This window comes from Phodopus roborovskii, unplaced genomic scaffold, assembly GCF_943737965.1.
Source record: "Phodopus roborovskii unplaced genomic scaffold, PHOROB, whole genome shotgun sequence".
Classification (NCBI taxonomy): domain Eukaryota; kingdom Metazoa; phylum Chordata; class Mammalia; order Rodentia; family Cricetidae; genus Phodopus; species Phodopus roborovskii.
The window spans coordinates 13,729,586-13,872,811 of NW_026125052.1; the positions used below are offsets into that span (position 1 = coordinate 13,729,586).

Consider the following 143,226-nt stretch of genomic DNA (forward strand, 5'->3'; position numbering starts at 1 on the left):
TCCAAAGGGGGAGTTGGAAACTTATCGCGAGAGTCTAACGGGACGCGTTTGTGGCTTGGGTCCTGTTCTCGCGTTGTCTGGCGAAGCAATGGGTCGAGGTGAAAAGGGAGCGCGAAGTATCGCGGGAGTCCGGTGGAATCTCGCGATACTTGTGCAGCTCGCCCCTCCCCCTCCGCCAAGTGCCGTTTCGGTTTAATCTAGTGTGTGACTGAGTCTGTGTGAGGGAGTGAAATGTGTATGTGAGGTGTCGGCTGAGGCGGAGGCTAGGAAAGGGGCTCCCTCAGGAGCGGGGGACAAAGGGGGAGGTGAGGCAGCCTAGGCCGCGGAGCCCGGGCCACCGGGCAGGGGAAGGGCCCGCGCAGTCCTTACAGGGCGCCAGAGCCGGAGTCGGCCCCTCAGGCTCGGGCGGTCGGCTTCCTACTTCCTTGAGCTCCCGGGCTCGCGGGCCTGGAGAGTGGCTCGGCGGGGTGGGCAGCGGCCAGGGGCGGACTCGAGCAGCTGCGGGCGCCTCGCTCTCCCACTGCCGAGGAACTCTCATTTCTTCCCTCGCTCCTTCACCCCCCACCTCATGTAGGAGGGCGCTGAGGAGGCGAGAGGGAGGAGGAGCCTGGCCTAAGGTCCCTTCCCTCCCCACCCCCTTCTAGGGGCTCTTTTGGTGGGCGTGGAGTTGGGGCTGGGGGGGGAGGGTGGGGCTTTGTGGAGTGCTGGGGAACTTTTCCCCTTCTTGAGGCTCGGGGAAAGGGAATGCCCAATTCAGAGAGACATGGGGCCAAGAAGGACGGGAGCGGAGGAGCTTCTGGAACTTCGCAGCCGTCATCGGGAGGTGGCAGCTCCAACAGCAGGGAGCGTCACCGCTTGGTGTCGAAGCACAAGCGGCATAAGTCCAAGCACTCCAAAGATATGGGGTTGGTGACCCCCGAAGCAGCATCTTTGGGTACAGTAATCAAACCTTTGGTGGAGTACGATGACATCAGCTCTGATTCAGACACCTTCTCGGATGACATGGCCTTCAAATTAGACAGGAGGGAGAACGACGAGCGTCGCGGGACGGATCGGAGCGACCGCCTGCACAGACATCGACACCACCAGCACCGGCGGTCCCGAGACTTGCTAAAAACTAAACAGACCGAAAAAGAAAAAAACCAGGAAGTCTCCAAATCTGGATCTGTGAAGGACCGGATATCGGGAAGTTCAAAGCGTTCGGTGGAGGGGAATGATGACTATGGGAAGGCACAAATATCCAAAAGCAGCAGCAAGGAATCCAGGTCATCCAAACTCCACAAGGAGAAGACACGGAAAGAACGTGAGTTAAAGTCTGGACACAAGGACCGGAGTAAAAGTCATCGGAAAAGGGAAACACCCAAAAGTTACAAAACGGTGGATAGCCCAAAGCGGAGATCCAGGAGTCCCCATAGGAAATGGTCTGACAGCTCCAAGCAAGATGACAGTCCTTCAGGAGCTTCTTATGGCCAAGACTATGACCTTAGCCCCCCAAGGTCTCACACTTCTAGCAATTATGACTCCTACAAGAAGAGCCCTGGGAGTACCTCAAGAAGGCAGTCAATCAGCCCACCTTACAAAGAGCCTTCTGCTTACCAGTCCAGCACTCGGTCACCCAGCCCCTACAGCCGACGACAGAGGTCTGTGAGTCCCTATAGCCGGAGACGGTCATCCAGCTATGAAAGGAGTGGCTCTTACAGCGGGAGATCGCCCAGCCCCTATGGTCGAAGGCGATCTAGCAGCCCTTTCTTGAGCAAGAGGTCTCTGAGTCGGAGTCCAATCCCCAGGTGAGCTATTACCTGTCTTTGTTGAAGTAGGGTGGGTTGGGAGGGATTGGCAGTCTTTATAACATTTTGTTAAAGTTTGCTTTAACTAGGTTGGCTAATCATCTAGGTAAGACTGGCTTTCCCTTAACCCATAATTGAGAAGTAAAGTTCACATGCCTCCAACTGCTCAAACAAGGTAGGTAGGTACTTTTCAGTAGTGGGGAATCTTCAGTTGTAAGAAATCACACTTCTGCTTAGGGAGTTCATAGTCTCCAAAACTACTTGTTGCTTTGTTTTAAAACTTTGTAAGTCACGTTAGTACCAGTATTTAAACCTTATTGGAACTCACAAGAGAATTGAGAAATTATAAACTTTCATTTCTATTATTTTGAGTCTGTTTGCCTGTTAACCTAGCAATTTTGTCTAGATATGTCCCCAGATCTATAATTATTAGTTACCTTACTGAAGAACACTATCTTGTAACTGTAATGAAAATTGAGCTAATGAGGCAGTTTTCTTTTTGACATATAGCTTAGCAAAAAGAGAGAGGTTCCAGAGACAGTTTGTTGAATTTTTATTTTGGTATTTTTGATTTTTTTTTTTTTAACAGCACCAGTGTTGACTTACCTTGTTAACACTAGCAAATTTCAAAATCTTCCTTAAAATATGTGGTACTAATGCCTTCAGCTTGGTATTTTTGTAAGGAAGGTCTGTCAACTTGAAATTGTGGAAAATTGTGTTCTTGTCTCATGTGTGGACCCATCTCTGTCCACAAAAACAACAGGAGCTTTATTTCAGTGGAATCTTAATATTTCCTTGTAACCTTTTGCAAATGATTTAATTTGTCCACACCTGAGTTTCTTCATGTGGAAATAGGAATAAAATCTGCCTACTTCAAGGCAGTTGTGAAGATTAATAAATATGAAGCATGTTACTGTGTCTTGTACATAGGACTCAGTACATTTTATGAGTGAAGAGCACTGGTAAAAATTAGCTTATGCATGTGTTTTATAAGTCAGTAGGTCAGTGTATGTTTCATTGTCTTTTTTTTTTTTTTTTTTTTTTTTTTTCTTTTCAAGACAGGGTTTCTCTGTATTGCTTTGGAGCTTGTACTGGAACTAGTTCTGTAGACCAGGCTGGCCTTGAACTCCACGTACCTCTGCCTCCTGAATGTTGGGACTAAAGGAATGAGCCACCAGTGCCTGGCCCTATTTCACTGTCTTAAAAATACAATTTAAGTGTATTCTCTTAACTACAGTGCTTAAATTATCTTAGTATTTCTCATTCAGTAATTTAAAAGATTCAAACATAGGTTGAAATAATTATAATAAACATGCATGTATCTAACACCTTGATTTTCTAATTAACATTTTGTCACATCTGTTTATCTCCATTAGTCCATCTTTTGTTTAGATTCATCTCAAAAGTCATAGCAAACAGCATACCTTTGTAAACATCTAGCATGTATACCATTTCTTAGAATTTATGATTTTTTGAAGAGGTATGATTAAACAGAATACATAAGTCATATATGTACCATTTATAATGTTGGATAGTTTTGAAAGGGAATCTAAGAAACATTCTCAGAATTTTGTGTTTTTTAGACAGGGTTTCACACTGCAACTTGTGGCCTGAAATTAGCTATGTAGCCTATGCTGGTCTCAAACTAACCTGAAATTTCCACCAATCCTGCCTTAACTCTTGGCTATTGGGATTACAGACAGATAATATTAGGCAGAATGTTTGTTTTCTTGAGAGTAATATTAAGGTTACTTGAAAGATTTTTTTTACTGTTGAGTTTGGAAATACAAAAGGCCAAAACAGGATTTTGGTCAAGAGCTTTTGTCTTGAAATCATTCCTTTTAGACAGACTCTTAAAGAAAATATCAGATATCAAGTTCTCTTAAGTGAATTGAAAAAATTGTGTTCCTTAATTGAAAGTAGTGCAGTGATGGCAGATGTAAATCCAGAGGAAGTGGAGACAGTGGGGATGCAAATATAAAATATTGGAAACATGCATCCTTTTTTTTTTTTTTTTTTTTTTTTGGCTTCTAGAAAACATTATTTGTACCCACACATTACATAATTTTATTGGAATTCACAACAGTAAATAGCGCAAAAAAAAAAAAAAAAAAAAAAAAAAAAAAGGAACCTGAGCAGCCTGGCACACATCCATAATTCCAGGTTTTTGATAAATTTAGCAAGTGGATTTTGATTTTTAGGCTAGCCTGTGTTATTTGAAATCCTGTCTCAAAAAAGACCAAACAATGAATGGACGGACAAGATGGCTAAATACCTGTTTGATCTTCAGTTATCCTCCAACTTCCACAGATGATATACATGCACAGTAATAATTTTAAAAATCTATTTATTTATATCTTTTCTCCTCCCTCACCTTCCATAGGGTTTCTCTGTATAACCCTGGCTATCTGGGACTTGCTCTGTAGACCTGGCTGCCTCTTGCCTCCATAGTGTTGGGATTAAAGGCTTGTGCTGACATGCTGGCATAAGAAATGAAAAGGCCTCTTTCCCCTTCAAAAAGAGAACTGGTGATATAATTCAATTTACATAGTATACTTAGGTTGTATATTCAATTTTGTGGGGGGAGCTTTTTAAGACAGGGTTTCTCTCTGTAGCTCTGGCTGTCTTGGCACTCTGTGGTAGACTCTTCATTTGGGAAAAACGAAACTGGAAGCAAGCACCATTTTAGTTGTGGATCAGTGTTTGGGAATGAACTCGGATTTTTGCATGTTAAGCAAGTCCTCACCAAGTAGACCAGGCTGGCCTAGAACTAATTCACCTGCCTTTGCTTCCCTGGTACTGAAATTGAAGGGCGTGGGCCACTACACCCAACTTTATTCTTGATAGAGTCTAACTGTAATCTAGGCTGCTCTAGAATTCCATATGTGAACCAGGCTGTGCTTGAACTCAGATTTCACCTGCCTCTGTCTGTCTATTACTGTAATTAAAGGTGTTTGCCACAACAGTCAAGTCCAATACCTTTCTTTTTTCTTTTTTCTTTTTTCTTTTTTTTTTTTTGGAGACAGGGTCTCATTATGTAGCTCTGACTGTCCTGGAACTCACTTTGTAGACCAGGATGGCCTTGAACTCACTGAGATCCACCTGTCTCTGCCTCCCAAGTGCTAGGATTGATTAAAGGAATGTGCCACCACTGCCTGGCAAGACAGGATCTTAATGCAGACCAAGCTGTATTGAATGCACAGAGATCTCCCTACCTCTTCTTTTTTTGATTTTTGTTTTTTCAAGACAAGGTTACTCTATGACTTTGGAGCCTGTCCTGGAACTAGCTCTTGTAGACCAGGCTGCCTCGAACTCAGAGATCCACCTGCCTCTGCCTCCTGAGCGCTGGGACTAAAGGCATGGGCCATCATATTTGGCTGTAGTCAGTTTTAGTGGTTTAGATTGTTGGTTTTTCCTCACAATGAATCTTGAGCAGGATTGTAATTAGAAATCCATTTGTGTCTGTTTCACAGACACAAGGATTTACTAAGGTACGAAAGGGGGAAATATACTCATGAATAAAGGATATGGTAAATCCAGTTGCAGAGTCCTTGGAAAGCTAGGGACCAGTCATTCACTACTTCATGCTGCCTGACCTGGTCTTCACCACCCAAGAGTGTGAGACCACCTTAGTCCTTCCTTATAAGAGGCAAACAAGAAGCACCATCTCTATCAGGCCAGATAGCCCAAGGTCATGGGCTGAGCAAATAACCATTACACAGGACTATATATAGTAAAAGAAGTCATTAATGAATAAAAAAGTAATTAATAAGACTTTAAAATAACCTTTCGTAAGGATTTCCAGATTTTTTTTTTTTCTGAGACAGGTTTTGTAGACTTGGCTGACCTCGAACTCAGAGATCCGCTTGCCTCTGCCTTCTGAGTGCTGAGATTAAAGGTGTGGGCTACCACCTGCTGGCTAGATTTCCAGATTTTATTTCACAGTCATTCCTCATAAAATTTTTTGTTGAACTGGAAAAAATGGCTTAGTAGTTAAGAACATTAACTGTAGCTGGGCATACATACCTATCAAATTTCAGGCCAGCCAGAGCTACATTGTGATTTCCCATTTCAAAAACAAAACAAACAAGTTTGTTTGTGCATGTAGTAATTTCTTGTCTTACATGTCCTAAAAAGTTGATTGGAAATCATTTTCTGTTAAAGGAACTAAGACCTTTAATATCAACCAACACACAGGAGACTAAGACAAGATGATCATAATTATTAGACCAGCTTAGTCTATGTAATAAAATCTTGTCTCAGAGCACTAAAAGATAGAAAGAAGTGTTAGGACCGGTAATATAGATCAGTAGTAGTAGGCTGTTTCTTAGTGAATGGAAGGCCTTGGATTCAGTCTTCAGTACTTAAAAATGAAAAAAGATGCCAACAATTGTAGTTTTTAAATTTCTAAATTTTATATATTAGGCATTTGTTTCCTATAGACACAACTTTATAATAAACCAAGGCTGTAAAGTAGTACCATAGTTAAAATTTAGGGAAGTTGGGCTGAAGTGTTGGCTCAATGGTTAGGGACATTGGTGGTTCTTCCAGAGGAACATTGACTCACAAACATCTCTAAATCCAGTCAGTTCCAGGGATTCTGATGCCCTCTGAACTCTTGACACTGGGCACAGACATGGTGCTCTTGCAGAAATACAGGCAAAAATTTATAAAACAAAATTTCTCAAAATAAGCATTTTGAGTACGACTACATTCTAAAGTGGGCAAGTATTATGCCATCTTGATGTAAGTACATAATAGGCAATTTTGGTGCTTTCCTGTTTCTTGAAAATTTATTTTTTTGTTTCAAGACAGGGTTTCTTTGTGTAACCTTGTGTGACCTAGAACTAGTTCTGTAGACCAGGCTCACCTTGAACTGAGAGATCCTTCTGCCTCTGCTTCCCTAGTGCTACGAGTATAGTTATGAGCCACCACTACCTGCTAATTTTATTTTATTATTTCATTGCAACAATTCTGTCTCTGCCTCCTTAGTCTGTGATTACCAGTATGTGCTGTTACCATTCTGTTTTACTTGTTTTTGTTTTGTTTGAGACAGGGTCTTACTTTATAGTTTAGGCTGGCTTGAAACTTCCTTTGTAGTGCAAGACTGTCTCAAATTCACAGAGGTCCTAAAAGCATGAACTTACCAACCCAGATGGTTGGTTATTTTTTTCTTTTGGGGGGATTTATTTTTATTAAATTACGTATGTGTTTGTGTGCATATATGCTCATGAAGGCCAGAGTCTCTAGATTCCCAGATCTTAAGTTACGGGTGGTTCTACCCATTGTGGGTGCTGGGAACCAAACTTGGGTCCTACGCTAAATTAGTACCCATTTAACCACCAAGCCATATCTTCTAGTCCCTTATTTGTTTTGGAACAAGGTCTGAATATAGTTCAAGCTGTTAGGGAACTCACTGTGTGGTTCATACTTGGCTGCTCAGTCTCTGTAATTCTTTTGCCTTGGTGTCCTAAGTGCAGGGATTACAAATAGGAGCCAAGTCCTAGCCAAATGAATTTTTTAGTTTTACTTAATTCAAATATATATTCATGCAGAGTCTAGAATTTGTATTTTGTTTTTAGATATAGTCTCATGTAACCCAAGCTGGCTTTGAGTTTTCTGCATTGCATAGTAGAGGATGCCTTTGATTTTTTTTTTTTCTTTTCTAAATACTTTAAAATTTTATTTTATGTATGAATGTTTGCCTACATGTATGTATATGTATGTGTACCATGTACATGCCTGGTATTCAAGGAGATACGTAGCTTTTGGATGGTTTGAGCTACCAAGTAGGTACTGGGAAGTGTTTTTAACCACTGACCCTTTTCTTTTTGAGACAGTTTCTTTGTGTAGCCCTGGTTGTCCTGGAACCTGCTCTGTAGACCAGGCTGGCCTTGAACTCACAGTGTTCTGCCTGCATCTAGTCCCAACTTTGTACCAGCCTCCCTTCCTCCCTCCCTCTCTTCCTCCTGTGTGTGTTTTCTGAGGCGAGGGTCTCACTATGTAGCTCTGACTGGCCTGGAACTCACTCTGTAGACTAAAATGGTCTTGAACTCACAGAGATCCACCGGTCTGCCTCCCACGTCCTGGGGCTAAAGGCATGCACCATAATGCCTGACTTGCTTTATATTTTTATTTTATTTGTATAGATTGTTTGCCTGTGAAGTCTATATACCATGTACTTGCAGTTCCTTGGGAGGCCAGAAGAGGAAGTTTGTTAATCGGAACTAGAGTAACAGTAAATTAGCCATCATGTGGGTTTTAGGATTAGAGCCCCAGATCTAGACCCTATTTTTTGCTGACCTATTGTCCTCTTTATGTCTCTGTATATTGTCTATTTAAACTGTTTTTTCTTTTTTTCAGTAGGAAATCCATGAAGTCCAGAAGCAGAAGTCCTGCATATTCAAGACACTCGTCTTCTCATAGTAAAAAGAAGAGATCCGGGTCACGCAGCCGTCATTCCAGTATCTCACCTGTCAGGCTTCCATTGAATTCCAGCCTGGGAGCAGAACTCAGTAGAAAAAAGAAGGAAAGAGCAGCTGCTGCAGCAGCAGCAAAAATGGATGGAAAAGATTCCAAGGGTTCACCTATAACTTTGACTAAAAAAGATAAAGTTGAGGTGAAGGAGTCAGGGTTAGAGTGTAAAAAGTTACCCAGAGGTATAAAGTCAGAAAAATCTACCCCAGATACTGAACTGGTAAATGTGGCACATTCAAACACAGAGGTAAAAAATTGTTTAGATACAGGGAAAGTTAAGTTGGATGAAAACTTGCAGAAGCATCCTGTTAAGGATTTGAAAGCACAGGGAACAAAAGACGCTAAGCCTGTAGCACCGAAGGAAGTAATTGTTACTTCAAAGGAGACAGAGACATCAGAAAAAGAGGCCCTTCCACCTGTCCTCACAGTTACTTCTCCACCCCCTTTACCGTCCACTACCCCTCCACCTCAGACACCCCCTTTGCCACCCTTGCCTCCACTACCAGCTGTTCCCCTGCAGCCTCCTCTGCCTCCTCCCCAGCCACCATTTAGTCAAGTTCCTGTTTCTAGTACTTCAATTTTGCCCTCATCTCCTCACCCAAGGACATCTACTCTATCCTCTCAGACAAATTCTCAGCCCCCTGTACAGGTTTCTGTGAAGACTCAAGTATCTGTAACAGCTGCTATTCCACACCTGAAAACATCAACATTGCCTCCTCTGCCCCTCCCTCCCTTGTTACCTGGAGATGATGACATGGATAGGTAAGTCCTATAATAGGATGAAAGAAGTTAGTCTTTATAATGTATTTTCTTTTTAAGATTTTTAAAACTATTAGAATGCATATCTTTTCAAGATGCGCTTATGGTTAGGAATTGCTGTTTTGTAATTTAGTGGAAAATTCATTCTTGTATTGCTTGAGAGTAGAGAATGAGAATTTTGTGGGGTTTTTTTTCCTTTCATTTTAAAAAACTTACCTTATTTTTGAGTGTGTATACTGTGTCTTAGTGTGGAGGCCAGAGAAAAATTTGGTGGGAGTCAGTTTTCTTCTGTTGTGTGGATCCCAGAGATCCAGCATAGGGCTTGGTGGCAAGTGTGTTTACCTGCTGAATTATCTTGATGGGCACATTTTGGGGTTGTGTGGGGGATAGGGTCTTGTTATACTCACTATATAGTCTTGGGTAACCTTAAGCTCATAGCAATCCTGCCTCAGTCACCTGAATGCTGGGATTATAGACATGCACCACTATGCCTGACAAGTTTTAGATTCTTTGTGTGTGTGTGTGTGTGTGTGTGTGTGTGTGTGTGTGTGTGTGTGTGTAAGACTTTTGCCTGCACATATGTATGTGTACTATTTGGTCAGAAGATGATGATGGATCCCATGGAATAAATATGGATGGTTCTGAGCTACCATGTGGCAACTGCTCTCAAGTTCTCCAGAAGAGTAGCTCTTACTTACTCAGCCATCTCTCCAGCCCTAACTTTACTGTTTGAATATTTTTTTGTTTATATGTATGTCTGTGAGCTTGCATGAATATATGTACATGGATGAGATAGTATAGGCCAGAGGTTATTGGGTCTCTAGAACTGTAGTTGTAAGTGTTGGTAAGCTGTCATGTGAGTGCTAAGAACCACCATGTCCTCTGAAAGAGCAATAATCACTCTTAAACCCTGGAGCCATCTTTCCAGGCCTAAGTGAACTATTTTTATTTATATACGCATTGGAGACCAGAGAGTACCTTGATACCTAGGTCTTGCATAACCACATTTCTCCTCCATATCTTTAATTTTAAAAATGCTTATTGTGTGCATATATGTGTATTGTGGCAAGTATCTTTACCCATCTAGCCATCTTGCCAGCTGGCTTTTTTTTTTTGTAATATTTTAATTATAGAAAATTTGTAGAGTGATACTTTATTATTATTATTTGTTTTTTGTTTGTTTTTTGAGACAGGGTTCCTCTATAGTTATAGATCTTGCCCTGGAACCCACTCTGTAGACCAGGCTGGCTTTGAACCCACAGAGATCTGCCTCTGCCTCCTAAGTGCTCAGATTAAAGGTGTGTGCCACCACCATTCATTGGGTGATATAATTTTTAAAAATCACCTATCCTGCAATTAAAAAAAAAAAAGAGCAGTATGAAGAATCTTTGCTAATTAGACTATAACTCAGAATGGGATGATGGGAAGATACTAAATTTTAATGAGTACTTTGAGTGTTGATTACTGAAATGGTTATGAAGTATGAATCTCATAAATGGAATTATGAAAGGTTATTTTTAATCTATTGGCCATACTAACTGAATAAAACCTCCAAACAGACATGCATTGGCCAAGGACATGGTATGGAAGTATAGTCTTACTGGTTTTTCTGTTGAGATCTTACCTTCTTCTAGGGGATGAGTTACATTTACTGTCATGAACTTCATTGTAAATAGAAAAATAAGAACTGCTTATGTTAAATTGCAAACCTGTTTTCAAACTTAGCACTTTCTAGGTGACATCAGTAATTTAAGTGGTGATTCTTTGCGGGTGCATGTGTGTATGTGAGTGCAGGTGTGCAAACAAGAGACCTGAAGTCAGTCTTGAGTCTTGTTCCTCAGTAGTCACCCACTGCTGGGGTGGGCCTTTTATACTAACATTTGGGAGGTAGGAATAGGCAGGGCTCTTGAGTTGGAGGCCAGTTTGGTCTACATTAGTGAGTTCTAGGAAAGCTAGGTCTTTTGAAACCTTGTCTTAGCCAGGCAGTTGTGGTGCATGCCTTTAGTCCCACTATTTGGGAGGCAGAGGCAAGTGAACCCATCTGCATCTGCCTTCTTTTTAATTCTTAGAGCATATTTTTCCAAACTTACCCTTGGCACTTTTAAAATGTTCAGGAGTAGTAATGGATTGTGGAATGGGTAGGGGAGTGTGGAGCAAGTGTTTTGCTTTTGGCTAAAGTCTTGCTTTGCTGTCTAGTTTGTTGTGTGTGTACACACACACACACACACACACACACACACACACACACACACACACACACACACACGTAGAGAGATATTTTACATATGAGTGTAGGTACCCTAGGAGGCCAGCAATATCAGATCTCCCTAAATTATAGGGTGGTTGTGAGCCAACATGTAGGTACTCAGGTCTCCATAGCAAATGCTCTAAACTGCTAAGCCATCTCTCTAGCCCCTTGTTTGCAGTTTTTCTGTTTGTTTGTGCGACATGGCCTTATATGAATTTAGGTGGCCTCTAATATGCTTGTAGACCAGACTGGTCTAGAATTTACTGTATAACTTCATCTGACCTTGAACTCTGTGGAGTTCCTCCTGCTTCATAGCATGAGCTCTGGGATTTCTTTTTTCTTTTAAGATTTTTAAAAAAAATCTATTTTATGTATATGAGTGCTCTATTTGTATGTACTCCTTTATTTCAGAAAGGCATTAATTAGATCCTGACTATAGATGGTTGTGAGTCACCATTTGGTTGCTGGGAATTGAACTCAGGACTTCTGGAAGAGCAGCCTAACAGCTGAGCTATCTTTCCAGCCCCCAAACTCTGGGACTCCCCCGACCCCAAGAGATACTTTAGGGGCTGGTCAGTGGTGGTGATTGCCTTTAATCCCATCACTTGGGAGGCAGAGGCAGGCAGATCTCAGGGAGTTCAAGGCCAGGTCTATAAAGTGAGTTCCAAAGCCTCTCTCCAAAAAAAAATGACACTGTAGATATAGTGGCCCATACCTTCAGTAGTTTAAAACAGGGATATGCTAGTCCAGTTTGCATACGAAAGTAAAAAACATACAACTAGAGAGGCAGAGGTACATGGATCTCTGTGGGTTTCTCTATCCTGAGTTCCAGAACAGAGTTATCTAGGGAGACCCTGTGCCAACCAAAACAAAGAAACAAAACAAAACAAAACAAAAAAAAAAAAAAAAAAAGAAAGAAAGAAAGGCAGGCACTGTGTAGTTAGTGCCTGACTGGACTGAATTTTGAAGGTAAATTCATTTGCCTCTCTGCTTTGATTAAAAGCATGTGCCAACAAGCTAGGTGAGAAATGTTTACATTGTATCTACAGGTTAATTTAAATTTCATCATCAGAAAATTCAAGTTTGTAAAATTCGGGTAGGAGTCAATTGTTTCTGTGTCAGTTCTCCCACCTCCCCCAAATTTCTCTGTTTCCCTTGCTGTCCTGGAACTTGTTCTGTAGACCAAGCTGGCCTTGAACTCAAAGAGAACTGTCTTTGCCTCCCAAGTGCTAGAATTAAAGGCTTGTACCGCCACTGCTTGGCCAAGTCAGCTGTTTCTTATACACAAGAATTAAGGCAACCTAAGTCATCACATATGAATAAGGAGTCATGAACTATAGATATGAACAAAATGTATACATCAGTATTTCCTGGTAATTATTTTGTCATATAATATCTCCTTCATTATATCAGGCTCTCTCCATATTTGGCACATTTAGTGCCTTATAATAAAAGCTGTAGTGTTTTTTTTTTGTTGTTGTTGTTTTGTTTTGGTTTGGTTTTTTTCTTCGAGACAGGGTTTCTCTGTATTATTTTGGAGCCTGTCTTGGAATTAACTCTGTAGACCAGGCTGGCCTTGAACTCACAGAGTTCCTCGTACCTTTGCCTCCCAAGTGCTGGGGCTAAAGATGTGTGCCACCAATGCCCGGCTGCTGTAGTGTTTGTTAAACATTAGATTTTTAGTGGGTCCTCATTATATTTTCAAGGTTTTTAATATATTTACTGAAGCAAGATTTTGACCTCTTAGATTGTTGTGGTCTGAACTGATAGTGTATGTCCTATTAAAGACTCATTTCTTATAAACTTCCTTAAAATAGAATCTTCTTATAGAATGTCTCTCTTTGTAGTTCTGCCTGCCCTAGAATTCCCTTTGTAGACCAGGCTGGCCTTAAACTGATAGAGATCATCCTGCATCTGCCTCTTTGAGTATTGGGATTAAAGGTGTATGCCAACAGGCCTAGTAGAATGTAAATCTTTGAGGAAAAACCCTAAATGTCAAACATAGACTTAAGTGATAATTCTGAGACAATTCAGATACTTTGAGTTTTCTTCTTTTCTAGTAAACAGAACTAAAAAAAGTATTAATTCTTCAAGGATTGAGATTTACAAAGAATATTTTACAGTATTGTGTAATTATAGTTTTCCTTCTTTAGATATTTAAAAATTAGATAAAATTTAAAATATTCCATTCTGTTTCAGTCTTTTTTTTTTTTTTTTTTGGTCTTTTGAGACACGGTGTCTCTGTAACAGCCCCCTGGCTGTCTTGGAACTAGCTTTGTAGACCAGGCTGGCCAGCCCTGAATTCACAGAGATCCACCTGCCCCCTGCCTCCCAAATGCTGGGACTAAAGGTGTATACCACCAACGCCACCAACCACCTTTACCACCTCCACCATCTCTGGGCTCACATTGTACTTTTAGAATGCGTTCCCCATAGTTAGTGTGAATTCCCACCAAAGAATTGCCTGTTTTATAAATGTAAGTTCAATTGCTGCCTGTAGGAAGCCTTTCCATTTATGATGATGTTTACAGCACAAAATCCATTTGTTGATTAAAATATTTTTTTTAATGTTTTTTTGGGGTGGGGGGGCTAGAGAGCTTAGTGGTTAAGAGCACTTATTCTTGGGCTGGAGAGATGGCTCAAAGGTTAAGATGAATGCTTTTCCAAAGGTCCTGAGTTAAATTCCCAGCAACTACATGGTGGTTCACAACCATCTGTGATGAGATCTGGTGCCTTCTTCTGGCCTCTAGGGATACATGCAGGCAGAACACTATATACATAATAAATAAATCTTACAAAAAAAAAAAAAAGAGCACTTGTTCTTATGAAGGATCTGGGTTCAATTCCTAGCACTCATATGGAGGCCCACCACTTCCTCATGTACCAGGCATACATGTGGTACAAAGATAAATGTGCATGCAAAGCACTCAGGTGAATAAATTTAACAGAAATGTGGGGGTGTGGGGCTGAAGAAATTGATTAGTAATTGGAGATAGTTACTGCTCTTTCAGAGAATCCAATTTCAGTCCCTAGCGCCCATGTCCAGTAAATCACAACCCCTTGTAACTCCAGCTTAGGGGAATCTGACACTTGGTCTGCTTGAGTACATAGTTTCACATGCACATACCCACATGCATACATAGGTATGTGTGAGCACAGGCACACTTGTGTGCACACTCACACACATGTACATATATGCACATACACAGTTTTAAAATATATTTTAAAATTTGGATTTATCAGGCTTTATAGCACATACCTATAATCCTAGTACACAGGAAGGTAAGGTAAGAGGATGATTGGTGGGAGTTCAGGGCCAGCCAGAAATTCTTAGAGACACTATTTCTCAAAAAAAGCAAAAAAAAAAATCTAAAATTTGACAACTTTTCTGATTTCTACAATCAGAAAAGTCTTTATTTGTTTCCATACTAATTACTTTGATTTGCTTGTTATGTGAGTCCTGTCATGTCCTTAGTAAGTCTGAAATTGCTGTTTGAACTTTTTTACCTTAGTCTGAGAGTTCTTACGTTGTGTGGTCAAAGATCATCCAGCTCTGACCACTAGACAGGCCTATGAGGGGTTATGGTTATTATGTTAATTGAGGTGGGAAGGCCCACTCACTGTGGGTGGCACTGGACTGTATGAAAAGGAAGAAGTAGGCTGAACACAAACATTAATTTTTTTCTTTTAAAATTTATTTTCAACTTCATTATTAAAAAAAATATTGCAGGGGCTGTGAGATGGCTCAGCAGTTAAGAGCACTGGTTGCCTTTCCAGAGGACCCAGGTCTGATTCCCCACATCCACATGGTGGCTCACAACATCTGTAACTCTAGACCCAGGGGATCTGGCACCCTTTTCTGACTTCTATGGACACCAGGCACATGCATGGTGCATGGTGCACAGACATCTATTCAGGCAAACACACATAAAATTAAAAAAAAAAAAAAAAAGAATCTCTAAATAAAAAGGAATTTGGTTCACGTAATTTATCCTTTTATATACATACTTTTCTTGTGAGGGGGTTTTCTTGTTTTTAGCTTTTGTTTTTTTTTTTTGTTTGTTCGAGACAGGGTTTCTCTGTATTGCTTTGGAGGCTATCCTGGAAAACTAGCTCTGTGGATCAGGCTGGCCTCAAAATCACAGAGATCTTCCTGCCTCTGCCTCCGAGTGCTGGGACTAAAGTCGTGTATCACCAGCATCTTGTAATACATACATATTTAAATGCATAAAAATGTTTTTAAAAACAGAAAAAAAATTATTGAAGTTTATTCCCAACAACTAAAGTACTTACATATATTTTCAGTAGTTTTGATATCAAATTAACTGTAAAACTCTTTCATTTATTATTTCCTTGTCCTAAGTTCTTTTTAAGTCTTTAGTAATCAAGTAGTGTTAATTTGTTGGCCTCTTTCATTTAAAAATTATCTTTTGTTAAAGAATAAGTTTCATGAATTGTATGAGCTTCAGTTTTATGTTGTGACTTTTAGAACTTGCTTTGTACATTTTATTTCAGGGGTGCCATAGGGTTTTTGTATTGTTTTAAATATTGAAATGGGATTAAATATAGCTTCTGGCCTCAACTTGCTATGTAAGTTTAAGTTGGGCAGTTGTGGCACACACCTTTAATCCCAGTGCTTACGAGGCAGAGGCAGAGGCAGGCAGACAGACCTCTGAGAGTTCGAGGCCAGTCAGATGTACAGAGAGAGTTCCAGGACAGCCAGGGTGGTTAAACAAAGACACCCTGTCTTTAAAAACCAAAAAGGGGGGGACCCAAAAAAACCCAAAATAACTCCCCCCTCCGAAAAAAACAACTTGATATGTAGTTCAGGCTGGCCTTTTTTAATTTTAATATCTGATTCTCCTGCCTATACTTCACCAAATATAGATCCTTCCTTCTCCTACCAGGTATTGGGTATTTAACTCAGGGTCTGGCACCTGTTATGGGCTGGAGAGATAGATGGCTTAGAAGTTTAGGGCTTTGGCTGCTCCTCCAGTAGACCTGGGTTCAATTCTTAACACCCACATGGCTGTTTACATTCCATCTGTAGCAACAGTTCCAAGGTATCTGATGCCCTCTTTTGGCCTCTATAATCATTGTATGCATGTAGTACATAGGCACAAATATAAAAAATAAATAATAAGTGAGTTCAAAACCAACCTGGTCTATAGAGCTAGTTCCAGGACAGCTAGGACTGTTACACAGAGAAACATGTCTTGAAAAAGAAAACAACAACAACAAAATATTTAATAAAATAGATCTCAAATATTACTATATTAAGCGTATTCCTCCAATATTTTCACACATTAGAAAATAGTAATATTCACGATGCTTAAAGGAATGTTAATATTTCATAAAATGAAAATACCAAATCATGCTCTGTAATAAATTGGTTATATTAATCAGGAGTAAATAATATACTTCAATAAATTCTAACTTTTTAGTTGAGACAGGGTTTCTCTGTGTAACCCTGGTTTTCCTGGAACTAGCTCTGTAGACCAGGCTGGCCTTCAACACACAAAGATCTGCATGCCTCTGCCTCCCAAGTGCTGAGATTGAAGACCACCATCGCCTGGCAACTTTTTAGTCTATTTATTTTTAAAGATTATTGTTATGGATATGAATGTTTTGCCTACATTTATGTATGTGCACATGTGTGTGTGTGTCTGGCTTCCACAGAAGTCAAAAGAGGTCATGGTATTTCTTGGGACTGGCATTGCAGACAGTTGTAAGCTGTATATGGGTTCTAGGAATTAAACCATAATCCTCTAAAAGAGCCACAGAGCTCTTAGCCACTGAGTCATCTGTCTAACTCCCAGAAGTAAAATCTTAGTCTTTTTAATAGGTGAACATTATAATGTTCTTTTGACACTTTATTTGCCTAGTCTAAGTAAAAGTTTTATCCTCTCATCTCTATTTAGTCCAAAAGAAATGCTTCCTTCAAAGCCTGCAAAGAAAGAGAAGGAACAGAGGACCCGCCACTTACTCACAGACTTGCCTCTTCCTCCTGAGCTACCAGGTGGAGATCCATCTCCCCCGGATTCTCCAGAGCCAAAGGCAATTACACCACCTCAACAACCGTATAAAAAGAGGCCCAAGTAAGTTTTTTAGGGATGTATAATTTTTATATTTTATGTATATGAATGTGTTTTCTTTATGTGTGTCTGTGCTTTAAATACATTCCTTTTACCCCAGGAGTCCAAAAGAGGGTCCTTAATCTCCTGGGATTGCAGTTACAGTCAGTTGTAAATCATCACATAGGTTCTGGGAATTCAACTCTATCCATGACTCTTAACTGCAGAGCCATCTCACTAGTAGTGTGTGTCCCCTCCCACCCCCCAAGTCAGAGTTTCTTTGTGAAATAGTTCTGGTTGTTCTAGAACTCACTCTCTAGACTAGGCTGGCCTCTAATTCTTAGAGATATGCCTTCGACTGCCTTCCGAGTGCTTTGATTAAAGGTATGTATCACCACTGCCTAGCTTAGGGATCTCTTTTTATTAAAGTGTATACTCTTATAGCTTCCACAACTCATAGAAGTGAGAGCCAACAAATACATCTTTTATTTCAGTTTTATGGGAAAACAGTGCTTATCCTCCAGATAACTATCTTAGTTACTGTTTTGTTGCTGTGAAGAGTTACTCTGGCTGATATAGCTCTTATGAAAGAAACCATTTATTGTGTGGCAATGCAATTTCAGATGTTTAATCCATTACCAAGGTTGGTAGCATGGTAGCATGTAAGCACCATTCTGAGAGCTACATCCTGATCCATAAGCACATAGTGGGAGCAACACTGGGCCTGGCTTGGAGTTTTGAAACCTGAAAGCCTATCTCCAGTATATACTTCTTTCAGTAAGACCACACCTCCTAATCTTTCTAATTCCTATCAAAGAACTCCTCTTCCTGATGACTAAGCATTCAAGTACAAGAGCCTATGGGAGCCATTCTTATTCAAACTACCAAGCATAATACATAGCTAACATTTTTATTGAGACAGGATATTACTGTGTGTCCCTGACTGACCTGTAACTCACAAAGATTGTATGCCTTTAATCTCAGCACTTGGGAGGTAGAGGTGTTTTGATCTCTTTTTGAGTTTAAGTCCAGCTTGGTCTAAAATGAGTTCCCAGACAGCCAGAGACCTAGCTACCTAGTGATACTGTGCCTGGAGCAAAAAAAGAAGAAGAAGAAAATAAAAGATACCACCATGCCATCCCTAAACACATTCATTCATTCATTCATTTTTTGGTTTTGGTTTTTGAGACAGGGTTTCTCTGTGGCTTTGGAGCCTGTCTTTGGAACTAGCTCTTGTGGATGAAGCTGGTCTTGAACTCCCATAGATCTGCCTGCCTCTGCCTCCCGAGTGCTAGGACTAATGTGCCACCAACACCTGACTACATTTTTTTTTAAAGTGATTAATGAATTTAGTGAAATTCATATATCCTACTACCACTTTGTATCTTTTGAAGCCAGAATTCCATTATAACCATTGATGCTTTATTATTTCTGCCATTTCAGTAAAATTTTATGAGAAGCCAGTCATTTCATGGCAAAAAGTAACAGTTTTTATTGGTTTTCTTTTTAGAATTTGTTGTCCTCGTTATGGAGAAAGAAGACAAACAGAAAGTGATTGGGGGAAACGATGTGTGGATAAGTTTGACATTATTGGAATTATTGGAGAAGGAACCTATGGCCAAGTATATAAAGCTAAGGACAAAGACACAGGTACAATTATTAATATTTTAAATAGATTTAATAAAATAAATTTTAGGCTCCAATTTGTTCTCTTAATTATTAAGTAGATTAAAATGTTCCAAAAGAAGAGCTTGGTCTGTTCCAGAACCTCCCTGTATCAAGTCCTTTACATAAAATAGCATAATATTTGCATGTAACCTCTACCCATCCTCCTGTGTCATTTAAATTATCTCTAGAATATTTATGGTATGAATAAAAACAAATTATGAATAAACATTGTTATCATTCAAGGATTAATGACAAAGAAAATGATGTCTGAACAGTTCAGAAAGTATCTCTTACCACTGGAAAATGTTTTTAGTCTACAGTTTGAGTCTATGAATGATGTGCAAGATACAGAGAGCTGAGTGCATGATAATGTTATAGTAAAGCCTTTTTTGGGCTAGGAATATAATTCATTGTTGAGTGTTTTGAGTACATTTGTGAGCACTATATTGATTTTCAGCACTATAAGCTAAAAAGCTTTATTTTGCTACTTTTGTTGTCTGTTTTGAGTATTGTTTTGACTTGGTGAAGTATTTTGTTTTTGTTTTGTATTATGCTTTGGTGCTAGGATTTGAACCTAGGGTTTGCACAAGCAGGTTATCAAAAAGGCTGCATTCTCTGTGTGGGGTGTGTGTGGGGTGTGTGTGTGTGTGTGTGTTATAAACTTTTGTTTGTTGGAAAGTTTTGTATGCTATTTTGTGGGGGGTGGTATTATATTTTACTTATTAATGATTATACATGTCTGTTTGTGTCTTTGGGGCATATTTGTGCCATGGTACACATTGGGCAGACAGAGGACAACTTGTAGGTAGTCTGTTTTCTTCTTCTACCATGTGAGATCAGTAGGGAGGCAGAGGTAGAGACGGCTCAGGCTACTTGCAAGATCCTGTATCAGAAATGAGAAAGGGGGTTAGGAAAAGAACAGCATGAATCAGTTTGAAGACTGGGGAACATAGGAATAGGGCTGGTTGTGGAGCCAAATGATAGAAGGCATATTTTCTTAGGTTCTAAATTCAATCTCAGCCCCCTAAAAAAAAGAAGGGAAATGTAAAGGTTTTATGTAAAAAACACAAAAATGCTCAAGTCTGTGAAGGTAAGAATGTGTAATGCTGGTTCATGATGATGGCTAAGACCTGCGAGTTGTTTATAGTGACAGTTTGCATATGTTTTTGCAGGAGAACTAGTAGCTCTGAAGAAGGTTCGGCTAGACAATGAGAAAGAGGGTTTCCCAATCACAGCTATCCGGGAGATTAAAATTCTTCGTCAATTAGTCCATCGAAGTGTTGTTAACATGAAGGAAATTGTCACAGACAAACAAGATGCACTGGATTTCAAGAAAGACAAAGGTAATAGCAGAAATTTCAAATTCTTTAATTTCATGTGTTTTATATGCAAGCACATGTATGCCTGCAAAAACAATAAGTGCTCTAACTATGGCGCTATCTGTCCATTTTCATTTATATGAATTTTTTGTGGGGGGGCAGGGGTTGGGGTGGATAGGGTCTCTACATAGTACTGACCATTCTGTAATTCACTAGACCAGGCTGCCTGGTATCAAACTCAGAGATCTGCCTGCCTCTACCTCCTGAGTTCTGGGATCAAAGAGGCATATGCCACCATGCCATCATTTATTCATGTTTGAGACAGTTTCCTTATAGCCTTGGCTCCTCTGGAAATCTCTGTGTGTACCAGGCTGTTCTCAAACTTGAACTCAGAGCCTGCCTCTGATTCCCAGTTGTGTTTTTATGTGTATAACCGTTTTTTGTCTGTATGGAGGCCTGAAGAGACACTAGATGTTCTGAACAGGATTTACCAATAATTGTAAGCAGCCATTTGGGTTCTGGGAATTAAACAAAGATACAATACAAGAGCTACAGTTCTTCTTATTTACTGAACCATACAGCTTCTGTTTTTGTTTTTGTCTTTTTTTGTTGGGGGGCGGGTAGGAGGGTGAATTGGTTTTTGGGGTTTTTGTGTGTGTGTGTGTGTGTGTGTGTGTGTTTGAGACAGAGTTTCTCTGTGTATTTTCTTCTATAAACCAGGCTGACCTTGAACTCATAGATTTGCCTGCCTCTGCCTCCCTAGTGCTGCAACCACAGCCTGGCTTCTGTTTTTATATTTATTTTTTTTTACTTTTTATATTTATTTACTTTTACAGAAAAGGTCTCTATCTATCTATCTACCTACCTACCTACCTACCTACTTACCTACCTATCTACCTACCTACCTATCTATCTATCTTTCTCTCTTATGTCCTGTCTGGACTGTTCTGGAACTTGCTATGTAGACCAGGCTGGATCTCCTGGAGCTGGAGTTGCAGGTGGTTGTAAGCCACCCATTTTGGTTGCTGGGAACCAAACTTAGGTCCTCTGCAAGAGGACATGAAATCCCAGTACCAGGAAAGCAGACAGGCTAATCATTGGGACTTGCTGGTCAATCATCCCATTGACCTTGGTAAGTTAAGTAAGAGACACTGTCCCGTCCCGTGTCGTTCTCCCCCCCCCCCCCAGAAAAGAGGGCTGTCCAGATGGCTCAGTAGGTAGAGGTGCTTTCTTTCAGGATTGACAGCTAGATCCCACAGATGACATTAGAGCCTACTCCTAGTTTTCTTCTGGCCTCTTCCTCCCAAGTGCTGAGATTAAAGGCCTGTACCACCTTGCTAACATTGTACTTTTAGAATGCATTCCCCATAGTCAGTGATGGGATTTTATATCCTTTTGTTAGTTTAATTTTGATACATATGCTCACCCTGTAGCTATTGTCACACTTCCTGTCTCAATTTCTTGAGTGTTGAGAATTGCAAGTGTGTGCTAGCATGCCTGGTTTATACATCCTTTTAAAAACTGTTTTCTAGGGACAGGAGGGTGAATACTTGTCTTGTAGAGGATGTGAGATCAGGCATTTTACAACCACCACTAACTCCAGCTCCAGGGTAATCTTGACACCCTTTTTCTGCCCTCAAGTTACACTTTTAATCAGTTGATAGAGCTCAACAACTAAGCCATCTCCATCTCGATAGCTTTTTCTAAGAAAAATCACAGGTGTTTGTGAGTGGTAATTTGGATCTTGGATCTGAATTCTTATTGGTTCTCTGGTGAAGCCACTAATGCTCTGAGCTATCTCTCCATCCTGTATCTGATTTACTTATATTACCAGGTCTTATCTTAATCTTCTCCAAAGTACTCCTTAATGCCATCTTTCTTTAGTGGAAATGTGAACTATTTGAAAATTTTAGGGAAACTGAGAATGTTTGTATCCCCATTTTGTCCTGTCACCCCAGGTCCCCAAAAAAGAAGAAAGGAAAAAAGGATTGTAAAGAGGCTGAGGAGCTGTCTCAGTGGGTAAAGTGCTTGCCATGTAATCATGAGGACCCAATTCCCAAGTAAAAGCTGAGCATATCAGTGCATGTTTCTGATCCTGCACTGTGTAAGGCATAGACAGGTGGATCTCTGTCATTCACTGCCCAGTCTCTGGCCAAAACAGTAAGCTCTAAGTTTAGTGTGAGACCCTGTCTCAAAAAATAAATGCATACCATTTGGGATATGTGAGAGAATTCTTGAAGTCTACCCTCTATATTAAAAATCCCTGCCTTTATACTAGGGTTGTAGCTATGTTATGGAGCACTTGTCTAGTACATTTGAGACACTGTATTACACTTTTTGTTTTTATGCTACTAATGAACAGAATTATAAACCTAGAGGGTTCTGTTTTGTTTTGATAGGGTTTCAAAAAGCCCAGGTTGCTCTATAACTGAGTAGCTATGGACAGGCTTTAATTTCACTAGCACATAAGGTTTATGTGGTAGTAGGAATTGGGCTCAATCCCAGGATTTTGCTAGGCGTGTTGGTGTGTACCTTTAATCTGAGCACTTGGGAGGTATAGGCAATTTTGGGGCCAGCCTGGTCTCTACATATCTACATGGTAGGTTCCATGCTTGATATGGCTGCATTGTAAAACAGCAAACCCAGGGTTGTATACATGCTTGGCAAGCACTCTCCCAAGTGAGCTACATCCTTAGCCCTTACGACTAGTGTTCCATGTTACAGTATTGCTAAAATTCCAAATTCCTTACAACTATTTTTAGTGTGCTTCTTACTACTATTGTCCTTTTCTGAATTTAGAGGCTTTGACTAAATGTTTCATGCTTCCTCATTATTTTTGTATAGTGTATGTGTGCTATTGCACACATATAAAGTTCAGATGACAGATTTTCAGGAGTTGGTACTCTTCTTCCACAATGTGCTCTGGGGATCAAACTCAGGTTTTGTGAGGGTTGCATAGCAAATATTTTTATAAAACATTGAACCATCTTGACATCATTTTTAAATTATTTTTACTTAAATTTTTTTCACATTTATCCTTTTGTTTTAAAGCCTGAGTTTATAGCATGTGTGTTGGGATATTATTTTAAGGTGTGTGACTTTTCTTTATACTGCATTTAACTCTGTGAAACTGTTACTGTGCCTAATACACCTAATGGTCTAATAAAGAGCTGAATGGTTAATAGCAAGGCAGGAGCAAGTCTAGGCAGGGACTGCCAGGTAAACAGTATAAAGGCCAGGCAATCATAACCAAGAATAAGCCTCCATGTATTTATTTGGGAGCTGGCTGGTGGACCCCTCAAAAGAGAAAAAATGTCATTACAATGCACGTCTCCATTGAGATCAGAAGAGGTCAGATCTTCTGGAGCTGCAATTATAGGCAATTGTGAATTGTGCTCAGGAGTCAGAGGCTGCCATATCTCTGTGAGGCTATCCTGGTCTGCATGTTCCAGGCCAACCAAGGCTACATAGTAAGACCCTGTCTCAAAAAAGGGAGTTGAGAGCAGAGCTAGAGAAGACGACTCAAAGAACCCTCATTTGCTTACAAGACTCACCTGTCCGTTTACAACCATTTGTAACTCCAGTCCCAGTGGACTCAGTACCATCTTCTGACCTTTATAGGCAGCAGGCATGGCACAAAACTCTTCTCTTCTCTCCTTCCTTCCTTCCTTTTTTAAGATTTACTTATTTATGAATACAGTATTTTTCTGCATGCATGCTGGAAGAGGGCATCTGATCTCATTATCGATGGTTGTAAGCTTCCATGTGGTTGTTGGGAATTGGACTCAGGATCTCTGGAAGAACAGGGAGTGCTTTTAACATGACAAAACACTCATATATAAAATGAAATAATGTTTTTTTAAAAAGTCCCAATTTATAACAAATGGACATGGTTGTCTTACCCAAAATAAAACAAGAAATAAGAACCAGCTGATTAGATTTGGCCCAGAGTCTGTAATTGTCAGTAGACTTCAATCATAGAGTATAGTGATACAAATTAATAGTGGCAGTTCTCTCAAAATGTATATAGTCCACATACAGGTAGTTTGGGAATCGAAATTTATTGATTTATTACTTACTATAAATTATAAATAAATGAGCAAATGATTATTTTAATAGTGTTATTTATTCTTAAAAAGGGCAAGTTATTTTATTAGTCTAATTAGGTCTATAAAATTAAGCAGTTGTTCCAGAGAGACTATGGTTATCTTTAGTTATATTCAAATCTTAAGATTGTTATTTCAACATTTAAAAAGTATTTTCTTCATGTTATGTAGGTGCCTTCTACCTTGTATTTGAATATATGGACCATGACTTAATGGGACTGCTAGAATCAGGTTTGGTGCACTTCTCTGAGGACCATATCAAGTCATTCATGAAACAACTAATGGAAGGATTGGATTACTGTCACAAAAAGAATTTCCTCCATCGGGATATTAAATGTTCTAACATTTTGCTGAATAACAGGTAACATAGTAACCGGATAAGGCTAATCACTTTTTTCCTTTCTTTTGGATTTTGTCTAGATAATTAGGCTTATAAGCAGTGCAATTTTTGTCTTATCATACGGGTTGAATGTGTTCTTTTGTCTCTTTACCTCTCCCATCATCTTTCCTGATTTAATATTAGAATTAATAAAATAGGATTGCAAAATTTTTTACTTACTAACATTCTAGGATATTGATATACTAAAGCGGATACTATATAGCCAGTAAATAGTGGTGTTATCCAGGGAGAAGTTAAATATACACTGGGTTAGTTCTTAATATTCTTTAGTGGAAAGAAAAATTCCTACTTCTTCAGTTGCACTTGAGACTTTGTCAAAGACCTTTCCTCAGCATGTGTGTGAATACATGCAGGCATACATGCACTCACACACTGAAGCACACACAGTGGTTGTGGTAGGAGGTAGAATAAGCTGTGTATGATTACTGAGATTTACCAAATGTTAACACTAAGTTTAGTAGTAGGGCTAAGCAGTTTATTACTTTTTCAATTCAGTAAGCAATTTTTGGGTGTTACTTGTTTTAGAGTCTCATTATGTAGCTCATATGGCTTTGAACTATGATTCTCTTTCTCAGCCTCTCAAGTACTGGGATTAAAGGCATATACCAACACAGCAGGTCATGTTTGTTTAATGTAGAATCACCTGGAAAGATGCAACTTTGAGGATTAAATAGGAATTTATGAGAAAGACTGACAATGGAAATTCAAAATCTCTTGACACTGATTATATGAAAGCACATAAACATGAAAGAGAACATTCCTGTAATACCAGTACTTTAGAAGCTAAGAGAAAAAGGATCAAGAGTTTGAAAGTAAGAGTGGGACTATATCTCATTTGGTAGAGTACTTGCCAGTATGCACTGAGACCTGGGTTTGATTTATAGCAACATGTAGCACTTTCATGGCCAGCCTGAAACTATGTATGACTCTCTCAAAAAGAAAAAAGGTAAATAGTGTATTATGTCTAAAAAACTGTAAACATAACATTATTACTAGAACAAGAAGTAAAGCAGTTACAGTGAAAAATGAAGCTGAATTGTTACTAGCAACCAGTTTACAATCATGTATATCCTAGTAAGGAGGTTACTTTAATCTACAGTTCAAGGTGGGAGGGTATTCAATGTATCTGTGTAAATTGCTACTTAAAATTACACTTTAATGTGTTTATTGTGAGGCAAACATAATATATAAAGATTAACTCATAAACTGGAACTATAAGTAGTACATTCTTATAATCCCATTGCCTAGGGAAGTAAAAGTGGGAGAGCCAGGAAGTTTGATGGGTTTTTTGTTTGTTTCCATTCTCTTGCTATCTCTGCAACTCAAAAAAAAAAAAAAATCTGCTAAGCCTATATTCATAATTCATAGTTCATCTGTAGTTTCAGATAGTTGGAAGGCTAGAGCAGGAGAAGAGTGCATTCAAGTTTTCCCAGTTAACTGTTAAGGTGCATGCCTTTAATCTCAACACTTGGGAGACAGAGATGAATAGATCTCTGTGAATTCAAAAGGAGCCTAATCTACATAGTTCCAGGACAGCCAGAGCTAAATAACTCTGTCTAAAATAAAAAAGGTTCTATCTAAAGATAAGTGTGCTGGTAAACACCTTTAATCCCAGCCCTTGGAGGCAGAGGCAGATTTTATCTTTAGGAGTTCGAGGTCATCCTGGTCTACATAGTGAGTTCCAGGCCCCCAGGAATACATAATAAAACCCTCTATGAAAAACCAATTAAGGGCTGGAGAGATGGCTCAGAGGTTAAGAGCACTGGTTACTCTTCCAAAGGTCCTGAGTTCAATTCCCAGCTCACAGCCATCTGTAATCCGGTCTGGTGCCCTCTTCTGGTGTTGAAACAGACATGTAAGCAGAGCATTGTAAACACAATAAATAAATCTTTAAAAAAAAAAAAAAAAAAAAAAAACACCAATTAAAATAAAAAAAAAAAAAAATCCTGGACCTCACTCTGTAGACCAGGCTGGTCTTGAAACTCAGAGGTCTGCTTGCCTCTGCCTTTGCCACTAGCTACTGGGTCTAGGATTAAAGGCATGTACCACCACCATTACCTGGCTGAAAAAACAATTTTTAATGAGGGTAAAGTAGGATTATAGCTGGTGCTTTGCCTGTAGCTTAGTTGTGTAGTATAAACCTAAACTCAGTTTCCAGTTCTACAAAGAAAAATTTTATTAGAGCTGTCAACTTGAGGCTTTTTTGGCAGTTAGTATTATATTTTCTTCTGTTGACATAATTTCTTCATGGGCAAGGATATCTTAGAGAAAGTAATTATAGTTCTGTTTTATATCTTTTTTAGTGGGATTCCCCTTCCTAGTTACTGATTTCCCAGAGTCATACAGAATGAAATTTCACACGAAGTTGAACTTTGTCATGGTTACTAGTTAAGATGCCACAAGCCAATTTGATCCATCAAGTTTCTATTCCTACTCACTTAGCTCTGTCTACTCAGAGGTCTTTTCTCGCCCTCTCTTCAGGATAAGATGTTGGTTTTCACATTTTTATTGGCTGCCATAGTAGACAGAGCCTCTTCCATCAGTAGAAGTACTCATTGATCATTTAACAATTCCAGGCTTAGCCCTGAGAGGTCCATGATTGGGCATATTCTATTTATTAACACAAGCACTAATTAGTTGTAGGGTGTGACCTGGTTGATTGTAGTGGCATACTTGGTGCAAGGGGCTCAGTGGGACCATAATTATAGTGAGGCGTCCAAGGTGATGTATACTACCAGCACTGGCTTCTTTGTTCAGGCATTCTTGAGGTAGGTGGAGAGTCTCCTGCCCATATTGGTCTCCAGAGTGGAATGAGATTGAGATTGCCAGGATAAAATGTGAAAGCTTGTCATCAGTAAGAGAAAGAACCATTTACAAAAGAAGGAGAAGAGCTAGGTTGAGTTCCATTATATATTTGTTATACGAGTATTGAAGACCAGTTGTTCATGTTTTTTTTTTTCCCCCTTATTTTTTTAAACAAGTGTCTCACTCTGTAGCCTAGCGTGTATGACTCAGAGATTTGCTTGCCTCTCTCTGCTTCCTGAGTGCTGGGATCAAAGGCATATGCTACCACTGCCCGGCTTAAACTTGTCTTAAAATCAAAATTAAAAAAAAAAAAAAAGAATGAGATAAGGTCATGCTTAAGTGTAGGAGTTGGAGACCAAGCTTGGTAATGTATGCTGACTCTATGGTAGAAATGAAAATGAAAAGTTAGAAATCAAATCCAAAAATGCAATAATAGCTTTTGTGTGCATATGTACATACATATATTCTTTTTTTTTCTTCCCCACCCCATACATATATATTCTTTAGGAGGCATTGTAAACTATGTAAGGAGAGGAAATGGGGGTAACCATTAGAAGTACCAAGCATTAAAAATCATTTTTATAATTCTTTTAGGTCTTTAATTGGCGCTTAAGTTTTCAAGTGTAGTTTGAGAACTGCTACTTTTACTTATGAAAATAATTGTTTCTTTTACAGTGGGCAAATCAAACTTGCAGATTTTGGACTTGCTCGGCTCTATAACTCTGAAGAAAGGTGAGATATTCATCAAAACTACATATGGGAAGGTTTACTTGTTCCCCATGATTCAAGGTCAGCTTTGGCATGGCAAGAATATTATCTCAAAAAAAAAAAAAAAAAAAAAAAAAAGTAGTTTTACTCAGTTTTGAGTGTGGGAATTAGAGAGGTAGAGAAGAATACTTTTAATTTTCTGATTCCTTCAAATTCTAAAAATTATAATGTATTTGAATGTGTTACCACCTAGATATTTTTTTGTTTGCTTGTTTTTGAGATAGGGTTTGTCTATGTTGCACTCACTATCCTAGAACTCAGTTGGCTGGCCTTGAACTCAAAGAAATACACCTGCAGAGTGATGGAATTAAAGTCGTGAGCCACTGTGCCCAGCATTCTTTTCTTTGTTTTGTTTTAGTGTTTTGAGACAGTCTGTCGGTGTAGCCTTGACTGTCCTGGAGTTTTCTTTTTTTGTTTTTGTTTTTTTGAGGCAGGTTTTTCTGCATTGCTTTGAAGCCTGTCCTGGAACTAGCTCTGTAGACCAGGCTGGCCTAGAACTCACAGAAATCCACCTGTCTCTGCCTCCTGAGCACTGGGACTAAAGACATGCACCACCAACAAACACCCGGCATCTGGAGTTTTCTCTTTAGACCAGGCTAGCCTCAGAAATCTGTCTGACTCTGCCTCACAATGGAATTAAATGCATGTGCCACCTGGCTCATTCATTTTTTGTTTTTTTAAAGACTGTTTTTGTTAATCTTATGTCTGTGTGCTACTTTCACATACTTAACTGAAGAGATAATCAGATCCCCCTGAAATTGGAAGCTATGTTTGTCTTTTCTATTTGTATATATGTTTATATCCTAGTGTCTTCCACGTGTGTGGATGTTGGCATTAAAGACATGCAGCACCTAGATGTTAGACACTATTTGAATTCTTCAATCAGCCTTTCATTGGAGTTAACACAAGTTAGACTAGCTTTCTTCATCTTTCACTTCTGTCCAGCTTCCTTTTGGCCTGTTCCTTTGCGGTTGGAAGTGTTTTTAACAATCTCATCTTCTGTTGTTAGCTATTTCCATTTGTGTTTAGTTACATATTTTCCATCAAAAGTCATTGTACATTTACGACATGTTGATTTTACCTTCCAGTCGTCCTTATACAAACAAAGTCATTACTCTGTGGTATCGACCTCCAGAACTGCTGCTAGGAGAGGAAAGATACACACCAGCTATTGATGTTTGGAGCTGTGGGTAAGCTTCTTTTACCTTTTGCTTTGTCTGTAACTCACATGATATTAGCATATACTTTTTCATCTCAATATTAGCCATTTGTCTTTCTTACTAAATATATACACACATACATACATACATAAAAATAAATGGATTTTTTTGTTATTTATTTATTTATTTGTTGTTTTTCAAGACAGGGTTTCTCTGTAGCTTTGCAGGCTGCACTACAACTTGCTCAGTAGACTAGGCTGTCCTCTAAGGCACAAATCTTCCTTCCTCTCCTCCCAACTTCTTATTTTTTAAGAAAAGGAAGCAATTTAGCTATTTGCTCAGTTGCCCAGTCTTTCATGAATCTGGTAATGCTTCTGTCTCAGCCGCCAGTTAGCTGGGATAACAACCATGTATCACCATACCCAGTTTATCTCAAGTCTCTTAATTAACATTCCTTTCTAGCTCTCTTGATTTTCATTTGTTTACTTAACAGTCTCTTTAGAGAAACTAGATTGTTTATCCTTTAGACTTCTAGGTTTTCGTTGTTGTCGTTGTTACAAAAAACAAAAACAAAATGCTAGTAATGGGATATAGGTCAATGACTTCCCTGCCTAGTATGAAATCCTGGGTTTAATCTTTAATATTGCAAAAGGCTAGTTATTTCATTTTGTTTACCAATTATTAAAATAGTGAGATTGTTTTTCTACTGTCCGGCAAAAATAAACAGTGAGAAGACTTGTTAGTTTTTTTTTGTTTTTTTTTTTTTTTTTGGGGGGGGGTTAGATGCATTAGGAACTCATATACTTAGATATTTGATGTGTTTTAGATCATTGTAATAATTGTACCTTTTTTAAAACATAATTTATGTGTGTGAGAGGGAGAGAGAAGAGGAAAAGATAATAGAAGAGAGTGAGAGTAAGATATGCCAAGTTTGTGGGAGTGCTCACATAACCCAGAGTGCTCACATAACCCAGTAAAGGGTGTCAGATCCCCTAAATCTAATGAGACAGTTGTGAGGTGCCCTGACATGGTGCTGGGAACCAAACTCTGGTCCCCTTCTAGAAAAGCAAGTGCTCTTGACATTCTAGCCATCTCTCCAGTATTATTGTACTAATTCTTGTTCAAACTTACTAATCTTTTTCTAGTAGTCTAAATATGATTTGATTCCTTGTTGAGTTTTTTGATACATTGTTAATAATCTTTAATAGTCATCCTTGTTTTCTTGTTCTAACCTATCTATAATCAACCTTTTCTCTTACCCCCTTCTCTTTTCTTCTTTCTTTTTTTATTCAGAATTTCTCTAGCCCTGGCTATGTTGGTTTACTATATAGACTAGTCTAAGTTCATATTTGTGGCACTCTTCCTGTCTCTTCTCCCAAATGCTGAGATTATAAGAGTACACCAACATAGATATTCTGAAAAAAATTTCTTTTAAGATCTCATTTACCCCAGGCTATCATCAAACTCATTGTGTAGCTAAAGAAGTCCTTAAACCCCATAATTCATTTTCACCCAACTGCCAAGTTTTGGGATTGCAGATTATATAAGCCATTCCTGGGGTTGAAAATGAAATTTAAAGGCTACCTTTTTGTATGTTAAGGAGTATGTTTATTCTTTTGAGATGGGGTTTTGTTATTTAGTCCTGTGTGGCTGGGAAGCTGATATATAGTCTAGGTTGACCTTGAACTTACAGGGATCCACCTAACAGCCATCTTCTCTCGTCAGGTGCTTAAAGCCATATACCACCATGCAAGGGGCCTAAATATCTTAAATGACCCTCATTTGTATGTGGTATGGCACTTGGTGTCAACTTTTGTTGGTTATGGTTCCCATGTACATACTTCCTAAAATAGTGTATCATCTTTCCTATTTTTTTCCATTCCCCTATTATAAGTCTTTAAGAGGAGTACTATGGTTTTTATTTTTAAAATTCAACAAGATGGTAGCCTACCTAAATTAAATGATGCTTTAGTTAAGTTTAAATGACTGAAACTGGGTATATATTTGTATTCAAAAGTACTAACCATTTTATTATAGCTAAGCTGGAAGGTTAATCACTCATTAAGATGAATGATAAAGAGCTAGAGGCTGGGAAATCAAGTTCAGAGTAATCCTTGAGGCCAGCCTGGGCTACATGAGAGACCCTATCTCAAAAAACAAAACAAAAGGAAAGCCGAGATGCATGGGGAGAATTTATAGTGGTATTGGTGTATTTTTGTTTTGTTTTCAGTCTGTGCAACCTGCTAGCTTAATAAAGTGTTCATTATGTAATGAAGTCTTTTGCATTAAAGGTCTGAAATCAGAACTCTGAAGCAGAGCCAGTATGGTGGCACATAGCTGTCATTTTAGTGCTTAGGGGTACAGTTCTGGGCAAAAAATAGAAAAATTCATTTAACAAATTATATATGAAGTAATTGACAAGTGGAGGCAGAAGCAGGTGGATCTCTGTGAGAGTGAGTTCCACGACAGGCTTCACTTCAAAGCAATACAGAGAACCCCTGTATCCAAAAAAAAAAAAAAAAAAAAAAAAAAAAAAATGTTCAAGCTCTAGCTCATTGGTGGTGGTAGTGTACACTTTTAATCCCAGAACCTAGGAGTCAGAGGTAGGTGGTGAGTTCATGAGACCAGCCAGATCTACAGAACAAGTTCTGGAACAGCTGAACTACATAGAATAACCCTGACTAGAAACCATCACCACCACTATTACCACCCAAAAATAATTCAAGGTCTTCCTAGGCTTCTCAACAAGTTTGAGAACAGCGTCTCAAATAAATAATCAAACCTTTTTATTCCTTTGCGATTTTCTTTTCTACTGCTCTTCTATTTTACTAGTTTTTTTTTAAAACTATGTTTGGAAGTAAATTTGACAGTTAATATTGGAAACAAACCTTATTTCTACTTTTTCTACCTCTTGACTAAAGTTTGAAAGCATTAGTTACTAATCAAATTAGGGAATACACTAGGAAAGCTAATAAAGCAAATTATAAGTGAAGTAAATTTCTTTAAGGCATTTTTTAAAATGCTAGTAAAAATGGCCTTTAATCCCAGAACTTCAGAGGCAGAGGCAAGTGGTTCTCTCTGATTAAGATGACAGTGGTCTACTTACAAGTTCTAAGCCAGCCAGGTATACATAGTGAAACCCTTTCTCAAAGAAAAGAAAAAACAATAAGAGGAAGAAGGAGAATTAAATGCTGATAGAGGAGCCCATGAAGTTGACTCAGTGATTAATAGCACTTGATGCTTTTACTTAGGAACCCAAGTTTGGTTTTTAGCAACAGTCCATGACTCTAGTCCCAGGGGATCTTGATAACTCTGGTCTCCATGTGCGTGTGCATACATATGTTCCTACCCCCACACACTTAATACATATAATTTAAAGTAAATTTTGAGGGCAGGAGAGATGGCTCAGCAGTTAAGAGCACTTGCTGCTCTTCCTGAGGATGACCATGGATTGTTTTCCAATATATGCAACAGGCCAATACCTGTAATTCTAGCTCAAGGGAGTAAAATTCTTTTAGCCTCCAAGAAACCCACACATAAATAATAAAAAATAAATCATATTTTAAAGTGGGGTAGTATGATCAAAATACATTATATAAAATTCTCAAAGAATTAGTACAAATAATCTGTTTAAATGAAAGTGTATATGGACCTCAGGGCGGTGGTAGAGGCTTGAAATCCTGATATTTTGGAGGTGGAGACTAAAGAATTAGTAGTTTAGGGCCATCCTGGGTTACATGAGACTATACAATGTCCATAAAACCCAACAAAAAGTACACTAATATAATTAGCACCACAATATTAGCATTAAAAACAAAAACCAAAACAAAACTTTGGAAACAGAATCTCTTTATGTATCCCCTGGCTGTCCTGGGACTCATTATGAAGACCAGGCTCGTCTCCAACTCAGAGAGACCCAACATCTCTGCCCCCAACTATTGGGATTAAGGGGGTGCACCACCACCTTCAGAGTATTTTTATTAAGATGTAGGTGAATGTCCAATTTTGAGGTTAACCAGAGAGCTAATTAAGGAAGTTTAAACATTAGTATAGGATGAATGTACAGTCCTTCCAGTTTTATTCTTATACTATTAATGTCCTAGAAATAATAACTCTTTGTTTACTTAAGGATCTTATATTAAACTAATATGATTTTGGGTTTTTTTTTTTGTTTGTTTGTTTTTTTAAAGTCATTTCTTTGCTGTTACACATCCTAGTTTATAACTTGCAGGCTCATGTGACCGTCCCACTGAGGTATCTGAAGTAGTGCCCATATAGGTGTAGGCTGCTATGTTAGGTCCTAGTCTTTCCATGTCAGTCTTTCCTATCTTTTATTATTTTGAATGTGGACCAGGTACTACACAGATCTTGGTTATATATTTTTAGCTAGAATATTTCGTGGCACTGGAGAAATGTCTTAGTGGTTAAGAATACTGTGGCTGCTCTTCCAAAGGATCCTGGTTCAATTCCCAGCACTCACATGGCAGCTCACAACTGTCTAACTCCAAGATCTGATACCCTAACACAGACATACATGAAGGCAAAATTCCCAATGCATGTAAAATAAAGATAAATTATTTATAAAACAAACAAACAATATTCCATAAGCAGTATTAATGTTCCTCACTGGGTATTACACGTGTATTTATATGGACTTTAATTGCCCTTTAGAAATGATAACAGTTTTATGGTCACTTGGTTGCCTTTCTCACTAAAAAGTTGTTTCCCTCTTGTAACTAGTAATTATTTTGTGCAGAGATACCTTGAGACTGTAATTCATTCATTTTGAAAGCTGTTCCTTTTGTTACTGGTGTTTATAGTTTTTTGAGACAGGGCCTGTAACATAGCCCTGACTGTCCTGGAACTCACATGTTGGCCTCAAACTCATAGAGATTTACCTGGAATCAAAGGCATGCTCTACCTGGCTGCTGATGGTGGTTTTGTTTGTTTGTTTTGTTTTAGTGTGTGTTTTACTTATTTATGTGTGGAAATATTTTGTCTGTATGCTTGTATGTATGTTTTCCACTGTATGCCTGGTTCCTGCAGAGCTCAGAAGAAGGTATTAGATCCCCTGGAATTGGAGCTAATTACAGTGAACTACTATACTGGGAATTGAACTCACGTCCTCTTCAAAAAAACAAGATCTTAACCACTGAGATATCTTACTTGCTTTGATGATTTTTTTTTTTTTTTTTTTGTAAAGTTTTGCTTTACTTTATTCTTTTCTATTTTGCTACATGTGTGTATGCATGTGACAATGAGAGAATTTGTGTCTCCTATCTTGCTACAGAATCACTGGGATTATAGGCACATGATCACATTCAGTTTTATGTGGCTTCTGTAGATTCAAACACAGGTCTCCATATTTATTTTACCTGCCAAACCATCTCTCAAGTTCTGAATGTCCATTTCAAAATAATAATAAAGGTATTTAGACAGAATTTCTTTTCAGTCTTGATGAATTGATTTTAGCTGATAATACAATAGGGTTTTTTTTGTATATACTTTGCTAGAGGGGGTTATAATAGTATATATAGTATAGTCCTACAAAGCAAGTTAATGATGAAAAGTTAATAATCTTTCTGCGAAACTGCTAGCCATCCTTGTAAAATTGTCTCTATTTCCTTAGATTACCATGGTGTGGCAAAGATGGAGAACTTCTAACTCCCTTGCTTATAAAGGACTGTTGTCTACGGGCAGCAGAATTTGAGCTGCTGGCATAATCCTTTTATAACATCTGTTTTCACTGTAATAAGTTGTTTTTATCTTTTAAGAAATTGAGACACTGAAGTGTTATGGGCTACTTTACCACACAATATATTGCATGTAACCTAGGATCCTATAAAAGTGTATTGAGACACACTTTAGATAGGCTCAAGGGATTTCTATCTAACCTTTGAATTTTTTTCTCTTTAGATGCATCCTTGGGGAACTGTTCACAAAAAAACCTATTTTTCAAGCCAATTTGGAACTGGCTCAGCTAGAACTGATCAGGTATACATGCTTTTAAGTGCCTACATATGACAAATAAGAACTTCTTAAATTTTTCCACTCATAACTTCCTGAGAAGTTTTTTATATAGCCCGAGGTAATAGATGTGTATAATAAGTATAAAATATAAACATTTACTGATGATTAATTATAAATTTATTTTAAGGTAATCTTTGTCATAAACTTATAAACTTTACAATTTATTAAAGGTGAAATTAAATTTATTTAATAATAAAATAGATATGCTTATTTATACAATAGAATTTAATTTTTAATTTATGTGTGGCCATGTCTGTATGGATTTCTTACAACTTTATAGCCTTTCTATCCTTGGACTCCATAGTGGAAGAGAACCAATACCATATTTGTCCAGTGACTTCCACAAATACTCAGATGCAATACATGCAAATAAAGAAATAAGCAAGAGAGAAAGAATATTTTAAGATACCAAAAGGAACTGGAAGGATGAGTCAGTGGTTAAGAACACTGGCTGCTCTTCCAGAGGAACTGGGTTCGATTCCTAGCTTCCACATGGCAGCTCAAAACTATCTGTGGCTCCAGTTCCAGAAAATCTGACATTCTCTCACAGACACACAAAAAGGCAAAACACCAATGTGCATAATACAAAAGTAAATTAAAAATAAATAAATAAAAGGAAGAAGGCATAGTGGTGCATGCCTTTAATCTCACCCAGTCCTTGGGAAGCCAGAGGTAGACCTGGTTTGCATAGTGAATTCTAGACAATCAGCACTATATAGTGAAACCTTGTGTCAACAAAACTAATGTAAATAAAAGGAATACTTAGAAGTTTATTTTTTTAATGAAACTCAAACAGCAGTTTCTAATATCAACTATTCTAACATAATACCATCTAGATATTGACTAATTTGATACTTACATCCTCAAGAATGGTATGGATTTGTAAATTTTTTTATTTATTTTTTATGTGCATTGTTATTTTGGCTGTTTGTATGTTTGTGTGAGGGAGTCAGATCTTGGAGTTAGTCAGTTGTTTTTTGCCATGTGGGTGCTCGGAATTGAACCTGGGTCCTTTGGAAGAGCAGTCAGTGCTCTAAACCAATGAACCATCTCCAGTCCATAGGAATTTATTGAAAGCCCTTTTTTTATTTTTGGAGTGATAGGGTCTTTATATAGTCCCAGTTGTCCTAGAGCTTGCTATGTAGACCTCACAAATAATTCTGCCTTTTGAATGCTGTGATTAAAGGTTTGTACTACCATGTCTGGCTAAAGCCTTTGTTTTCCTTCCTTACCTCCCCACCCCCGTTTTGTTTTTCCCAATACAGGGTTTCTCTGTGTACCCCTGACTGACTGAAACTAACTTTGCAGACCATGTTGGCCTTGGATTTAGAGATCCACCTAACTCTGCCTCCAGAGTTCTGGGATTAAAGGCTTGCAAAACCACCCCAAGCTAGCTAGACTTTGTTTTTCATAATTAAGCCAGTATGTTTCTAAAAGAACCAAAAGCTATGTTATATAGTATGACACTGCAGTTTATAACCAGTAGTCACAAATCTGAGCTATTTCAGGGTTCATCAGTAGTTTATGGGGTTATACCACTCACTGTTGTGTATTCAGAATCAAGATTTCAGTGAAGTCATACAACACAGCACTGGGGAGTGCTGCCAGAAACATCTCAAGACTCATTACACATTTGATTTTTAGCTAGTTTTTTGGTTGTTGTATGTATTACTGTTGCCAAATTTGTCATGATTTAGTTACTCAACCCTTAGTCATAACCTACACTTTTTTTTCATAACCTACACTTTTAAAGCTAGATAAGGAATAGATAATGAAATTTTCAAATTTCTGTAACATTTTTCAGTCCATCAAATGATGTTATAGTAAATTTCACTTTAATCAGTCCAGCTTACCATTTCTTTTGTGACACCCTGTGAACATACAAATTATGTTTTAGGGTACTGAGATATGGCTTAGCAGTTGAGAACTCTTTCAGTTCTTAAAGAGGATCTGGGTTCTGTTCCTAGCATCCTCATAGTAGTAGCTCATAACCATTCTTTGGGTTTTTTTTGTTTTTATTTTTGTTTTTTTGTTTGTTTGTTTGGTTGGTTGGTTGGTTTGGTTTGGCTTTCTGTCTTGTTTTTGTTTTCAAGACAGGACTTCTTTTTGTAGTCTTGGCTGTCCTTGAACTAATTATGTAAAGCAGGCTGGCCTTGAGATGGTAGAGACCCATCTATCTGTCTATGCCTCTCAAGTGTGTGCCACTATATGTTTTTAATTTTATGTATTTCAGTTTTTACTTACATATATGTAATTTCACCTCATGTAAGCTTAGTGTCTGTCATTAGAAGCCAAAAATTTGAGTTATAGAGGCTGTCAGATACCCTTTGGGTTCTGGAAATTGAACCAGTATCTTACTTAAAGTGTTTTTAACCTCTAAGCCACTTCTCCAGCTCTATAATGTTTAAGTCTTACCTTCATATTTTTATTCCTTGTTGTTTACAAATATGCTGCATTTAAGAACAGTGGTGCTTTTACTACCAGCTATGTATTAGGCTAAGGCAGTAAGAATCACTTAACCTCCTGAGTTCAAGACCAGCCTGAGCAGCAAAGTGAGTCCCTATCTCAAAAATAGTAAAACACTGGTAAGATGGCTTAACAGGTAATGGCACTTGTTCAGTCACTGGTAACCCACATGATAGAAGGGGAGATTACACTGACTTTTTCTTTTATTATTTAATAATTCTTTCTTATTTTTCATATCGATCCCAGTTTCCTCTCCCTCTCATTCCATCGACCTCCCTATCCCATCCCCCTATCCACTCCACAGGGAGGGTGAGGCCTTCCATGAGGGGCCATCAAAATCTGTCTAGTCATTTGGGGGTAGGGCCTAGGCCCTCCCCCATGTTTCTAGGCTAAGGGAGTATCCCTCCATGGGAAATGGTCTCCCAAAGTCCCTTTGTGCACTAGGGACACAGCCTGGTTTTACTGCCAGAGGTCTCATAGACTTCCTGCCCAGTCCTCCTGTCTCCACTGACTTTTCCATGTGTACATTAATTAAATTAATGTAAAAAGATTTGTTGAAAAAAGTTTTCAGACCAATCTTATAAAAAGATCTAAGAATCCCCAGCTCTTCACGTGATGCCTAATGGTTGGTGGTGTCAATCAATGTTATAGAGCCAAACTTGTAATGGGCCAGTGAGATGGCTTCTTGGGTACACAGTTGTTTACTGTTAAGCCTGACAACATAAGTTCCATCTGCAGGACCCACGTGATAAAAGGAGAAATTGACTCCTGAAAATTATTTTCTGATCTCCACTAGTGTGGTTTGGCATATGCAACACATCACACAAGAACACACATGAAAACCAAATAAATGTGATTGATATTATTTAAAAAAAAAAAAAAAAAAAAAGGTAAAGGGAGCTGGGTAGATGAAGTAGCTGCATCATGAAGTTATGATAACCCGAATTTGATCCCTAGAACGTATATACAAAAAGCTAGGTGTAATGTTACTTGCTTGTGGCATCGGTGCTAGTAAGGCAGAAATAGGTGATCTTGGCACTCGCTGACCAGCCAGATTAGCCCCCTCAGCAAGCTTCGGTTCACATGAGAAAGCCTGTCTCAAGAACGAGGTGGATAATATTTAAGGAACAGCATCTGAGTTTGACCTCCATATACATGGACCATACATGCACACGCATAAAGGGTGCAATTTTTTCAGATGGCTACCTTATTCTTAGGTGTAGCTCCATGCAAGAAAAGAAGTGTAGCTGGGCCATTGTAGTGACACTTTTACTCCCAGCAGATCTCTGAGTGCCAGGGCACCCTGGGTTACAGAGGGAGTTCCAGGACAGCCAGACCTACACAGAGAAACCCTATCTCAAAGAATATAACTCTTTGTGAAGTACATGTTTTCTTTCTCTCTTTCTACCATGTTCTTGAGGATTGAACTCATCATCAATCTTGTCAGGAGGAGCCTTTTCTCACTGAGCTGTTTCTTTAGCTACAGTTTTAAAATAACCTTTAAATAGGCTATTTGGGGAATGCTTGCTATACTTTACTTTCTTTTTCCTTTTTCTGTGTTCCTTTCCCTTGTTCTTATTCTTTTGATTTATTTTTCATTTTGAAGCACAGTTTCTCTTTATAGGCCATACTGGCCACAAACTCATAATCTCTTTAACCTCAGACTTCTAAATGCTGGGATTATAGGCACGTGTGACCTTTTTTCCTTTTTCAATAAAATAAATGGGGAAAATATAGCAAGTAAATATAGATATTTTTAAAAGGTGAAATATAATTCATTGTAATAATAATAATAATAATAATAATAATAATAACAATAAATACTTATCTATAGATAACTCTGTAGACCAGAATGGCACAAACTCACAGAGACCCACCTGCCTCGGATAAGGATTAGCTTGCACCAGTTCTTAAAATCTTTACTATTTGAAATTAATTCTGCCAGGTGTGGGGTGGCACAAGCCTTTGGAAGAAGAGGCAGGATTTTTGTTCTGTTTGTTTAAGATTTATTTATTATGTATGTAGTATTTTGTCTGCATGTATCCCTGCAACCCAGAAGAGGGCACCAGATCTCATTATAGATAGTTGAGAGCCATCATGTGGTTGCTGGAAATTGACTCAGGACCTCTGGAAGACCAGCCAGTGTTCTTAACCACTGAGCCATTTCTCCAAGAACCCAGGCAGGTTCTTGAACTCTTGAGTTCAAGGTTATCTTGGTCTACATAATGTGTCCTGGAAAGCCAGGACTACGTAATAGACTTAGTCCAAATAAAGAAAGAAAGAAAAATTAATTCTAACTGAACAGAATAAAATTGGTGAGAACCTTTATAGATAAAAACCTGTTTTATAAATATTTTGGATTATATTTTCAATAGTTTTCTCTTGCTATTTTTCAGCACTTCCAGTACGTTTTCTTCTTCTTCCTTGTTTTTGATTTTTTTTTTTTTTTTTTTTTTTTTTTTGAGACAGGGTTTCTTTGTGTGGTCCTGGCTGTCCTCTCTCTGTAGACCAGGCTGGCCTTGAACTCACAAAGGTCCACTTGCCTCTGCCTTCTGTATTAAAGGTGTGTCCCACCACACCTGACTAACACTGTGTTTTCTTGTAACCAGTCCTCTTATATTGCTTCTCCTTAGAGCAGTAAGGCGCGTTTTGGGTTTTTTTGTTTTTGTTTTTATTGTTTTGTTTTTAAATACCTATTGATGTAATAAATTATAGATTCCCCATATTGCCCAGAAGACAATTTCTCCTCTAGATGCCATTATGCTGGCGATTCACTTCATTGCACTTGGCCTTTTGCTTTCTTTTCAGTCGTCTCTGTGGTAGCCCTTGTCCAGCAGTGTGGCCTGATGTTATCAAGCTGCCCTATTTCAACACCATGAAACCGAAGAAACAATATAGGAGACGTCTCAGAGAAGAATTCTCGTTGTGAGTTTAGCATAATCATATTACATCTGTTTTCTGGTTTTTAGCTTTTGTTGGAACTTGACTTACTTTTAAGCTCAATTTTTTACAGCAAACATTTAAGTTACATTTTCTTTTCAAAAGATTTATTTATTTTGTGTGCATTGGCATTTCACTTGTGCAAGTGTTGGATTACCTGAAAATGGAATTACAGACAATGTGAGCTGCCATATGGGTGCTGAGAATTGAACCTGGGTCCTCTGGATGAGCAGTTAGTACTCTTAACCAGTGAGCCATCCCTACAGCCCTTTAATTATGTTTTTGTTGTTTTATTTTTCTGAGACAGTCTCACTGTGTAGTCTTACTTGGCCTAGAACTCACTACATAGATTAGTCTGGCCTCAAACTTAGAGACCCTGGTCATATTCATTCATTCATTTATGTATTTGTGTGTGGAGGTCAGAAGGTGGAATCCAGTCCTTTGACCATGTGGGTCCTAAGGATATATATAATATTGGTTGTAAGGCTTGATAACAGATACCTTTACCAGATGAGCTACGTAAACTACCCCTGGAACTGGGGTTTGGAAAAGTGTGAATGGCCATGTGGGTACTGGAAATTGAATCTGGGTCCTTTGAACCATCTCTCCACTTTTAGACATTTTATTTTTGTAGAGTTTGTTTTATCAGACCCTATTGCTAATTTCTCTTTTGAAGGCCTTAGAATTTGAAAACCATTTTATTTTGAACAATATGTGGATTTCCTTGTATATTTTTTGATTTTCCTAAGGAAGAATTGTTGGTTTTAATAGTTTTCACCTGCACTGTAGCATTTCTTAAATCATGGCTCAGATTTATTGCCTGAATTAGCCTGTTTCCACTTTCCTTTGCTTAGCTTTATATGGAGATACAGGTTTCAAGTTTGAGAACTAAGAGATTGTTGTAAGTGTTTGATATCTCTGTTCCTTTTTATAGCATTCCTTCAGCAGCGCTTGATTTATTAGACCACATGCTGACGCTTGACCCCAGCAAGCGTTGCACAGCTGAACAGACCCTGCAGAGTGACTTCCTTAAGGATGTGGAACTCAGCAAAATGGCACCTCCAGAGTAAGTATAGGTATCTATATAATGAATGATTCTAAACTTTTTCCTAGACTCAGAAAATGAGAAACTTAAAAAAAAAAAAAAAGAAAGAAAGAAAAGATAAGTTTATCAAAATAATTATAAATGATTATGTCAGTTCGGATAGAATGTTAAATTAGGAATAGATTTAATAAATTTGTTGTAATCACTTCAAGAATATTTCTAATTTTAGTTTACATCATTTTCAGGTCAATTCATATTTTATTTATTTATTTATTTATTTATTTATTTTTAAGACCAGGCTGTCCTTGAACTCACAGATTTGCCTGCCTTTGTCTCCATGATTTTTTTATGTAACTATATAGTTTTGGTTTATCTCTTTCATCACAATTTATTTTTATTTTATACTTTTCCGTGCACTCACACGTGTGCATGTGTGTATAAATAGAATGTACATTAGAGGATCTTCAGTGATTCTATACCCACATTCAGCTTTATGTATAGCACATACAACATCCCTTATCTTTGAACTTACCACTAGAAGTATTAATAGCTTTTATGCTAGATTTATGTTTGTTTATGTCAGTACTATGGTCCTTACACACATGTTACTCAAGTAAAATGCTTTGTCACTGAGCTATCTTCCAAAGCCTCTTGTTTGTGCTGGGGTTTTTTATGTGGTTTCTTTCATTTTACTTATTTTTAAATGTGCTTATGTAAGTGGTTTCCTGTGGGGGCCAGAAGATGGTGTCAGATTTCCTGTAACTTTCAGCCACCAGACTTGGGTGCTGGGAACTTAAGTCAAGTTCTGTATAAGAACACCACAAGCATTTAACTAATGAACACTTTGTCCACCTTTTTAGGGTGTGTGTTTGTTTTTGAGATTTTGTTTTGTTTTGTTTGAGGTATGGGATGGTCTCACTGAGTTATCTAAGCTGGCCTTGAATTTAGGGTCCTCTTGCCACAGATTTGTTTTCTTAACAGACAGAAAGATTGGATAGATATGGTGGTACACACATATACACTTGTAATTCCAGAACTTGGGAGGGATGGTAACTATCAATTTTATTGTTCAAGGATCTATCGAAATTAACTTATTATATTAGAATTTTTATATGTATGCTTTTTACTGAAATTTAGGAGCTATTATATAGTTTTGCTCATTTGTTTGTATTTTGAGACACACTGTTAACCCTGGGTGACCTGGAACTCATTAAGTAGATCAGGCTGGCCTGAAACTAACAGAATTGGTCTCACCTTCTTCTGCTTCTTAGTTACTAGGATGAAATATATGCCCAGCTTATTAACTCCATGAATAAAAAAGTTGATGATAACCAATCATGGAAATTCACTGAATTTTTTTGTACACTGATGATTTAATCACGATATGTCTATATAGTTCCAAGATTTCTTTCTTTTCTTTTTTGGTTTTGGGTGTCTTTCCCCCCCCCCCCCCCCCAGATAGGGTTTCTCTGTGTAGCCTTAGCTGTCTTGGAACTCACTGTGTAGACCTAGTTGGCCTTGAAGTCACAAAAGTCCATCTGCCTCCTGAGCTCTTGGATTGAAAGTGTGTACCACTACCACCTTTTTAATTCCAACATTTAAAGCACTATCTCTTCTGTTTTTGCATTGTGTGTGTGTTCACACTTTTGCCAAGTTACATGTGAAAGGTTAGAGCAAGTTTTGGGAGTTGGCTTTCTTTTTCTGTCATGTGTTTTAAATTTGAACTCGGATTGTTATGCTTAGTGGCAAGTCCTTTACCTATTGAGACATATCCTAGCTCTTTTCCTAGGCTTTCATAACTTATAAGGTGTTCATCTCTGTGCTTGGCCAGTAAAGGTACTAATTTTGTACCAATATAAACTGTTTTTGACCATATAGGAATTGGTTCTAGTATTAACAAGGTCCTTTTTTCTTATTGAGCAAATAGTTCTATACACTACCACCTGCCAGGATTCTTTTTATACTGCATACTAACATTTATGTTTCTTTATTTACCGTGTTCCTTGCTTTTCTAAATTAATTATTTTTTCGTTTACGCACTCCTTATTCCTGCTTTGTTTTGTGTCTTTCCAGCCTACCTCACTGGCAGGATTGCCATGAATTGTGGAGTAAGAAACGTCGACGCCAGCGACAAAGTGGTATTGTAATAGAGGAGCCACCACCATCCAAAACCTCTCGAAAAGAAACTACCTCAGGGACAACAGCTGAGCCTGTGAAGAACAGTAGCCCAGTACCCCCTCAGCCTGCTCCTGTCAAGGCAGAGCCTGGTCCCGGGGATGCAGTAGGTCAGTGCTGAGATGGAGCCTTCTACTTCTATTAACTGCACTTATGTAGATTTTAAGGGTAGAATGCATATATGTTCATAACCCTGTGGGGTTTTTTGGTTTGTCTTTTGTTGTTGTTTTTTGTTTTTTTTGTTCAGTGGAATATTACGAGAGAGTTGTGGTCATTTCTCAGGAGAAGATAAACCTTATTTTTTACACATGGTTCAGAAAGTTGAAATAAGGAATACTGTATCTCTCTTGATTGTTTTGGCAGAAACTAATCAATTAAATAACTAAAATTCAAGGTTAGTTTGTTCATGGCTTTTTTATTACTCATTTATGTGTATGGGTGTTTGTCATCATGTACATCTGTGCACTATTTGTGCTTGATGTTTGCAGAGCTAGAAGCAGATGTCAAATACCCTGGGGTTGGAGTTATAGACAGTTGTGACCTGCCATGTGGGTGCTGGGAATTGAACCCAAGTTCTCTGGATAAGCAACCAGTGCTCTTAACCTCAGAGACAGCTCTCCAGCCCATGACTCATGGCTTTTTAGCAATAATTTAGAGTTATATATGTTAGATTTGAAAAGGCTTTAGAATTCAGCCATGTCAAATCAGAATTGCTAAATGTAGTTGGTTCTGTAGTCTATTACTTGACCTGTTATACTAAAGCTGTGTCAAAATAACCATTATAACAACATATTTCTCCTATAATAGCACAGCCTGTTTTTTTTTTGTTTGTTTGTTTGTTTGTTTTGTTTTGTTTTGTTTTTTTGGGAACTGCCGGTCTTTTTCATTTTCTCTTCTATGTCAACCCAATGGTCTTGAAATTAGGACCTTTAGCCTCCAAAGTAGCTGAGATTACAATGTTATTTTCAACATGTGGTACACATTAGAATCATCTAGTGTGGTAGCAGATAACTGCAAAAAAAAAAAAAAAAACCCAGAGCACTGGGGAGGTAGATTCAGGAGAATCAGAAATTCAAAGTTATCTATTACTACACACCAACTTTAAGGCCAGCCTGAGATACAGGAGATAAATAAACATTAAATGAATATCTAATTTCTTGGCACATTAGGCACCTGAGTTCTTAAATCTGTCTTAGCAGTTTTTACATATAATGTTTGTTTAAAAATTCACTGACATAGAATACAGATAAGATCTAATCACTTGTGTATATAATGCAGACATGCTTTATTTAGGTATTCCTTGCATTTTATTTATTGTTTTACTTTTTATTTTGTTTTAGATGCCACATAATGTATGTAGGGTTCAGAAGACAACTTGTAGGAATTGGTTCTCTCCACTACATGGGTCCTGGGCTTTATATAGTTTTCCATCCATCCATCCATCCATCCATCCATCCATCCATCCATCCACCCACCCACCACCCTTCCTCCCTCCACCTCTGTCTGTCTGTCTATCTATCTATCTATCTATCTATCTATCTATCTATCTATCTATCTATCTATCTATCTGGTTTTTCGAGGCAAGTTTTCTCTGTGTAGCCGTCCTGGCTGTCCTGGAACTTGCTTTATAAACCAGGCTGGCCTCAAACTCACTGAGATGCACCTGCTTCTGCCTCTCAAGTGCTGGGATTAAAGACATGTGCCACCAATCCCTGGCTGTCCTTGAATTTTTAAACCCCAAAAAACAAAACAAAAAAAAAAAAAAAACTATGTTGTAATCTGAGATATATATTAAATTGTGAGGCTTTTAAGCTTTTAAAATGAAACTATGCCTTTGAATATTATAAATTGCTAAATTGCTTTAGTCAGTTGAAGAAGACAAAAGGCCTTGCCTTTACTTGTCATCTTATATTGGCTCCATTCTCATCCTACAGGCCTTGGTGACATCACACAGCAGCTGAATCAAAGTGAATTGGCAGTGTTATTAAATCTGCTACAGAGCCAAACTGACCTGAGCATCCCTCAGATGGCACAGCTGCTTAATATCCACTCCAACCCAGAGATGCAACAGCAGCTGGAAGCCTTGAATCAATCTATTAGTGCACTGACTGAAGCCAGTTCCCAGCAGCAGGACTCAGAATCCATAGCCCCAGAGGAATCATTGAAGGAGGTACCCTCTGTATCAGTGGTCCTGCCTTCAGCAGAACAGACAACCCCTGAAGCTTCAAACACAACAGCTGACATGCAGAATATGTTGGCAGTTCTCTTGAGTCAGCTGATGAAAACCCAAGAGCCAGCAGGTAACCTGGAGGAAAACACCAGTGACAAGAATAGTGGGCCACAGGGACCCCGAAGAACTCCTACAATGCCACAGGAGGAGGCAGCAGGTAAACAGACCGGTCATGAATCTCATTGAGCTCAGGTGCTGTTGATCCTCTTAAAAATCTCTTAATGTTTTCTTTTTTACATCATTGGTCTCAAGTTTCAGTTTTCTGTAATCTAGTTTACAGGAGAACATAGCACCAAATGATGTATTTCTTGTCCCGCTTTTTCATTTAAGTCTCAAAGCACCTTTCATATATACTTAATAAGGTACTGGTAAGTAAAGCCCCTATTTTCTAACCAAATAGACCAAAGCCATAGGTAGTGTGAGGTATCTTGAACCACTACATATGTGGTGTAGCTAGCTAGTCCTAGAAAATCTGATTTTAAATAAACATGAAATTGTTCTTTACATCTAGTGGAATGAATCCTGGATGCCAGAATCTTGTCTGGAAGATACAGTCAAGAAAATTTAATAAAATGTCATTTCAGTTCCTGAAAATAATCGGGGAATTTTTCTAAGCAGATAACACCTTACATTTTCTTTCCAAAAAGTAATTCTATACAAAAGTGATAATTTTTGAGTCTGTTTCTGAAAGATCAGGAAGTAAGCTTTATGAAAAGAAAAAGCAAAGTCTGAAGGTGAAAAAAACGTGTGTTGAACCTTCTGTCACATGGCCACAACTGTGCAGTTGTAAATTCTCTATTCAATTCTGATTCCAATCTGTTTGCAAAATCTTACTGTCTGAAAATGTTTTCAACTCCTTGGAAATTTTCATTGGCCTTGAAGATCCCATGCTTTGGGGAATAAGAAGAGCCCCAGAGGCTGAAGAGGTATACTAACTTTGAACTTTAGGGTCCTGCATTTACATTTCATCTGGTTTGGTACAGAAAATATATTTTTATTTTCACTAGTATAAGGTCAAATACATAACCTGCTTTTTTTGTATGTGAAATTATTAAAACTAAAAGACAATAAAATTAACCTTTTCTTTTGTGAATAGGAAAACTACAGCCTAAGAAATTTAAGTAAGTCGGTACTCTGCTGAGTATTGGCAGACAAAATTAGAACTTGTACACTCACATGTCTTGATTCATTTTGCTATTCTCTATGATGACTCCAGTTGTTTTCAAAGACAAAGTAGTAGAAAAGGCTATATAATGGGGCTTGAGAGGTAGCTCAAAGTTTAAGAGCACTGGCTGCTCTTACAGAGGACTTGGGTTCAATTCCCAGCACCCATTCAGTGGCTCACAGCTGCCTGTAACTCCTGTTTCAGAGGATCTGATGCCCTCTTCTGCCCTCCACAGGGATCAGGTACACACAGACATATATACAGACTAAACATACATGCTATAAAAGTAAATATTTAAATTAAGACTACTGTAGAATTAGAGTAGGCTTTTTAAGTTTTATGTCTTAGATCCTACCCATCATCCCTACCAAAAAAAAAAACCCTTTTTTTTTTTGTTTTTCTCAACCAAAATCAAAGTGTCTGAAAGAACTTGTTCAAATGAAATAATATCCTGATAGAAGAATATTCACCAAGTAATAGAGACAAAAAAAATGTCACAATCACATGAAATTGAACTGAAAATAAGTCATAGTTTGTTGCTAGAAGTTGGATATGGATTTTAGAGGCGAGTGTAAAAATGCCACAACTAAGGATGTTGGGTGTGATGTCATACATTTTTGACTTCGGCACTCAGGAGGCAGAGACAGGTAGATTTCTGTGATTTCAACACCATCCTAGTCCTACATAGAAAATTCCAGGCCAACTACCTGGTCTCAAAAAACAAACAAAAAAACAACAACAACAAATCCACCAAAATTTGCAACTATTTATTATAGTCATCCCTGGGTTATCTAATGTGTCTGGTGTTATGTAGCACATTCTGACCTCAATGCCTCCTGCCTCATACCACCATACCCTGGTGCCTCTTGCTTGGCCATTTCACTGTTCATTAAGCACTTCCACCAGAGGGCAGACAATATAAACAAGAAAGGTAATAATGATCTTGGTTTGGTAATTTAGTTTTTCTGTACTTGTTAAGAAAGGGTAATGGTTGAAGCTACTTTTACATTTATTTACCTCGCTCCATTAGTCTGAAACTATTATAGATTGATAACATCAAAACTTTAAATCTGAGGACAATATGATTTATACTTTTAGTTTTACTTACTTAAAACACTTTATTAACTTTAGTAGTTCTTTTGTTTTGTTTTCGAGACAGGGTTTCTCTGTGGCTTTAGAGGCTGTCCTGGAAACTAGCTCTTGTAGACCAGGCTGGTCTTGAACTCACAGAGACCCACCTGCCCCTGCCTCCCGAGTGCTGGGACTAAAGGTGTGCGCCACCACCACCCGGCTTTAGTAGTTCTTTCAATGAAAATTGGTACAATTGAAAGAATGTACACTTAAACTGCCATTTTCATAGCCATGTCTTTTAAGGTTAGTTTGGGATTTTTTTCTTCCCCCTCAACTATTATAAAATACTTGTCATTTCATGAATAGGTTCTAAATACTTTTTTCTTCCTTTTAATATCACTGGTACTTGAATGTCCTTATAAAGATAAATAAGTAGTGTTGAGAGTAAAAGCTCTTAAACATATGGTATAGTTCAGGTACCCTATCCTTTCAGGTTATTTATTCTCCAAATTGTAAATTTTCAGTGGCTGATTTTTTTTTCTCCTTAAATATATTTTTCCCTGGTACTCAGACAACCAGCCAGTCAACAAGTAACTTGGAGTTACATATTATAAAGTCTGTTATTCTGTTCAAAACTGAAAGTTGATACCCTGCCTCCCCTTGCCTGCTCAGCTTGTGCCTCCGATCCCAGAAACTCTAGACTGGTTACCTATTTGTTCCTTCATATAGCACATGGCCTCATTTTCCACTTCGGATTGTTAAAATTATATATTATTTTTAAAAGTACTTTCATCTGCTTACTTGGGGAATCCAAACTTAATTACTTTCCAATGTGTGCTCAAGATAATTATGCTACAGAAATATCAAATTATAACCAAAAACACCAAAAACTGATTTTGGCTTGCCTAAGTAATGACAATAATACATCACTAACAAAATAGAAGAGTGATCATATAGATGTTTTTAAATATTTCTGTAGGGAAAAAAGAAAATTGGTCGTTTGGAAGATAAAACCAAAACAGACTTTTTTTTTTTTTTTTTTTTTAAAGCATGTTGGTTCTCCATATTTGAACACATTAATCTTACTATGCTTTTTAGTATTAGTTTTAGTAGTTTTCTAAGGCCTCAAACTCATTTTGTTGTATCTCTCATCTCTTGCTTTGGTAAGAAGTCATTGTCAGGCTACTTTAGACAGCAATGAGAAAGCCAAAGTTTGGGGACATGGTTCAGGAAAGATCTCAGTAATAATTGAGCATAGTATTAGTTCAGCATATTCCTGAATACTAAATTCTTAACACAGGATGAACACGTTTTATCAATAGTCCATTTCTGCATAACATTGCTATAGAGTGACTTCTCTCTTTTGTAGCATAAAAATAATGAAGAAGGTAAGAAAACAAAATAGAAAATTACAATAGGATTACTTTGGTCTTTACAATTATTACAGTTATTTGGGAAACTGAGTAACAGTGTAGTTGGGTAATATCCAACTTGAAGATATAGTTATGGGGAGAAATGACTAATATTTGGAGAAGCAAAATAACTTTTTATACATGTTGAGTTTCTTCTTGATTGCATCTCTCCTGTATAGTCTTTTAAGTTGTATTTCAGGTTAATCTTACATCATCAAACATTGTGTAAATGTGTTAGCCAGGTCTGCAAGTTGTACAAAAAGATTATGTACTAGAAATGTGACTACAGCATGTATATTGTTCCTTCTCAATTTTCTTTCTGCTTTATTTCCAATAATGCTTTGATTTAACAACAGAAGGGATGGAGAGGTTGCCAACAATCTGCATATTAGAACAGTTCTTTAAGGAAGGAAATCTCAGACAAAATTCAGGACAATCATTTGAAACATAACATCTTTTTATACCAGCTGTTAAGTCCAGAGTACAACTGTTTTACTTCTACTCACTTGATTATTTTATTTATAAATTTCAGTTTCCTGATCCCAAGGTTTTCTTTAATGTTATCTGGTTACTTGTATTGGTACTTATTTATGTTGGGTAGTATGTTCTTGTGTTTATAATCACATGTGATTTTTAAGATGGTGTTTAAAAGAAGTAACCCTTCCACAGCATGTCCTCCTCACATTCTTCCACCAGAGAAGAGGCCCCCTGAGCCCCCTGGACCTCCACCGCCGCCACCTCCACCCCCTCTGGTTGAAGGCGATCTTTCCAGCGCCCCCCAGGAGTTGAATCCCGCCGTGACAGCCGCCTTGCTGCAACTTTTATCCCAGCCTGAAGCAGAGCCTCCTGGCCACCTGCCACATGAGCACCAGGCCTTGAGACCAATGGAGTACTCCACCCGTTCCCATCCCAACAGGACTTATGGAAACACTGATGGGCCTGAAACAGGGTTCAGTGCCACTGACACTGATGAACGCAGTTCTGGTCCAGCCTTGACAGAATCTTTGGTCCAGACCCTGGTGAAGAATAGAACCTTCTCAGGCTCTGTGAGCCACCTTGGGGAGTCCAACAGTTACCAGGGCACAGGGTCAGTTCAGTTCCCAGGGGACCAAGACCTTCGTTTTGCCAGGGTCCCTTTAACATTACACTCTGTGGTTGGGCAACCATTCCTGAAGTCTGAGGGAAATAGCAACTCTGTTGTACATGCAGAGACCAAATTGCAAAACTATGGGGAGCTGGGACCAGGAACCACTGGGGCCAACAGCTCAGGAACAGCTCTTCAGTGGGGGGGCCCAGCTCAGTCTTCTGCTTATGGAAAACTCTACCGGGGTGCAAGAGTTCCACCACGAGGGGGAAGAGGGAGAGGAGTTCCTTATTAACCCAGAGACATCAATGCCCTGAAAGATTCCTTCCCTATCAATCTTTCCATCTAGTCCTCTGAACCTTTAATGAAATCACTTGCCAGAGCAAGGTAATCATCTGTATTTGGCTACTGCAACACTGTCCGTTGTTTTCCTTGCTCACTTGCTACTAGCAAGAGACTCAACGATGTTGGCACCAGTTCCTCCTGGTGGGCAATAGCCAGAATATTTACTTCTGCTTTATGTAGGAGCTATAGTAAAAAATACGGAGAAAACCGAGACGAGACATTCGGTTGAATAGTACCTTATTGCCTGCACTTGAGCAGAAAAGAGTTATGTTTTGAGATGGCTCTGAAAAGGCTTTGGTTTTTAAAGTTTTGTTTCGTGTGTGTGTGTGTGTGTGTGTGTGTGTGTGTGTGTGTGTGTGTACGTGGGTATGTTTGTGTGCGGTTTCTTTTGAATTTTTATTTAGTTCTCCATTCCCCTTTAAAGAGAATAGTATTCACAAGATCTGAGCTCCTCTTAGGGTTTTACTAGAAGGGAAAACAGTGGCTTAAATGTTCCCTTCCTCGCTACCATCTCACATTTTTGCTTCAGTGAGCACTCCCCTTACCTATGTTAAGCATCTTGTACATACCTATTCCAAATAAATTACTCATCCTTAAGTTTGCTCAATTTTGACAAAAGTTATGTTCCTCTTCCTGCTCATTAAAGCAGGCTGTAGAAAGTGGCATTCTTGGGCAAGTAAGTAGATTTTTACCCAGTCTTTGCTTTTTGCCTGTTTACATTTTCCTCCTCCTCCCCTTCCTTTTTGTCCCTCTCTTTTTCTTAACCTATGTGTGTCTTCCCCTCTTCTCTCCATATCTTTTTGAGGCATTTGTTTAGAAGAAAATATAGTAAAGATGCCCAAGAACCTGGAATACTTTTATTTTTTTCTTTTTTTTTTTTTTTTTTAATAAAGGAAAGGAAATTTAAACTCCTACATTGTTCTCTGTAACTCTTCAATTCTAAAATTTTTATTTTGTTTTTTAAGCCAGTTCTAAATGAGAGGTTGATTTGTAAATGATAGGACATTGCTGCTGAGCTTTGGTTAGAGATGGCACCTACATACATACCTAGAGGGGTAATAAGATCAATAAGCATGTTTACATGTATATTTTTATGTTTAAGGAAAAAAGCCTTTCAAACAGAGCCTTGTGATATTGTCAGAGGAAAATCCTGAAAATACATGGACATGTAACCTAGCTTAGGGTGTATATCTGAAGATATATCAATCCCCAATACCTTCAAAGAAAAAAATTTAAGCAGCTTACCATGGGAAAGAACAATAGTGATAAAGTATACATCACAGCATGTATAGCCTACCATTTCTTGTAAGGATCACTTTGTGGTAAAGGGTTTAAAGTATGATTTCACGAACTTTGCCTTATCAAAACAGGAAATGGAAGAGAGAAAGGATCTCAGAGTGAGATAACTTGAGAAGCTTCTCATTAAGGCTTCCATTTCTGAGTATCAGCATCTGGACTATTGTAAAAGTATATATGTCATATATTGGCCTGCACAGACTTAAAGAGGTTTGTGAAATGTAGATTAAGCTCCCTTTTACAAAGAAAAACCCAAACATACTTGAGCATCTTGAAGAATAGTTTTCAGAACTGAGTGAAATTTCATGTTTCAATACCAAGTTCTTAAGTTAAAATATATATTTAGAAAGGTGTATTAATTTTTTAAAAATTTAAAGAGGTGAAAGAACCCTCTTCAGCTACATAAGAATTATTTTCCCCTGTTACAGAAATAGATACCTGTGTGTATATTTCTTTATTTTCTGGATTTTGGTCTGGCTTTGCCATAAGGCCAAACACTAATAGTAAGTGGACCTTCTAGCCATTTGGCTTTGATAGCTTTTTTTATGCCAGGATGTTTGATTAGATATCCTAGGCACAGTGAGATGCTATCCATAGATTGCATTAAAGTTTATCTGTACCTTCAGTCTGCTACTAGTTAGTCCTCAGACGTGGGCCTTATTTTAGGATATTTTATTGTAAGGTATTGGGCCCCAGTCCCATATTTTTGATTAAAGAAACTGAGCGGGGATACATACGTACATAAGTATCTGTTCAGTGAAAAAACTGTTTTCCCATCAAATATGAATAAATTTCTCTATATATTTTCATTGTATTTTGGTTATGGACAGTCATCAATAATGTTTTCCCTTCCCTTCTGCCACACTATATTTTTAATTATGCCAAATAGTCTAAATAATTTACGTAAGCTTCCATTCCCCCATCCCTACTAGGGAAGCGGGTGAGTGTATGTGAATGTGTGTATATGTATGTGTGAACCTGTTTCACCCCCACCCCATTTTGGGAGTCTAGCTTTTAAAAAATATTTTTGTAATAATTTTGACCTCTTCTGAAAGCAGAGGAAAGTAACTCATTTAAATATCCTGAAATCTGTGTGGAGGAAGAAAAGGTATTTGGTCATTTTTCAGCTACATTATATCTATAAACATAATTGAAGTAAAAAAATGGCTTAATTTTCAACCCAACTATTTGAAAATTAGAAGCCTAGTTCTATTAAAAAATGGTTTGGGTTTTACCTATTGTGTCATCAAATACATTAGTTTGAAAGTTGAGAAATCTAATTCTGTTTATGAATAAGAGGCAAAACTGGCTTGACCATGATCGTCTGTGTGTGTGTGTGTGTGTGTGTGTGTGTGTGTGTGTGTGTGTGTGCGCGCGTGTGTGTGTGCAGTTTTTAAAAGCAGATTGCTTAACCCAGTTTCCTTAGTTTTTTTCATCTGTCTATAGGGATAAGAACTCACAAATTATATAACAGCTGTGTATTTACAAAAGGGCAGTTAGCAACAAGTTTGTATGTAGGACTTTTGTTAGCTTATAATCATCACTCTGTGTGTGTGTGTGTGTGTGTGTGTGTGTGTGTGTGTGTGTGTGTGTGTGTGTGTGTAATATGCATATATAGGTACAGTGCTTAACTGGTTACCAGCAGGTTTTGAGAGAGAATGGTGCATTGGAAAAGTGTCAGTTGCCAACTCATTCTCCCTGATTTATAGGTTCCTGACACTGTATTCCTTTCTCTCTCTTGATTTTGGCCCCCATTGGGTGTACCTTGTCTATGTACAGATATTTTGTAATATATTAAATTTTTTCTTTCAGTTTATAAAGATGGAAAGTGGAGATTGGAAAATTAAATATTTCCTGTTAATATACCACTTTTGCTCCATTGCATTTACTTCTAATTTCTGTACCCTTTGAGCATATCTATTGCATGAAGGACATTTTTGTCCTTTATATTATGGGTTCTCAATGTTATAGACTCATAAACTACCAAAATAAAAGAAAATTTCTCAGGATTTGGAGAGGTACTTGAGAATGATAGAGTAAAAACTAAAGAATTAAAATTTGAGTTAGGGGAATCCATAAGAACATCATTTTAAAAAGCAAAAAGTAGAAAATGGATGGTAGTATGAAGCCATCAAGAGTTGAGCTTCATGTACCCTGACTGACTCCTCCTGGCAGGAGAGGTAAGTGGGTTTGAGCTCAACAGGCATCAAAAGAAGCTGGTAAGAATCTGTTTAGACCCAAAGGATGTTCTGAAACCAGGATCCCCACCATTCACCCAGTCTAGTTTTCACAATTTTATACAAGTGGGTCAGTGTGGGGGTTAATGTTTCCAGCTCCCTCTGAGATTTCCTAACAGCAGTAAGCCAGGAAGTGAAGCAGAATTGTTTAAAGGTTAAAGTCTGTACTATTACTAAAATCTTTCCCAACTCTACCGAAGGGGGAAATTGTTCTAATTCTGCTTATGGTTTAGAATACTAAGGAGTCCTTGATAATGTGTGCTCAGTCTAGCTAGGGAAAAGGCAAATTGCATCAGGAGAAAGGAGGAGGAAAAGTGTCTGTCTGAACTTTGTATATGGGATGAGCAAGTTGTAGAAGAGTAAGAAACACCTAGGACATGAACAAATAAGGATTAAAAAGCTGGTGCTGAGGTTTACTTATGCAGGCTAAATTTCTCTGTTTTTGCTGTTCCTTGCCAGTGAGCAAAATCATACCTTTTTCACCCTGATGGAGATTGGAGAACTCCTATTGTTCCTATTCTAAGAATCTTGTTAGTGGTCCATCCGGAGACAATGAATTGGTTTTAGGTCATTGTGCATTGCATGTTTGTGACTAGATGTGAATTTCAAGCTACCAAAGTATATTGTTTCCACTTTATAACAGTGGCTGTCTTAACTCTGTGTCTAAAAACTAAGGACTTAAATATTAAATAGCATGAACTTTTTTCTCTTCATGCACAAAGCCATTTCCATGTAGAAATCCTTTTCAGTACCCAAATTTCTTTAGCACTGTTTTCCCAGATACACACCCTTATTTTTTAAAAGGCGAATATGCCTATAATAAGTTAACAATTGTAAACTAGGGTTTCTTTTATTAAAGTTTGCCCCTCCTCGTTAGATGATATAAAGTTACTGAGTGACTTCTCTTTTCACAGTTTAGTAGTTCTGAAGGGCTAGGTAGAGTGAGAATGAGGAGTTAATTCCTTAGTGGAGAAATAGCCTACCATGTCAAGGGGGAGATGGGCTGCTCAGTCTTTTAGTTGGCCTGAGAGGTAAGGTGAACGAACATTCCTGGACACTAGTTGATGTTTTGTTTTTGTTTTGTTTGCTTTCTCATGTGTGGGAATATCTCCAAGTGTTTCTACAGCCTTAGGACTACTCAGGATAAGTAGAGGATTCCTCCAGCACAGGTTGGAAGACAGCTATGGGAATCATTGGTGCTATCTATCCCACCCCTCACTGGATAAGCAAGCTGTCATTCTCCTTTTCTTGCTTCCTCCCCTCACCTTTTTCTCTCTTTTGTCCCACTCAGGATCCTACTAGGATGTTTTAAGTCTACCATAATTACTGATGACTTAACTCTACTGGGTATTTAAAGATATTATTGCTTCATAGTTTTTGATAATATTTCCAGATAATTCAGAGAATCGACATCTGGTTCTGGAGTGGGAGGTAAAGAGCAAAAAGTAACCATACTTTCTCATTGCAATGGTATGAAAGGAACTTCTGTGTTATGTTTCAGTATTCTTGCTTCTACTCTTTCAGCCTTCACCTCTTCATCTCCCTTATCCTAAAGGTGTTGCTTTTTGCTGGTAACATTTCTAAGTTCAATTGCAGATGACATATATGGGGAATAAAGACTGTTGAGACGAAGGCTATGATAGGGAGTAGAAAGAAAATACAGGCTGTCTTGATGCTTTGGTGATTATCACTCAGGTGCCAAAATGTTTTGACCACTAGGTTTCTCTCCTATTTCTTATAATCTATAGATAGGTTATTGTCAATGAAACTTTCCTATTACATAATCCTCAACTTCAACATACTTCTTTGAAGTAAGGATATAGGCATAAAGTTCACTTATGGATTTTTAAAGACTTATATTGTGTGCAGGTACCCAAGAAGGCCAGAAGTGGTTATCTGATCAACAGGGAGAAGAATTATGAGTAATTGTGAGCCACTTGATGTGTGGGTACTGGGAACCGAATTCAAGTCTTTCTGAAGAGTAACATGCTCTTCCTCTGAGCCATCTCTCCAGCCCCCATAAATGAATTTTTTGGTGTCTTGGTCTAAGGTAGCTGTAAATCCTAGTTGATAGTTGTAAAGGAATAAAGAACAATGTATCCAAACTGAACCATCTCTGAGAGGCTGTTTGAAGTAGTGGATACAGTGTAGCAATCAGTACAAAATGAACAAAGCCTGAGTCTTTACCTAAGGGGCTGTCTCAGAACTTTTAGGGTTCCTAATGAGGGCTACTACTGGTGAAGATCACCATTAAACAACACTCTGGGCTATGCCAATGCAAGTTTGAATTTGTTCAGTTATGGATAAACAGGCCTGCTGCCTCTAAATTTAATTCTGGAACTTATAACTTGCAACTGATAATTTCAACTGCAGTAGGACTCAAAGGCCTTGTTTAAAATAACAAAAACAAACAAAATACAGTATAAAGAGGTGGTGGAAATAGGGCAGGCATGGAAAACTACAGCTGTCTTGGCAGTGGTTCATAAGGTAAAGTTGTGACTGAGCTAGTAAAATTTAGGAGGTGTTTGCTTTAGAGCTTCACTATTTTAGGTTGATCCCATTAAAGTAATTCTGGTTAGTAGAGTTTCCCTTGGTCACAGTAGTACCTTTAGACTTAAAGAATGGGCCTAGAACCCCCAGACTATTGAGTAACTTGACATTCCTTCAGGGTATCTAAAGACCATCAGCAAAAATACATAATTTTTTTTTTTTTTTGAGACAGTCTTCACCATGTAACTGACCTCATTCACAGAGATCTATGTGCCACCGTGCCTGACCTATAAACAAAATTACTAAACAGAGAACTAAAATGTGGCATTTACATATTGATGCTGTTTATATGGTTCAAAAGTAATTCAGGAATAAGGAGTAATATACCAGATGTTAGAAGTTATTTGTATTTTCCAAGTGTTTTTGAGACAGGGTCTCTCTTTGTAATCCTGGCTTTCCTGGGTGTAGGTCAGGCTGACATGAAACTCTACTTTGCCTCTGCCTTCAAAGGGCTGGGATTGAAGGCATGTACCACCACACCTGTTGAAAGTTTTAAGATTGCAAATGGTTTTACATATTTTAGGCCTACCTTCAAACTGCTTATCTTCCCCTTGACTTAGATGAGCAGTGCATAGAAGAGCTGAATGTGTGAATTAAGAGCCTCAGAATGAATGAGCTACAAAAGAACATTAGCTTGAATATTTAAGTGCCATCTTTGACACAGACCCAGAAAGGCAGAGAAACCTATGATGTTGGGAGAAGTAAGGAAAAGGGAATTCATGTTAAAATACTACATGTTAGGCACTATACTAAGTATTTTGCTGGATTAAAGGTGTGCACCATCACACAACTGCTTTTGATATCTTGATTATTGGACAACTTGAAGCCAAAGGTTAGAAGGAATATAAGGCAAATCTCTGAAGACCCTGAGCTGTGTGTAAGAGATAAGGGGAATGGTAGATCACTTTTTCCTCTCTAACCACAAGGCTAATCTACAAGAAGTGAAGAATCTGCATTTTAGGATGAGATTAGACTAAGAAATAATCACTGCTCATTTGAAAGGAGCACATAACTTCACTATTGAAAAAATGATGATCAGGGGCAGGTCTTGTAGGGATCAAGATTACACTTGCATTGGAATTGATTTTCATTCTAGAAATTCAGATTATCTGGGAATATAGAGTTAATCTTGGCCATATTAGGGAACAGGGCCTGAACATAGTGATTAAGCATATCTATAATCCCAGAATATGGAAGGCAGAGGCAGGAGGTTCAGAAGTTTAAGGGCATCCTCAGCTACATAGCAGGTTCAAGGCTAGTCTGGGATGTGTGAAATCCTGTTTTGTTTTCTTCAGACAAGGTCTCACTATATAACTCTAGCTGTTCTGGAACTCATTACACAGACTAGAATCTCACAGAGATCCACCTGCCTATGCCTCACAGGTGCTGGATTAAAGGTACATGCTACCACACCCCAAGAAAGCCTGTTTTTTTTTTTTTTTTTTATGTAATAAAATGAGTTTTTATCCTCAAGGTGCCCTTAAAGAAAATGTTTAAATAGTATGAGTCACTGAGATAAATTTTTTTTTTTTTTAAGTGTGTGTGTGTGTATTTTGCCTGCATGTCTACACCATGTGTGTTAACTGGTGTGTGGCCAGAAGAGGGCATCAGATCCCCTGGAACTGCATTACAGATGGTTGTGAGCTACTTTGTGGGTACTGGGAATCAAACCCAGGTTCTCTGAAGAACAGCTGGTGCTCTTTGAGATATCTCTCCAGCCCCTTGTTTATTTATTTTTTTTTTTTTTTGTTTTTAACACTTTGAAATCACAAAACTGAATTTTTAATTTCTTTTTCCTTTGAGACAGGGTTTCTCAGTGTAGCCCTGGCTGTCCTAGAACTCACTCTGTAGACCAGCCTGGCCCTGAACTGTGGAGATTGGTCTGCCACTGCCTCCTAAGTGCTAGGATTTAAGGTGTGTGCCACTACTACCCAGCCTGAATTTGTACTTTGGAAAGACTGGATGACCTTTGGAATAGGTGGCAACCTGAAAAGTTCACAGATGTTGTATACAAAGAGTTATGCCATAGAAGCACCTTCATTGAAAAGAAAGGATATCACTAGTTAAGTCATATGCTGAGTACAGAACAGCATGACAAGAACACCAAGAGAGGGTTTCATCTTTAGGAAGCTTCTGGGCCTAGTGAGAGAGGTAAGCCTTATACTTGCCTGAGGTGTGGGGAATTGATATTTTTGGTTTAGTTTGCTGTGCTTTTCCACTTGAGACAGACTTGAGACAAAGATTGTGTCACCATGTCACCCAGGCTAGCTTCAAAACTGCATAGTACAGGATGGTCTGACAATTCTGCCTCGAGTTTGGGGATTATATGCATGTGATGAGTTAATAGTGTGTAATTTACAAGTCTACATAGATGTCCAGGTTATGAAGTAAGCCTAATCCTAAGAAGAGGAAGAAGCCAAAGTGAAGAAATAAACATAAAAGGCAAAATTAATCAGAATGACTCTTTGAAAGAAAAGATGGCAGGACATATCACTTAATCCCAAGTATTTTTACGAACCCAAGTTGCTCCTTTCCCACTGTCTCATTTTCTTTGTGACTTTGGGGAGAAAGAAGACTCGGGTTCTGTGCCTCATATAAGAGCTTCTTACTAGCATTATGGAGGAATATGGGGAGAAGCGCGCATATGTGTGTCTGTATGAGGCCTGGAACAGGAAAGGTATATTAGGAAATGAAATTCAAGAAGCAGCCTTACTGGCCTGAATTATCATTTGGATTTTGGTTTATTTAGGAGTAATATAGAATAAATTAGAGTGAGCTAAAAATGATGCTGAAGCCTTTTGTAACTTTACTGGGCCAAGGAAACAGTTCTTTAGGATGCTCATATTCTTGCCCAGAATTGAGGCAAAAAGGACTTGCAGAGTGGACTAAGGGAATCAAAAAAAAAAAAAAAAAAAAAAAAAAAAAAAAAAAAATTAGGGGTATCCCACAGCAATTAGGTTTGCTGACAACATGGATGTGAATGAGAGGGATGGAAGGTAGTTTCCAGATGAGAATCCCAGGACACAGTAGAGCTGATGGTGAAAATTAGGTGAGAGGTAGCTGCTTTATTTTCTTCCTTCTTTCCTTTTTTTTTTTTTTTTTCTCTTCTTTTTCTTTTTGGTTTTTCTGTGTAGCCCTGGCTGTCCTGGAACTTGGACTATAGACTAGGCTGACCTCAAACTCAGAGTTCCTTCTGCCTCTGCCTCCCAAGCTTTGTGATTAAAGGAAGGTGCTAGCACTGCCTGGCGGCTGCTTTGTTTTTAAAAAGCAAATGCTTGTTAGCTAAATCCAATGTGCCTTTGTCCAGTGTTACAGATGGTAGGAATAGGCCCTGCCAAGGGAGGACAGTAGAGCATGCACTATGTCCAGATGTGCTTAGTACCTACCCTAAGCTTTTTTCAGTTTGGAGAACCAGGCAAGAAAATCTGTCTCTGAGGTATAGCAAAGACATCAAAATGCTAGCCTACCCTGGATCTGGGAAAGAAAATAGAGGGTTTTATTTATTTGGTTTTTGGGTTTGTTTTGGTTTTGTCAGTTTCTTCCCCTTTAATGCTTTGAAAATAGGAAATGACTAGCCTGTGGCAGCATGTGCCTTTGGAAGCACAATTCTCTGGCTTGATTCTTGGAAGGCCTTTTTCTGTCCCTCCCTGGGGGTCATTTGTATCTCTGGTTCCAGTTCCCAAAGCCATAAAGTGGGAGCCCCCATTTATTAATTGGGTTGGGACTGGGGAGGGGGCCAGCAGGGGACTCTTTAGTGCAGCAGGCGGGGGTCTTCCCGAATGAGCCCATTAGCTAGCCCCAATGGCAGCCGAAACGGGGCTGCAGCCAAGTCCTCTCCATTTCAAAAACCCTCCATCGCCTGCAGCAGATCAGAACAAGGCCTGCGGGAGCCCTTAGCTTCTGATTGCAGCTGTGAGGAAGGACAAAACAATTTATAGGAAGCCAAGTAGCTCCTGTCTCACTGTCTCTTCCTTTCTGACTTTGGGGAGAAGAAATGCTGGGATGCTGTGTCTTACCAGGGCTTTTTGCAGACATGTACAGTCCCAAAGTAGGAATACAGGAGTATGTGGGCTTTGGTACTTATTTCTCTGCTGTGGATGTCTTTACATGTCCTTTTTTCCCCATCTACACACACTATAGTGTTGGACTAGCAACCACTACTCATATGGGGGTTCCCTAGGACAAAGGGGCAAGTATTTGTTTAGTCTGACAGTTTGAGGATGGAGAGAGGCATTTCCCTGTTTGCTTTAGCAAGGTCAGAGTTAGATCCTTCCTTAACTTTTCCTCTTAGAACTTGGCACTTAAAGATAGCACACTCAGGATTCATTTTTCCCTTTAGTCAAAGTATACTAGAAAGACATATACTACAGGGGCACTTTCTACAGTGGCAAAAGAAGGGCGACAGGCCCAGGTATCACAAGGGGAGGAAGGAACATTTAGTTTTTGCACTTTAAAGAATCATAGATGTCCAGAGCTAGAAAAGAGGTCATGTAACCCAGCCTCTCTTTTTAGAGCAAGATGCTGATGCTTAAGCAAGGAAAAGTGTCTCATCCACAGTCATGCAGTGAAAGGCAGCTCCCAGAGGCAGAATTTTAACCTACACAAGGAAGCATCAAGCCTTCAACTTTTAGATTACCTATTCTTGATAACCCCAAGCTACTTAAAAAAAAAAAAAAAAAAAAAAAAAAAAAAAACCTTGAGATTCCAAAGGGGACAGGGGAAGACAAAAATTGAGGAATAAAAATAGATTTAAAGTCATTAGTACAAAATCATGTTATGTATTTCTACATTCAAGAATGATTGCTTAGTGTTTAGGTGTGATAAAATATACCTTTAACCCCAGGGATCAGGAGGCAGAGACAAGAAGATCTTGAAGTCAGCCAGTGCTATATAGTTAGACCCTGTCTTAAAGAAATTAGACTCATTCAGGGTCAGTAAAATAGCTCAATTTGTAAAGGTGCCTGCTGTCAAACCTAACAAATTGAGATCCAATTCCCCAGGACCTACATGATGGAAGAAGGGAACCAGCTCCTGCAAGTTGTCCTCTGACCTCCACAAATTCACTGTGGTACAGTCACACCTCACATACACATATAGTAAACAAATAAGATAATGTGATTTTTAAAAAGAATCTCAGTGACATACAAATTTTATAAGTAGTATTTTCTTAGATATAAGGACTCTTTTGTTTGGGGGGGGGGAGTGGTAGCCACAGCCAAAGATCCAGATGCCATTAGTTACCCCAGATTTTCAAATAATTCTTAGCCATAAACACGGGGTACTGATAGTAGAAAAAGGTCCTCGGAGATAATGTGAAAAATTCACACTAAATCTCTCAGACTCTTTGGCATTACAATAAAGCTATGATGGAAAGAATCAAAGTGGAGAGAGAGGGCACTTCTTTAAGGTAGGGCTGGGAGTAGGTATCTCTGGGATATGGAATCAATAGCATTCAAGGCAAAGCAAACTATTCTCAGATTCAAGGAAATTGGTGGGGACCATCTACCTTTCTCTTATTTGTAGGGAGGTGGGATTGGTATTTGGTATTCTTGGACCAAGTGTTTCATAGTGGTCAGAACCCAAAATAGGCTTAACAGGTGGCTGGCCTATGGGACAGGTTCTGTAAGTCATCTCATCCTGGAGCTATGTCTACCGTCCTTTCCTATGCTTGCTTTCTCTGGACATAGGAAATTGGGAGCCTGTAAATAGCAAAAAGGGAAATGCTGAAGGAAGCAAAGAAACGATGGGTAAATTGGAGATAGTTGTGGTTTGTGTTAGGGGATCTGCCAAATGTATATTTTCTGTGGTTAACAAAGGATTAGATCCCATCATGTATCAGTTACAGTTAGTCTTTTGCACTATAATTGACAGAATAGAGAAATGGGTTGATCTTCATGCAAACACTTTTTCCCTTCCTAGGAAATGTATGATAGACCCACTTGATCAAATCGCAACAAATGTGTTCTCCTGCAAATCTTTCTGCTTCATAATCAGGGCCATTCTTTGCCTCACAACTCCTCTTAAAGAAGCCTTGATGAACACAAGAACCTTAAACCAAACTGGTGATCTGGTCTAAAATCAGGTTGCTTCCTCCAAGTTACAATCTTGCATTACCTGTGTATTAGCACTATGCTCAAAGCCCTTTATAGTAATTCCATGTTACACAACTTCTATTTCTATTGAATTTCCTGTTAGATGTCTAAGTGTTGGGGTCATGATTTTGCACTTAACAGCCTGGGAGCTAGTTCCTTGGATATAGGAATCTGGAGCAGTCAACTCCTCTGGAAGCATTCTTAAGATTCATCTGGCAGTTTGGGGGGAATTCAGGTTTAAGAGAATTGGAGAAACAGCAACTATCACACTCTAGCTGGTAGCTGCCAACAGTATAATCTCCTGTGCATGACCAAAGACTCTCTTTGTTTTCTGATCCCTGTCTCATGTCTGATATAACCTGTTGTTTTTCTTTACAGAAGGCAGCAGCAGGGATGGCCCCTGAAGAACTCGGAGACGCCCGTCAGTTACCTTGCATCCAGAGCCTGTCAAACAGTCTCATCAACAATACTTGAAGCCAGGTAGGGACTTAAAGTCAATCAGAAGCCACTAGCCTGATTTTACACAAAGTAGCACCCCTCTCATGGACATTTCTTGTCCTTTCCTGAGATCTCCAGAAGGGTTCCTGAACTGCTTATTTGGCCCTGTTCTGAGGTCCTGCCTTCTAGTTAAAGTTCTCTTCCAGTTAGAATGAGTGAGCCCCTCTCTAGCAGTAGCACTTATTTCATTTCTGTGTTAATGGATATTCCTCTACAGTGTAGTGCTGATATTATATTCAGTTTTTCTCAGACTCCTTTAGGATAGATATCTCACTTGTCTATACCCCTATATACACAAAATACTTTTTTCCCCAAAAAACCACTTTTGTTTCTGTTTTCTATTTAAGTCAAGATAGGACAATACTATCTCTTCTCTAACCAGCTTTACTACCTTCTCTCTAGGTTCAGTGGAAGATTCCGTCTATCCAAATACTTCATGAGACACTGAAGTAGAGGTCTGCAGCCTGCTTCCTCTGTCTTCAATACCCAGAACCGGCACCTCCACCTTCCTTCCCTCCTAGTAGGTTGTGCTGCTTCACCCACCTCACAGATGATGACCTCTGTCTCTGTCTCTCTTTCTCTTGTGTCTCTCTCCCTTCCCCCAACTCCACAGATGAGCTGGGACTATAGGTTCTACATCTAGCTTCTCAAGCCATTTTTTTTGTTTGTTTTTGTTTTTTTGTTTTTTTGTTCAGTGTCTCCAAAAAGGGAAGTCACTTGTCACTGAGCTCTTTGTCTCAGCAATTTCTAAGTCCTAGTCTTTAGAGGTCCCTTCTAATGTGCATCACTTCTTTTGTAGTTCAGAACCATTTCCCTCATTTAGCAGGTATGTGAAGTGACACTGGTAAAGAATGACACAGTAATAAATACCCTTTCTCTTGGAAGCTGAAAATCTGAAGGCCTACTGGGAAAGTACCTGGATCTTTTGAGAGTGTTTATCTAGTGTGTTCCTTAGAACCATCATCTTAGGCTAGGCAATTGTGGCACATTCCTTTAATCCCAGAACACAGGATACAGAGGCAGGTAGATTTCATAATTTGAGGCCAGCCTGGTCTACAGAGCAAGTTCCAGGACAGCCAGGGCTACACAGAGAAACCCTGTCTCAAAAACAAAACAAAAAAAGACCCACAAAAGAACCAGCATCTATCTATCTCTCACATGCCTTAGGGAATGGAAAAGGAATGACTCTAGGGTAGAATCAGCCACCAAATGTCACTCTTTTAAAAGTATGAATGTCCACTTTATTCTGGGGCCTGTGAAGAGTTGTAGTGGGGTTAAAGCATCTTCCTACCTTCTGGATAATAGAGTGACACTGCTTTATCCTTCTGACTCTCTGGCCCCTTTCTCAGGAGTACCTCTCATTTCTGCAACCCAAACAGCTTAAGTAGCAGGCCTGTATAAGTGCGTGCTCTAAGTCAGGTGCGACTTCCCCTGGGAGCATAGGCGACAAAGTGAGTAAGAGGGTAAAGTAGATGTTAGAAAGCATCTAATACCCCAGAAAGTAGTCAGGTAGTATATATGTATTTAGTTCTGTGGTGGCATTAGAGAGCACCAACATTTACAACTGCTACTTGTCTGTCAGCCAGACTACCTTGATTCCTCCAAGCAGTCTACCCAGTAGGGTAACTGCAGTCCTGATTTCTACCACACGAGGGCACTGCTGGACAATTAAAACTCAAGCCCCTTAGGAAACAGTTGGATGAGGACAGGATCAGAAACACTCCCAGAGAGCCCAATATTGACCAGAAGCCGGAAAAATAACAGATAACATTTGTTATTCCTTTAAAATGGTCCTTCAAGCCTGATGATTGAGTGGGTGCCTAGCTGAACTTAGAAGTTCCAGGTACTCTCTCTTCAAGGTAGGCATAACTGACTCCAGTTATCAAACACAGTGTCCTGTCCCCTTGCCCCAAAGATGTTGAGTTCTAGTCCAGGAGGGTGGGATTGGTTGGATTTCAGAGGGGAAAACTTTTTAAAAAGGTATTTAAAGAAAAGTATCTTTGTTGGTGAGAAAGTATTAAGAAACCTAAGACTGAGAAAATGGGTTACCTCATCTCCCTCCTGGTGGTATCCCCTCCCCCGCAAACCTACAGGATTCAAGTTTAGTAGATCTTTGTATCTGATCGGGTAAAACACACCCAGGACTACAGAGAGCTCTGAGCCAAAAATAAAGCAGAAAACAGCACAAGGGGGACTGCTTTGGCTGTGAGCCTCATGTCTACCTATGCCGTGTCAGGCTCTTCTGGGTGTGCCAAGTGACTTGGGCCCTATGGGACTGAGGACGCCACAGTTTACCCCCAGAAGGCCTTCCGGAATGAACAAGCTCAGGGAATTGACAGAGGTCTTCCACTTTCTCTTTCCCCCATGCTTGAAGGCCCTTCCCCAGGAGGACAGCTTGATTAAACAGTCGGTGCTGCTGGAATTACTGCACAGCTGGTGCTCCCCCCAGCACCCTGAGCAGAGCAGCAGTGCAGATTAAAATCTCCAATTAGCGTTAAAGTGAAGTGAGGAGGTGCTGAGGCTGCCAAGGCAGCCAGGCCGAAACCCTGAATTGGCACCCTCGCTCCTGCCTGATTCTGAGTGCCACCCTAGTCGTCCTTCCTAACAGTATCAAGTGTCTGTTAGACTTGTGTCACTTGGGTTGGAGGCAGATGCCTTACCTGGCAAGATGCTAGGACTCCATAGGATGGAAGAGAATGAGATCAATCAGTGACTGTCAAGGAGATGCTCTATGCACAGCCTACTACTATGATGCTACTGATGCTGTTTTTTGCTTAGAGAAAGAGCCAACAGGAAAGGTCTCTCTTAGTATTTTTATCTAAGGTGCTCATGGTATTCATATGAGCATCTATCTATATATGTTTTATCCTATCTGACCCATCTGTTCCCACCCAAATTATGACTCCTTTCCTTCCTCTCTCCATCCTTTTCTCAACTTTCTTGTAGGCAAGGGTAGACATGACTAAGCTCTAGAATGTTGCCATGCCCTGACACCTGGGTCCCAGTCAGTTGCCCTTTATCTTCCTAGTTTGGGAAATAGCAGAGGTATACCAAGAGTCTGAACATCTTATCTGCTCCAAAGATCCCTCTGCCATTTACACTTCTGTTGCTTGTCTATCAAATCCGGAAGCAGGGCAGTACAGCTAGCCATACCCTCTTACTGCCATCTGCCCCTTTAAGAGAAATGGAAGTGGGTACCCAGCTGACTTAACCTACTCACACCTCCAGAAATTAGACACCAGGGCATGGTGCCACCCTCCCAGACTGGCACATGCTACCCTGGCAGAGGTTCAAGCACCACCACCCCCATGTCATACTCCTATCCTATGTCTTCCTCTACTCCCTCTCTCCACATTTTTTTTTCTCAGCTCAAAGCACAGCTGAGCCTTGGAGGGGGGTTGAGGGTGGAAAGACCAAGCTGGGGCAGGGGGGTGTAGAGCGCCAATAGCACGTTTTCACCTGCCATTTAATTGGATGTATTTTTAATTAATGGGACCTCAGGGACCAACATGAGACAATCTGATCTCTGAATAGGGACAGGGGAGGGATTGGATAAGGGAGGAGGATTGGGCCACTGGGTGCGGTTACCAGGAACCCGGGCCCATCAATCACTGGCCACTTTGCGTTCTGGCATGGGGAACAGCGAGGTGGAGGAGGAGGGGAGGCACTGGGGAAAGGTGCCAGGATTTCCCCCCAACTGCCAGGACATCCAGAAGAGATGGAATTGTGCTGATTGACTCAGGTCTGCAGCCTTAAATTTATAGCCAGAATAGTAGGTAAGGCTGTTTTCTTACTCCTACAGTTGAGTGTAAGACTATGACAGGGAAGTGGGGTTGAACATTGAGGTCTCTGAAGAGAAAGAGAATAAGAGATAGGGACCATGGACCTGAGACTGTGGTCAAGGGGATTTGGAAGGAACAGAATTTGGGGCCCATTCTATACATTTCTATGGGAAATAGTGCCATAGAGATTATAGGCAAATTAACATGCAAATGAGACCTAGTGAAGGTCTGAATCTTAGAACCTTAAGGTTGTAAGAAGGGAACTTGGAGCTCATCTTACCTGACCCCCTTCATTATACAGATATGGAGACCAAGACCCAGAGTGGAGGAGCCAATTGAATCCTGCCCTGAAGTTGCTTTATGTTCTGGATTTGGAGAGCTCCTGAGAGCATGGGGCAAGAAAAAGTAGGTAGGTAAGGAAGGAAGGAAGTCAAGTGAAAAACATAAACATGACATTCTGTCCGACAATGTCTGACATGTCAAGTGATTCTCATCATTGTCTTCTGACTGATTGTTGCTTAGAGATGTAAGAGAGGTGCAGCCTGTTTCAGTGGTCATTATCCATCTTGGCCTCCAGCCCTTCTCCGTAGGATTCTGCCATGTTTTTTAAGATCTAAGGGAAGGAAATGTATTAGCTACTTCAACTACTTAACCTAAAGGCAAATCTTCCAAATAAGACTATTTTTTTTTTTTTTGTTTTGTTTTGTTTGTTTGTTTTTTGAGAACCCTTTTCTCGGTGAAACATTCCTGTCCCTCTGTAGACAATGCTGGCCTCAAACTCACAGAGATCCTTCTTTGAACCACCTCTACCATCTCCCTACCCCATCCCCAGGACAAGACTGATTTTTTAAATGGAATTTTCTTTGTTTGTTTGTTTGTTTGTTTTTGAGACAGGGTTTCTCTGTGTAGCCCTGGATGTCCTGGAACTCACTCTGTAGATCAGGTTGGTTCTGAACTCAGAGATCTGCCTGCCTCTGTCTCTGGAGTGCTAGGATTAAAGGTGTATACCACCACTGCCTGACATTTATAGGGAAATCTTATCACAGTTTTCCATGCTATCATATAAGCAATTAGAAAAGTTATGCCAAAATATCAAAGATAGTTTTACACCTCTTGTTGTTCCATTACTGTCAATGAGACAGTGTTCAATGTGTGTCCTGTAAAACAAATTAGAATTGTTCCTGAATTCATGTAGTATCCTGGCCTTAGAGTCTTAGATCCCTTCTAGCTCTTGTAATGTTGATTTATCCTAAAGAGAAGGGCACATTTCCAGCTGTCTATATCCCCATTCCCTTATTCCTTTATTGCTCTTAACCCTAGGGCCAGGGAGAGAAGGATGAATGAAGGTAATAGAGGATTATTTATTCTACCAACTTGCCGAAGGTGGGCATTCTCAGCACTCTCTTTTCTCAAAATCGTCAACACTCTTTGATCTGTGCTTCATGGGGCTAAACTGGGCTGGAGGCAAGGGTAGAATGCAAGGTTACAAGGCAATACCAATAGAATTTGCCACACTCTCCAGCTCTCATCCTTACCTTCCTCCACCCCTAGAACGGTCTTCTGTCTTAGTAACCTGTTTTTACCCTCAGGCCCTTGAGAAAAGCAGGGTCTGGCTCACTCTGTAGCTTCCTACCCTGTCCTGATCTGCCTTAGATTGTCAAGGGCTGTCACGGTCTGTTACTCATAGACAGGGTAAGAGGTCCTTATATCCCCCTAGGACAATCTGGAAAAAAAACCTTCTAGGCCCCTTTCTGCTTCCAAGGGCCTCAGGACTGTCGATATCAGAAAACTGTGCCAAAGGCTGTCCTGTCAGGAAAATGAGGAAGAAGAGAAGATAGGTTGCTGACACTTTAGAACTGAGACGCAGGGCTAGAGAGATGGCTTAGTTGTTAAAGGCTGGGCTCACAACCAAAAATGTAAGAATTGAGATCTATAGTTCCACCTGTGAAACTGGCTGTTCAACATAGTGCAGAACATTCACAATGAATATTGTATGGGGACTACTCTTTACAGAATGCTGTTTCTAGTCTGGAACACAGCTGTGAAGAATGGCACACAGCGAAGGAGAGAAGCTATTTTCTGTATACAAACCTGCTTTCTTTTTTGCTGTTGGTTATTGGATCATCCCTACTCTAGTGTAGTGGCAGCATAGGGAAGCATTCACTCTATATTCTGGATATTCTCTGAGGAATAGAGTAGCTTTCCCTCCTTCCAATTCTGCCAGGTCTGCCATCTACTTCCAAGGTTATTCCACGGTGTCAGACGTGTTGCCTTTTGTTTTTCCTTTTTAAAGATTTATTATTTATTATTTATATAATGTTCTGCCTGCATGCATGCCTGTAGGCCAGAAGAGGACACCAGATTTCTTTACAGATGGCTGTGAGCCACCATGTGGTTGCTGGGAATTGAACTCAGGTCCTCTGGAAGAGCAGCAAGTGCTCTTAACTGCTGAGCCATCTCTCTAGCCTTATATCTATAGCCTTAAGTCCACATCTAGAGCCTGCTCTGGAGCCTAGAAGAAACTCAGGCCCTTTGTGGGAAAATACTTAGATATCAAGTACATATGGTAGGAAGAGGTAGCAGTACCCAGAATTCCCTGCCTTCTGGAGTTAGTCAGTATTGACCTAACATTTAGGTTTTACTCTAATGGGACCCCTTTCTTCCTTTTCCCTTCAGTTTTCCTATGTGTTGAGAGTAGATCTGAAAATCTGAACCTCTTACCTTGATATTTAGAAAGCTATTATGGATATCTCCCTGTATCTTTCAGGGCCATAGACAGAAAGGAAAGCAGAGAAAGACATTGACAGAAGTAGCAGTGCTATGTGCCCAAAAGAAGATACAGGAAGAGATGTCTGCTTCTGAAACAGCATTCTTGCCCCATCTTCTCCTGCTTCCTTTTACATGCTACTGAGGCGATATGCCCAAGTGTGCCAGCTCTCCTGGCTGGTAATCATGTTCTACTGTGCAGGCAGCCAGCACTATGGCCTTGCACAGAGCACAAGCTGGGGTCTCACACTCCTTTGCTCATTCATCTCTGTGTGTGTGCTCCAGATTCCTAGGGATGAAATAGAATGCTGTGGTGGAGGGTGGGGTGGCTGGAGCACTGGCTGCTCTTCCAGAAAATCTGGGTTCAATTCCTGGCACCCACATAGCAGTTCACAACTGTATGTAACTCCACTTCCAGGGGAATCTAACACCCTCACACACACATTTATGCAAGAAAAACACCAATGCATATAAAACAAATAAATAAATAAATCCCTCTCAAAAAAAGGAAGGAAGAAAGAGAATTCTGTGGCCCTATGGTATGGTGGGCACTGGGCTCGCTAGGGTACATATTTGCATGTCTGCAAGGGGGAGGAAGAAGGCTGCTGGCAGCTCAGCAGAGCTTGAGGTTCTGGTGACTCACAGCAATGGGGGTGGTTCATGGAAACAACAGAGGGGAAGGGGGATCAAGTCTGTTAGAGTTTTCTTTTGCCCCGATCCTCCCCACTCTGAGCTCTGTAGATGAAAAACTCTCTCATCTCGATTAGGAGATGTCCTGGCTATGAAAAGAAAGGGAGAGGTGAGAAAGAAGTAAGCAGGAGAAACTGAGTTCTCCCAATGAAGACTGAGGCATCACCCACTATTTCCACAGGTTACATAGAGAATATCAGAAATCCTGGGTACCTTCCAGAAGAGGGTTTCCTGGTAAACAGCTATTACTATGGTTCCTCGGTTGCCTGCCTAGAACTCTGTATACCCAGCTAACATAAAGCTTTCGGGTGGGGGGGAAGATGGGACAGGACTATTGTTGTTTGTTTGTTATTGAAATCGAATCTCATTATATAGCCCAAGCTGGCCACCAAGTTTCAATACTGCCTCATCTTCCAAAGTGCTGCAACTGTAAGCATGTATTACCATGCCTAGTGCCAGAAATTTCTTTTTGAAGATTATTTTATATGTGTGGGTACTTGCCTGCATGTTTATCTGGGGCTTCACATGTGTGCCTGGTGACTGTACAGTGGAGACCAGAAGGGAGCAACAGATCCTCTGAAACTGGAGTTACAGGTAATTGTGAGCCACCTTATGGGTGCTGGGAACTGAACCTAGGTCTCTCCAAGAGGAGCAAATGCTCTTAATCACTGAGCTATCTCTCCAGTCACATGTGAATTTCTTAATAGAAAAACAAATACTACTACAGGACCAGATCGACGAAGGATTGCCACCTGTGCTTAATGCTGTCCTCACTAGAATCAGTTACCTTGAACTGGAGAAGGAGCATCTAGCAGCACTTAGACTGATGAACAGTTGGTATAGGCTGGGAAATGGCTGTAGCCACCAATGTTCAGAAGTGCTAGTATTCTTCTCTCTCACAGGTCAGGGGGCCAATATGTATCTCCCCAATTCTTTCTTGGGCAATGACTGGAAATGGCAAGAAAAGAGCAATAGGGACTTTGGGTACTAGTATATCCAGGCACATGATAATAAACACCCTGACTTCTTGCCTCAGAAGAGAGGGTTGGGTGGGTATTCTGTGCTAGATGGTGAGTTCTTGTTTGTCTGTTTCTATTCCTTTTATCTCTGGAAGCTCTGCTTTCTAGCTAGAGTAAGGGTTTCTTCCCATCTACTGGTGACCCAGATATTACTTTGGTTGGACAAAGACAGATTAACTGTTCTTCATGCAGGAAGATAAGATCAGTTTTACTCTTCCTCCTTCCTGGCAGTGTAGGGAGCTCTGAAACCCATAACTAAAGCTTAGTTTTGACCTAAGTCAACACATCATCTAGCCCTGGATACAAAACTTGTACTATGAGAGGGAGCCTAGGTATACATCACTGTATAGGTGTAGGCTGCAATGGAGGGGGGAACCTTAGTCCCAGGAGAGACACCACATTCTCCTTGATCCTCTCCCTTCCCAAATTCCTTTCTCTGCTCCCTATTCTTTCACCTCCCACTGTCCATCTCAGTTCTTGGCCACCTGATTACCTCCAGTCTGACTAGATATGGTAAGTAGTTATCTTTCCTTACACACACCTCCCACCCCTTCCTTTCTTCCCAGCTGAGAAGGTAGCTGAATTTGAATTGTTTCTACCACTGACTATCACAGGATCTGAATTGTATTCCCAGCCTCTGCTGCCCAGCTTGACTCCACAACTGCCTTTGGATTGGGAAGCACTCATCAGCCTCATCTTCCCCTGCAAGTATTCCCAGGCCTGCACTGCTATATCTATGGCATCAAGACCCTACTCTGGAGCAGAGGGCAGCCCTAGAGGTGCAACTGGGGTTTTGACCCTAAATGTGTGTATGCCTGTGCATTGGGCACACTAGTTTATTAGAGTTATTTCAGCATTGTGATGCAGAGAGAGTAAGTGTAACAGCTGCTCCTTGCTTGCAGTGTTTATTGTTACCTAGAGACAACCTCCTGGCTTTTTCCCAGATTCCCCCCCCAGCCCAGCCCCCTCCCTGCCAACGATCCTCTTCTCTCCACACTGATGGGAAATTTATAGCTTGCCCATATCATGCCATTAACTCTCTCCTGTCCATAGAGTAGATGGGTCAAGGGAAACCAAAGTGGAGAGTGGGCATGCATTGAACCCAGAGTAGAATAATGTATAAAGAACAGAGGGAGGAAGGAGACATATCCTTCCATTCTGTGTCCAGGTTTTAGGCCCCAGTTGTTCTACAGTCCAAGTACATCTGACCCTGCTTAGTTTCTGATATCAGATGAGATCAGTCACATTTGGGTGGTGTAGCCATAACCCAGTTGTCCTTCTGGCTCTTATATGAGAAAAGAAGAGAGAGTTTTGGATCTGCCCTTGAGATCCCAGAAGAGCTCCTCTCGACCTACCCTTGGGATCTTGACATCTTCCTGTCAAAAATTATTCTCTTCCTTGGCCATCTCCATAGTCCTCATTTTATTGTTCAAACTTGAGCAAATACAGCAAGATAGTGTTGGAATGTAATAGGAATACAATGTCGTAGAATCCATAGCCTCTCTTTCTTGTCTAAGCAAGGTAACTCTGGGTGTCACATGGTACTAGCCTGAGAGATGGCCAGACCACCACAGCAGAGTTGATGTCAGACATGAACCCTGCTGCCAAGCCTGTTGGGAAAACCATTATATGCTAAGCTCCCAAGAAATTACAGGCATTCTCCCAGCTGTCCTTCTTGGTGCGATTGGGGTTCTCTTTTCTGCTTGTCTTTCACGGTCCATTTTCTTGAATTCCTCTTGGTTTGATACACTGGGGTAAGTTCAAGAGCCTGAGGAGAGAAAAGTGCCATAGTCATAATCTCAGCAGAGCTAGAGACAGAATCCCTTGCCATCTCCTTCGTGGAAATGAAGGAGAGCCCTGTACCTATTTGTCATCCACATGGAAATAGAAGAGAAGAAAAGGGATTGGATTTTAATGAAAAGGGTTGAATTAAACATTTAAAAAAAAAAAAAAACTTACTTGTAGAGTGATGAATTTGTCTATGCCTACCCAAGAAACATTGGGTAAACATGGTTCTCTTTCCAGACCTCCTCCACATAGCCTCAGCACAATTTCCTCACAGTGGAGCACTCCTTGAGACTTTGAAATAGGGTTTTTATGGTGGCTAGACTGCATTTCAGTGCCATTCCTGGATTCTTGTGCCAGCACCACCACTTATTAGACACCCTTTGGAAGTCTGAAATGCAAATAAGGCAGTAATCCCCTGAGAAGCCCACACCTACTACATTCTTGGGTGTGTCTGTCTTTTTTTTTCCAGTGCCTTTCTTTCTTTTAACTCTAGTGATTAAAATCTTTTAATTCCACTGTTTCGAAACAAATTTAAAAATAATGAATGCAAATAAACTACTGTTTTTCAAGATTGTTAGAATTTCAAGCCAGTCATGGGTGGCGAACGCCTTTAATCCCAGCACTTGGGAGGCAGAGGCAGGCAGATCTCTGTGAGTTAGAGGCCAGCCTGGTCTACAAATCGAGTCCCAGGACAGGGTCCAAAGTAATACAGAGAAACCCTCTCTTGGAAAAAAAAAAAAAAGATTGTGAGAATTTCATCAGAGTATATAAAGCCTGATTCTCAAGAGGTCTCAGTAAGCAGTATTTGATACAGTAGGATATTGTTGGGGTTTTGTCTGTTTTTTATTTTTATTATTTTTGTTTGTTTGTTTGTTTTTGTTTTTCCAGACAGGGTTTCTCTGTGTAACAGTCCTGGCTGTCCTGGAACTCACTCTGTAGACCAGGCTGTCCTCCAACTCATTGAGATCCACCTGCCTCTGCTGGTCGACTACTGGGATTAAAGGTGTGTGCCACCACTGCCTGGCTGTGTTTTTATTTTTATGTATATGGGTGTTTTGTTTGCTTGTCTGTCTGTGTTCCATGTCTGTCTTGTACCCGAAGATATCAGCTATCAGCAGATTTCCTGGAACTGGAATTGCAGATTATTATAAGTTGCCATATGGGTGCTGGGAGTCAACCAGGCCCTCTGCAAGAGTGGCAAGTGCTCCTAACCACCAAGCCATCTCTCCAGCCCCAAATTCCGTTGTTTTTATGAACCAGTAGACCTGACATTGCTTTAAATAGTCCATGATTTCCTGAATATTATTTCTCTCTCTCTCTCTCTCTCTCTCTCTGTGTGTGTGTGTGTGTGTGTGTGTGTGACACACACACACACACACACACACACACACACACAAGCTTGGGAGGTTGTCCAGACAGTTCTTCATGATATGAAGGAAGGGTGGCAGTCCCCTGGAAGAGGAAATAGCTACATCCCTCTTCAGACTCCCTAAGAAATCAGTTTCCTAAATTCTTGGCTAGAAAAATGTCACTGTTGTCAGACTATTATCTAAGTCACTATTCTGCTTACAAATAGAACTTCATTCAGGATAGATCTGAGAGGGTAACCATTAGGAAGTATAGCAACTAGCACTAGGCATTTCACAGTTTGTCAGATATATTTACCAACATTATCCTATTGTATATCTACCAGGCAATATGCTGTATGTATTTTGTACATATATTTAAAGTCTCTAAATTGTATTACCTAGACTTACTGAAATATGGAGCTCATTTCCTATTAAATACTTACTTGTTTTATGTGTATGAGTGTTTCCTTGTATGCCTGGTGCCCACAGAGGCCAGAAAAAGGTATTTAATTCTCTTAAGTTACAGATGGTCTTCAGCTGTCATGTGGGTGCTGGGAAACAAACCTGGGTCCTTGGTGTGGTTGCCCACACCTTTAATATCAACACTTGGGGGACAGAAGCAGGTAGATATCTGTTAATTTGAGGCCATCCTGGTCTACAAAGCAAGTGTCAGGATAGCCAGGGATACATGCAGAGACCCTGTCTAGAAAAGTAAGTGAATTTATTTATTTATTTATTTATTATGTTTTTTGACTCAGGGTTTCTCTGTATAGTTCTGGCTTTTCTGGAACGTAGCTCTCTCTCTCTCTCTCTCTCTCTGTGTATGTGTGTGTGTGTCTGTGTAACCAAGTATGTACCAGGTACCTCTAGAGGCCAGAAGAGATCATTGGATCCCCTAGAACTGGAGTGTTACAGATGATTTTAAGCAGCCACGTGGATGCTGGGAACCAAACCTAGCTCTTTTTCAAGAGTAGCAAGCATTCTTAACTACTAAGCCATCTTTCCAAGCCACATGATCTTTTCATGATCCTTTGTCTTTCCTTAGCTGTAGGAAAGCAGGGCCTTACGCTGCATGTACAATCACTCACTACTGAGTTATATGCTTAGCACTATGCAAGTTTTCACTTTTGTCTTTGTTTCTGTTTTTTGAGACAGTGTCGTGTAGTTCTGGCCGGCCTTGAACTTTTTTGGAGGATGGGGGGACATGCACCTGCCTGATACATGTGGATGTTAGAGGACAGCTTGAGAGACTAGGTTCTCCTCTTCCACCATATGGGTTTTGGATTGAACCAAGGTCTTTGGGCTTGGCAACAAGCACCTTTACCAGCTGAATCATCTTTTAGTACTTCCCTCCCCTTTTTTGACACAGGGTTTCCAGCCTCCTGCCTCTGCCTGAGGAATGTTGAACTTATAGGTGTGAGCATTTTTTTAGATTGCATTTTATTTATCTGTATGTGTGTACATGCTACTAATGCTTATAGAGATTTGGAGGGGGATTAGTTCTCTCTTTCACCATGAAGGTTCTGGGAACTCAGGTTATGAGGCTTTGGAGGCAAGTGCTTTTACTCACTGATCATCCCACCAGCCCACCCTCTGTATTTTTTTTAAAGATTATTTCATTTTTATTGTGTGTGTTTGAGAGAGAGAGAGAGAGAGAGAGAGAGAGAGAGAGAGGAGAGAGAGAGAGGGCTCAGAGCCAGAAGAGAGCATTAGATCTTCAAGAGCTAGAATTACAGGTAGTTGGAGCTACCCAGTGTGGATGCTGGCAACTGAACTCAGATTCTCCAGAAGAGCAGCAAGCAAACCACTGAGCTATTTCTCCGGCTCTATTTATTTTTAATTTATTTTATTATTTTATGTATACAGGTGTTTTGCCTGAGTGTTTATATGTGTACTCTTTGGGCGCTTGGTGCCTGTGGAGGCAATTAGAGGACATTGGATCCCCTGGAAATGGAATTACAGATAGTTGTAATTTGCCAAGTGGGTTCTGGGAATCCAACACAGGTCCTCTGGAAAAGTAACCAGTTCTCTCAATCACTGAGCCATCTTCTCCAGTCCCCTTTTTATTTTATAATTCTGTGTATGTGTCTGTGTCTGTTTGAAGGTATGTACATGTGAGTGTGGCTGCCTTCAGAGGTCAGAGAGCACTGGATGCCCTGGAGCTGGTGTTATAAGCAGTTATCAGCCACCTGGCATGGGTGCTAGGAACCAAACTCAGATCTGCGTCAAGGACAAGTGCTCTGAATCACTGAGGCCTCTGTCCAGCCCTATCCTATGTATTTTTAATAGTAGAGTTACTGGGCCAACAGATATAAATATCCACTCCCCATGGTTATGACTATTTTACTGATAGACTGTAATGAGAATAATATTTATTATAATCTTTTTCTTTTTTAATAATTTACTTAAATTTATTTTATGTGCATTGATGGAAGGTGTCAGATACCTTGGAACTAGAGTTATAGACAGTTGGGAGCTGCCCCATGTGGAATTGAACCCAGGTCCTCTAGAAGAGGTTAACCACTGAGGCCTCTGTCCAGCCCCTAATCTTTTCCTAATGAGGCTATTTCTTACTCTTTGTGTGTGTGTGTGTGTGTGTGTGTGTGTGTGTGTGTTTTGGTTTTTCAAAACAGGGTTTCTTCTCTGTGTAGCTTTGTATACTAGACTGGCCTCGAACTCACAGAGATCTGCCTGTCTCTGCTTCCCATGTATTGAAATCAAAGGTGTACACCACCCTGCCTTAATCTTCCTCTTTTGAATTCTGTAAAGGAGACACAAGAGCAAACCACTTTGGAGACAGTCTTTATCATGTATAGGTAGATAGATAGTTTGCTTTTGTTTTTTCTTCCTTCCCTTAAACCCTTTTTTTTTTTTTTTTTTTTTTTTTTTTGAGACAGAGTTTCTTTGTATGGCCCTGATTGTCCTGGAGTTTGCTCTGTGAACCAAGCTGGCCTCGAACTCAGAGATCCACCTGTCTCTGCCTCCCAAGTACTGAAGTTAGAGGTGTGTTTCACCACCTTTTATAGACTTTAAGGTGAAGTAATTGTAGATTGACATTCAGTGAAAGAAACAATACCAAAATCTAAGTATAATGGTTTATGCCTGTAATCCCAGCACTCAAGAGGCTGAAACAGGAAGGTTGCCTAAATTTGAAACCAGCTTGACCTACAGAATGAGTTCCAGATTAGCCAGGTTTAAGTAAGACTTTGCCGTCACAAAAATAAGTAAACAAACAAACAAATAAATAAATAAATAAAAGCAGAACAAAGCAGGCTGGGTATTGGTGGTAGATATAGCCCTTTAGTCACACAGCACTCAGGAAGATTTTGTGAGTTTGAGGTATAGTTCTAGATTAGTCATAGCCACATAGTAAGTCCCTGTCTTAAAAAACAGGTTGGGGAGGTTATTCATTGAGTAAATATGTCTGTCACATAAGCATGAGTGCCTGAATCTAGATCCCCCACATTTGTAATCCCAGCAGAGTTTGTTGACCAGCTATCCTGACCAATTGTTGATTTTTTTTTTTTTTTTGGTTCAGTGAGAGATCCTGTGTCAAAAAAAAAAAAAAAAAGGTAAAGAATGATAGAGCAAGATAATGATTAACCTGTAGGATCTCCATGCATAATCACACATGTACCCACACATAAATATATACACACCAAAACAAGAGGAGGTCCCTGAATAGTAGTACTTTGCAAACTAATAAAATATATCTATAATACTGACATTGATGCAGTCAGTCCCTTGATCTTGTAAGGTTTCTGTATTTTCAATTCTGTATGTGTGTGTGTGTGTGTGTGTATTGGGGATTGGGTATGCATCATGCATATGGAGGTCAGAGAACAACCTATGGAAGTTAATTCTCTCCTACCATATGGGTCCTGGTGATGGAATCAGGTTGTCAGACTTGGTGACAAAGAGACTTGACTTGCTGGTCTATCTTACTGGCCCCAACGTATCTGTAGTTTTACTAAGCATATGCATGTGAATACTATTCAGTTTTATTTCCTATGTTACATTTGTGTATCCACCTCAACAGTGAAACTGCTGAACAGAGAAGCAGGAGTGTAGCGTGGTGGTAGAGTTGCCCAGCTTACCTAGCTTGTTCAAGGTTCTGGGTTCAGTCTTCAGTACCAACAGAAAGGAAGGGAAGGGAAGAATGGAAGAAAGGATGCTTTGTCTTTCTAGCACCACAGGATTCCCTGTGATTTTTTTTTTTTTTAAATCACATCTATCCCCACCCCCATTGTGTGTGTAAAATATGGAGTCAGTTCTCTCCTCTATATGATTTCCAGGAATCAAATTCAGATTGTCAAGCTTACATTGTCAGTCAGCAAGAGTCTTTATCCATTGAATCATCTGGCCAGCCATCTACCCTTAATTCGTGGTACCGTTAATCTTCCTCTTTTAAAACCTTACCACTTCAAAGATAGAATCAGTCTATATCATTGTAGGGTTGGCTTTCTTCATGCACTGTAATTCCTGAAAGCCTATCCAAATTTTTATATGTAGCAGTGGTTTATTCCTTTTATTTAGTCCATGGTATAGATAGATCTCCACTACTTTATTATGTTCTAGACAGTCTCATATATACCATGCTGACCTTGAACTTTCTATAAAGCCAGGGATAATGTTGGACTTCCGGAATTACATGTGTGCACCTCCACACAGTTTATATACCATTGTTAATTTGTCCATCTGTTGATGAACAACTAGCCTAATTCTACTTTTTGAGCTACAAATAAGTTCCTTGAACATTTGTCTCCATTTTTTTCTGTGAACATAGTTATTTTTTCTTTTAAGACAGGGTCTCACTCACTATGTAGTTTTGGCTGGCCTGAATCATGCTATATAAACCAAGCTGGCTTTGAACTCCTAGTGATCCCCCTGCTGCTACTTCCCAGATGCTGGAATTAAAGGTATATGCCACTATGCTCAGTGAACACAAACATTTTTTACATCACCAAGCTGTACACATCAATAAAGTTTTCTTATTTTGTACTCACTAGCAATGACTGACATAGCCCATTTTTCTTACCTAAGTGTTCTGTAGTCACAATTATTAAACTTTTGACCCTTTGGGCATGGCATTATTATCTCCATTATGTAAATGAGGAAATTTGAGGCTCATATTAAGTCATTTTCCCAAGATCACATGATATTATGTGGCAAAGAAGAGCTTGGATCCCAAGATAATTGAGCCCTTTCTACCACATCAAACATTGTCAAACTAAAGACCTCTACATTTAGCTAAGGTTTCTGGGAAGTGTATGGCCAGTACTGGGAGAGAGGTGCTGGAGGCAAGGATATTCTTGGAGTGACCTGGGTCCTATTTGGACAACCTTGGTTCTTAGATTCAAAGAGTAGCCATGCTGCAGTGAAGTTGTTGTGACATATACCCTTGATGTTATTTCCCCCTTAACAGAGGCTGAAATGAATGTAGTCCTGAGACCTGAAATGGAAAAGGGGGAATCTAGCCTTTGAATGCCTATCAAAGATCCTCCTTGGAAACAGGGAGTTGAATGTAATTCTGAGGTCTGAGGAAACAGAAGCCCAAAGCAAGTGCATTCCAGAGGGTTAGCACTTTGTTCCCATTAATAACAAGGGGACTACAATTCCTTCTCTCTCTCTCTCTCTCTCTCTCCCTCTCTCCCTCTCTTCCTCTCTCCCTCTCTTTCTCTCTCTCGGCACTGTGGAGAGGTGACAAGCAAAATTGCCAGTTTATTTGATAGTCTTGACTCTACCTCTGTGTTTTTCTCCCAATGTCATGGTTATCTAGGTCCAGAGAAGCTGGAGAAATCATCAGCCCCTCAGTCTCTAGACACAGGTTGAAGATGAGGAGGCTTGGCTCTTCAGAGCTCCCATCTAGTCCAAGGCTGCCACCTCCCACTTCCTGCTGCTGTTGGCTCTTGTTGGGATCATTTTACCATTGCTGCCTTGCCCTTTTCCAGTAGCTGTGAACTCATAACAGCGTCAGAACCAGAATGATATCCTCCCTCCCCTCGCCTCCTCTCTTCTTTGACTTATCTGGAATGGCATATCCTCCATTGACACCCAATCCCCATCCAATAATTTGTGCATGAGAGACAAACATTTGAGTCCAAAACCAGGGATGATAAGGAATATTTAGGGCCCATGCTGCATGGCTGAAATGACTAGAGCTATCCATCCTGAGCATTTTTGTCTTGTGGTTAGAAGTTGTTAGCAAAAAAACAGATGGGCTCTTTCCCCTCTCCTCTTACTGAGGTTTCCTGACTCTCAGATCCTGAATGATACTGAGAAGTCTTTTCCATGGAACCTGCATGGTGCCTGACTGGAATATCTCAAAATCTTGCTTGTTCCCTCTCTGAGGAACCTCTAGTCCAGGCTCCCCTCCTCTCCTGGCACCTCTCCCTTCCCATTCCTCCTTTCTCCTCTCTCTCTCAGCAAGTTTTTTATGTGATTACAGGCACTGCATGGTAATTAGTGCTAAACTCATTTGCACAACTACAGTTAATTGGCTACAACAATTAATTAATGTGTTGGAAATTTGGCACTGGAAAAAAAAGTTTGTCATCAAAAAAAAAGGGGCAAAAAATTGTAGAGTGAGATACCCATAAAAATCGAGGGCAGGCTTCAAAAGCCCAGCTGGGCCTTCAACTTCAGGCCAGCCTTAGATGCCTTCCCTTCTCAACTTCAACAAATTTTCCTCTTTCGTTTTTTATCTTTTTTCTTTTCTCTTTTTTCTTTTTCTTTCTTTCTTTTTTTTTTTTAACAACTTAAGCAAACTCATTTCCCTGATAAAATATAGCATGACTAATGGCTAGAGCATGTAAAAATCATTGGGAAAATGTCCTTGGAAGACGAATGCATTTTCAGCAGAATAATTAACTTAATTAACAAATTCACATGCATATTCATCAGGCTATTAATGTCTTCTCGGCTCAGCTTGATGAACATTGCGGTAATAACCATCTCATTTACATACTGCATTCTACTGCGATCCAAAACAGATACAACATACAGGCATACACACACACACACACACACACAGGAATACACACAACATGCCTTGGCTGCTCTTCTACATTGACTGGGAGCGTGCACGTGTGTGTGTGTGTGTGTGTGTGTGTGTGTGTGTGTGTGTGTGTGTGTAACTCTTAACTGGGCAGCTGTGTGATCTACTGAGGGTCATGACTCAACTGGCTAGGCATATGCACATGTGGATGTCTAAAAGAACTTCATATTCTCTCTGCCTCTTTTTTCTTGTTTCCTTTTCTCTGTGTCATTTTCTCTCTTCTCTCACTACCCCCCCCCCTCTCTAGGGAAAAACTTGGTATCCGTGCCAACTTTTCCCCCCTCCCCTCCTCCCTCTCTTCTCCTTCCCCTCTCCCAACTGCTGCCAGCCGGCATCAGCGCCGAATTGCCATCTCCTTGAGCTCTCTGTGGAGCAATCTCAGAGAGCAGTAAGGTGTGACGCGGGGCTCTGCCGGCTCCGCAGCACCGCCTGCGGAAAGAGCGCAGGATGGCGGAGGAAGATTAAGAGAAATCGTGAGCAGGGCTCGGCTGCCATTGGTGTGTGCAAATGCTGAAGAAGAAGGGAGAGGGAGAGCCGGTGGGGGGGGGGGGAGAAAGGGGGAAAAACCAGCAGCTGTCGGCCTAATTCTTCTAACACTCTGCTTGTGGTCATATTAGAAAAACAGATTATGCCCCTCGGTGCCACTCACTTATACTTGACATACGTTAATGTTCTATAACTCCATTCTCCGGTCTTCACAGTGATGGACTTGAGTCTAGGAGGATGGGCCTGGGTGGCCAAGAGGCACAGAGTCTGTCCTCTCCAGACCTCCAAACCCCAGTCTCTTCTGACCCTTTGAAAACAGGTGGGGCCGGGCTTTGGTGGCACACGCCTTTAATGCCAGCACTCAGGAGGCAGAGGCAGTTGGATCCCAGCCTGGTCTACAGAGCAAGTTCAAGGACAGGCTCCAAATCAATACAGAAACCCTGTCTCGAAAAAAACTAAAAATAAAACACAAGAGTGGGCCAGGCATAACACACACCTTTATTCCCAGCGCTTTGGAAGCAGAGACAGGCAGATCTCTGTGAGTTTGAGGCTAGCCTGGTCTACATAGTGAGTTCCAGGATAGGCAGGGCTATGTGGAGATGGGAGAGAAGAAAAGCTCAGTTTGCAGCTGACACACCATTTAGTCCTGCCTATTGCAGCCACTTAGAAGATGCTGAGGTCAGCACACCCTGAAGGGGTCCCCTCCCCCTCTCCCCCTACTCTGTCCGCTCAAGGGTCTCAGTCAGGGGAATGTTCTCCTTCCCCCACTCGCACACACACTTTAGAGTCTTTTTTGTTGTTTTTCAAGACAGGGTTTCTCTGTCTTGAAACAGTGTTTGGCTACCCTGGTACTCTCTCTCTGTAGACCAGGCTGGCCTCCGACCTCATGGACCGATCCACTTGCCTCTGCCTCCCAAGTACTAGGATTAAAGGCAAGCACTGCCATCACCACTCAGCTCCTTTAAAGTTTAGTAGAGATCACTTTAAGGCCAAGAGAGACTGTGTGGCAGCTCCTCCCCAAACCTTTGTGTTTGCCCTCCCCCACAATCAGAAACTGGAAGTCAGATAAAGGGGTCTATTTAGTCTGTGCTTTTAGAGGGCCTTTACTGAGAAACCATAAACAAAGAAAAAAAAAAAAGGAGGTAGGATTGTTTTTAGGTTGCTATGGAAACCAGGTTTCCTCTTCCTGGTAGGAAGGGAGGAGTGCTTGAGTCCTCCTTCCACCAATCCTGAAGGTTGTGCAGGCGGAGCTTGCCAAGGCCTGGGGAAGGGCTCATCTTAGGAGGACTTAACCGTTCCCCTCAGCTGGCCCACCAATTCAGAGACCTTTGACTCCCACTCTCCTTACCTCCCCACCCCAATATTCAGTCAAAGGAGGCCTTTTTTTTTCCTCTGGTGCCTTGTCCTCTGTGGAGACCTGTTGCTTAGCAACCACTACTGCCTTCTTCCTAATAACTCACAGGGACTGAGAGATATAATATCTGTCTCTGTATTCAGTTCCTCTCCCCTGTCTATTTATATTTAATAACTGAAGCACTGTCTTGGGTTCCCTTGGCACCTGTTTTAGAGGGCTCTTAGAAGGGTCACCTGAGGAAGAACAGGGAAGAGTGGGAAAAGGAAGGAAGTTGTGAGGCTGTGTTCTCCTAAGTATAGAGGGAGGAAAGAATTACACACGGACTATGGGAAGGAGCTGTCGGTTTCTAGGGTCAGTCCTAAGACCGAGGGTGCACCCTAGCAGCCATCATCATCTCAGACTGTACTTCTCCTTCCACGCCCCCCCCTTCTGACAATTTGCAGCCCACGTCTCTCTTACATTTCTTTCATTGTTGTTTTTGTTTTCAAGACAGGGTTTCTCTGTGTAGCCCTGGTTGTCCTGGAACTCGCTCTGTAAGACTAGGCTGGCTTTTCACCTGCTTCTGCCAAACAAGTGCAAGGATTAAAAGTGTGTGCCCCTGGAGCAGCAATATTTCTACATCTGAGAGACTCTAGTGTCTAGATGTTGGTATGTCAAAGGTGTTATGCTGAAGGAAGTCCTTTGAAGGCCCTGGATTTCACCCAAAGCTTTCTAGTCACTAGGAGGAATTCTGAGCTCTTTACCAGAAAATCCCCAACTGTTGTGGTAACAAAACTACGATGTCACCAAAAATGAGGCCCAAGGGAGGCTTACATTAGAAGTCAGATCTGGGCAGTGGTGGACACCTCTAAACTTAGCACTCAAGAGGCTGAGGCTGGTGGACTGCCATGAGTCAAAGCCTGTCTAGGCTGTATAATGAATACCAGGCTTACATAGCAAACCCTGTCTCCAAAAAAAGAGTTAAGAGACTAAGGTTTGGCTGGGTGTTGGTAGAGCACGCCTTTAATCCCAGCACTCCAGAGGCAGAGGCAGGAGGATCTCTGTGAGTTTGAGGTCAGCCCTATCTACAGAGCGAGTTCCAGGATAGGCTCCAAAGCTCCACAGAGAAACCCTATCTCAGAAAAGAGAAAGAGAGAGAGAGAAACCAAGGTTTGAATTCACCTATTCTTATTCTTCTATGTTCTGGGTTATTCTACTTAATCTTTTAAACCTGTTATTGCTAAATCTATACACCACATACAGCAACAACATTTACCTTGTTAGACCTCAGCAGAACCAATTAAAGTGATATATGAAAGAAAACACACTAAAAGCTGACAAATTTAACTTAAATATTATTTTAAGGTAGGAAGAATATCTGGTTACTGGAAAGAGGATGGTATATTGAATTGATTCCAGCTCTGGACTTAGAAAGAATCCTTTCCACGCACAGCTCTCCAAACTGCCCATCTTCCATTATTTTATTGACAGTAAGGGTGCAACTCTTTGCCTTTTGGTAAGTGGCACTGGGAATAATAAATCCAAATCAAACACAGAGCCCTTGGGAGGGTCAAGTGGTATCTTTTTTTATCACTTCACCTCCCAGGCTCAACCTCAGACGTCTAGTCCAAGGTTTGGCCTAAATGACTAATACAACAGTATCCATTGTGGTATTCTCTCTCTCCCACCCCCTCCCTCCCCTTCTCTCTCCCTTCATCTTCTTCCCTCTCTCCCTCCCTTCCCCTCTCTCTCTCTCTCTCTCTCTCTCACACACACACACACACACACACATGACCCTCTACTCTTTTCCCTGCCCAGCATACTCCTTGCCATCATGCTAGTTCACAGACGTACAATCTTACCCACTGTACCCCCCTTCGCCAAACCTCTTCCAACCCGAGCCTTCTGTGGGAGACAGATGGGGTGTCTGCAATGGAAAAGGCTCTGGGCTCTATGCCGCCTTGGGTGGGCAGACCCCCATCTCCCCACTACTCCCTTTCCCCACCTAAGACACTCAGATTCACCCTGGGCAGCCCTGGTTGTGGCTGAGGATTCCATCTCCCTTCTCAGGTCCAGTCTCAGTTAGGACAGTTAGACCCCAGCCCCTCCTCATGCAAGTACAGTACAAAGGAGGGATCAGTCTCCATGTGATGAGACCGATGTGGAGAACCTATGACCTTTCATTGAGAACTAGATGGCTAGGGTTTAGGACCTGAGTTAACAGAAGAAGCTAAGTCTGTGCAGCATCTTTGTTCTAGAAAACCTGGGTCCCTGGAGGGAAGCTGAGCTTGGGGAAGGGAAGGAGAACTAACATTACAGAGCACCAACTGTGAGCCAGGCACAGTGCCAGAGCATTTCCATACCTGCATTCAACCAGCAAGGGAGGAGTCGGAGTATTTGTTTCAGGAGCCCTCAGCATCATAGCACAGTGGACCACCTACCCTTTGATATTGTGATATCACCACCGGTCTTCTAGCCCCAGGCTGATTCTTCTGGCTCCTCTGTAAGCTTACTCTACTCCTTAGACTCAGGTCTCCTCCCTCCCTTATGCTTTTCTCATGGTGCTATATGTGAGGGGGGTGTGCACGTGAGTGCAGCTGCCCACAGAACTAAGAAGGCATCAGGTCTAACTGATCAGCTGTGAGCCACCCGATGTGGTGCTAAGGACTGGATTCAAGTCTACTGTAAAGGCAGTATGCACACTCAGCCGCTGAGCCATCTCTCTTGTCTTTTGTGCAGACATTTGAATGACACTGTTTGTTTGCTTTAATGAAACGTTCCAGATGAGCACCTTGTGCTCACCTTTGTGTTCCCAGTGCCCAGCACAGGACCTAGCATAAAACAATTGTTTGTCAAGTATTTGTTGAATGGGTGATAAAGAGATATATCTCTGGCCTCAACATAGTTATGAACTATTCCTTCACTCTGGAGCTGAGACACTCCAGTGTATGAATCAAGAAGTAGGGTGCTTGTGGGGGTCAGACCTCCTCATTCACCCTAGAAATGCCAGCAGGACAAGACTTAACACTAGTCCCTTCCCAATGTCCAGAACATAGCCACACCTTCCTGCTCTCTGGCTTCTCTGGTGCCAAAAGAGCCCAAAAGCCTGATCATTTCCCCCCAATGGAGAGGCCTGAAATCAGTCATGTGAACTTAAGGGGGAGGAGTTTCATCAGGATAGGGTGCCCTAAGAAAATTCCTCTTCTATCTCAGCCAAGACTACAGAGACCATCTGGTGCCAGCCCTGTTTGCTTCTGTCCTCTTCCTCTGGGCTTTGGGGGAAATGCTTAAACTAAGTAGGAAGGATAGACAATTTAGCAAAAAAGGGAATTGCTTGCTCCTTGAAATGCCTAGGAGCTGAGTGCAGAGCCTCATCCAGATGACTAGAGCAGAGGAATACAGCATCCAGGGACCGCAAGTCCTCTGCTACTGCTCTTTCCAGACCTCAGGAAGCAGGTTCACCTCTAGGTGGTGGACTGCCCCCAGCTTGGGGCTTCATCTGACTCTTGCTGTCTGTCTGACCTAAAAAACATCCCCCTGTCTGTGGGAACTTGAAGTTGAGCTATAGTTCCTTTCTCTCCCTAGCCACTGCACATTCCTGACCTTGTACAAGCACACACTTATCAATCTTCCAGGCTGTAGCACTCTGAGCCAGCTCAGTTCCAATACCCAGCTCTCTCCGAAGCAACTTCTCAGCCAGGTTCCTGAAGGCATCCCCTTAGTACCCAGGTATCTGGGGGTCATGGTTCTGGAAGCCATTCTGGGAAGTGTTGCTCTCTCTGACCCTACTTGTTCTCTGGATCTCTAATAAAACAGGACAACTCAGGCTGCAGGCCAAGTTCTCGTGTCCTCATCAAAGGCAGCATCTGTCCCCATCCAAAAAGATAACCCTGCGGGAAGGAGGTGAGACGGGCACATGGGAGAAACCCCTGATCTTGCTTGGGCTTTTACGCCAGATTCCACTGTAGGCCTAGATTGTGGGTGAGGACCCAGGCAAACATGAGGCCTACACATGCCCTCACAGGGCTGCATGCCTCTGAGCCCCTGCACATGAAAGCCCCTTCTGGGCTTACCCAACTACCTGGGCTGCTGCTGTTGCCAAGCAGCCTTCTTTTATTCATGCATTGTTTTATTGCTGGCAAATGCCGCTGCTTGCCGCTGTTGGAGGCGTTCCTGCCAAATCCATCCCAACATCTTGGCCTGGCATCAGGGCGGCATGCTAATGTGGAAATTTAAAGAGCCGCTCAGCTTTAAATCGGAATTTTAAATAAGCAGCAGTGCTCCAAGGGGACCTAGGCAAAATCGAACAGTATCTGATCTACCCCTTCTCCTCCCATACCCATAGCATCACCTCAAGTTCCTCTTTCCTTTGATATGGACACTGGAAGCGGTAGTGACATGCTAGGGGAAGAGGGAGCCACTGTGACAGGTGAATCAGTATAAGTTGGGGTCAAGGAGCTGGAAATCCCCACTTAGAGCCAATAAGGCATTTATCGCTTAGTCCTAGGGGTGAATGGAGGCAGGGACTCTGTCCTCAAAGGATCAGGATTGGAGTTGGTGAAACTGAGGTTATCTCTCAAGAAAAGGCCTGCTCTACAGGGAAGAGAAACAGGAGTAGATTCCATGACGGTGGGCAACATGCACTAAGATGTGTGCACACAGCTGCATGTGAGGTTAGTTAAGTTGCTTGCCAAGGTCAATACAGCACGAATCCACACAGGCCACCGTCACCTACGAGTGGACAGGAATCACTCGTACTTAGAGAAGCAGTCTTTCTTTACATACCCAGTGACCATGCTACTGCAGAGCAAGCCAGCTTTTGCCAACCACTAGTGTGAAGTGTGCCCCAGGTTCTTCCATTTATCCCACTTTCTCAGCTCCTGTCAGCTGCCTTGAGTCAGCCATGGTGATGGAGTCCTGCAGCTTCTCTGCCAGGAGTGGGGACAGGAGGTGTCTGAGGTCATCCTGTATACCTGTCTTGGCCACTGAATGGTGCATTCTCTGGTCACTACCAGAGGACAGGTTCAAGTATATCATGTGGGAGGGGTACTTGGCCCATCTTTAGAAGAGGGTCTATGGAGGTGACATCAGCAGAACCTATGGCTGTCTGATTTCCTCTTCTTATGGGTAGCCCTTTATTATCAGGAAGCATTGAATATAAAACCTCAAGACACCATGCTTTTGGTATCAGAAGGCTTCATGGTTTTCTAGGTTGATAGGTCCTTGGGAATCAGGGTATGTTGCATCCACTAGACGTCTATCGTAACTCACTTGGTGGCCTCAACCTGACCCTTGGCTGCTAAGCTAAGAGATGCTCCCAGACTTTCTTCAAGATTCCTCCTCCCTGGAAGAAGAATCTGGCTCCTCCAAGAACTAGTGTGGCTGCCAGCCAAGGTGCTTGGGGCAAGCCTGGGGCATGCATCTGGCACCTGCCCACCAGATCCCTGAGGAACACCCTCCTCCACTCCCAAGGTCCCACTTAGATGGTTCCTGGGCTATGAGACAGAATTCACTGTCCCCTATTCCCAGAGAAAACTTTGAACTGGAAAGCCTCTCATTTTCCATTCTATTGGAAGTTGCTCCAGTATCCTCCATCAAACCTAGATACACTAGGGCTGTCAACAACTTCTCTAGGCAAGACCAAACACTTAACGTGGTAGGAGTTGAACTGGGTTACATAAGGGAAGTGAGGCCAGGGCTGGAGTTATTAAGGTCAAGAAATGTATGAAGAACAACTTGATGTGAGTGAGATAGGATGTAAATGGGAGGAGCTGAATGAATATGCCCCTCTCATCTAATTAGCAACATGCAAATAATATGCAAATAGCACACTCTTTGTTTCCAGGCTACCTGCCCTGTGCTTTTTGAAAACGGATTGTAAAGAAACCTCCAGACAGTATCTGAAAATCCCAAGGCACAGAAATATTAAAATACAGTATGGCTACGTAGGTCTAATTTATCTAGTTCTGCATGGGCTCTTACCTCTTTTCTGTGGACCTCAGTTTCCGTTTGTGAAATGGCAAGATTATGCTGGATGGTGTCTGAGGCTTGTCTCCAGTGCTGACAGCCCAAGGTTTCCTGATCTGGGGCATAGTGCCGATGGAAGGTGGAAGGGCTGATTCCACGATGGGATGGATGGAAGCCAATACCCTTGGCTTTCTTTTCTCTGCTACTCACCTCAGTTCTCCCGTGCCATTCCAAAGTGGACAAGTTTCTGAAGATGGCTTTGCGTCCCATGAGGTGACTTCATCTACACAGTTTCCTCTACCTGGAATGCTCTCTGTTTCAGCCTTCCATTTAACTTCACTCCAGCTTCAAAACTTTGCTTTTCCTCCCCATTCCTCTCCACTATAGCAAAATATCCTGCTACTGAGTACCTCTGTACACTGTCTATATGATGCTTGGATCAAGACTGAATCTTAGGGCTGGAGAGACGGCTTGGTGACTAAGAAAGCATACTACTTTTGCATACTGAGTTTGGTTCTCAGCATCTATATCAGGCAGCTCTCAACTGCCTTAACTCCAGCTTCAGGGTCTCCCACACCTCTGTCTTCCATGAGCACCCACACACAGATGCGTCCACATGATTAAAGATAAGTAGTTTTTAATTTATTTTATGTGCATTGGTGTTTTGTCTGCATGCATGTATGTGTGAGGGTGTCAGATGTCGGATCCCCTGGAACTAGAGTTACAGACAGTTGTGAGCTGCCATGTGGGTGCTGGGAATTGAACCCAGGTCCTCTAGAAGAACAGCCAATGCTCTTAATTGATGAGCCATCTCTCCAGTCCCAAAGATAGGTATTTTAGTAAATATTTTGTTAATGCTTTAACAAAAAAGAGACCAAATCTCCTGTCTAAGTGTATGAAATTCTCAGAGATACTGTAATGAATCACCAGCTTCAGCAGCTTACAACAACAAAAATGTATTTTCTCATATTTCTGGAGGCTAGAAGTGTCAACATCAGTACCCCTGGACCAGAATCAAGGTGTTATCAGCATCGAGCTCTGTCTGGAGGCTACAGGAGATAATCTTCTCCCACCTTCCAGTCTAGAAGCCACCTCCATCTCCTCATCACTGGCCTCTGGAATACCTTCCCTACACATGACCTCGCTCCAGTCCTGGGACTGAACCCTGGGTCTCCAGATCTCCTGCAAAAGCTAGACACTGAACTAATCTCCAGTTTTTTAAAGTTTTTATTTTGAGACAGAGTCTCTCTGAGTTAGTTGTCCAGGTTGGCCACAAATTTGAGATAATCTAGCCCCATCCTCCCTAGTAACAGTAATTACAGGCATGTCTTTCTCTTCTAAAGACATGTCTGGTGACATCTCAAGCCCACCCACTCACATGACCCAGAATAGCTTCTTCCCCTTTGGATTCCTAATGCAATCGTATCTATGAAGACTTTTTTTTTTTTCAGATAAAGTAACATTTACAGGTTATCCAGATTAAAGCATGGACATGTATTTAAGTAGTATAATTAGACTATTTCTCACCCTAGTTAAGTCTCACAATAACACTGAAACATAGGTTTCTATATTTCACAGAGGAGGTAATGAGGCTTGGAAGACTGAGTCACCTGCTAAAGGTCAACATGGCTGAAAGATGACAGAACTAGAAGCCAGATGAACTTGATTCCAGAGCCACCCTGCTTTTTGTGTCACCAATAGCCCAGGTCCTAGCCCAGATTCTTGCTTGAATGGGTATGCAAAAAAAGAAAGAAGAGCAGGCAGGGGAAGGCAAGGAGAGGCCCAGCCTTACCATAATGTAAACACTGGCTTGAATTTGCCATTGCCTCACCATCCTCTAATCCTCCTCCCTCTGCCAACCCTGACCTTTTTTTCAGAAGTCTGGAATCCCCCCAGTTTGCAGCCCCCTGCCAACAACTTCTGCCCAGAAGAGTGGCACAGTGCCTAGACTTCAGGCAGGAGATATCAAATCACAGAACCAGAGGGACATCTGGAGGTCACCTCATCCAGCCCTGTGCCCACAGCCAGTCCAGCTCGCAAAGACAAGAGACAGACAAGGAGGGTCGGGTTAGTAGGCAGCAGAAAAGTGGACCAGCCTCCTCTTTTTCAGCTTCCCTCTTGTCCCTCGCTGTTACATTATTTCTACTGCTTGTCTTTGTCCTTAGCTCTAATCTTCCGGACAACCATAATGGAAAAGCAAGGCAAGGTTTCTGACTAAAGTCTTTAAGTCTTTTTACTTTTCTGGATTTTTTTTTTTTTTTTTTTTTTTTTTTTTTTGAGACAAGGTCTCTCTACATAGGCCTGGCTGGCTGTTCTGAAATTCACTATGTAAATAAGCCTGACCGCCTGACCTTGAACTCACAGAAATCCCCCCAGCCTCAGTCTCCCAAGTGGTGAGATTAAAGGTGTGCACCACTATATCCGGCTTAAATTCTTCATCTTTAAAATGGATTGGACAATGGTGAGGATGGAAATGCCCATCTCCTAGGACTATGACAGAGACAATAATGCAGCCCAAGGAAAAGGAAATCTAATCACTACTTGGAGTAAGACAGGTACTACAGGAAGATATTGTCACACCTCTTCAGCCCTCCAGCCAAAACTCATTCCTCTTCCTCACCTCAGCCAGTCCGGTCTGCCTTGTGCGCTAGACTGTGAACTCCTCTAGGCAGAATCTTGTTCATTTTTTAATCTCCTTCCGTCCCCTCCCCAGTGTCTAAGACTGTACTTGGACATGCAGGCTCCATACATTTGATAAATAAGCGAGTGAGTGTATGAGTCAGAGCCCCAGACATCCACCAATCCTCCTCGGTAGGACCATTTCGGTGGAGTCCAGACTCCCGGCGGGGAAAGCGGCGCTGCAGCTTTAAGATTCTCCCAGGCGTCCTGGGTTGCCAAGGCGCGGTTGCCAGGGGCCTGTGCGGAGTGGCGTTCAGCTTTTACGCGCGCGAGCGCTGGGTTTCGGTCGCCGCCGCCGCCGCTGCAGCCGCCGCCGCCGGGCCTCGTCGGGCTCGGCTCCTCCGAACCGTCTGGCGGACTTGGCACCGGCCCCGCTCCTCAGTGCCCCCGCGGTGCGTGGCAGGCTGTGGCTTCATTATCCTGATTGATTCTTCCTGCTCCCCGACACTGTGGGGGCCCCGGCCAAGGAAGGGGGAGGGAAGCGGCATCTGCGGGGCCCATTCCCGGCCCTCGACCCAGCCGCTCCTCGGGCTGCCGGGCTGCCGGCCTCTGAGCCCTGTGGCGGCCGGTCCACCAGGGCGGGGTGGCAGCACTCCGCGGAAGAGCAGAGCCTGGCTAGTGCTGCCGCCCTAGCAACAGAAAGGGGTCTGAGTGGGGAAGGAGACCTGTGCTGGACTGAGAACTCGGATGAAGAGCAAGCCCCATCAAAATGGGAAAGGTGACATCTCTGAGAAGTATCGGTCTCCTACCCAAGGCTGAGCGACAAGTATCTATCTTAACACCGCCCTTCTTGGGCACTCAAGTATACTTCCAGGTGAAGAACCTTGGTACGGTCTGCCCAGACAACTGCAGGACCTCTAAGGAAGAAGACCCGTTCTCAGAATCAGGGGTGCCTAAACCCCAACCAAGGGCTGATACCTTGTTGAAAAAAAGCACCTGGGGGCCAGGCCTGAACGTGGAGTGTCTTCGTTCTGCCACTTGGCCTGTGACCTGGGCAAGTAACTTCCTTCTTTGGCCATGATAAATATTTCCCAACATCAGTGGTTACATAATTTGCAACATTTTGGTGTCAGGAGCCTACCTAAGTTCACCAGAAAGAAGGAAGGATGCTGGGAGGCTGGCCTCCATCCTTGTGCTATTTGGGGTGGATCACTTGAGGGAGGTGAGTTTCCTCCATGGTTTAAATCCCTTAACTGGGATGGCTCTAACCCTTCCAGCCAACCTTGACTAGATGTCAGAGCAGAAAGACAAAACCTGCCCCCTCACCACTGTGTACACCTGTGTGCATTTGGCATGGCATGGCATGGCATGGGCATGACATAGATTTAACATCTAAGTTCACTTCAGGCTCTCACCACGCCCATCCCTGAGGCCTGGCCCTAACAGTCTCCCCCTAGTGTCTCAGCCAGGTCCTTGTGAGTACCTCATTACCACACCCCTGGCCCTGGGAAGGAGGGCATTTGTGGAGCATTTGAGGCCATTTTCTCTGGAGCTGTGACAGTTTTTGCTGGTGAACCCAATTGAGGTCACCGCACAACTTGATGCCTGAGTCTAGGCCTGTCTCTTCTATGAATGCACCCATTTATTCTTCCAATTTACCTTTCTGGGTGAGCACACAGGACCAGCAGGCCAGAGTGATGGACACCCACCCAGTCTGAATGTCTGGTCTGCTATAGGCCAGTCAGACGCACAGCAGTCCCTCTAGTACAGGGACACTTGCTGTAGCAGGACCTCCCTGACTCCAGAACAGTCTACAGTACTATGATGCTTCCTGCCCCCCCCCCACACACCTCCCGAACATGACTTACTGGTGGCAGATCATAAAATTGGGGCTCAGTTCTTTGTTTTATTGGGATTATCAATGTTTACAGCAATCATCTATTACTTTTTTTCAAGGGGAAAATGCAATAAAAATGTCACTGTTTGCAGGGAAGAGACCAGGTAAGGCTCCCTTACACATACCCTGGTAATCAGAGATAGGTCAGCACATGCATCTAGCTAACCTACCAGCCGGTACTGGGACCTTGATCAGTGTGGTCCCTACGCAGCTGCCTCAGTTTCCCTGGCTGGCCTGTTGCATTCTCAGTGTCTCCAGCCCTCAGGACTACTTCCTATTAATACAAACCATATGAGACCCTCAGTGTAGAGTCTGCAGGCAGAAGAGGCAGCCATGGCCGCCTAGTGGCCGCCAAGGAGACTGGCAGGAAGGGGCTTCATCTAGCGTCTCCTGGGAAACAGTAAGCAACCCACAGAAGGGACACTTGGAAATAAATCCTGCCTTAGTGTGTTTGTGTTAGTGTTGAGGGAGATGGGGAGTTAAGATCCCCGATGCCCTCTGCTCTCCTCTCTCCTCATTGGCTCTTTCTCTGCCTTCCCAAACCCATTCCTCTGGTATGCTCTTCTGAGACTTGAAAGCGATCTAGAAAAATGTCTCTGCAGCTTCTTGATGCAAACAGAGAAGAGCCCTGGGCCGAGGCTCGGAAACCCAGGTCCTCATCCTTCCTAGCCTGTGGCCCTGGCCCGTTTAAGCCCCTTGCTGAGTCTTGGCTTCCAACTTTATAAAGTGAGGGTGCCAGCGAAGACAGAAGACATCGTTATGAGTCCCTGCTTTATGGCTCCTTCAAAGACTCTCTGAATAGCAGTTGGGCATTCTAAGCCATTCTTCTCTGCCCTTGGGAACAATCTTTTCTGCCATAGGCGGTCCTCCCTCTGCACGTGCATTTGTGTGAGGAACAGGTGCTTTTTGAGAGTGATGTTTACACTGCAAAGGTCCAGAGGTTAAATGAATTTCTGCAAAAGAGGCACCAGGCACCCCTTGCTGTCCAGCACAGAGACCAGCCATGTGCCATGGCTCTTCACTGACCCAGCTTTATGGGAGTGTGCCTCAGAGCCACCTCATTCCTGGTGTCCAAGGCTAAGCTAAGGAAGAAACCATGGGACTTCTGCCCTCTCCTACCTCCATCTGCTTCCCCTTTACCCTCCCCCCCACACACACACCTGCTGGACATTGAATCTAGGCCCTTGCAGAGCTATTCAAGCACTCTCCCACTGAGGGATACCCCCCCAGACCTTTCCTTTTCTCTTGAGGGATCCAATCCATCCCTCTTAGACTGGGGACAGAAACCTTGGAACCCTCGGACAGAGAGGTCAGAGGTGCCTAAGTGAAAGCAGGTAGCTTTGTCCCAATTGGAGAGTCCCTTCCTGCTGGGCTCACCCTTCCCCTTGTGTGACTTCACCTTCCCTTCTCAGCTTGGTAGGAGGTGCTGAGGGCGCTCTGCGTGCCAAGGAAAACCCCTGATGAGCAGCTCTGGGAAAGAGGACCTGGGCCCCAGCCTCCTTTAGGGTACCACTATTAAGAGGAAGCATCAGCCAGCTCCCCTGGCTGGCCTGATCTCATAGCTCCTGACCTTGCTCTGCCCTTGGCAGTGGCAGGAGGAGAGCTAGGTGCTGGAGTTGAGAACGCTGGCCAGACAGACGGGAATAAGGAAGAATAGAGATGCTGTAGAAGTGGGGACACTTTATTGGGTACCCACTGTGTGCCAGGTGAAGGGCTCTGTCCCGGTTTTGACTGGATTGTGTCACCATTGTCATCGCAGCCTGGTGCTGAGGTGTTGCCATGCTCCATTCTGCCCTGACAGAGAAGGAAACCGAGACTCTGAGCCTTATGTAACCCGCCCAAGGTCACGCAGCTTGTCAGAAGTGCAGCCAGGTTCCTAGCCCAGGCCTGGCGGCCCCCAGTGGCTTCTCCTCGCGGCTGCCAGAAAGTCTCCTCCTGGAAAAGCAGCTCTGGGGTTGGGGTTTTCATTTGGAGCTCATCAGGATCCCCAGAGGCAAATCTATTGTCATCTGCCCTACTCCTCCTCACCCATCTGCCAGGCAAGTCGCAGGTGAACCCCCTGCCATGGCCCTTGCCCCAGCCCCAGGTGCAAGTTCATCTTTGCCTGGCTCCCCACCACTCCCTGGCGAACCCAAGGTGGCTCTGAGGTCACCCCCACCCCTGTGCCTTTAATTCTGCATTTCCATATCACAGTGCTTGGGGAAAGCAGGGCTAGGGAGGAGGTCACTTGAAGGTTGGATTTAGGGGCTCTTTTGGGGCAAAGGATTTGGGGGGCTGATTATCACCTTTGATTCAAAGGAACCCTCCCCCGTCCTCCAGCCCTCACCCTAGAGACAGCCGGAGCTTTGCTTAGTTAATGAAATACAAGAGAAGGAATCAGAGGTGGGGGTGGCTCCAGAGCCTTGGAAAGCAAGGGAGAGAGAAAAAGTTGGGTCTCTTCCAAAGAGTTAATGTTCCACAGTATGATCGATTAGGTGTCAGATGTAATTTCAAACCAATACAAGATGAATGGCATAATTTTCCCTCTCTCATTTTAGACAGAATTAAGAATCCATTAGCTAACACAAATTTTTGGCAAGTTTAATAGGAGCTCAAATCTACATTCGGAGGAGCGGCTCCCCAAAGCCTGTTTCAGGCTTTCACCTCTCAGCCCCCTGCCTCCAGCTCCCTCCAACTCTCGCCAGCAGGCTGCTGTGTGTCCCCCCACAGGCAGCCCCCCACTCCTTTCTGAGCCCCAAAGTGCCCCTCCCCAACCCGGCCCAAGATTAACTGGCCTGACCCCTCCACAAAGGCCGGGCCAGCCCACCATTGTCTTTGCTTGTGGGTGGTTGGAGGAAGGGGTGGAGGGGCTGGCAGTGGGCCCAGGAAAAGCCCAGGCTCTAGAAGAACCCAAGGGAGAGAGGAGAATTGGGACCCTGGCCCTTGGAATCTCAGCTCCTCAACTGCACTCCCAAGAAAGATTTGTCCTAAAATAACACATTATGCTGCTCGTAAGGGGACACAGCCCATATAGTGACTATCATCCCATTTCCCACATGAAGAAACTGAGCCCAGGGGGTTGATTGAAATCCCACAGGGCGGACTCTGGCCCTTCTACTCTTTGCTTACCAGGGCCCTAAGACACCTCGGAGCCTCAGTTTCCTCCTGTAGAAAATGGAAGGACAAAATGGAATGAGATGGCTCCCATTGGGGCTTAGCACACAACCTACAACTTTCAGAAGTTCATGGCAATGAGCATTCCTGGCTCTCCAGGCTACAGCCAAGAGAATCAGCTCAGCCCTGGCCCAGGAAGCTCACAGCCTTAGGACAGAGTAGATGGAGGCCGACCCTGAAAGGCAAAAGAGGCTAGAATAATAGTTACAGCGCTTTCCCGTTACCAGAATTCTTTACACATCATAGCTCTCTTATTCCTCACAACTTTAGGTGCGTTTATTATCATACCCATTTTCCAGGTCCAGAAACTGAGGCCTAGGTGAGGTTACTTCACGAAGGTCACCCAACTAGGAAGTGGCAGAGCTGGATTCCAATTCAGAATGCCTGTCTCTAAGTCTCTGAGGCCTCTTGCCTCACCAGCAGATGGTGGAGTGCCAGGGGGCTTGAATTCGACCTTTGCCCCCTTTAATTGTGCTTATTTGAAATAGGGTTTCATGTAGCTTAGGTGGACCTCAAACTTGCTATGTATCTGATGACTTTGAGCTCCTAGGATGGCCAGCATGTGCACCCTTCAAGCACAAGCTCTCTCCTTGAGACAGGATGGTGCTCTCTAGCCCAGTCTGGCCTTAAACTTACAGCTGTCCCTCTGCCTCATCTCTCAAGTGCTGTAGCACCCCCTCCTGGATTAGGTCTCTGTGGATGAGTGGGTGCTGCCAGGTGGGTAAGGAGCAAAAGAACAGTAGAGGCAGCAAGGACTCACACACAGAAGCCCCAGCTAGCCAGGCTGTAAGGCCTAGATGCCTGTGAGCAGCAGATGACAGGGGCCCAACGGGCCAGCCCTGCATTCCTTCCCACAGCTTTGCTGACAGCATTGGGCGGTTGGGCGGACCTTCTTATTGTCTGACCCCCACAGACAGCTCTGCTCCCCTGCTTAGGAACTCTGACTTTGCCCTGTGGTCTAGGAATAAGCTAGCTTGTATCTGCCATGTGCCAACAGTTTTATTTAACTGCCTTGCTTTTATACATTACAGTATACAAGTCCTGCTGTCCCATTGTTCAGATGAGTCACCTCAGGGTCAATGAAATTAAGCCATTTGGCCAGAGACAGGTTTTAAAGCCAGGCCTGACCCCAGCCAGAGCCCAAGCCCTGAGCTCTTAGCTAGCACGCTTGTATCCCAGGATGGGATGGTAACTCTGAAGGAGTTTTTAGCAGTGGGTTGAATTTCTGGCAGGGTGGGGGATGCTCTCTTACAATCTCAGTACTTGGGAGATGAGGCAAGAAGGTCAGAAGCTGAAGGCCAGCCAGAGTCAACCTGGAATACCCAAGACCCTGTTGGGAGAAAACAAAATGTGACAGGGATTAGGGGTTGGGTTCGAGCAGGATGAGATAGGAGTGGGCAACCACCACTTAGGTCCAGACAGAAGTGACTGCAAGGAGCTTCCTACCAGCCATCCCTAACTTGCATGGTGCAGCAGGGCAGGTGTCAATAGCCCCACTTAACAGATGGGGAGACTGAGGCTCAGAGATGTCAATCAACCTCTGTGAACTACTCAGCTCTTCTAGGGCAGAGCAGCCATGGCCAGTGGAGCCCCAGCCTCCCCCCCCCCCACAAGGGAATACTGACCAGCTTTTGTCTCTGTGCCACCCTCCATCCAGTGTTCCTGAGGAACATATGGAGCTGGTCTTATGTTTTGACTCAAGAAATGGCCTTGAACTGGAGAAGATGGGAGGGAGGAAGAAGGGTTATTGGAAGGAGACGGTGTCCAGAGCCCTGAGGAGCTGTTGCTGACTATTCTGGAAGATATACAGGAAGGTGCATGGTATATGTGAAAGGCTCCTTGTTACTTGCTTAACTTTTGTGTGGGACTCGAGGTTTGGAGAGCTGAAACAGACAAAATAGCTTTGAGGGGAAGACACAGCTTTGGATGGTTAGCATCTAAGAGGATCAAACCACCTGAGCAGGTTCATTCCCAAGCCTTGGGCATGGCAGGGAAATGTCCCCATTGAGTCTGATATATTTACATGGTTATCCTCAGACAGGCACCTGTGTGTCTGGCACTGATTGAGGCCTGGGACACTTCAGAGATCCTTGCCTTCAGGAAGCTTTATTCTGGTTGGGGAGACAGTCCAGTTATCACATTCAATTATTTGTAAGCTGGGAGAGAGAAAGTGCTGCTGCTCCCCAAGGCCATGGAGAGGTGCGGAGATGAGGTCAGAGGAGGCTGGACTGGAAGGGTGGCATTGTCTCTGCCTGGCTGTGGAGCAGAGCAGATGAAGGGAACAAGTGGACTGGACAGCAGCAGTCATGGAGGCAGCAGCCTAGACAATGGGTGGGCGGAGGAAGGCACCGACTGCAACTCATGGGCCTCTGCAAGTAAAATGAAGGGCGCTGGCCAAATTCTGAACATAGGAAACCATGCCAAAATGTCTTTGCAAAAGATCACCACAGCTCCTGCAGGGAGACTAAACAGGGGAGAGGGAAGCAGGCAAAGGACAGGCAAGGAGGAATTTTCTATCAAATATAAATAAAAATCTGTAGGATTGAAGGGACCCATGAGATTAGTAAAGGAGTTTGCCACACCAACATGAAGACTTGAGTTCAATCCCCAGCAATAAAGGTGGAAGGAGAGAACTGACTGCACAAGCTGAGTTGTTCTCAGACCTCCATATTCTTTTTTTTTTTTTTTTTTAAGAGTTATTTATTGTGTTTACAATGCTCTGCTTACATGTCTGCTTCAACACCAGAAGAGGGCACCAGACCCGATTACAGATGGCTGTGAGCCACCATGTGGTTGCTGGGAATTGAACTCAGGACCTTTGGAAGAGTAACCAGTGCTCTTAACCTCTGAGCCATCTCTCCAACCCCAGACCTCCATATTCTTGACGTGGACAGCATGTACCCACTCACACATCATGCACACACACACACACACACACACACACACACACACACGCCACATATACACTTACCACATACACCACATAAATACACACCATACACATACCACACTACACACACACACACACACTCTCACCATACACCACACACACAGAAATGTTCTTTGCTCTATACAAAGAACATGCAAGAGGGATTCAGTGAAGGATCCAAGGTGTATCCTTGCTTACAGCAGAAGAGTTTCGATGAAGCTTGTAAGTTTTTTAAGGCAAGGTCTCCTCTAGCCCAGGTTGGCCTTCATATGTATTTGAGAACGGCCTTGAACTCCTAATCCTCTTGTGTCCATTTTCCAAGAGCTGGGATTTTAGGCACATGCAACCACACCTGGCTCTGAAATGTTACTGATTTCTTTTTTAAGTGAGAGGCTAGAGACATCTCTCAACAGTTAAGAGCACTTGCTGTTCTTGCAGAGGACCTAAGTTCAGTTCCCAGCACCCATGTGGGGCAGCTCGTCACTGCCTAAAACACTAGCTCTAGGGGACTTGGTGGTCCCTTCTGGCTCTGACAGCACGCACACACACTATTTAAAGTGAATGAAGGCTGAGTGTCTTGGCTGGTATTGAGGAGGTAAAAACAGACAGATTTCTGTGATTTCAAGGCCAGCCTGATCTTTATAATGAGTTCCAGATTAGCCAGTGCTGCAAAGTGAGACCCTATCTCAATCCCCAGATTCCCCCCCAAAAAGTAAATGAGCCAGGCACAGTGCCACATTCCTGTAATCCCAACATTTAAGAGTCTGGCAGTGGTGACGCATGCCTTTAATCCCAGTACTCAGGAGGCAGAGGTAGGCAGAGCTCTGTGAGTTCGAGGCCAGCCTGGTCTACAAAGCATGCAGGACAGCAGAGCTACACAGAGAAACCTTATCTTGAAAAATGAGGAGGGAGTGTAGGGAGAGGTAGGGAGCCTTGGAGGGAGGGAGAAATGGTAGCACATTCCTATAGTCCCAGAACTCAGGGGATGGAGGATGGAGAGTTCAAGGTTATTCTCCACTGTATTCTGAGCTGAAGGCCAGCCTGGGCTACAGAAGACCTTGTCTCAAAAATAAATGAAAAAAAAATCATTAGTCCTGGGTGCCTAGTGCTGGAGTTGTTCAGCAAGCATACTAATGGACTTGGGTTTGAGGGGGTGATGTTCAAAGTTGATTTTTAAAAATGGTTTTGAATTTTTTTTGTGTGTGTGTGTGTGCATGGTGCAGGTGCTCATCCAGGCCAGAGGCATTGAAGTCCCTGAAGCTTGTGTTGCAGGTGGTTGTGAGCTATCTGACGAAAGTGCTGAGAACTGTACTTGTACTACTAAGCTGTCTCACTAGCCCTTTAAAATTTTAGTCTTATTTATTTCTTGTTGAGTGTGTGTGTGCGTGTGCACGTGCACGAGTGTGTGCATGCATGTACCATAGAGTATGTGTGGAGGCCAGAAGACAACACATGGGAGTTGGGCCTCTCCTCTATCATTGGGTCTCAGGGACTGATCAAACACCTTCCCCCACTGAGCCATCTTGCTGGTCCCAAAAATAATTACGAAGACCTTACAGTCTATGACTATACCAAAATTCACTGTTTTTAAACTTTATATAAATATTTATCTGAATAATACTGTCTTATTTATTTATTTGGTTTTTTGAGAATTTGAGAAGGGGTTTCTCTGTGCAGCCCTGGCTGTCCAAGAAGTCGCTCTGTAGACCAGGCTGGCCTCAGACTCAGAGATCTGCCTGCCTCTGCCTCTGCTGGGATTAAAGGTGTGAACCAGCACACACAGATTATTATTATTATTGCTATTACTATTATTAATCATTCTGGTTGATGTATCAAAAATAGATGGGGGCACACAATACTACAGTCATATCCAACCAAGGATAGTAGTGGAGGCTGTCTGGAAGAGAGAGATGGTGAGCTGGCTTGCCGCAGGACGGAGCAGGGCAGTAGGGCCAGAGATAGCAGGCATAGTCACTGATGAATTGGGTATGGGATATGAAAGAAAGAACCTGGCTAGGGTGGCCCAGGAGTCAGGCCTGAGAGGCCAGGGAAGCTGAAGAACTAACTAGACAGAGCCTAAGGGACCCACCACTACAGGTGACACTGGGACCTTAGGTTCTAAGACCCTGATAATTGGGTGGGTTTTCTGTTTGTTTTGTTTTAGGATAGGTCTTCCCTGTGTGGCCACCCTCAAGCTTCAGCCTTCTTGGTAGTCCTGGGATTACAGGCTCTTGCTACCAAGTCCTGAGGCTGCCCCTAGCTTTTAAATGGGTTCTACCCCAGGCTCTATCCGGAGCCTCTTAGTATTCAGACAGCTGCACGGATGGCTGGCGCAGGGATTGCTGGAGCAGGCCTGCCCACATCAGGTGCCTGCAGCGCAGCATTTCCCCTCTTCCTCTGCCTTCCTTCTGACCTTCCAGCTGAGACTGCTCTGAGCCAAGAGTCCTGGAGAGGATGAAAGGGACATCACAGACCCCAGATGCTTGAGGGAGCGCTTGCTGGGGAGGGGGCGGGGAGCAGGGCGCTGCTCGGGCTGTTTCATCCTGAGGCCAGGGAGCTAGGAGAGAAAGGACCCTGAGCAGTGTGGCCCCTCCACACCCACCCTTTCTCAGGGACACAGGGCTGGCTTACACATTTCAAGGATGGTGGTAGATGATCTCAGAGCCAGTCCTCTTCAAACTAGTGAGAAATTCTAGGAAGCTAATTACCACCTTCAAGCGGATGCTAGGTTAATGTGATGATTCGGAAGGTGTATTATTCAATTACATTTAACAAAAAGATTTATAGTCAAGTAAAATATAATTAGGAGGCTGCCAGGAGACAGGCCTCCTGAGAGGAAGGAAGAGAGGGGAGGCTAGTCCCTAATGAAGCAGGTTTGAGCCATGGCTGAGGACTGACTCACGCGTCCACGCCCCTCTTCAAGGCCGACAAAGCATTAATGAAGTCTGCCCTTCAACACACTTCACAGGAGCTGAGGCCACACCTGGCTCAGAGTATAGGAAGAAAATAGGACAAATACAATGGAACCTGCGCTCAAGGAGCCTACGGGCCAGGAGCCATCTCTCCAGTCCTTGTTCTGAATTTAATTATGTGTATGTGTGTGGGTATGTGGGCCTGAGTACAGCAGACTGCAGAAGCCAGAGGTGTTACTCCTCTGCAGCTGGAGTTACAGGAAGCTACCTGATGGGATGAAGAGGACCAAAGGGGTTCCCTGCAAGGGCAGTATTAATTCCTAACCAGGGCCACTCTCTAGCACCCCAGCGTGTAATTGTGTTTTTCTTAGTTTGTTGATTTTTGATTTTTCAAAACAGGTTTTCCCTGTGTAGCCCTGACTGTCCTGGAACTCACTCTGTAGACCAGGCTGGCCTCGAACTCACAGAGCTTCACTCTGCTTCTGTTCTGGGATTAAAGGTGTGCACCACCACACCCAGACTCAATTTATGTTTTTAAAAGATACCCTAGGCCAGGCATGGTGGCTCATGCCTGTAATCCCAGCCCTTGGGAGGCTGAGGCAGTCGGGTTGCCATGAGTTCCAAGTCAGCCTGGTTTATAGCTTGAGATTGGTCTTCTAGCAAAGACAGGGAAGTAGGGAGTGGTGAAAAGGAAAACTCCAGTCACCCAAGCCCAATGATCCAAGCCTGGAGTTCAACCCCTGGAACCTGTAGAAAATGCTAGAATATCGTGGCCCAAATCTGTAATCCAGTGGCAAGATGGGGGGTGAAGACATGAGAATCACGTGAAAGCTGGAAACCAGCTAGCCTGGAGTGTGTGGCACTGCAGAAACATCGAGAACGAGCCTGTCTCAGCAAGGTACGCGGTGGACCCATGAAGCGATACTGTGATCTCCACAACCAGCCTGGCACTTGTACACACATACACATGCATTACACCACACACACACACACACACACACACACACACACACACCAATTAAATGGAACAAGATTAGAGGCTGAAGGGAGAAATGGCCTAGACGAGGGAAGAAGGAAGAGCCTGGACTTGGAGTACATTTTGGAATAAGCACCAGTGCCCCTATAAGAATCCAAGTAGAGAGTGGGGATAAGGAGAACTCAAGGATGACTCCCAGATTTCTGCCTTAAGCAACAATCGAGTGGGTAACTATTACCGCTTATTGAAGCGAGGAAGCCAGGAGAGGACATAGAGAAAGGCTTCCAGAAAGAGTTCAGATCTGGGGTGGGAGACCCTTGCAATGTTTTCCGGCCCTCAGAGGGGAGGTGCAGAGGGTATCTCCTCTCCCCGCCTACTCTGTGCTATCCAGCTGTCCCTTGCTTTGTACATCTCTTTTTCTCCTACTGCATTTGAGAGAGTGTGCCTCTAGCTGGGAGAGAGAACTGTCAACCCAGTCCCTTCTGACTCCTGGCATTGCCAAGGTGCTCACACTCGATTCACACTGTGCTTGAGTTCACTGAGGACTCACTATGGTTCACACTCTGAACCAGAGACTTTGGCCATGCGGTCAGTCAATCTTGCCAACCACCCTTTCCATAGTAGTAATAATAAAATAATTGGGGCTGGAGAGATGGCTAAGTGATTAAGAGCCCTTGTTGCTCTTGCAGAGGACCAGGGTTTGGTTCCCAGAACCCACATGGTGGCTCACAACCATCCATAACACCAGTTACAGATGGCTGTAAACCCTCTTCTGACCTCTGTGGGCACCGGGCACACACTGTAATATACATACACACATAGACAAAACACTCATACACATAAAATAAGTCTCTAAAATGTAACAATGAAAAAAATACTTTTAAAGGTGTCTTTTAAATTTTTGTGCTGGAGCTGTGGAGCTGGCTCTGTGATTAAGAGCACTTGTTGCTCTTGCAGAGGACCTGAGTTCAATTCCCAGCACACTGATTCATAACTGTCTGATCCAGGAGATTTGATGCCTTCTTCTGAACTTTGTGGTACCAGGCACATATATGGTGCACACTTTTACATGCAGGCAAAACACTCATATGTGTAAAATAAAAATAAATCTTACAAAAGTTTACATTTTGTGCTGGCTAATTTTTATATCAGTTTGACACGTTAGTGTCATCTGGGAAGAAGGGGTCTGGATTGAGGAAATACCTCTATAGGATTTCCTTAGGCATCTTCTTGATTGATGATTGATGTGGTCAGGCACAGTTAGTTCACTGTAGGTGATGCTACCTCTGGACTGGCGGTCCTGGTTGCTATAAGAAAGCAGACTCTGACCATACAGTGGTGGTGGACACTTTTAATCCCAGAACTCTGGGGGGCAGAGGCAGGTGGATTTCTGTGAATTGGAGGCCAGCCTGGGCTACAGAGTAAGTTCCAAGGCAGCCAGAACTACAAAATAGAGAGATCCTGTCTCAAAAAACTAAGAAAGAAAAGTAAAAGAAAGAAAGAATGAAAGAGACAAAAATGAAAGAAAGCAGGCTGAGCAAGGCATGAGGAGCAACCAGTAAGCGGTGCTCTTCCACGGCCTCTGCATCAGCTCCTGCCTCAGGGTTCCTGCCTTGCCTGAGTTCTGCCCTGATTTCCCTCAGTGATGGACTGTTACCAGAAAGGGTAAGTGAAATAAACCCTTTCCTCCTCAAGCTTTTTTTTTTTCTTTTGGCCATTGCACTTTATTGCATTATAGAAACCCTAACCAAGACAAAAAAACACAATGCAACTATGAAACAAATACAGCAATGACTTTGAACGACTGGCTTGAGCTAAACCCTCTAGTTGAACTTTCTTCCCTCCCTCCCTCCCCATCCTTCTCTACCCAAAAGTTGATTATAACATACAAAAGAGTCCAAGAAATCCATGCATTTAAATAGGAATGGGATCAAGGATGAACATCTCAGACACAAGGAACAGCTGGTTTTGTCTGAATCTCCTAGTCTCTCCTGTGACCAAGAACCTTTCCTGTGGCTTTCACTTTGGGTCCCTTGAGCTTCATTTTCTCCTCATCATGTTTCTTCATGAAAATCTTATTCTTTTTACCATCCCCTTGAACTGTTCCAGGGGCTTCTTTTCCTCACCCTCAAGATCTGACTTTTCCCCAGACTCTTGTCCTAAGCTAAAAGCCTTGAAAGGCCATTTTTGTTTTATAAGATGTTCCCCCCCCCCTCAGTGTGTGTGTCTGTGTGTGTGTGTTGTACATGAGGAGATCAGAAGACAACTTGCTGGTGTCTGCTTCCTTTTTTCACCATGTGATCCTAGGAACTGAACTCAGATGTCAGCCTTGTAAGCAAGGACCTTTACCATTGATCCGTCTTGCCAACTTGAGTGTATGCATGTCTTTGTACATATTCATATGTGTGCAGGTGGTACACATGCAAGTGTGAGAGCACAGATGTGGAGGCCATAGGTTGATACTGATGTTAGTTACCTCCTTCTGCCTTTATTTAAGTTTTTGAGATTACGTTCAGATTCCCAGGCTTGTATGGCAAATAAGCCTGTACAGCTGAGCTAGTTCCAGATCCTTCACTCTGTCTTCTTGACATTGGCTCTCTCCCTCAACCTCAGGCTTGCCAACTCTAATTGAAAGGCTAACCAACAAACTCCAGGAACCCTCCTGTCTCCCCCTCCTCAGCTCTGGGTTACAGGTGCATACCATCCTGCCTGGTTTGCTGTGTGGGTACAGGGGAGTCCAAACTCTCATGGCTCATGCTTGCGCAGAAAGCACTTTACCAATATATAGCCATGTCCTCGCCCCTCGGAGGATCATTTTAAAGTCTCACAGAGGCTGGGTGTGGTGGCACACACCTTTAATCCCAACACTGGGGATCTGTATGAGCTCTTGGCCAGTTTGATCCACATAGTTTCAGGACAGCCAGAGCTACACAGTAAGACCCTGTCTCAAATAATAAAATAATGATTATAAAACAACAATAAATAAAATAAAATCTCACTGAGAAACAAGTTGTGTGAGGGTCTGTAGCCAGTTGGAAAAGAGATGCTGCCAGTACCCCAGTCTGTGGGCAGAGAGGAGGGACCACTCTGCGCCAGGCAGTTCTCCTGCACTGGCCTAAATGCTGAGGACACACACTGCTAATGACATTTCAGGGAGGCTCTGCCCTGTGCTTGGGAAATGTGTCCCTTTCTTGAGAGGGCACAGCTCTCCTAGATGCTACCAGATCTTAAGTGTGGTTATCTGGGCTCACAAGAGGAGGAGCCCACCTATGAGGTGCAAGATCCTACTCTATGAATCAAGAGATGACTCCTGTGTCTTCCATGCTCTAAGAGTTTGTGGATGCTTGTAAATTCATGCAAGACCTGATGGGAGAGGGTCAGGTAATCTGCAGTCATTCCCGGCAAGCCGGAAGAGCCCAGCCTTCTATGTGCCCTCAGGATATTTGTATGAAAGGCTGCTCATCAGGTTGTGAGGGTCCTTAACAAGCCAGGTGACTTGGACTCCTCACACTTGTTCCTGTGGTGAATGGAGTCCTACGAAGAAAGAAAGGCTCTGGCCCCAGAGCTCTGAGCTCAGCTCCCCTCTTCCTGCTCCTTGCCTCCTCTACCTCCTCTCAAGCTGGGCAGAGTGCCCTTAGCCTGTGCCTGCTGGCACACATGCCACATGGTGCTTGGCGTACGTCTGGGCAAGGATGACGCCCCCAGGACCGGCTGGAATACCAAACCACCCGCTGCCTCCCCCACCTCCAGAACGGAGCGTCCCCGTCCTGTCCCCTTTCCCAGCCAGAGACATGGGGAGCAGGCGGGGACACAGCTCAGACAGATACAAACACGCAGATGCACCCAGAGACGCCCACGGGCGTGTGCCCTTGTATGGCACAGACACAGGCGTTCAAACAGACACGGTACGGTTCGCACTCACCCCAACTCCTACCCTCCGCCCAAGGAAAAGCAGAAGTCTTTCTTCACTCGCTCAGGTCTGGGCAGGAGTCTCTGTCCGTGGTGCTGAAACGAGACCTCTTAAGCACTTTCCTGCCGAATGTGAGATGGACGAGACAGGAAAAACTTTGGGAGTGACAGAGCTGAGAATGGATGATGAGTAAGGAAAAAATAGAGGAGCGAGAGAGGAACTTGAACTCGTGGGTGAAGGAAAAACAGGTCTAAGAAGATATCGGAGTCTGGGAAAGGGAGACGAATGGGAAGGTGACCTCAGCTGCAAGTCCCTGGCAAGGGTCAGGGTCAGGCTCTGCCCCTCTCTACCCTTCAGGACTCTGTCAGGGCGGGAGAGGGTATATGGATGTGTGGAAGGTTTTGGCCTCCTCTTGTCCCTTGCAGGTGCCACCTTTCTTTGAAAGAGCTAATACTGAGAAAGTCTTATACTAGCTCTGCGGTAATCCTCACCCTTGATTCTTTATTTTTTATTTTATTCACTCAATGTAGTGTTAAAAATTGAAACTAGGGTCTCACACATGCTCAGAAAGCTAAGCTACATCATCTTTTTAAATTTTTATTAAGCACTGCATAACATACCCCAGCTATGTAGTATACTTGGTAGCTTTCTAGCAGGAGTAGATGACCATGGATGAGTTCCTTTACTCTTTTAGTTGGTTTTTTCCCATCAGTCAAGAAAATGCTCCCTTAATCAATGTTCTCCAAAAGCCTAGACACACAATAGCTATTGACTCCAGCAAAACTCATGATAAGGAAGTTGGATTATTCTTTTTTTCCTTGACCCTGTTAGTGAACCAGTGACTATACACAGTGGTTACTCCATAGATGACCAAGTTCATGCCTCCACCACCAAGGTCAGGGAGAATCTCAGACCACATCCCCTCACAGGTGAAATAAACCCTATACCCTATTCATTTTCTCAAAGGTTGATCTGGCTTCCCCCCCTCTCCCCAGGAAGCCCCTACTTAATCTTTTTTTGTTATTTTTACGTTTTCATTTTAGACAGTCTTGTTAAGTTGATTAGGCTGGACCAGAACTTGCTCTGTAGAACAGGCAAGATTCTTCTCCCTCAGCTTCCCAAGGAAAAAAGGAGTATAGCCTGCACTCCCAAGCCCAGTTTGTTGCTGTGTTTGTTTTTGTTTTGTTTTGTTTTTCTTATTAGGGTCTCCTACTGTGCAGCTTTACTTGAGATTCATCATGTAGCTGAGGTTGGCTTTGACCTCCGTGAATTCCTCATCCTCTTTGTATACATCCCAATGCAGGGATTACAGGAATTCACCATCACTTCTTAACCATGTTGATCTGGATTTGCTGTGAGGATTGCAAAGATTTAGTGACTGTCTAATGCTCATCCCTCAGATTGGATTATAGGTTCCTCTCTTCTTCTCCAGTGAAACTGTATTCTGGAGAGACTTCTCCCACCAGCAACCCTGTAACTGTGGAGCTTATGGGACATAAAATTGCCCATTCTCCTGTAGAAAGATATTCCAGATTACCACAAAAGGGTCATATAAGGAGAGGGATGGTGAGAGGGCACAAACCAGGGGATGAGAGACAGAGAAAAGAGGGAATGAGGATAACGTGTATAAAAATTATGAAAAGGGGTTAAAGAGATGGCTTAGCAGTCAAGAGCACTGGATGCTCTTCCAGAGGGCCTAGGTTCAATTCCCAGCACCTTGCAATCTATAGGATCCAACATCCTCACAGACATACATGCAGGCAAAATACCAATACACATAAATGAAATAAATAAATATTAAAAAGAATGACGCACACCTTTAGTCCCAGCACTTGGGAGGCAGAGGCAGGTGAATCTCTGTGAGTTTGAGACCAGCCTGGACTACAGAGTGAGTTCCAGGACAGGCTCCAAAGCTATACAGAAAAAAAAATTAAAAAGAATGAAAAAAATGAAGGATTCATAAAAGACATTGTAAGACAAAAGACCAGGATGGATGGAGATGCAAATGGCAAAATGGCAGGACAGTAGAAGGCATAAGAAGAGACACAGATATCTTCTCCCCCACCCTCAGAAAGAATGTGTGTCAGGTACGACTCCCTCCCCTCCCCAGAGCTCAAGGGAGGCAAGGGCCTGTGCAGCCAAGGGCCTGTACGTGGTGTCCTCACAGGTGGACCAGGAGTACAGGTACCCACTCTAACAGGAGACAGGAGCCACATGTGTAGGCATGTGGTTTAACAAGACTGTCTAAAATGAAAATGTAAAAATAACAAAAAAGATTAAGTAGGGGCTTCCTGGGGAGAGGGGGGGAAGCCAGAGGAGGAAGAATGGGTACCATGATAATTAAGGATGAAGAGCTAGCAGAGAAGACAGGCAGAGGGAGAAGGTAAGATGCTGGATTGCCTTCAAAAGAAGTTTTCAGATCTCCTGTTCTTCTCTCTCTTTTCCCTGGCTTCTGTGTGTCCTGTAGGTAGGCTTAACCTCACAGGCTTGTTGAAATGAATGTCAGTTCCTGTGTGGCGCTTAAGCAAGCTAAGTACACATAATAACCACAAAGGCATCTGTTTCAGCGCTGCTTATTTCTGTATCTCTTGGCCTTTTTATGACTCAGTTGGGGAAATTCTTCCTTGTGCTCAGCTGGACTTCCTTGCTCTTTCTTAGGTCCAACTCTTAGGTCTCACTTTGGAGACTGGGTTTTCCCAGGTGTCTTCCAATGTACTCCTGGAGAAGAGACACACAGAAAGAGGCAGAGAGAGGAGAGAGGGGGGAGAGAGGGGGAGAGGGAGAGAGGAAAGGAGAGAGAGAAAGGAGAGAGGAGAGGGAGGGAGGGAGGGAGAGAGGAGAAAGAAAGGAGAGAGGAGAGGAGGGGGGAGAGAGAGGAGAGGGTGAGAGAGAGAAGGAGGAGAGAGAGAGAGAAAGAGAGAGAGAGAGAGAGAGAGAGAGGAGGTTTACTAGGCTCCAGAAGGAGGAAATAACACAAAGAGGAGAGTAACAAGATCCTTGAGCAAAGGGCAGAGTTTTCTTCACCTGAGGTTCTCAAAGACATTTTCCTGTGTTCCAGAAGAAAACAGACTCTACCTGAATTAGTGCTGCCCAACTTGGAGCTTCATCTATGTCCTGGTCAGGGCCAAAGGTCCCTGCCTCACTCAGGGCTGTGTGGGCAGGGGCTTTTTCTCCTGGAAGGCTCTTCCAACAACCCCTCTCCTTTTCTGCCCACCTCCTCTCTCTTCCCTCCCGTTCCTCTCAGGAATCTAGTTGGAGGGAGAGGAATTCCCTCACTGTTTAGAGGGGTGGGATTCCCCCACCCTGCGGCAGCAAAATGAATGGTCTCTTTCTGGAGGTCAAGGAAGCATGTGGGGGTTGGCATGGGAGGTTTAGGGGTGGCAGGGCAGCCCCCATTCCCCCAAGCTCCTGTCTCGTCACTGTCACCATTCAATCATAGCAGATGGGCTGCAGCTGTGAGCGCCAGCCCGGCACACAGGCTGGTCCGTGCCACTTGGGAGAGAAGGAAGAGAAAGGGAGGGAGGGGTGGAGGGAGGAAAGGGGGAGGGGGAGAGGAAAGGGAAGAAGAGGAGGAGGAAAAGGAAGAGAGTAGGAGAAAAAGAATGTTTGGGGAGAATGAAGACTCTAGGCTTTGTGCCTCTCTCTTCCCAACAGGAGAGCAGAGGCCAGGGCTGGGCTCACAAGCTGGGCAGTGCCAGGCGAGATGGGCATATGCCCTTGATTACTACCAGGACCGCAGGCCAAGCCTCCGCAGCCACAGCGGCCTCATAAATCAGTTTTTAAGTAGCAACCACATGGACATTTCCCAGCTGAGAGGCTTGGCCTCTGTCGGTCCAGCTAGGGCAGCCCTGGCAGAGGGCAGGTGCCAAACTGGGGCACTGAAGACAGGGGTGGCCATTGAGGGTTAGTGGCCAGTGGTATTGGAATCTGTTCAGGCACAGCTTGGGAACACTAGGATTCCTGCCAATGGGGAGCAGGTAAGAATGTGGCTGGCTGTGGGGCCAGGACTCCCTGCTGGGGCTCCCAGACCGAGAAGGGAAGGAATACTCCCTCAGGCTTCCAGGAAGAAGAGTACGTGTGGTTTGAGTGGGTGCCGGACAGCTCAGGGCAGGAAGGGGTCCCTGTGATTCCCAGCCCAGGCCCAGGATAGACCAAGCACTCTATAAAGTTGTTTGAGCATATAAACAATTGGGTGTGTGAGAGGCCGGTTCTGTAGACTTGTGTGTTCATGAAAGTGAGAAGCTTAACATCTGAGTATGTGATGACTGGAGTCGTGTGTGTGTGTGTGTGTGTGTGTGTGTGTGTGTGTGTGTGTGTGTGTGTGTGTGTAGGATCTGTAGGTACCAGAGGCCAGAGTACCTTTCCCAGAACACTTTATTCTTCAGATCCCCCTTTCAGGATTTCTGCCCTATAGGGCCATCCCCTGAGCTCTATTCAGTGCCCCCCATCTCAAACTTGGTACCCAACCCCCTCATCCTCCCAAGGCCTCCTTTGGTGGTCTGGGGGAGGTTGGAGGTTCCTTCCTGGCAAAATGGCTACAGAGCGGGTTAGATGAGGGTGCCCTGCCTTCTTGAGCGCGGTGTCTTCTCTTTGGGTGAACAGATGTCTTGGAATTTAGATGTGCTCCTCCTCACCCCTCCTTGCAATACCCCACCCCCAGCTGGCACCGACTGTGACTGTGGTGCTCCTTTCTCCCCTCCCCCCATCCCACAGCAGAACCAGCCCATGGACTCAGAGCACAGTCTGCGGAGAGACCCGCAAGGTGGTGGTGGCTTGCTGAGAGAGAACCAGCTCACCTCGGCTTCTTGCCTCCTCCCCTCGTCCTCTTTTTCTTCAGGGTCTCCTTAGCTCCACCTCTCTACTGTTTCTGGCCCTCTATGGCTCTGCCCCACCCCACAGGCCAGCCAAACAGCCCCTCTAGGCAGACCTTCTGCCCAGACAGGAGAGAAACTCCTCCTGGCAACTTTAGCGGAATTCTTCCCTCTAGAGACCCCTTTTCCTGCATTCCATGAGCCCCTTCCCCAACAACTGGCCGCCTGCCCTGAGTAGAAACCCAGAGTTAATCCACAAAGCCGAGGAGGGCTGGATGGGGTAGGGGATCAAGGTTCTAGAAGCAGAGGAGAAGAGGTCACCAGGCTGAGAGACACCCAAATTTTCTAATTACTGCTAATTAATAAATAATCCAATTCCATGGACCCCCAACTCAGGGAAGGGGGTGAGGCCCTCAGCGGGCAGGAGGGGGTCTTGGCAGAGCTTGGCAGCCTGGGTGGTGCCAAGCGCCCTCCCCCTCCCCCCCACCCGCCAGCATTCCGAGGTAACAGGCATTTGTTACCCAGCTCGTGCCAGGAGCGATTGGCAGGTTCGAGTAGGCACAGTCATTCGGCACACAGATGTCCCTGCCTTCACTCTTTTGATAGGGATTCTGTCAGCTCCGAATCTGAGAGAGACAAGGAGACAGCTACAGCAGACAGAGTCACAGACAGACACAGACACACAGAGAGCAATTGTCTGGAGGACACAGAACTCTGCACATAATTACTTTACTGCTCTGAAAATCTTTTTTTTTTTTTTTTTTTTTTTTTTTTTTTTAAGAAAGGAAGAATGAGATGGCTTCCACTGGCTTTGGGGGACACTTTCAGAACTCTCTGAGTGGCTCCATCTCTCCTCTTGATGCTGTCTGCCCCATCTAAACCTTCTCCAGGAGCCCCGTGGCCCCCCAAAATATCATGCCACAGCTCCAAAGTCGGAATACAGAGCCACCTAAGTCTAGGCCACCTTACCCTGGCACAGGGCTCTTCTGGAATTTTAGAGATTGGGCAACCATGCAAATTCTAGAACACACCATCCAGGTGTGGGGTCCAGTGTCCTAGAATCTGTGAAATTTGAAATTCCAGAACTTCCACAAGTTGAATATCACTCAAGATGCCCTAATTTTGCATTAGTCTCTCTATTGGCAATGGGAGATGGGGGCTGCCTGTCGCTGAGCAGATGACCCCACATAGAAACCTGATTTCTCCAGACCTTTAGCCTGGTGACCAGCCAAATGCATGGCAGCTCAGGGGAAGTGGGGCAGTTTTCCAGACCACCCTACTTCTGTCGCCATGCTGACCCTTGGAGTCTGAGCTTACTCCCTGGCCCCTGTGGGAGCAAGCGGTTGGTCCCTGGGTGTCTGTATCTAGCTAGACATGGAGAGCAGTGGGTGCTGGAGTCTCTCAGGGCCACCAGAAGAAAAGATGGGCAAAGGAGGCAAGAGAGTCAAAAGGCAGAGGACGGGAACACAGAGGGGTCTGAGGTGTGGTCTGTTAGGTTGTGTTTTTAATCTTTCTCTTTTTAAAAAAGAAAAAGCCCCCATCCTGTGTCATCATTTTTATGGGATTTGCAATTCTGGCAAAAATCTGTCTTTAATTTAGCTGTCCATATAAAAATCCTCACTGTATAATAATGAACAGATGCCATGGAATTTAAGCTGGAGCCTGGGCTCCTCCCCGCCTTCCCCCCGCGCCTGGCACTGGGCACCGGGCACCGGCTGAGTGGCACAGACTGGCACAAACATGCGAGCAAAGGGTGGGCAGGGGGCGACCCAGGCTCAGCGCCAGGGCTCAGGGTGGTGGAGGTGCAGTAGGCTCAGGGCTTGGGCAGGCGGGAGCTTTTTTGCGGCGACACTAGAGGGAAAGCGTCTGAGGAATTTTTCTGTCATTTTCTACGAAATGATGAGTAGTTAAGGATTTGGGTTTGGTTTAGTTTCTAGGCTTTGTGGTTCTTCTGGGGTGTGTTCCTCTCTCTCTTTCTCTCTCTCTCTCTCTCTCTCTCTCTCTCTCTCTCTCTCTCTCTCTCTCTCTGTGTGTGTGTGTGTGTGTGTGTGTGTGTGTGTTTTAAAGTACGGCTCAGTCTTTCATATAAACGCAAATATTTCAGATATTTTTATTAAGTTGTTTTTAACCCTCCCCCTATGCAGCACCCCAGCCTGGGAACCCAGTTCGCAGCAAACGGGATCAGTTTTGCATCGGGGCCGGCTGAAGCCTCTGCTGAATTGCTGGCGCCAGCGCCTCCAGGGGCTCCCCAGCAGCTGGAGAGAGGCTGGGGTACCTTTCTGCTCTACCCCAGAGAGAACACCCACTTCCCCTTACCCCAAATTTCGCTCTGTTCCCAAGTGAGAAGAAAAACAAGCCCAAGTGCTTTCCGGGTCCTTTCCTGCCTATGGCTGCTGTGGAGAAGGCCAGCACAGGCCTGGGTTTTGAGGGGTTGTTTCTGAGCCCCCTACCCCCACCACTCGCTTTTAATGCGACTCTGGCTAGAACAGATGTCCCAAGCCGGGCGAACTGCCCAGACCCCGCCCAGCTGTGCCCTTGGCAAAGTCTTGGCTGAGGATAGGAACTGGCACGCAGGTTCCCAAAGGGTTTGTGAGTTCCTACGGCCCCAGTGGGACCTGACCTCTCAGTCTTGGCCTCCTGACCAGCTCAGCCTGAGGCGGGAGGCAGGAAAACCCCTGAAAGACCCGTTCCTAATTCAATTAATTCCAAAAAGAGGAAGGAGGAAGAAGATGTTAACAGGGTTTGGGAGAGGCCAAGAGACATGGAGAGGTTGGAATCATGAAACATCAGGCATATATCCTGGGTGTGGAACTCAACTGTGCATCCCTAGTTTGCGGGAGAGGCTGGGTTCCTATGCTGGAGCGAGCGGAACTGGCAGCGCCAGAGACATTCCCGAGGGCACAGCTGGAAGATGGGTGTGTCCCATCTCCCTTGGCATGGCTGGTACTTAAAAGCATAGGCTGGTCCCCTTCCTCCAGTGCCACCTAGCTTCCCCTTTCATTATTGTGGGGCCAGGAAAAGAACAACCCTGACATCTCCCTGCAAGTATTCAGTGCCATCCCCCAGGTGAGCCCTACCCAGTCCTGGCCTTCTCTGAACCCAGTGTTTTAGGTTAAGTTTCAACAGCAAGACAGTCTGCCCGAGGCAGTAGCTCCCCCACCTAAGGCTGCTCACCTAGGGAAGCTTTGTGGAGAATTTTTGATGGCTCAGGTGCAGATAGATAGATAGATAGATAGATAGATAGATAGATAGACAGACAGACAGATAGATAGAATCAAGATGAAGAACCAGGGGGCTAGGGCAGGGTTTCTAGGTTTCTCAGAGCCCAGGTGTCACCTTCACACTAAGCCAGTGGCCAATACCTGGTTACCCAATCTCAAGAGAAAACAAAATAAAAACAGTGAGCATCTTGGAGCGGTCTGGGAGCCTGTCCTGGCAGTGCAGGCTCCACTCACCCCCTGTAAGCAAGAAGCCTTTCCCTTTGAACCTTTCACACAGGTCAGAATGGAGCCCTGGGTTTTTCCAGCCCTCTGTTGTCATATGGTAGGGGCTTGGTGTGGAGGTCAAGACTGAGGCTGGCCAGGAGTGGCTAATGCTGTCTTTCACCCCTTCTACCTGGAAAATGAAGCTGTGCACTTAGTCCTGCAGTGCCCAGAGATCCATGGAAACTCCCAGGAGCATGTGGCTCCCTGTTAAAGGTTCCTGGAAGAGGAGGAAGTCAAGGATGGGAGAAAGAGAATGAAGTCTCAGACCCTGCATCTGGTGGCTGTAGGCTTACGGAGGGAAACAAGCTGGCACACCCTTGTGGAGTGTGTAGAGTGTGGCACTTCCCAGTGCCTGATCCACAGAGGACTCAGCTCTCCTGCCTCCCTCAGTTCATCCTGTCCTTGCCCTAGGTAATAAAATCCGAGCTGGAATGTCACTGGTGCACAGTGACTCAAGGTCCAGGTGGGGAGGGGAGAAACAGCAGCATATCCCTTTCCCATCACTACCAGATCAGCAAATGGGTACCTCTGTTTCTCTGCCATTTTCAAATGCTGGGCATGGGACGGGGCTGAAAAAATCAAGGAGAAAAACAGTCTCCAGATTGAACCTGGCTACACCCATCGGTTGGGCAGCCCAGGAGTTGTTTTGAGCAGGGTGTGGAATGATTGGAGAGCCTGCTGCTTAGCTAGGGAAAGAAAAGATATCTCGCTATACTTTCTGCTCCTGCCCATCTCCCTGCCCCAAGCCACGCCAGCGCCCTTTCACCTCCCCCTTCCTTCTGTTCATGGAGCTTCTCTGGATGTGTGCAGGCAAGCCAAGCGAGAGAAAGAGATCTGTGAGGGGGCGTCTGGGGCCGAGTGTCCATGCACATCTTCTTCTCCTGCTCATCTTGCCATCTCACCAGGGCAGTTAAGTGTTGCGTTGGGGTGGAGGATGGTAGTGGGAGGCTAGAGTCAGCCAGAGTGCAGGGAGCATGGGGAAAGTCAGGAATTGGAGTTGGCTGCTCTACAAGCAGGGGCTCCAGTGTGTCCCTGCCCCCAAAAGGGTTCTTGCATCTCCACATAGTCTGACCCATAGATGCAATGACCCCAGAGTCATCATCATCTTTCAAATGAGGTTGGAGTCTGGCTTCAGAATAGAATGAAACAGTGTGGGTAGCTGGAAGAGCTATGTAGATGAGTCAGTGATCTCGCCAGGGGAGCCACGTGGAGGGGTCCTTTACATCCGGCCCCAAGCCACCTGGATCCTGCCCAGTTTGGAGTTCAGAGCAAGTTCTGGGAAACCAGCTGAGTGGGAGAGAAGCCCAATTAACCTTGTTTCCAGGGCAAGATAAGGATCAAATCCTGGGATGAAGCCATTTTTTCTTCCAAATGCCCTGCCAGGCCAGCTCTTTCAGGTTAGGGTCAGAATGTGCATCCTGCAAGCTCCCCACTCCCCACCAAAGTGGAGGGTACAGAAGACGGACCAAAATCTTTCTCTAAAGAATACAAGTGATTCAGAGGTCTGTTTGATCTCATTAGCCACCCACAGGGAAGAATCCCAGTGACAAAGGGCTCACTGTCACTTTAGAGATGTGGTCCTGAGAGAAATCCAGAGAACATTGTGAACGTTTTTAAAGAATTAACAATAAAAGTCTCCCAGGAAGTCTCCCTGCAAGAGAATTCCGATAGGCTCTGCTCTGTAGTCCCAGGCGCTGGCCTCTTTCCGGAGCAAGAAAGGAAAATGGTAGATACCGATCAGCACTGTGGAGTGGACAGCTCCCAGCTTGTCCCTAGGCCTGCGAAGAGGCAGGGGTGGAGGGAGCGCATTGTTTTTACTCAGAAGGCTAAAGATTAAGTGTGGGCATTTAGTGGCGTGGATGAGCACAGATGACATTTAGACTTCCTCTTCTCTCTTCCCTGCACATTTCGGAGCCCTTAGCGTGTCTGACCTTAACCCTGAACAATACATTCAACTTCACTTCGATCCTAAAACGAGTGATGGTGTTTTGAAGGGGGAGAGGGAGCACCAAGGGCACTTTCTTTAAGAAATTCCCAAGTCTCCTCGGATTCGAGTTTTTAGGATCCAGACTCCCTTTCAAATATTTCAAAGGGAGGAGGCATCTTTTTTCGGAAAGTCTGTCCCTACCTCTAGAGGTTAGACTAGGGGGTGAGGGAGTGAGGTCTGGATCAAAGAGTTATGTGTGCTTTCCATTGAGCCCCCTTTCTCCTCCTGAATCAGGGAAGGAGGCTGTTCAGGTGTCAATTGGTGCTGTCACCTTTTACTCATGGTTAGGCTTTGTTCTTAACTAGGATCCTTCTCCAGATTCAGCCACCTCATAGATTTATCCATACTCCTGAAATATCAATATCCCTGATTGACACCAGAAGAGTCCATTCCTTTGAGTCCACTGAAACACAAATTGAAGGTAGAAAGGAGATCAGTCCATTAATATTTTACCCTCATGATCTTATTTTTTTTAATTCGGGAATATCCATGTCTGCCTCAAAAAATTTTTTTTTGCATTCACTTGGTTTTTTTTTTGGGGTTTGGTTTTTTTATTGTTGTTGTTGTTATTATTGTTACAGGAAGCTGAGGGTTGTAAAATGATGAGATGGTCACACTTTGATAATTTTTCATTGATGAAAAGATGTTTTGTTTTCAAAGAAGATCCTTGAGCGTGTTTGAGAGCTGAATGAATGTAAGTAGATCACAGGGGTGCTTTGTGCTGGATGCCAGTGTAAATCCGAGTGGAGCCCAGGAGGGGCAGTAAGTGTGACTGTTTAAGAGCCCACTGGGTGTGTGTGAAGGTCTTTCAGTTTGGAAACCCCACCCAGGAATGTCCTCAGCCCGTTCTCTCAGACCTCTGTACCGTCATTTTACATAGCCTCCATCATCCCAGTCCCAGATACATACTTGTCCCCACTCATAAAAGGAGGCCACAGTGAGAAACCGGGTCTGCTTTGCATCTCATTTACATAAATATTTATTAATCGTCATTAAACTCAACAGAAACACGCAATGCACTTCGGGTGTCCGACGGGAGTTTCATCTTCGCTACAAGAGTAAGGTAAAATTGCGTGTGTGGGGGTGTGTCGCCTGTGGGTTTGCGTTTTTTGCATCGAGTGTTTGGGTGCCTGATTCCCTGCCTCTGGAGCAGAGAGGTTCACCTGTTGCCTTTTTTGCGGCAATCTCCAGAAGGGCCCTCAGTTCTCCTAGCTCACTGGATGACAGAAGTCAGAAGGAGCCTAGAACCAAAACACAAAACAAAAGCAACAACAACAACAACAAAAAATCCCCCCAAAACAACAACAAAAACAAAAACAAAACAAAACAAAAAAAACCTCTCCAACCACCAGAAGTCACCAGGAGTTCAGCGCCCAGCGAGGCACAGTCCGGGCAGGGTTAGGGCTATCTCCAGGTCTGGGCTCCTCCACTTCACCCCAAGAGGGAGGGAGTGCCTGCAGAGAGGAGGAGCCAGTAGACTCGCCTCCCTCAGTCCCCGGACGCCCGCATCGGGCCTACGTGTGCGTGCGATGTGGTGTGCGTGCGTGTGTGTGTGTGTGTGTGTGTGTGTGTGTGTCTCATGCAAAACCTCCCTCCCCAAACCGACCCCCCAACAGTTTGCCATTCCATACAAATTTGGGAACACGTTTTTAGAAAACAGTATGACGCACAACGGGATGGGGGGGGGAGGGCAGTGGCAACGGGGTTCCAAATCTCCGAGTCATTGATTGTAAGAACCTAGGGGGGAGGGGCGGCGCGGGCCCCCACTTCTCCAAAGTGCACAGATCCGCGCTTGGGCGGGGCAACCAGCGGACCGGAGGGGCATCCCGGGCCGGGCTGCTAGGCTCAGTCAGAACCTTCTTGCATAGATATTTGTGTCTTTTTAAAAATTATTATTGGTAGTATTTATTATTATTATTATTATTATTATATTTTGCCTTTTATTGCTTCTAAAAGTTCTTACTGCGTTTTCTCTCCGATCCGGACTCTGAGTTCGGCCTCTGTCGCCTCTTAGCTTTTTTTTTTTTCTTTTGTATGTTTGTTTTTTTAGAAAGGGAAAAGGAAACATGATTCTAGTTACAAATTGGCTTGTCCTCTCTCTTTCCTCTCAATCCACATCCCCTCCCACCAAAATAAAAATTAAAAAAATGCGGAGATTCGGGCTGGGGTGAAGGCGTTTGGGCGCCCTGGCTTTTGCTCTCTTCGAGAAGGAAGAGATACCAACTCCTTTCGGCCTGGGCAGCTCGGTGTCTGTTTTTAAAGTAATCATAAACGGAGACACTATCCGGAAACTCAGCTGCCCCTTACCAAAGCCTTCTGGCCTACTGGGAGGTGGGGAGAGAAAACCCAAGTTTAGGAATGCGAAAGGAGTCTCTAGGGAAGGCCTGGAGGGAGGTCCCCAGAGATGCACTCCACGCGAGCAGGGAGGAGGAAGCCCGTTGGGAGAGAGAAGGCGAGTCCCCAGGGAGAAGCGAGGCCCCTGGGACGGGCCACCCACAGGTAGGAGACCAGCCCTAGAGAGCCGTAGAACCGGCGGCCCACGCCCCCGCGCGCCTGGCGCTGGAGTCGGTGGGAGCCCCAGAGCTCGCGGGGCTGGGGCTAGAGGGCCCGGGCAAAGGCAAAGAAAAAGAAAGGGGTCGGCGCGAGGTCTCAGTTATGGAAAAATGCGTTGAGCTCCTCGTACATGGGACCCCGGTCGTGGTGAAGGTGCATATCATAAGACAAGAGATTCTCGGAGTGGACGCCCCCGCGCACCGCCGACGAGCCAAAGACCAACCCGTGGCCCGCGGGCCGTGAGCCGGGCAGCGCCGAGTAGTGCATAGAGTAGTGGTAGCTCTTCTCGTGGTCGGGAGACGAGTCCTGCTTGAGTGAGAAGTTGCCGTTGAGACAGAGTGGGGGGCTGAGCGGACCCTCGTACTCGGAGCTGTTGTAGTCCGGGCTGGCGCCGCCGCCACCCGCCGCCGCGTACAGCGTCTCATAGGCGGCGCAGTAGCCGTGGGTCCGCAGGGCATGCGCCGCGCCTCCGCCCAGGCCGCCCGCCGCCTGGCACTGTGCGCCCGCCAGGCGGGAGCACGGGTACGGGTACGGGTGCATGGCGAACGGGCCGCCAGAGCCGTGAAAGCGGCCAGCCCCGTCCGCGCCCTGCTCTGTGAGGAAGTTACGAGAGTTGAGCTGCAGGCAGCCAGCCACCAGATTTGTAGTGGGTTGCGACAGCCCCTTGCACAGAGTCTGCACGTAGGACACTAGATCCGGCCGCTTTCCCGAGCGCAAGATCTCCGAGAGAGCCCAGATGTAGTTCTTGGCCAGGCGCAGAGTCTCAATCTTGGACAGCTTCTGCGTCTTGGAGTAGCAGGGTACCACCTTGCGCAGGTTGTCCAGTGCGGCGTTCAGGTCGTGCATGCGGTTGCGCTCCCGCGCGTTGGCCTTCTGTCTCCGCAGCTTGGAGCGCTCCAGACGCGCCTTGGTCATCTTGCGTTTCTTCGGCCCGCGCTTCTTGGGCCTCTCGCCTTCCGCCTCGTCTAACCCTTCCTCCTCCTCCTCTTCCTCCTCCTCCTCGACACCCAGCTCGCCTTCCTCCTTGACTTCGGCCAACGCGGCTTCGGGAACCTCTTCTCCACGAAGGGAAACTGGCTTGGCGGCCCGAGCGGGTCCTGGAGCCCCCGACCCGGGAGCAGGAGGAGGCTGCGGTGGCGCGTCGCCCTTGTCGCTTCTAGGCTCGTCGTCGTCGCCGTCGCCCCAGCTGGCGAACTTGGGCACGTCCGAGAGAAGGCCGGGCTCGCTGAACAGGCGGGTCAGCATGGTGCCTGAGGGCGCCCCGGGGGCGGGGAGACAGACAGCACAGAGTGAGGGGCGCGCCGGGGTCACTATGGTCCCCCAACCCGCCTCCACCCCGGACTCTCGGTGCGCGCTCCAGCTCAAGGGGCCCCGATGCCCACCGCGTCCTGCTGCCCCGCCCAGAGCCGGCCCAACCCTGCCCGGCAGCCAGCGGGGTTCGGAGGCCCAGGCTGCCGCCCCACCCGCCCCTGGCCGAGGAGGAGGCCGCTTCGGGCCGGTGTCTGGATCCCAAAGAGCCTGGGCCGGGAGGGTGGTAAGGGAACAGGTTCCTCTGCCCGGGGAGGCGGTGCTCTCGCCCGAAAGCAGGCTCTCTCCGGGTGATGGACAGAAGCTGGGCGGCCACCGTGGGGACAGCTGCCCGGTTCCTTGGCTCCACGGCCCGGGCCCCTCGGCCTGGCTCCCCCTGCCCTCCGGTGCCTCTCACCCCCACGCTCCCTAATCCAATTTGCAAGTTGGCCGCGCGCCGCCCCCGGCCCGGCCCCCACCCCCGCAGCCCCAATTCCAGACGCCGGGAGCACGGTCTGCTCTTGCCACTGCGTCCGGGTCTCCGGGAGCCGGCTCGGGGTGGCGAGGAGTGAAGAAGCCCGGCGTGCGGAGGAGACCCAGTAGCGAACCCAGTCCGTCTTCCCTGCGGTCAGGGACCCCCTTCCCCCTTTCAAACTGCCTCCCTCCCACACGTCTCTTCAGATCTCGTTGTATTTTGGGATCCATGGGGGAAAATCCAAATTTGTTTGTTTGCTTATCTTTTTCTTTTCTTTTTTTCTTTTTGTGGCGAGGAAAGGTCGCAGGTTCCTTCGGGACAGTCATGGGGGGCCCCCATCTTAACCCCTTCGCGTGCCTCATGACCCTGCACCCCCCAGCCCATCCTAAGCATAAGGTCTCCCTCCGCAGCCCCTTGAGCTGCGGCCCCAATGGGAGAGAGAACCCGGGGCGCCCCCATGTCCACCCAGTGAGGGGGTAGAGTCCCAAGAATAGGGGATCTGGGGGACTTTCATGTCCGAAGCAGCGCCCCCCTCCCAATCGGCAGGTCAGATCTAGCTCCCTCTCGGACAACTTACCTCAGAGAGGAGTCAAGGGGAGAGGGGAGGGGAGGGGGGAGGGGGCAAGAGAGAGAGGGGGGGAGAAGAGGAATCTTCTCGCTTATTTCATTGTTCCCCCATCTTCAGGGAGCGGGGGCAGCGGTTCCTCAAGGCGGCGGGCGCCTGCGTCTTCAGAGCGCCATGCGAGCCGCGGAGCGAGTGTGGCATCTCTACCAGGCGGGGTACCAGCCTCTATGCCAGGCCATATGGGCTTGGCACGTCACGGGCAGCAGCTATCACATGAGAGACGGTGATTGGCATGCGTCTGCATTGGGGGAGAGCCGGCTCCCCCGGGACCCGCCGCCATCTGTCACTCTCTACTCCAAAAAAAAAAAAATAAATAAATAAATAAAGGAAATAAATAAATATCTCTGCCGCCCTCCCCTCCCGCCCAACGCAGGGGAAGCAGGAATTGAGAGGGAGGTGGGAGGACTTGCCCCCCTTAGCTATAGAGCCCCCCATATGGGAACAATGGGGTGGCAAGTCTGGGAATTGGAGGTCTGTGGTGGTGGCCAATTCTAGACTCTCTCCAGGGTCTTGATCTGTCCATTTCCCTGTGTCCTGGTCCCTAAGGGGGGTCAGAATCAGACCCTGGGGTATGGTGAAGGGACCTCAATGCTCCCACTCCCCGAGAGAGGGTCCCCTTCACCACAAAGGGACAGCTGAGGCCTCCTTCCAGGGTGGGTGTGGGGGGCATCCCTGACCCAAGCCCCATAGGTAGATGCTGGCATCATGCCATTCCTCATCCCTGTCTGCCCCTCCCCCACCCACCCTCATGCACACACAACATATGTGGCTGAACGAAATTCAAACCAAGGGAAAGACAGAGAAAGGAAAAGATTTGCCTGCCTGGGTGTCTGTGTCTCTGCATGGGCGTGTGTGTCTGTGGGGACATGTGTGTCTATCTGTGGAGTCATCACATAGGAGATGTTTCCTTCTGTGTCAAGGGCGTATAAATGTTGGGGTGGGGTGGGGAGGAACTTGGAGATGAGCTATGTGTCCCATCTGGGGTTAGAGTGGGCACAGATCTGGATCCTAACCTGCAAACCTTCCTCTTCCTCCTCTTCTTGTCCTTACTATCCCTAATCCTTGCCAGGTAGTGGCTTTCTCTTGGCCTTCTTTCTGATTTGGTTAGTCGTCGGGAGGATATGGCTGGTTGGGGACAGCCTAGAGTTAGTAGATGGGACCCAAACATTCTCTCCCTGCAGAAAACAAAACAAAACAAAAACAAATGTAGGCTGGCCGCAGCCATCCCAGGAGAGGTGAGGTGAGCCACGCAGGTGTCTTGCTAAGGGAGATAGGAAATGGATGCTTCATTTTACTTTCCAGTCCCCCTCTCAACCCTCTGATCATGCCGGATACAGATGTTAATAGTACAGGTTGAAGGTGGGAGCTTTAGACTCACATACCCACCCCTGTTCCTCACTCTGTGGTACAGAGAATGGAAACACCCATCTTCAAAGAGACAACCTATCCTTGCCACTCTAGATTCAAGCAGGCTCCGCTTTCAGACCCAAATTTCCTGTCCCTTGGTCTACATGTGCACACCCAACTTTATCTCCACTTCTGGCACACAATGAATGGCACAGAGCAAAGAGAGAGGACACCCCTCCAAGGCCTTAATCCAGAGGGGTGACCTCTGGTCTCACCCCAGATTAGCTTCCTCAAGGGGACTTTGGGCTGCTAAGACATGGATCTCATGTTGCAAACTAAGAAAGGGGGTATGAAGCCGTCCTGGGAGCTTAGGAGGCCAGGAGCCTAAAGGTCAGAAGGCAATGCACTTGCTCTTCCTTCCACAGAGCCTGGGTGGTGGTGGAGGGTGGGATGGGATGGGGGAGGTGTATGTAGCTAGGAGTACAACAGGGAGAGCAAACTGAGACCAGACTCCAGGGCTCCTCCACCAACCCCACAATTGACTGGGTGGTCTCCAAGGACAAGAAGCTCTTCATAGATTCTGCAGTTAGGAAGTTGAAACCCACCTAAGTCTGGCAGCCTGGCAGTGGGGGAAGGAGGAAATGATAGGTCTTCCCAGGAGGCTTAGTCAGGACCCCTCCAGTTTTGGGTTACATACCTGATAGGAGCTTCTAGTTTTTGGTCAAATCTGCTCACCAACTCTTCATTTTGTTTTGTTTTGTTTTGGGATGGGTTCTCACTATGTACTCTTGGCTATCCTGGAATTCACCTCCAGAGTGCTGGGATTAAAGGCCTGTACTACCACTTTGTAAAAAGAAAATGCTGAATTCTAGGCCAGGGATTTAGCTCTAGGGTAGGGCACTTACTTGGAGAACCCAAGGCCCTTGGCTTGACTCTCATAACAACCAAACTCCTTTCAAATGTCCTTCTCAATCTTGGTTTCTCTATCTATGAAGTAGAGGTTGCCATTCTGCCCTTTTTATAGGGCTGTTGCTAACACTAAGTAGGTGATAGGTTAATGAACCAGCATAGAGCCAGCAATGACAGAATCTTCCAATAAATGTTAGCCTTTATTTTTACTAAGACACTTTGTAAATTATAACTTGCTTTATAACATTAATTTCTTACATGTAACCCATGCCCAATTAGGATGTTTTGCCTACAAAGAGTCCAAAGTTTTGTTAAATTAGTGGGTGAATATATGGATGAATTCTTCCTTGGCAGAGAAACACCAAGAATTAGGTTACGCCCACTGGGGTCCACTAGGGCCCTCTGGGTGAGGGGCAGACCTTGTTCAGGATAGGGGACACTCTGTAGGTCGGTGTGTCCCTCTCTCCCTCCATATTCCATCTCTATTTCCTAGATCTGAAAGGACTCCTTAAGGGGCTCCTATAGGGGAAGGCCTGGGGTAGAGGGTGGGGTGGTCACGCCTCGGGTACAGAAAGCCTCACCCCTCTGGGCCTGTCTCCTGACTCTTCCTTCTTCAGAAAAATGGAACAAGTTTTTCTCACTCGACACATTTCAACTTTAGTTTTTTTAGAAGATACAATAAAAACCAGGGGGAAACTGGAACAGAGGGAGGTGTGGGATGGGCCTGCCTCAGACATGAGCTAGAAAGAGGTACAACACGTGTGTCCACATACACACAAGCAGGCATTTACACGCCGGGACATGCACGCTCCTCTCTGTACTCAGAGATGCAGTGAGAGAAAGACAGAAACAGCCAGAAATGGAAGGAAGGAGCCGAAAGGAGAACACCCAGAGATGCCATCTGTCCCTCCCCGTGGCATTGGGGGAAGGGAGTTGGTGAGGGGCCTGGTCCCCTCCAGGTCTCTGAGAGGAAAAGGAGAACGGGCGGGCACTTCAGCCAGACCTGGAAGACTTCCATTTCTGCTGCCCACACCTCAGGGCGGGAGCAGGGAGCTGGGGGCCTGAGGTTCCCATGGAGACATCGCCCCATCCCAAGGGAGTCCACAGTCTGGGCACCTAAAATGGCTGCCTCAGAGGGGCAGCAGCCATTTTGTTCTGGCTGAGGCCTGAGGGGCAGGGGTGAGGGGGCTGAGGTAAGCATGGAGGAGGAGAGAGGGCAGAGGGTGGCGGGAGGGGGAGGGAGACAGGTCATTCCTGAACAGAGTAGGGGAATCTTGCTCCGGGGACAGGAAGGATCTACTAGATAGAAAACTCTTTTTACACCCCTAGCTGTCCCCAAGTAAATCACTCACACGTGAATCTGTAACTGTTCCCCTCTGTTCCGACCCTCCCCTCCCCTCCCCTCCCCTCCCCTCCGAAGGACAGCCAGCCAGCCACCTGGCGCCCCCCAGTAAGACTGGTGGGTAGCTGGCCTGTGTGCGGAAGGTTTGCTCTGCCACCATAGTGGGCCCAGGGAGCAGGTGGGTCAGGCCCAGGTGTCCGCCCCCTGCTGCAGCCGCGCTCGGGTGTCCTGGGGCCTCCCTGGCTGGGTGGGCGGGTGAGGAGAGACTGGTCTCCTCCTGAGGTGTGGGGGGAGGGCAGCAGCGGGGACCCCCAAGTCCCGAGCTGCTGGCTGGCGCTGTGCTGGGGGAGGAGGCAGGAGGCACTGCCCAGGGGGCGCCTGCTCGGATGCCCGGGATGCCCGGGATGCCCGGGATGCCCGGGATGCCCGGGACGCCCGGACGCTCGGATGCTGGAGCTGCACCCGAGCCTGACAGCACCTGCCACCCCTTCCCCAGCCCCCTGCCCCACCTCAAGCGCAAAGGACGCTGGGGGAGGGGGACCTGCCGCGTCCTCCTGGCTCCAGGGTGGGCACCTGCCCCGCTGCCCCCTCCCCCGCCCGCCGCAGTGTGCCGGGGAGCGACGGGCACGCCAGATGGCGTGGCTGAGAATGCGGCGACGTTGCCGGGAGGTGAGGGCTGGCACGGGTGAAATGCGGCTGCGTGCCTCGCGGTGCCACCGGGGAGGGGGAGGGGAGGCTGCTGAGGTGCGGCCCCTCCTCCGTGGACCTCCTGGCCTGACCCCAGCTCGCTAGCTGCGCCACCGGGGCTCTCCGGCACTTTCCCCGGCCGGCCGGCCGGCCGATCGCGCCCCAGGCTGGGCCTCAGTCCCACCCAGAACCGGAGGGGCCAGCAGCAGCGGAGAGTCCTCCCTCCAACGCTGCCGCCATCCCCTCCTTAGGACTCAAGACGAATGACAGGTGGAAGGGGGAGCTAAGCCTTCCAGCCAAGCCGGTCGCCTCAGGCTGTAGCCTGGCTCCAAAAGTGTAGTGACCTTTGCCCCTATAACCTTTGACCTCTGCGCCCAGGTGTAGTGAGAATCGCTCTTTCCCACTATGAAAATTCATCTTCTCCACCAAGAAGCTTCCCAGACACCTCGGGAGCCCTCCCCGGCCGCCCTTAGGGCTGTACCCCGGATGGAAGGGTCCCCTCTCCCGACTGTCTCCTGTTTCGCCTCAGCAGCTACTTGAGTGAAGTCTGGGGCTTTCTTGTCACTCCTACTGCTTGGCTGTACAGAGGTGGGGTTGGGGTGGGCCACCGTGGAGCCATTTTCAGTCTCGGGGGCAAAACTAGGGTCTCAGACATGCCCAGCGGTCTCCTTGCACAAACGTTATTCTTGGCGACAGCTCAGCTGACAGAAGGCTTGCTCTAGCTCCTAGGTCAGATCCGTGGCACTGAATATATGGGGTGGTGGATTGATTCCTGCGGTCCCAGCATCCCGGGGGTGGAAGATCTGAAGTTCAAGGTCATTCTAAACAGAGCTCCAGGTAGGGAGAGCCCTTCTTGAAAAGAGGTCATTCCCGGAGATAGGCTTGGAGAGGGGGCGTGGCCCTCTGCTGGGCGCTCTCAGACGGTCCAGGTCCGCGACTGCTGCTGTCTTGGCCATAGGCTCTCTTTTACTGTTTCCCCACGGTACATGGCCTCATCAGAATGGTTCCTGTCCTGTGCTAGGCTTGCTGTTTGGTTCCCAAGTCTTTTAGCTCAGTAGCCCCCCCACTCCCCCAACCCCAGTCTGGATGCATGAATGTGACAGAGAAAATGGGGGTCAGAACAGGACTGAGTCTTGCCCTGCTGCCCCTTCTATCTTGCAGCGCCCCCTCCCGAAGGGCTCAGGCTGTCCACACTACTCATCCTGCATGAAACTGAAATATAAACCCGGTTGTGGTATTCACCCAGCTCTAGCACTACCCCACAGCAGGTCTGTTCAACTGCTCCAACTTTGCCTTGTTCGCAGCCCCACAACCTTTGCCCCTGAAGTCCCACCGAGGAGCACACCTCTACTCCTTTCTGCCTGAAAGTCACCGCCCCTACCCGGGGAATAGGCTCCGTGCTCTACTATACTTGAAGGCAGGGACACAGCATAGCCTCACAGTGCTGTCCCCTACCGTTGGAGGAGGAGCAACCAGAGCAAGACTCCTACCCGGCTACAGATCCGCCTCTGTATACATCTTTCTCTTTGCTCAACCTCGCACTAAGCCCAACGCGGCTTAACTTCAGCCTTCCCCTCTATAAAATGGGCACGATGCCTGCCTTTGGAGGCAGCAGTGAGCTGTGCATCTGAGGTAACAGGTGTGAGTGCTTCTGGCCATCCCTGACTGGCTGACTTTGCCTCCAGCTCTGGATCGGCTTTAGCTTTCAAATGTTTTTGTTTGGGACTCTCTTCACCATCAGGGTTTACTCTGCGGCACTTTAAGCTTTCTGCATACGTGATCGGTGGTCTTGTCGCTCGCTGGCCCTCTCCCAACCCTCACCCTCACAGGAAGGCCAGATGGAGACAGGGTGCAAGGTGTCATCTTCACCTTGGTCAAGTCATGTGACCTTCTTTTTCCTTGGCTGTAAAATGGGAATAGGGCCACCTGCCCACCGGGACTTCAGAGCTGTCAGGGTGACCAGGAAGACAGTGGGCTACAGAGTATACGCTGAGGATCCCCAGCCTGGTGGATGGGGCATGGCCCAGGCTGGGACATGACCTCAGGACTCTGCAGTGACTTTCCCAGCTGTCTCCCTTCAAAGAGATCAGGGCACTAAGTCTGGCTTGGGGGATTCTTGGACTGACACTACTAGACATGACACTCCTCAGCTGGCATGTCCCTTGAGCCTGGCGCCAGTGCTGGGGACACTGGAGGCTGACAGCAAACAGGGCCAGTGCTGGCACTTACAGTGGACAGTCTCAGAGGACGACCTGGGCAGGGTGCATGTGGTGGGTACAGCCAGCGTGGGAAGCCAGCCTTTTAACCAGAGACATCTTCCTCAGCCTGGGTCACAGACTTAGTCATTGCTGCTTCCGAGAGGCAGGGTAGGCCAGGGAAAGGTAGATTTGATTTCTCTCCCCTCCCTTCTTCATCCTCTCCCACTCTCTACAGCCTCTCATCTGCTCCTCCTCCTGCTCTCCTTCCAATGTCTCCTCCTTCTGATTCTGGTGCTGAAGATGGAACCCAGGACCTCCCCTAAGCTAGACAAGTATTGTACCTTTGAGCTGCACTGTACCTTTGCCCTGCAAACTTCCTTACTCTGCTCCCCTGGGAGGGAAGGCAGGGTCTAGGGGTGAGCAAACCTCTATTTTCGAAACAAGCAGCCACAGCAGAAGTGGGGTACAGGGGTACAGCTTGTCAGATGTTCCACAATGAGTGAGTGGCAGAGCTAGGACTGGATACCAGGGCCCTACCTGAGTGTGGTAACACACACTGTGTCGTCTTTGGCAGACTGAGGCAGGATATCACCAGGTGAAAGCCAGCTTGGACTACAGAGTGAGACTCTCTCTCTCTCTCTCTCTCTCTCTCTCTCTCTCTCTCTCTGTGTGTGTGTGTGTGTGTGTGTGTGTGTGTGTGTGTGTGTGTGATGTAGGGAGCACATGCCATAGCACACCTGTGGAAGAAATCAGAACACAGTTTGGGGGAATCCATTCTCTTCCTCAATCATGTGGGTCTTGGGGATCAAACTAAGATCTTCAGGCTTGGCAGCAAGCACCTTTACCAGCTGAGCCATCTCCCTTTAATCAAGTTGTGTGGTCTTGGGCTTATTCACGATTATAAACTGTGTCCCTCTCTTAAAGTTTGGGTGTTCATGCTGTTAGGAAAAGGGGGACTTGCCATGGAGAAGAAAAGGAGCCTTTGGCAAAGTCTGTAACCAGGGTTGGCCCTCTGTCCTGGCCCAGATCACAGTGAGTGGTTCCAACTTCCAGGTCCTAAGGTCTCCACACAGCCAGGTGAGCTTCCTCTTTGTATAGAGAAGGGCAGTCTCCTTAACCTCTGGCTGCACTTTCTCATCTCTGACAGGGTGGTCTGATTGCCCCTGAAGGCCAAGGGCCGAGCTTCCTCCGCCAGGAAGTCCTCCCTGGTTACTCCCAAGGAAACATTGCTTCTTCTGGCCCTACTTTGCCCCATCTTTCCTCCATGTTCCACTGTAAGCCAGGACAGAGGAGCCAGGCCTCTCAGAATCCTCCATGGAAGTCCTTGGCACCCAGCAGGCCCCCAGCCACTCGCTGCTTCTTTCTCCTCCTCGTCCTTCGACTGCCTAGCTCCGGGTTCTCGCCTCACCACCCCCGTCCGCGCCTGGCACTACGCCCGGTGCGCCCCAGCCGCCGGATCGCGCTCGCAGCCCTGACTTCGTGTCTGCCTGGCTCCGTGGCACGTGCCCTACGCGCCCCTGCCCCGTGCCGCACCCCTCCGGGCGGCCTCGGCGCCCACCCTGACCTCCAGAGGTCGCTTGGGGACGTCGGTGGTCCGGGCTCCGAGGTGGGAGCGGCGGCGACGGCAACAGGGAGAGGATGCTGCGCCTTTAAGGTGCCACCGCCGCGTGGCAGGGAGACAGCTTGTGCCAGCCCCATTCCGCCCTGCTCCGCTCGCGACGAGAAACACAATGCATAACAATCAGGCGCGCGCTTGGAGCTGTGCCACGCGGCGGGGGCGGGGCGGGCGCGGCCGGGCGGGCGGGCGGGGTGCCGGGGTCGCGACCCCTGCCCCGAGTCGAAGGCCGCGGGGGGCCCGCGCTCCCCCTGCTCGAGCTCCGCACCCCACAGCCCGCGCAGCGCCCCGCCCCGGCCGCGCTCCCGCCCCGCGCTCCCTGCAAAGTTCATTCCCACTAACTCTTTTCCAGGCCACTTCCCCCTCACATCTGACAATCCGGGGCCCTCATTCTCCCAGTAATCACTCCACTGCACTAATTGCACATGCAAATATGCAAATGCGTATTAATTAATTACTATACTAATTAGTTCTGTGGTATTTGCGAGTAATAAATCATTGGATGGGAGCGAGGAAGCTGGAGACCTGGCCCATTTTCATTCTGCATAAAATTTTAATGGTCTCTCTGGCTGATCCGGGACGGCAGCGCGCGGAGAGGCTCTTAAAGGGCCAGAGGAGGCGGGGAAGGGGAAGGGGAGGGGAGCTCCGGGTCATCCCGGCAGGGACAGGCACCCTGGGCGGGTTTAAGATGCGTCTCGCATTCCCTGCGGGGATTGTCTTGAGCTTTCCGCTACCTGTCTCCACCCCTGGCCACGGATCCCCTGGGTAGCATCTAAGGAGAAAATCTGGGCGGGTAGGAGGCTGAGTCTCATTTCTTTAAGAAAGGAAAGAGGGCACCGAGCTGTGAGAGGTCAATGCCAAGGCTTTTGGAGCCCCAGAGAACCTGGGATATGGCAATGAAGACTCCGTTCTTGGATGGCTGGGTAAACTGAGGCACAGGACGAGACAGTTTTTAAATCTCACCTCCTGTGCCTAGAAGATGTCCTCGGTAACCCCAGTCTTTTCTTGTCTCTGGTGATGACCATCAAGGTTAGGGGTGCTTGCAGCTTTCCCTTTCCACACGATCAGACCTCAGCCCCGCCCCCATGGGCACCAGCTGGCACCCTGGCAGAGCAGTCTTCGGCTTGAGTGGGCCCCAGGGACACTGCTTTATTTCCAGGACATAGTCTGGACCCCAGGCACAGGGAGGGGGTGGCTGCTTCATTGACTAGAGGAGGCTAGGGAAGCAGAGTGGTCCGAAGCCAAGGTCTAGGGGGATGCCGGAGGTGGGCAAAATGGGCAGGTGGGGACCGGGTTCTTGTCCTGAGCCACAACCCGCCTCTACCGTGCCAGGGCCTCTGGCTCACTTGTAGTCACTCTCTTAAGTTCCTGCCTTCCATGCCCGGCAATTATATGGAAGCAAAGCCTCAAAGGGCCCCACTGCTATGCTTCAGCAAACATTCATGCTGTTGGGGAACTGCCCCAAGCGCCCTAGATGTCTCTGTGCCACAGATTCTGTTACCGTCCCCATTTTATGGATGGAGAATAAGGGCATAGGAAAAGTAAGTGGCTGGCCCAGGGTGGCCCACCTGAAATTAGGACCATGGGGTTGTGGCATCTGTATTCTTTCCAGCACCCACACTCTGCTCTTCCACCACACCCACAACTTCTGCTCCAGGTTCTGCGAAGGGCTTCATGGACGGTATCCTATTCCATCAGCATCCACCCAGGAGAGAGGTTCTGGGAACACTCCCAGTTTAGTCATGTGGAACCCAAAGGTCAAGGCAGATGACCAACTTGCTCTAAAGCACATGGTGAGTCCAAGCTCAAAGCCTTCTGGAAGGGACAGAACAGGCAGGCATGGCAACCCCTGGTTATCAGAGAGCAGGAGAGAAAATGGAAAGGCTTTCAGGTAGACTGTAGGGAGAACTTTCTTGCAAAGCTGATGCTATAAGAGCTCTCACCCAGAGGAGCCCTTTTATCCTTTTTCCAGCTGCAGGCTGGGAAAGGCCCCTGGCTGCTGAAGAAGGGGGTCTGGGGAAGAGACCAGAAGGAGAAAGTTTAAGTAGGACTATAGCCCAGGACCCTCCTAATTTGTTGGGAGCATCCAAATGATCTTCATTTTCCCTACAAGTCACCTAGGAACTATTTGGGTTTATCTGTTTATTTTGTTTGAGACAGGGTTTCTCTGTGTAGCCCTGGCTGTCCTGGAACAGGCTGGCTTTGAACTCATAGATCCACCTGCCTCTTTCCCCTGAGTGCTAGATTAAAGGCATTCACCACCACCACTGGGCTGTTTTTTGTTTGTTTTGTTTTTTGTTTGTTTGTTTGTTTGGGACAAAGTTTTACTCTGTAGCCCTGGCTAGCCTCAAACTCTCATACCTGCTTGCCTCTGCCTCCCAGGTGCTGGGATTAAAGTGTGGTTAGGAGCACCTGGCCATTCCCGAGGAACTTTCACACCAAGGGTTGATTGGTACTTAGGGGGCCACAGGAGCTCCTACCTGTGTGCAGCAGAGGAACAAGAAGGTGCTTCCAAATTCCTAATAAACCATATATATCCATGTTTACTTTTCACAATTTTATTTTCCCCATTTTTATAAACGGAGGCAGGGAGGAAAGAAGAGGCAGGGGGTTGCCTTAGTCTACATCTAGTAAGTGGTAGAAGCAGGATATGAACTCTTGACCTCGCTGGTTTGTGGTAAGGCCAGATTGCTAATGTCCTTGTCCCAAGCAGAGTCTCGGATCCCAGAAACAGCAGCCCTCCACCCTGGGAGCCTAGGGACTTGGAGACACAAGGAGAAAGACCCTGTCTCTTCCATGCCCCTCCTCCACAGAAGATACTGGCTACTTTCTTTCTCCACACAGGGGGGGGGGGGATGCTGGGCAGAGAGCCTTTCAGGAGACCCAGGTCTTACCCCTGCTCCTGAGAAGGGGGTGTGTTTGGGGGGTGCTATGCCAGCAGCCTTTGCTTCCTCTCAGCCCACCCTTGAAAGAAAAGATTCAGTTAGCATCTGTCAGGAGACCACCCTGGAAGGGAAACTGAGATTCCAGCACTCTCAAGCAAGAGCCCTGGGCCAGAACAGGGTCCCCTGACCTCCCTGTGGCCCAAGGGGACATCAGCAGGGAAGCTATGTATTTTCATTCCCCAGGGCCAGGGAACCCTGGCTGCCACCTCCTGGGCCTGGCAGTTTAGGGTGGGGTGTTGGGAAGATAGCCTTTAGGAAAGAAAACCCATTCTCATTTTAGCCCTCTTCTCAAGGCCAGGGAAGCTGGGCTCCCCCGGATTTCCCCCGTTTTGGGGGGTCTGGGGGCTAGCTGGAAACTGGTGGGCAAAGGAGGCAAGAGAGGTAGGCTGGCAGCCCTGAGTTTCTCCATGCAGCCCCCGGGGCCGGGTGCCTGGGCAGGAGGAGGGGGCAGAGCAGCTGCTGGCGATTTATTAAGCAGTCACGGAAAAATTGGTTTATAAATTAACAGCTGTTTTAACTTTAGGGCCTCTTCTTCAGGGAATGGAAGCAGCCGACTGGACCGGGATTGGAGTGTGTGTGAAACTGGTGGAGGGTGTGGGAGGCGGCAAGCTCCGGCAGCTGGCATTCTTCGGGGGCAGCCTCAGCTGGCACCTAGGGGGGCACCAGGCAGTGGCCAGAGCAGGGGGTCTCCAGGTGCCGGCGGCTGAGGCTGCCGCCCACCCCCCCCACCCCCCACCCCCCCACCCCCCGCGCGCTTGGGTTTCAGCTTGCTTTCTTTTCACCGACATCTCCGTTTCCACTTGAGGGCGCCAGAGGGCACAGATACTACTGTGCTTGTTTCGGCCACCAGAGGGCAGCCTCAGCACACCGAATTCTGCTTCTGCAGAGAGAAGACGCCAAGCTGGGCAGGAGAGATACCAGGTCCAAAACAGAACTAGAAAGAAACCCAGTCCAGTTCTTGCTGGATACCTACCAGTCATTGGTTCTGAACGTGTTAAAGATAGAAGCAAAACTGGACACCTTTAATCTCAGCACTGTGAGTTCGAAGTCAGCCTGGTCTCCACAGTGAGCTCCAAGCTTGCCAAGGCAGTATTATGAGACCTTGTGTCCAAAAGAAGATTGAGGACTCCAGAGCTGGGAGTGTAGCTCTGTGCTGATCTATTATAGACAAGGACCTGGGATCGAGTTCTCTTCCCCATGGGGGGAAGTCAAGGCTGTGGGAGTTTTTGTTTGTTTACAACCTAGGTTCATCTGCAACTTATAATCTTCCTGATTCAACCTCTTGAATGCTGAGATTTCAAGTATGAATCACCTTAACGGCTAAGACTGTCTTTTATTTGAACTTTTATTGAACTCTGGGCAAAAACTGTTGAAGCCCTGTCAGCCTCGGTTGTCTATGGGACTATCCCAGAGGATTAAATGAAATATACAGGTCCTAGCTTAGTGTCCAGAAAATTAAAAACTCCAAATAGGAGCAAAACAAACAAGCAAACACAAAAAACAAAAAGGAAAAACCTTGCTAGTGTCTACAACTCATGTTTTATTCCTTTATACCTCAGTGTGTCTTCCCTATACTACCTTAGAGTTCAGGGTAAAGATACATGGTAGAGAGGACACATCTTAAAGCTAAAAGCTTTGATTCATGGGCTCAGGGATTAAGTGCACTGGCCACTCCTTCAGAGGACCAAGGTTCAATGGCAAAAACATTTGCTATTGCAAAGGACCACAGTTTGGTTTCCCAGTACCCATATTTTGACTAACAACTGTCAATAGCTCCGAGGGTTCACACACAAGTAATGTATAAGCAGGCAAAACACCCATACACATAAAATAAAAATAATAAAAGTAAAAAAGAGAGGCTGGAAAGACAACTCTGCAGTTAAGAGCACTGACTGCTCTTCCAGAGGATCCAGGTTCAGTTCCCAGCACCCACATGGCAGCTCACAACTGTCTGTAACTCCAGTTCCAAGGGACCTGACACCTTCACACAGATATACATGCAGGCAAAATACCAATGCACAGCCAGGTGGTGGTGCTCACCTTTAACCCCAGCACTGGGGAGGCAGAGGCAGGAGGATCTATGTGAGTTTGAGGCCAGCCTGGTCTATAGAGCTAGTTCCAGAACAGTTTGGGCTACACAGAGAAAATGTGTCTCAGAAAACCAAAAAGTAAGCAAACAAACAAAAAACTACCAGTGCATAATACACACACACACACACACACACACACACAGAGAGAGAGAGAGAGAGAGAGAGAGAGAGAGAGAGAGAGAGACAGAGAGAGAGAGTCACATAGAACCATTCCAGGAGGCAATTGAGCCAGGCAGGGCAAGAGAACTTTTTTTTTGGGGGGGGGAGAATGTATATTTGTGTTATGGTGGTAGTCGCATGCTAGATAGAATTTTCAGCTGGGTATGGTGGCTCATGACAAAACCCAGCATTCAGGAGGCAGAGGGCAAGAGCATCTCTGTGAGTTCAAGGCTAGCCTTGTCTACATAATAAGTTCTAGGCCAACCAGGGTTGTACAGTGAGATCCTGTCTCAAAATAATAGAAAGAGCAAAGAGATGGCTCAGAAGTTAAAGACATTTGCAGTTCATGTGCCAGACTTGGTGGGGCATACCTTTAATACCATCACTCAGGAGGCAGAGGCAGGTGGATCTCTGAGTCTGAGGCCAGCCTGGTCTACAGAGTGAGTTCCAGGACAGTCAGGGCTGTTACACAGAGAAACCCCGTTTTGAAAAAACAAATAAACAGAGCAACAACAATAAAGCCCCCATTGTGGTTCTTGTAGAGGAGCAGGGTTTGGTTCCCAGCACTCAGATGCCGGCTTACAGATGTAACTCTAGGGGTTCAGTGGCCCTCTGTGACTCTGCATGTAGGTGGACCACAAGAAAGGGAAAGCAGTCACACGCATAAATAAAAATGATCTTTAAATACAATTCAAAACTTCATTGAAATGAATGCTCGCAACTGTTTCATCTGTTTGTAAAGCTTTTTGTTTTGTTTTGGGGAGTTTTTGTCTGTTTGAGACAGGTTTTCACTATGTAGCCTGGTTGTCCTGGGATTCAGTCACAGAGATCCACCTGCCTTTGCCTCCTAAGTGCTGGAATTAAAGGTATACCACCATCTCCCAGCTTTGTGTGTTTCTTTTTTTGAAAAAGGGTTTCTCTGTGCAACAGTCCTGGCTGTCCTGGAATTCCCTCTGTAGGCCAGGCTGGCCTCCACCTCACAGAGATCCGCCTACCTCTGCCTCGCAGTGAATCGGTGCTGGGATTAAAGAATTGCACCACTACTGCCGGGCCTGAAAAGTTTTTGTATTTTTAAGCACACAAGTACAGATAAGAATATATTGAACGGTGAAAAGATAGATGCTGGATAAACGGTGAGTGAATGTGTAGTTGAATGTCTTGGGTGACTATCCACTGCCATCTTGGCTAAGAATACCTTTCTCTCTCTCTCTCTCTCTCTCTCTCTCTCTCTCTCTCTCTCTCTCTCTCTCTCTCTCTCTCTGAATTATTCTCTCCCTTCTCCAATCCCTTAGCGTCAGGGAAAGATGGCCTTGCGCACGTGCACACAGCTAGCCTTTTCCAGCTCCTCTGAAGCTTCTTCCCAGGACTTCCTGGGGCCTAGTCCCTTCCAGCTGCCACATGCCACTTTTGGTGCCAAGGTCACCTGTGCGATTCCCAACTACAGACCCACTTTGCCAGCGGTGCAACAGCCCGAACCCTGGCCTATCCTGCCACCTGCTGGCCATTGACAGAACTTTCTCTCTTACACAGCGGGAAGACCAAACCGTGGAAGATTGCACTGGGGCTTACATTTTTATCCTTTTGAATCACCATGTTCACTGTGCAAGGTGGGCTTCGAAACTTCCTGAAGCAAGGAGACGTGAAGAAATGTGTCATTCATACAATAAGCTTCGGACCTGAGATTCCAATCTAGGGCTGCCCCCCCATGTGAATGTATGTGCTTGGATTGAGTAAGGGGAAAAAAAGGGAAGGGGGTCCTTTTTCACCTCCTCAAAGGAGAGCAAAGGCCTCACAGCACCTTCCCAAAGTCGTCTTTCAGAGGAGGAGGGTGTGAGGGCTCTTGCATGGCAGGGACTGGATCAAGAAGAGAAAGTAAATATCAGAAAGAACATTGCCTCCCAACAGTGTGCTCAGACCAGAGACACACCACTAAACAACCTTGTCAGTTCGAGCGGGCAGGAATTAAGTCAAATGAGGACTTGAAATTGTTCTTTGGACCTAACTGCCTGTGCTTCAAACTCAAGAATAATAACCCAGGAGTGACATATTATTTTTACATCTCATTTGCATATGATTAATTCCAAGCTGGAGTGAATGGAAGTCACGCTGGCTTCTCAACCCTCCTACCGGCTTGTCCAGTCCCCCCTCCTCTAACTCTGGGCTCTGCCACCCGCACCATCCTTTACCCACACCTTGCCCCTGTCCTTCCCTCCCCAGTTCCCTGTTCCCTTCCTCTCTGTCACCCACGCAGCAGCCTCCTCCGCCACCTGGCCGCCCACCGGAAAAACTTTTCCCCAAGTTCCTGAGAAGTTGCGTAGGATCCAGGAGAGAAAAATCAAAGTAATAAAACCTCATTTAATTCCTAACGGAGGGCAGAGCTGTGAGCTGCAATTATCTTAATGCGGAGCTATTTTTACTCTCTCTCCATCTCTGTCTCCTGCCTTTCTGTCGTGAGGCTTTCTCCTCTCCCCTTGCCTTTGTCTCTCACATGGGTCCTCTCTTCCTTTTACTCTCTCCACGACCCCCTCCCTCCTAGCTATGTGTCCCTCCCCTTCTGCCTGTCCTGTACATATATCTTCCTACCTTTACATGGCTCCAGGGTTGAGGAGCCAGAGACATCACACCCAGACAGAGCTGGACAAAGAGGTCAAGACCACCGGCTGTTCCCAAGGGCATATCTTCTGGGATTAATTTGTGCTCTTGTCTCCCTACCCAGGCACCACGGCGGGGGGGGGGGGGGGGGGTGGGTCCTTCATAACTGTTTAGGTCAAACCAGAAGTTTTCAGTGGGCACTGAGGTATAGTGTGTGTGTGTGTGTGTGTGTGTCTTGAGAGCACAGCCTCATCCCTGCCCTTGGTCCCCTTTCTCCACCATATACCCTTCCTTTGGAGCCTAAAGGCTGCTCAGGTTGCTGCTGTCTGGCCATGTACCTCTTTATCCTCCCAACACACCGATAAATGGCTTTTGTCATTCCCCACCACACCCCATGTGGAAGAGGGGTCCTGGGCCAAGCTAGGGACTGGCAAAGATGCCCATGTGCCTGACCAGCAATTTATCATGGGCTGTTTCCCAGAAAATATATGTCAACAAGCTGTAGCCAGGCTTGGGCTGGAGGATGTGGGGCCTAGTCACCAAGACATCCTATTCCCAAGAGCAGAGCTTGGCCCCTGGCACCTTCTCTGTCTCTCATCCCCCAGAGGGCACTGAGTCTGGGGCAGACAATGTGCCCCTGACCTCATTTCCCTAAGATTCCATCCACCTCTCAATCCACCCAGAGCCACAGTGCTGGGCTGAGAGTGGAAAAGTTGCTGGTGGAGTTAGGGGTGTGGTGAGGAGGGCTCCTGCTGTTCCTGGCCTCAGAGCCACCAGGAGAGAGGACAGCCAACACAAACAGAACCCCAGGAGGGCACACACAGGCACAGGTCCACACACGCCCCTTCTGGGCGCTACAGAGAGGCATTCTGTCCTTCTTGCCAGCCCTGCAGAGGGTAGTGCCAGCTCCTGCAGAGACTCAAGGGCTTGGGCAGATAAACAGGGGCACTTAACCCACAAAGCCCCTCTCCTACAACACACACACACACACACACACACACACCTGTAGAAGAGGCTGACACTGACACCTCAGAATGATCACACACACACCTCTCTCCCCCAGCTCTGTTCCCCAACGCACCAAGCCCACACACTTGATGGCACGTGTACTGCGAAGACAGCCCCCCAACCTTGCCCCTGGTTGATTCTGTCCCCTCCCTCAGAAGATGGAGAGAAAAGGCAGGAGACACGTGAATGCTGGGTATGTTGTGGCAAGGACTCATCCCCCCCCTCTCCCCTGGGGAATTTTCTCTCACACTCTCAGCCTCAAGCCCCTCTCCTGCACAGGCCCCCCGCAAGCTGGCACCCGCCTGCCCATCACCTTGACAGCCTTTGACATCCTCCTCCACACCCACACCCTCCCCCGTGCACACGCTGTCCTCCCACACGCTGCCACTCACACCCGCATCTTTGACACTCTGACACACTTAGACTCACACACTCACACCATGCCGACCCCCACCCTCCCCAGCTCCCGCTCTCTAGGCCTCTGGCACTCACTTGCACACCCTCCCTACCACGATGACTGACAGGTGGACTCCCACGCACACCTCTCTCACACTCGCTTTCTAGGACACCCCCATTCACAGCGTGACATGCTGGCACTCTCTTCTCGACCTCACAGGCCTCCCTTGAAACTCCATGTCCCGCCCCCCCCCCCACCAATTGGTTAAAGCCAGAATCACGGCTCCAGCCACCCTGCCCCTCCCCTTAGCCTCGCGGCTGGACTCCATCAATAATGCAACGCCGAGTTCTGGGGAGACGGCAGGGGGCCCCCAGGCCGCTCCCCAGCCCCGGCTCGCACTCCGCACCCTCCTCCCATCCCCCGGAGAACACGCTTCTCGATGCTCATTGGTCGCTTTCCCCTAAGCCCTCCCTCCCAGCGCCTGGGCGCCAGTCCCTGGCGGAGGGGACGGTCTGGGACCCCAGGGTAGGGACCTGTAGGGTGCAGCCAGCAGAGGCAGAGGAACGGAAAAGAAGAAAGGCAGAGGAAGGGTAGACAGAAGCCTCGAGGGCAGTCCACCGAGACTCTCAGAGAGCGCAGGCCGGCAGCCGGAGCCCCGCGCCCCAGCCAGGTAGCGCGCAGCCAAGGCGAGGGGACCTCGAGCCCGGGGAAGGGGACGCCGAGCCGGGCGCTTTAGGCTCGTCCCGCGGTCCTGCCCTCCCGGTCCTAGAGCGCTCCCTTCGCGGGTCGTGGGATTTTCCTAGGTACGGGGACAGCGCTCCTCCTCCGCGCAGCACGCGCCACCCATAGCTCCGGACAGTGGAGCAGATATCAGCCCAACACCCCAGGCGCGCGCAGCCCGCCATGGACCCCAAGGACCGCAAGAAGATCCAATTCTCTGTTCCCGCGCCCCCCAGTCAGCTCGACCCCCGCCAGGTGGAGATGGTAAGAGGGCTACGCCCCATCCGCGTAGCGCCCTCAGCACGCATCCCCCGCGCAGCCCAGCTGTTCTCCTGCTGGACCCTGCCTGGGTTGCAGCCGCGCACCCCGCAGGCGGGAAGTTCGCTGGTGACTCCTAGCAACAGCCCCCCCACCCCCGACCTCCGAGCCGATCTTGGGCGGGAGAATTCTGGCAGTGGGCTTCCGGAGACAGTGCGCACGCGGAACTGCCCTTTTGGCCCTTACATAGCCCCGCTAGGCTAGTCTTTTTCCCACGAGGACCAAGTCACCATGCTGGCACCCCCAGGGATGCACACAGCTCAGACGTCCGAGGCTGTCATTTCAACTTCTTGGTCTAGATGACCACACTTTCGCCCTATAGGCCTGGTCTGGAGTCCCCAGAACCTTGTTCTGATTACTTTATGCTGTCAGGACCTAGAGCCACAACCCCAGGGAGCTGAACGGCCATGGCTTCTTTGGAGGTTGGAGGTCTGTACTCCACGACCTAGCAAGGACACTTGTTGCTGAGATGCTGCTGGCTCTGAAGAGGGCATTGAGAATTGGGCAAACCCGTTTTTGGAGTATTTGGTCGGGGTGGGCTGAAGCTTGGACCTAAGTAGCTTTTGGCAGCAACAACTGCTTCAACTTCAATTACCTAGTCCTTCCTGCATTTCCCTGGAGCTCAAAGGGGACCTAATTAACTGACAGTTGGTCTGATTGCCAAGCTCAGGGTGGGCAAGGAGAACAATTTGACATTTTTTTTTCCATGAGAACTGGGTGAATAATCCCACAGCTTGAAAAAGACTGTGCCAGGGGCCCAGGCTCCAACCTCCAGAGACCCAGCAGATTGCTGGGGGTCTGGGGCTCAGGTAAGGATGCAGGTGACTGCAGTACAG

At 44.7% G+C, this 143,226-nt stretch overlaps 3 protein-coding genes across 12 annotated transcripts in view; 2 read left to right on the plus strand and 1 right to left on the minus strand.

The window, feature by feature from the left end:
• The first annotated feature begins 682 nt into the window (after window positions 1-682).
• On the plus strand, window positions 683-73,902 carry Cdk12 (cyclin dependent kinase 12). Of its 9 annotated transcripts, none has more exons than XM_051175664.1 (18): window positions 683-1,787; window positions 8,151-9,026; window positions 17,193-17,369; window positions 18,856-18,995; window positions 20,186-20,356; window positions 24,610-24,799; window positions 28,319-28,375; window positions 29,500-29,601; window positions 35,488-35,565; window positions 40,876-40,992; window positions 41,942-42,073; window positions 44,126-44,337; window positions 46,162-46,614; window positions 50,775-51,192; window positions 64,088-64,189; window positions 64,610-64,731; window positions 68,291-68,398; window positions 73,031-73,902. In XM_051175664.1, the coding sequence occupies exons 1-16, from the start codon at window positions 745-747 to the stop codon at window positions 64,653-64,655; spliced, it is 4,314 nt and encodes a 1,437-aa protein (XP_051031621.1). In that variant the 5' UTR covers window positions 683-744; the 3' UTR covers window positions 64,656-64,731; window positions 68,291-68,398; window positions 73,031-73,902. The 9 variants fall into 9 exon arrangements, with proteins under 9 accessions (XP_051031621.1, XP_051031616.1, XP_051031634.1 ...); XM_051175659.1 differs by having other exon boundaries at window positions 64,610-64,727; XM_051175677.1 differs by having other exon boundaries at window positions 64,610-64,727; window positions 73,079-73,902.
• A 47,561-nt stretch (window positions 73,903-121,463) lies between these two features.
• Neurod2 (neuronal differentiation 2) lies at window positions 121,464-124,363 on the minus strand. The gene is made up of 2 exons (XM_051183332.1): window positions 124,016-124,363; window positions 121,464-122,926 (listed from the first exon to the last, which is right to left on the minus strand). The coding sequence occupies exon 2, from the start codon at window positions 122,919-122,921 to the stop codon at window positions 121,773-121,775; it is 1,149 nt and encodes a 382-aa protein (XP_051039289.1). The 5' UTR covers window positions 122,922-122,926; window positions 124,016-124,363; the 3' UTR covers window positions 121,464-121,772.
• Window positions 124,364-141,960: 17,597 nt separating this feature from the next.
• Ppp1r1b (protein phosphatase 1 regulatory inhibitor subunit 1B) overlaps window positions 141,961-143,226 on the plus strand; it is a 9,471-nt gene continuing 8,205 nt past the window's right edge. The window contains exons 1-2 of one of the 2 annotated variants that reach the window (XM_051175709.1): window positions 141,961-142,022; window positions 142,156-142,336. In XM_051175709.1, coding sequence (XP_051031666.1) covers window positions 142,256-142,336 — 81 coding nt within the window. In that variant the 5' untranslated portion in view covers window positions 141,961-142,022; window positions 142,156-142,255. Of the gene's footprint in view, window positions 142,023-142,081; window positions 142,337-143,226 lie in introns of those variants that run through there. The other variant, XM_051175700.1, reaches the window with a different exon arrangement.

Bases quoted from the DNA above. Each gene is read 5' to 3' on its own strand.
- Cdk12 (XM_051175644.1), top strand. From the start codon at position 745: ATGCCCAATTCAGAGAGACATGGGGCCAAGAAGGACGGGAGCGGAGGA. The intron at 1,788-8,150 runs GTGAGCTATTAC...TCTTTTTTTCAG, and splicing joins AGTCGGAGTCCAATCCCCAG to TAGGAAATCCATGAAGTCCA. The intron at 18,996-20,185 runs GTACAATTATTA...ATGTTTTTGCAG, and splicing joins AGCTAAGGACAAAGACACAG to GAGAACTAGTAGCTCTGAAG.
- Neurod2 (XM_051183332.1), bottom strand. From the start codon at position 122,921: ATGCTGACCCGCCTGTTCAGCGAGCCCGGCCTTCTCTCGGACGTGCCC.